General features: G+C 33.0%; 10 protein-coding genes across 14 annotated transcripts; 4 read left to right on the forward strand and 6 right to left on the reverse strand.

The window, feature by feature from the left end:
- Window positions 1-5,408: 5,408 nt before the first annotated feature.
- Window positions 5,409-9,678, reverse strand: LOC133176951 (small ribosomal subunit protein eS12-like). The gene is made up of 6 exons (XM_061312013.1): window positions 9,614-9,678; window positions 9,453-9,489; window positions 9,107-9,235; window positions 8,134-8,236; window positions 5,651-5,752; window positions 5,409-5,534 (listed from the first exon to the last, which is right to left on the reverse strand). The coding sequence occupies exons 2-6, from the start codon at window positions 9,467-9,469 to the stop codon at window positions 5,472-5,474; spliced, it is 414 nt and encodes a 137-aa protein (XP_061167997.1). The 5' UTR covers window positions 9,470-9,489; window positions 9,614-9,678; the 3' UTR covers window positions 5,409-5,471.
- Window positions 9,679-10,050: 372 nt separating this feature from the next.
- Window positions 10,051-40,527, forward strand: LOC133177158 (heparan sulfate glucosamine 3-O-sulfotransferase 5-like). The gene is made up of 3 exons (XM_061312255.1): window positions 10,051-10,124; window positions 14,525-14,603; window positions 38,629-40,527. The coding sequence occupies exons 2-3, from the start codon at window positions 14,559-14,561 to the stop codon at window positions 39,721-39,723; spliced, it is 1,140 nt and encodes a 379-aa protein (XP_061168239.1). The 5' UTR covers window positions 10,051-10,124; window positions 14,525-14,558; the 3' UTR covers window positions 39,724-40,527.
- LOC133177140 (heparan sulfate glucosamine 3-O-sulfotransferase 5-like) lies at window positions 17,926-33,932 on the forward strand. Of its 4 annotated transcripts, none has more exons than XM_061312249.1 (2): window positions 17,926-17,940; window positions 32,636-33,932. In XM_061312249.1, exon 2 carries the CDS (start codon window positions 32,726-32,728, stop codon window positions 33,707-33,709), a length of 984 nt encoding a protein of 327 aa, XP_061168233.1. In that variant the 5' UTR covers window positions 17,926-17,940; window positions 32,636-32,725; the 3' UTR covers window positions 33,710-33,932. The 4 variants fall into 4 exon arrangements, with proteins under 4 accessions (XP_061168233.1, XP_061168229.1, XP_061168231.1 ...); XM_061312245.1 differs by lacking the exon at window positions 17,926-17,940 and adding an exon at window positions 20,645-20,804; XM_061312247.1 differs by lacking the exon at window positions 17,926-17,940 and adding an exon at window positions 27,408-27,584.
- A 5,520-nt stretch (window positions 40,528-46,047) lies between the features above and the next one.
- Window positions 46,048-51,153, reverse strand: LOC133177057 (uncharacterized). The gene has a single exon (XM_061312148.1). It carries the CDS (start codon window positions 51,151-51,153, stop codon window positions 46,048-46,050), a length of 5,106 nt encoding a protein of 1,701 aa, XP_061168132.1.
- Window positions 51,154-54,628: 3,475 nt separating this feature from the next.
- Window positions 54,629-69,857, reverse strand: LOC133177141 (UDP-sugar transporter UST74c-like). The gene is made up of 11 exons (XM_061312250.1): window positions 69,740-69,857; window positions 65,277-65,310; window positions 65,021-65,107; window positions 63,946-64,013; window positions 63,292-63,363; window positions 62,796-62,864; window positions 62,029-62,131; window positions 61,189-61,281; window positions 60,318-60,464; window positions 57,441-57,523; window positions 54,629-56,903 (listed from the first exon to the last, which is right to left on the reverse strand). Exons 1-11 carry the CDS (start codon window positions 69,847-69,849, stop codon window positions 56,804-56,806), a joined length of 966 nt encoding a protein of 321 aa, XP_061168234.1. The 5' UTR covers window positions 69,850-69,857; the 3' UTR covers window positions 54,629-56,803.
- A 263-nt stretch (window positions 69,858-70,120) lies between these two features.
- LOC133176980 (uridine-cytidine kinase-like 1) lies at window positions 70,121-82,118 on the forward strand. 2 transcript variants are annotated; one of them, XM_061312050.1, is made up of 15 exons: window positions 70,121-70,193; window positions 71,363-71,583; window positions 71,879-71,985; window positions 72,575-72,745; window positions 72,909-72,980; window positions 74,170-74,359; window positions 75,113-75,174; window positions 76,530-76,648; window positions 77,607-77,700; window positions 78,174-78,236; window positions 78,355-78,369; window positions 79,646-79,768; window positions 80,087-80,252; window positions 81,079-81,177; window positions 81,523-82,118. In XM_061312050.1, the coding sequence occupies exons 1-15, from the start codon at window positions 70,129-70,131 to the stop codon at window positions 81,561-81,563; spliced, it is 1,608 nt and encodes a 535-aa protein (XP_061168034.1). In that variant the 5' UTR covers window positions 70,121-70,128; the 3' UTR covers window positions 81,564-82,118. The 2 variants fall into 2 exon arrangements, with proteins under 2 accessions (XP_061168034.1, XP_061168035.1); XM_061312051.1 differs by lacking the exon at window positions 78,355-78,369.
- Window positions 82,119-85,821: 3,703 nt separating this feature from the next.
- LOC133177125 (intraflagellar transport protein 172 homolog) lies at window positions 85,822-105,033 on the forward strand. Its single transcript, XM_061312223.1, has 48 exons — window positions 85,822-85,911; window positions 87,470-87,613; window positions 87,909-88,021; window positions 88,474-88,579; window positions 88,712-88,791; window positions 89,057-89,144; window positions 89,338-89,552; window positions 89,810-89,933; window positions 90,745-90,840; window positions 91,022-91,183; window positions 91,491-91,544; window positions 91,737-91,926; window positions 92,347-92,411; window positions 92,532-92,579; window positions 92,680-92,745; window positions 92,839-92,940; window positions 93,072-93,208; window positions 94,184-94,291; window positions 94,383-94,467; window positions 94,557-94,649; window positions 94,765-94,842; window positions 94,975-95,055; window positions 95,229-95,324; window positions 95,427-95,498; window positions 95,593-95,671; window positions 95,776-95,896; window positions 96,126-96,270; window positions 96,457-96,546; window positions 96,715-96,812; window positions 97,042-97,177; window positions 97,474-97,590; window positions 97,980-98,122; window positions 98,505-98,663; window positions 98,867-99,047; window positions 99,343-99,455; window positions 99,557-99,692; window positions 99,806-99,904; window positions 100,098-100,207; window positions 100,429-100,492; window positions 100,605-100,691; window positions 100,820-100,936; window positions 101,221-101,331; window positions 101,595-101,810; window positions 102,031-102,090; window positions 102,228-102,326; window positions 102,617-102,770; window positions 103,364-103,455; window positions 104,748-105,033. The coding sequence occupies exons 1-48, from the start codon at window positions 85,873-85,875 to the stop codon at window positions 104,835-104,837; spliced, it is 5,259 nt and encodes a 1,752-aa protein (XP_061168207.1). The 5' UTR covers window positions 85,822-85,872; the 3' UTR covers window positions 104,838-105,033.
- A 1,434-nt stretch (window positions 105,034-106,467) lies between these two features.
- LOC133177101 (helicase with zinc finger domain 2-like) lies at window positions 106,468-112,933 on the reverse strand. Its single transcript, XM_061312194.1, has 7 exons — window positions 112,846-112,933; window positions 112,519-112,656; window positions 111,781-112,388; window positions 111,454-111,675; window positions 111,158-111,314; window positions 108,474-108,641; window positions 106,468-106,790 (listed from the first exon to the last, which is right to left on the reverse strand). Exons 3-7 carry the CDS (start codon window positions 111,781-111,783, stop codon window positions 106,675-106,677), a joined length of 666 nt encoding a protein of 221 aa, XP_061168178.1. The 5' UTR covers window positions 111,784-112,388; window positions 112,519-112,656; window positions 112,846-112,933; the 3' UTR covers window positions 106,468-106,674.
- On the reverse strand, window positions 111,799-114,468 carry LOC133177059 (helicase with zinc finger domain 2-like). Its single transcript, XM_061312149.1, has 4 exons — window positions 113,466-114,468; window positions 113,292-113,377; window positions 112,846-112,983; window positions 111,799-112,388 (listed from the first exon to the last, which is right to left on the reverse strand). The coding sequence occupies exons 1-4, from the start codon at window positions 114,275-114,277 to the stop codon at window positions 111,799-111,801; spliced, it is 1,626 nt and encodes a 541-aa protein (XP_061168133.1). The 5' UTR covers window positions 114,278-114,468.
- Window positions 114,469-114,555: 87 nt separating this feature from the next.
- LOC133177060 (helicase with zinc finger domain 2-like) lies at window positions 114,556-116,751 on the reverse strand. Its single transcript, XM_061312150.1, has one exon. The coding sequence runs from the start codon at window positions 116,749-116,751 to the stop codon at window positions 114,556-114,558; it is 2,196 nt and encodes a 731-aa protein (XP_061168134.1).
- Window positions 116,752-135,879: the final 19,128 nt, after the last annotated feature.

The raw sequence follows: 135,879 nt of genomic DNA on the forward strand, positions 1-135,879 counted from the left end.
TAGTAACAGCAGTGGTATAATTTATACATGCTGTGTCTAATTGCTCAAGTATTGTTAATTATTGTCGTTGTTAACAAGCTTTGTTAATTAATGTCCTCCAAAAATGAAAAGGTGGATCAGGCAAAATAACAAAGATCAAAGAAAAACATTATTTTAACTTGATCTTGTGTACATAAGGTATTATGAATCATAATTTAAACATTTAAGCATATTTTATCTCAACACATTATACTGTACATGTCATAGTAAGAGCTGGTGCTAAAAAAAGTGTGCTTTAATTATCTTGTAGGCACTGAAAGTTAATCCTTAAATAATTTATGAGTAAATTAAACATAATTTACCTAAAGAGGGTCAAAACTGTTATTTGTGTATATTAATTAAAGTAAGTACTCTAAATATAAAGACATCCCATCTGAGTGTGGCATATGACCAGTAGAAGACATAGCTCTGCCTTTTTCAAGTTGTAATACATCTAAAAGTAGTTTGTGAAAAAAAAAAAAATCAGCTTTGTTGCCATACAAGTTATCCCCCTTGACATCTACTTCTGAAATCTACCAAGTCTGCACGTGGGTTTCAACATGTATTACCTTTGTATATTAAAAGATTTACATCTGACAATGTTTTATAAGTAACCATGCTAGTAAAATTTGTGATTACATCTCTGTAACTGTAATTAAGGCATGTCGAGGGATCTCTGAAGTATTTTTGTTGTATTTGGTTGTAATTATAAAAGAGAGCATGGCTGAATATTATTTAGGAAAGAGATAAAGGCCACATGAGGGAAAGCAATGAGAATGAATTATTTCATTATATTTCTTGTTTTTGTATAAATCATAATATAACCAACATTAGTGATATTTCCTGGATGAGCAGGTTTGCCACTAAGATGAATAATATTGTGCTTCAGTATCGATTATCTCCTCACAATCAAAAATAAAAAATACAATTATTCCTGAAGTTTTGAGTATTTAAACATAATTTAAATTTTACACCTATCTTTGTCAAGTTGACATATTATTGATTTAGAAAACAAAAATGGAGCATTTTTAGATTTTTAGACTTGATAAATATAAATGTATAAAACCTTGTCAAGATGAACTAAAACTTACAATTCTTACATTGACCCATGTAGGAGGCTGTATAAATTTACATGCACAAAGACGCTCCCTGATTAACATTCTATCTATTTCTGCAATGCCATACAAGTTATCCCCCTTGACAGAATATAATCTTAAAATCTAGGTACTAGTAATTCACAAAAATCTTTATGCCCCTGTAATTGGAGATTTGGGGGCATATAGTGTTTGGTCTGTCTATCTGTTTGTCAGCAAAAACTTTAACTTGGCCACAACCTTTTGAACAGTTGGTGCTAGGGCTTTCATATTTCACATTCATGAGTATTCTTTGTGATAAGACCTATCTTTAGGTACCAACATTTGATTTTGACCAATCTTTCTAAAACTTTAGCCTTGGGCATCACTGTTGAATTGTTGGTGCTTATATGCCTTTCAAATTTCACGTTTATTCCTTGTGACCTTTCCTTGGTTACAAACATTTTTTACCTTGGAGTTTGACCTACTTCTGAAAAAAACTTTAACCTGGCCCTAACCTCTGAACTGTTGGTGCAAGGGTTCTCATATTTCACATGAGTATTCCTTTCCTTGAAACAAAATCTTTCTCTGGTTACCAAAATTCTTGACCCTATGACCTTGAAATTTGACCTTTTGAAAAAATTTAACCTTGTTGATTAAAGTGTTTTAGGTTTTACAATAATTACTCAACATATGATTTAATGCATCAAAATATATTATATTGATGTGAGTATAATACACTTCTTTACCAGAATACAACTAAGTCAATGAATGTTTATTATATAATTAAATTTGGTCTAACAAAGTAGGCTTGAAGTACAGTTTGAGCAATTTCATGCATGCATATTAAGACTTCATTAATTTAAGTGCCACTTTGTCAAAATGAGCTAACATTTACATTGATCAATATTCATAAAAACAGGACTGTTGTATCAGCACAATAAAATACACCCCCCTTTCAAATTAATTTCAAAGTCAAGGTCAGATGGCACACAGTCTTTTCTGATAACTTTCATATTCTAATCATTATAAGCCTTGGTCTAAAGAAGATTTTTTTTCACTCTTCCAGTTCATACAAAATTATCTCATCAATAAAACTATAACAAGAGGCAAATGGGCCACAATGCTCATGAGTAACCTTAGCCCTTTTGTTCTTCTGAGAATTTTAAAACAATTTTTCCTCCTTTTTTCCCCATGAAAATTAGTAACCTCGTATTGTGACCCCACCTTAACTTTAAGGGGTCTCTGAATCCACAGAATATGGGGATAATTCAATATCAATATGACTCACATGGCTATGTCATTATGGAGAAGGTTTTTAGTATACAAGGACTTATCTCGTAAAATTTGATCACTGATTTCAGTCCAACCCTTACCTGGTCTGTAATATGAAACAAGAGGCCCAAGGTCCTTAACAGTCACCTGAGTAAAATACAACATTGTAAAGGATCCATAGAATGGCAATACAACAAGAGGCCCAATGGCCTTAACTGTCACCTGAGTTTAATACAACACTGTACATGATCAATAGAAGTATAAAACAAAATTAACTGATAGAATACCAAAAAATGATTAACTAATAGAATACCAAAATCTGGTAAAAATAGCCTTGCTTATTGCAACATGCGAGACACAGGAGATCTCCTTGAGGTCATACTTGATTTGTCCAAGTCTTACAAGGATGATAATGAATGCAAAATATACAATGGACACCTGTCTAGTATACACGTAAGGTATTCAGTATATATATAAGAGATGTTTTTGTCACCTGCCTAGTGCTACAATTAAAGAGAAATCTCTAATGGAAGGGAAGGTCCTGTCACAGGGAATACATGTGTAATATAAAAGCACTAGCTCAAACCATTCAAAATTTATTGCCAAAGGTTAGAGTTCTGGAAACTTGGGGGGGGGGGGGGGGAGAAAAAAACATCATTTTTCCTTCCCCATTTGACCCCTAGGGTGAAAATGAAAATTCTGAAACCTTATTGCATATCCAGATGACACCAGAAATATCTTTCAAAAGTCAATTTGGCTATTGCGTAAAATGTAAGAGTAGGTCTGGGAATCAGGGGGTTTTTTTTCTAGAAAAAATGTCCTTTTATGACCCTCATTTGACCCCTAGGGTAAAAATAAAAATTCCGAAACCTTATTGTACATCTACAGTACACCTCAATTCATCTTCCAAGAGATGATTTGGCTACAGCTTAAAATGTAAGAAGAATTCAGGGAACCAGGTTTTTTTTTTGGTGGAAAAAACATTTTTCGACCCTCAGGGTGAAAATAAAAATTCGAAAACCTTATTGCACATCTACAGGACACCACCAACCATCTTCCAAAAGATGATTTGGCTAACTGCATTAAGTGCATCAAGAGGAGTTCTGGCAACCAGGTTTATTTTAAAAAATGTCATTTTAGCAAGTTTCATAGATTACCAATGTCCAATAAAGTGATTAAAGGAAACCATTACAATCAATATAGTTATTGATACCATGTATAATCCACCATTATGAACATTTCAGATGTAAAAACAATGATGTGTTCAAGAAACATAGATGACGAAACTTTCAATTTCATAGGAAGTACATTGCATTAGATTCAAATGAAAAGTTTGCCATTTACCATACACTTGTCAAATCAATCTGTTAACATGTACTTTTTGCCCCTCTCAAAAAAGGGGGCATATTGCTTTGCATCATCACATATTTTTATTATTTTCATGGTATGAATGATAAATTCCATGTCCCCAATCAATTGTTAACATTTAATTCTTCAGTATTATGCATCTTCCTCAACTATGAAATCAAATCCCTTAGAATCAATATTTTTTTCCTCAAACTTCAAAAATTTGACCCCCACAGAAATAAATGATTTAACAGTATCCTGAGAACTTTTGCTTGACAGACATCAAGCCAAGTACATTGGTCCCTCTTAATTTGATGACCCTTACTGATTTTGAAATCAAGATCAAACTGGATATATACTGATTGCTCAATATCTTGAGAACCCTTTGCTTGACAGACATCAGACTTTGTACACTGGTTCCCCCTAATGAGCAGATGTTTGGGTGTGGTCACAAGGTCAAACACGACTATGAAGACATTGTCAGCTCAGCATCTTCAGATCGGTTTGATTTGATCAATTTCAACAGATTTAGTACACAGGTATCCCTTAAAAAATAAAAATGCCTAAGGATATTGAAGTCTGATCTCTATCAGACTTGGAATTGTATTGCCCCTGATAACCAATTTTTTTTCACTATCATTACAGACACTCAAAATTTATGGTTGTTCCCTTTTCAGCTCACCTGAGCCGAAGGCTCAAGTAAGCTTTTCTGATCGAAATTTGTCCGTTGTCTGTCGTCCGTGTAAACTTTTCACATTTTCATCTTCTTCTCAAGAACCACTGGGCCAATTTCAACCAAACTTGCCACAAAGTATCCTTGGGTAGAGGAGATTCAAATTTGTTCAAATGAAGGGCCCAGCCTTCTTCCAAGGGGAGATAATTATGAATTCGTGAAGAATTAATGGCATCCTTTAAAAATCTTCTTCTCAAGAACCACTGTGCTTGAAAATATGAAACTTATGTGGAATCATTGTGAGGTAGTGTAGATTTCAGTTTATTCAAATCATGACCCCCGGGGGTAGGGTGGGGCCACAATGGGCGATCAAAGTTTTACAAAGGAATACATAAGAAAAAATCTTCAAAAATTTTCTTCTTCAGAACAACAAAGCCATGATTGGTCATATTTATATGCAAGCACTCTCAGGTGGTGTAGATTCAAGTTTGTTAAAAACATGACCCCCGGGGTGATCAAAGTTTTATATACAGTAGGAATACATAGGAAAAAATCTTCTTCCCAAAACAGCAAAGCCATGATTAGTCATATTTAATAAATGGAAGCAGCCACAGGTAGTGTAGATTCAAGTTTGTTCAAATCATGACCCCTGGGGGTAGGGTGGGGTCACAATGGGGGGATCAAAGTTTTACAAAGGAGTACATAGGAAAAATCAGCAACAGCCATTTTGTGTCATATTAATTCAAGAGCATTCCCCCTGAACCACATTTATATTTAAACTTTTCAAGACTGAACTGATTTCTGCTTTTTCCTAGCCGAAGTGCTCAGGTGAGCGATCTGGCCCCTGGGCCTCTTGTTAAGATTGCCACAAGGGGGCATATATTTCTCAAACATTTCTTCTTAATTGTAAATTCTTCTAAAGAAAATATGGAAAAACTATAAGAATAAACAGGCAAGTTTTCATTCCAATTACTCCTCTTTATCAAATAAACCTTGGAGCATAGACAATGACACAACCTGTATACAGTAAGTTATTTTTTTTTTATTTTTTTCTTTATTTCTGATTTTTTTGTTATTGACATCATTTACTTCTTGGACCTGAAGTAGTCATTGAGAACATCCAGGGCTTGGGACTCCTTTCCATAATCCTGTAAAACATATTTCAATTTAGATTATAAACATTGACATCAATCAACCTCTGTTTATTTTCAGAAGTAGCAACAACCACTTTTCATCAAACCAGAGTTCTCAAGAGTGATCTCACCTTGACTACAACACAGCTGCACCCAACCACTTTTCTGGCTTTTCCCTCTTTGTCAATTTTACAGAGACCAGCCCATTCTCCAAGCTTTTTGTTATCATCAACCTGTTTTAAAATCAGTGCATTTAATCTTCATTACATTTCTACTCCTGATAATTCTGCAACTTAGGATACAACAGCGATACTATAGTGAATTGAACTGAAGATCTCCTTCATATCAGTTACAACCATATACATCCCCATGAAAAGTAAGAAGAGGGAGCATGGTGATATCATCATATGAACAAAGTTGTCAACTCCAATTAGTTATTGTCCACCTACTACCGGTTACCTAACAAAGCCTTATCTAATCAGGATATGTGAATTTTTTGTATAGAAATTGTGGGAAGATGCAAAACAATGAATGAATGTTAAATTGTAGTGCTATCTGCCCATGCCAAATAATCAAAGATAATTCTATATATGCACAAGGTCTTCATGTGGAATTATTAAAGTCCTCCCAAGAAAGTAGTCAAAATATAAGTGCATCCAATATTGTACATGTTAATTTTTCATGTTCACGAAGTAATGGGTAAATTTGCTCCTAACACTCACAAAAAAAAAATAAATAAAAAATTCACAATTTATAAGATACAGTCATATTTCTCCTCTCACCTCTTTGTATTGCAATTCAAATGTAAGATAACAAAACCCCTGATCAATGCTTTCAACTTACTAGACAAAAATTAGTTGGTAGTATATCTGAAGATTTATTGTGCATAAAACTTTAGTTCTGATAAGAAATAACATTCCTTCTTGATATTTCTTCTTTAAATCAAATATAAAGGTAAGTTAACAAGAGCTGTATTCCATTCAGCTCTACATAGTATATATTCAAGCTACAAACTATACCGCAACAAATATATGGACATTCAGCAAATTGAAAATTCAAAATCATATCAGTTACAACCATATACATCCCCACAAGAAGTAAGAAGAGGGAGCATGGTGATATCATATGAATGAAGTTGTCAACTCTAATTATTTGCACTTCTCTCTACCAATTATTACCCAAATTAAATGTTAGCAAAATTGCCAGAGCCTTGATAACAATTTTGCAAATAAAGGTTTAAAGCTGAGCAGAGAAACTGCAGGTGACAGTGTCAAACCAATTAAAAATTTATATATATATAAAAATGTCAGAGCTCCAGATAATTTTCACCCCAAAGGGTATTTATTCCCCGATTTTCAAATCAATGCAGATTTTGATTTTCAGCAAAATGATTTAAGAGTATTTTGTTGATACACGTATATTATTGTTTTGACATCGATTTTGATTTTGAGCTTGTTATCGAAATATAAGTGTTTTAGAAGAGGAAAGGAAAAAAAACTACAAAGGACAGTTCCTGCATTTATCTAAATAAAATTTGAAAATATCAACAAGACTTTTTTGGTAAAACTGAGAAACATTCTTTTTGTCTTGAACATATTCTACTGAATAAATCAAAACGATTGGAAAGAAGTCCTTACGACTTACTAGTTCCTCTCCTTAAATATAACTATATGTCATGCTATTAAATAGTACACAGAAATATAAATTTAAAAAAAAAAACATTTTGACAAGGAAGATCACACAGTTGGTAAAGTTACCATAGGCACATAAAACTTTTCCTCCATTTAAGATGATATCGAAACGAGAGTAAACCGAGAAAAAAAAAAATCTTCATTAATATGGCAAGTTGAGAGAAATTAGAAATTGGCAATGAACCCATCCTAAAAAAAAACGTTATGTACAAACTGTGTGTCATCATCTTACTAAACTGTGAACTCTAGAGAATCTAAGAGAACTCTTGATCGGTAAATTCAAATACATGTAATGCGTAATGTCTCTCTACAGCAATTTATTTATTTAATTGGTCTTGAAATTAAACAGAGCTTGTTTTTTGATATGGTTTTAATATGGTCCTCACTGCTTTTTTTTTTTTTTTTTTTTTTTTTATACACATCATGTCCTCTTTGATCATTGCAGTATAAACTTTTTTCTCCACCTAAGACTTTTTTCTTCAACTATCATTTGTTTTCTTGGTAACATTGTTTTCTATTACTTACATATTACAATTGTAACAATATCATCTTACATAGACGACACAAGCTTTTGTGTGCTTAAAAGTACATGTAACTGTGCCTAGTCCTTCTATTTAAAGAAATCTTTTTTAATCTATATCTTTGATTCTTTCTCCCGAAATGGAAATTGTCATTCCATTACTAGAATATTCCTGGTTATTAAAATGCTTTTAAATCATCATTTCGTTTTGAGAAAAATTAAACACCGAGTTTACCTCAATTCATATCATTAGCTAAGATGTACTTGTATTATTAAACCCGTCTTACGCAGTACTTTCGTGGTGTAATGCTAACCTACGATTGCTAATAAGTAAGTGTATGCCCAGTTTTAATTTTCAATTCGCATGTTTGTGTGTCAAAAATCAGAACGTTTCACAAGATACCTTCAACAGGTTAATTCCATGCTCAGCACAGAGAGCTTCTACCAACTTTACATACATAGGTTCATCACAGTTGTTGGCAAGAATGCACAAATGGGCTTGGCGTCTGCAATAAAAAAGTCAATTTGATAATTTTTTCCCCCAAGACTTGATCATTTTCACTTTCAGGGTATGCTCCGTTTGATTTTCTGATAACTGATATTTGTACAGACTACAGTCTTCAATTCTCGCCTTCATTGATTCTGTTCATTCAAAATTAAAATCATGTATTAACGACGATGGACCTAATTCATTTCTGCAATAGATTTTTTATTTAAATTTTAATACGAGATAAAGTGACTTTGGTGAGTTAAAATCAATTAAAAAATCATATGGACATCTATGTATATTTTTTATAAGGAGCGTTTCAAAAGTTGGTGATGGAAATTGATAATTACTATAGGAAGTGATGAGAAATTGCCAGTGTACATGTAGGGTATAAGAGTGATCATTCAAAAAAAATTCTGCAATAGAATTTTTATTCATATTAAAGGACAATGTTAACAAGATAATTTACCAGCAAATTATGCCAAAAAATAAATGGGTCTTCAGCTTAGATTTTTCAGGGGGACATGTCAAACTAAGGTGTAGGGCACATTTTGGGGGAAATTTTCAATGGAAACACCTTGGCCAAATAAATCATTTATTTATAAAATTAACAAATGAATATAAATCGAAATATTTACAATATTTTTGAATTGAGATGAAACGTCTGAATATCTTTAAAAGAATTAAAAATGTATATTTTTTATCTTTTGCCATACATAATTAATTTGATTCAAGGCATATGCACGGTTTTCTGCGCAGTGGCGTGAAATTTCGAATTAGGTCTGTCGTCCTTAATATTTAAGACTTCAGAGAGAGAGAGAGAGAGAGTTTCTTGCTCTCATTCCAATTTTAACAAATATTTTCGGTTGTTTCAAACAACTTATTATACTTGTCAAGAGCCTTTGCACATTCATGAAGTCCTTTGGCAAGACCATCGTGGATCATAGCTGTCTTGAGCACTTCCTGGACAGCTGTAAATACATCCATTGACCCTCCTGACACAGTGGGAACATCATCTCTGAAAAAGATTTCAAAACTACTTATCCCTCTCCAAACACTATGAATAGTAAACTTATTGGTAAAGGCAACGTGCATTTTTTGTTGAAAGCAACAATATTTTAAGTATTAAAAATGAAGCTCCTTGGTTCTGCTTATTTTACTTTCAGAAAGATCAACAATAAAGAACTTGTTTTAATACAGATTATATATTATTTAGTAAAAAGCAGGCTACGTACCCTTCCGCATCCGACATCTTGGAAAACGGACGTCCTTCTGTAAATCAAATGATAAAAACACATTTAACAATGATAAATCTTTTTTATTAAATATTTTCAAGTAATCAAAGTCCATTATTTTTGTCGATGAAGTGCGATTTTTGGCCATCGTTTACACTTACAATGATGTTCCAAAAATATACAACGTGAAAAGGAAGTCGCAAGCTATTTCCGGTCAGACTAAAAGGCCGTGTGAAAAGTACCGAATGATTTCCTTGAAATAAAACGTTTATTTTATTTGTCTTGTAAAATATTTTATTAAAATAATTTTTGACTAATGGAAATTTGAAAAAATTTTTTTTTTGAAAAGGCGACGAAGAGACAAGACGTTATCGTGCAGTCCTTTTATATTCGTATCACACTTCGTATCAAGGTGTATAAAAAAAAAACAAAAACAAAACAACAACTATGGCTATGGTTTTTATGCTTTAAATTTAATAAAAAATAGAAACTTCTCAATAACTAAGACAAATTCAATGCCTCAAAAGTCTCCTCATCATATATGAAAATCTTTTCTATTGACTGGAGACCTGCATATTGGCGTAGACTTAACTTTTCGGCAATTAGCTCAATTCTCAAAACGGAAGTTCTAGAATTTGAGATGTAAACATGAGAAAGAAAGGCATTAAATAGGTATGTACCACTGATAATTTTATATATAGATTTATATATTTCGTGTATTGTAAGTATAAAGTATCGATATACATCGTATTAAGTTTTCCTAAGTTTTTTATTGTCAATAATTCAAACACAAGGTTCAGGTAATCAATGTAATGATTCTATGTTCATTTTGGCCTTTCACAGGGATTGGGCATCGTTATGGAAAACTTTATTATTTATAAATTTTTGCATTGAATAATTTTGTTATGAATACTTTTAACATTTGTCTGGTCTGTGATGATTTATTTACAAGAACTTGTAGTGATAATTATTTTTTTGTATTTATACATATTACACATGATTCAGAAACAATCATCCGAACAGGTTGATATCCTAAGTATGTCAGGGTAATAAAAATGTAGGTATTATAGCTGTCATTCATACTGAAGGTATGAAAATATTTGAAACAGATTACATTAACATCTTTTAGTGGATTAGTTACAGAGTAAGTGAATTTTACATTCATTTGGGTCACATCGAATGGATTGACATTTCATATGAACATATTGTTGAAGTTCATGTTGAAGGACTTCAGTATAACCATTAAAAAAAACACAACTCATTATCAGCTCAGTACTTAAAAGTAAGTGATAATTGAATGTAAGTGATTTCAATTTATTAACTGATGTCTTGCTTCAAAGAAAATGAGAAACTGAGACTGGGAATTTACTTTTACTTCAAAATGAGCATGAAAATATCACTTTTGATATAAGTGGAGTAGGCTGTATTATGACCCTGAAGAGTTCACAGAGTTTAAATTGTCATAATCAGATTCTGAAGGCCTTGGAAATGTTGAATTCTCAATGACAGAAGTTCTTTGTATTGGAGGAACATCAGGTCATGCTTGGCACAAAGGTTGCTTGTGACCAGAGATCTGACATAACAAATTTGCAACTCTGCCATTAATGTGTTTACTGTAAATCACTTTTTATTCACGAGAACTTTATTTCGCGTAATTACGCGAGACTGCCTGCTCGCGAAACTTTCATTCTCACGTATATTTCTATTACTAAAGACAATATAGAACAATATCCAAAGTTCGTGAAAATTATATCTCGCTTATAAATACCAAATGGCCATCTCGCGAAAATAAGGTTTCGTGAAAATTTAATGATCTACAGTATTTACTAAAATATGTGATGATCCCAGCAATTACAACTTATTAATGGTTTATTTCAATTAAATTAATATTAATTGTATCATATATATAAGTATATGATTTTTAAAGTTTTAAAATTCCATATTGATTATTTATATATTAAAAGCAAACTAAATAAATTAAAGTGCTCAATGATTGGAAGTAGGCGAAATCGCTGAGATATGGCCTACCTAACAAATGGTCACACCTTGGTATTTTTGATTTCTCTTTAAAGCTTTTAAGTGATTTAAATGGTGCAAGATTTGAAAAAAGTAAGTTTTTTTGCATGATTGCAGAATTCTCTTTTAAGCTACCGTAAAAGCAGAAATATTGGTCGGGGATTAAATTTCGTTTATTTTGTTGTTAATAAATTATAATTATCAACAAAATTAAATCCCACCCGAAAATTTTATATGACTATAAATTGAATAGAGGTACTTTCAAAACAACAAAATTTAATGCCCATGAAACCTTTTTAAAGGACAAATCTGCGAACTTTTATCCCCACGAAAATATGTGCTTCTACAGGTTATTAAAATATGTTCTTTCTTAAGTTGTCCCACAATGCCCCATTAGGACAGTTCTAGTTTGCAAAATGAATGTTATGCATTTGCTGCTCTGATCTGAATGATCTGAAACAGATACACAGACTGGTATATACTACATGTGACATATATACGTTTAGGTTTGAGGTTTATATGTATATATGTATATGTATATATGTTTAGGTTTGTGTTTTATATATCAGTTGACATTCATCAATATGCTCTTGATTCCGTAAATTATGTGCTACAAGCCCCACCTACTTCTGTCTCTCTCTCTGTCCCACCCAGCACATGATTTCTTTAAACATGCTAATTGATGAATCTGTAGCAGAAATCAAGTATATTTTTACTATTTGTAGTTTTATCTTGGACAAAGTAAGAATGTTGATATTTTTGAATCAATTCTGTTACATTGCATTATGCAGTGTAATGGTTCCTATTTCAAAACCTCCCAGAGTACATATGCTTATAATCGATCACCTTTTGACTTGTCTAGTGAGAGTCTAGTTTTAAGGTTAGTCTTTTAAGAACTCTCTTTAAGGTTTTATCTACTGTGGAAGATTGTCTTAATTCAGTAAAAGTGTCACACATCATTTGTTTTGTGCTTGACTCAGATAATATAAATGGAAAACAAAAATATTGTTTATGACCTATACTGAGTTACAGAACTGCCTGATTTTCCCACGTTTATAACTTTATATACATTTAAATGCTGATTATGCAATATTAAGAAGAGATAAATAAATATTCAAACTTTACCTTAGAAGTAAATTTGTCTTCTTGTGTAGAACAAGTTGATAGTGTCAGGAATTGATTCAATTCAAAATAATGGAACTTTTTTCTCAGGTAGGTGCCAGGTTACTGGGTTTTTTTTCTGTTGGTATAATGAAGAGTCACACGCTGCATTTCATATCTGGAATTTTGCATTGCATTTCCAACATTTTTTTTTCATTTCCGACATTTTTTTTTCGTTTCTAACATTTATATTTTTTTTACATTTCTCGATTTTTTGGAGGATACCTTTCTGACAATTTAATGTCAAATAATATAGGTGGAATTAGAATTTTAACAGGATATACATGTGAATATTACTTTTATTTTAAACCACATTTTCCGAAGAAGAACATTACAATACACTGTATCTATATGCAGCATCAAGTCGAGTTAAAAGTAAACGTGATGAGTGAAAGTTCACAACACTTACATGTGCTCCTTGGTATTAAATCTTCAATTGTTTCTTTAAAAGCTAAGCAAAACTTATTATTTGGATATCAATGATTTATTCTAAATGTACATGTACTATATGATAAATGTTGGAGATGAAAACTTTAAAATGTTGGAAATGAAAACTACAAAATGTCGGAAATAAAAAGTTCAATATTATAAAAGAATCCGGAAATGAAATACGAATTGAAATACAAGATACAGATTTTCAAATCACAGAAGATTTGAAAATTAATCTGGATGGGCATAATGGGGGTGGGGTGGATGTTTAAATATTGAGAAATTTTAACTTCGGCCTGTAGAATCACATGTATGGACTATAATAACATTCAGAAAAAGGGAGGGGGTACATCATAAGACAGTTACAATGGTTAGTATACTATTTGAAGTGACTTCAGTTTCATTTCTCTTTAGTTTCAACAATTTAGACCTAAACATGCCTTTTGTGGAGAGAAAAAACAGGACCATAAAATAAATGACCTCCACTTTGTACAAATTATGGTCTGATAATTCACTATGAGTTATGGCTCTTAGATTTATAAAAATGTATGTGCTGATCATTGACAGCTCCAGTTTCTATAAACAATGATGTGTGGTTTACGTTAACATAGTCTAATCATGATTTTGTGATATGATGAAATAGATTTAAAAATGATAGTCAATCAAATTTAGGAAGGTTTACAAGAGCTATAGAGCTATGACCAAGAGCACTCTTTGTACAGAAATTGTGTTTATTAAAATTAAAAATTTGTAGTTATAATGACTATCTCAAAAACTACTCTGTTTTCAATTTGAAAAAAAAATTAGTTAAGCATATTTTTAAATAAGATTGTTCTATAGATTTTGTGTAAGATTATAGATGACACATTTCATAAGTTCTATGGTCGATACAATGACCTTGTCAGCAAATACAAATTATCATTAGGTCAAAGTCAAATGCTGACTTTTTCATACTAATTGTTAGGCCATTATTTACACACTGAATTGTTGACAGATTTTTTCCATTATAATTACCTGATCATGACAAGGAGCACACAGTGTGTGTGACAGGTCAGCAGGGGTTGCTCACTCCTCCATGGCACCTGATCCCACCTCTGATGTTTTGGAGGTCCGTGTTTGCTCTGATCCAAAATTAGTTAATGGACTTTTGAGCTTGAATACTGTTCGTTATCTCCATACATTTCATTTACATCTTGGTAGAGATGAATATACATGTAGTTTGCTGATGACTGTATTTCATAATTTGCATGGTCATTCTTAAAACATATCAGCCTTTGTATTAAAATTGTTACATGTAAAATATATGATTAAATCTAATATAAAAGTAAAACTGTACTGAGTGTATGCAAAAAAATGTCTTGTTCTTGTTTTGATAAACAATGAGGGCTGCTTCCTCCATATTCTAATTTTGCTTACATTACTTGGGCAGTGTTTTTGTTTCCTATATATTTATTTAACTCTCACAGATTGGATACCTGACTCCCCCAGCCTTCTTCTGACATGCAGAGTCACCTGGTCCTGGACTGGAAAGAAGATAATATCAAGGTAAGTGCTACATATAATCAAATATCATATCATCTGTTGCAATCTGTCTTCAGCCTTATTTTCTGGATCATTCTTAAATCTGAACATTTAAATGAAATGTTGCAATGTTTTGAAAATTTGATTCTCGCAAGATGTTTCATACACTGGGGGTACAATACAAAGTCTCTTAATTAAGTTATCTGCAAAATTCAAAGGCATACAGCACCATACCATCAGATTTAAAGGCATTTGCCCTTTGACATTAAAATACACCTTGAATACACAGATGCATGTATGTTCACATTTAAAATAATAGAATACACAATAAGAATTGTCTTTGAAGTCTAGATGAACATGTTTCATTACATATCAGTAGACAAGAACTGTGTGTCACTGCTCAGAAGACATAAAGTAGGAATTGTTCAGTAATACTGCACTTTTACCTCAATGACAAGCTGACATTGGAAGAGGTGATACCAAGTGTGATCTCTCTGAAAAAAAAGGAAAAAATTTAAAACACTACAAATAATCTGGGGTATCGCTTCCCTTTGCATGATCAGAATAGGGAATAAACATGTTACATGACCTTCTTAGTGGGTTTGAGTTACTGTAATAAAGACACAAAGATTAAGTTTTTCCACACACTGAAAGTGGAAATTACTGGCATAGCAAAGACAGGTTTTTATAAAGCTTACATCATTCCAAGTGAAAACTTTATTAGTCACTATTGTATATAAAATGAAACCAAATTGATGATGGTGGATTAAACATGTGGCTAAAGCCATAAAAGAAACAGATAAATCAGAGAAACTAACAAGGAAATGGCAATTGAACACAGAAGAAGGAAGAGAAGAATCAATGTCTCGTCAATATCACAGTAAGAAGAAATGAAGGAGTGATGAAATTCATCTCCTGTGGGGGAACAGTCTTTGTCAGGTAAGTGATGTAAGGGATGTGGAATTTATCTAAATGATAAAATGTATTTTTATTTGACTGTTTTCAAATTTCTTGGAAAATAATTCAATTTTCATGATTTAAAAAAAAAAAAATGACAGGATACATTACCCATTATATATGAGAATTTGGATGCTTTATTGGAGGTATATTGTACATTAACCTGCCAAATTATAGTGAGAATTCCATGTGTGTCCCAAACTTTCATTCATCATAATTTTTTTTATTTCTAGTTGAAAATAATGAGTTTTAGAATAAAAAAAAAATGAAATGAGATTTTGAAAAAACCTGCACCTTACAAGCCAATCTTAGAACTTTTTCTCTCAATAATTTGAGAAAATTGTATATATTATATATATGAGCTTGTTGCTATTTTTTCTTTGCAAGTCAAACATAATTGATAGATATAAATATAAAAAAAGAATAAGTATGAGAGAATAAGCTAAGTACATAAAACATTAATGGAGATGAAACATACTTAGCAATTCAAAATTGGGTGGTTGAGTCTTACGATGTCTGGTAAAGTAGATTACAATTGTCAGAAAAACATTCTTTTTATGGTCTTTCTCTCTGCTGGCTAGTTGACATTAAATCATAGTTGCAGAATCGTTTATTTGGTGTGATATCATTCCACAGAACAATATAACTGGGATGGATAACAGTCTGGTCACATCAATATTTCATGGAAAATATGATTCATCCAAAGGGCAACAAGTTGTTATCTTCATGTATTGTGACATTTGGCATTTTTAACACTTAAAGAAAAGATACAATATTTGTATATCCATCAGCAGAATTTTTCTTATACTGCTTTTTGTTTGAAATTGTGTGTTGTATTTTGAAATTATGACAAAGTTAGGATATAGACCAGTTAGAGAGGTGCACAGTAGTAAAGGGTAGTGAACAGATGAAACTTTTTAAAAGTTGTTACATGATGCTTACCAGAATTAAACCTCACAAAAGGCATCTTTAATTTTTCCTCTGTGATTTTAATAAAAATTTCTTGAGGAAACAAAATTTTCAAAGGACATTCATCGTCAACAGTATATCTGTTTGATGGGAAGTGTGGCATATTGTCATAATGAAAAACCACATGATGTGAAAAAAGAAAAAAAATTATTATATGATTGAATAACTCCTAGCTCTCTGATTGGCTGAGATTCATCATTGTTGAAATCATACAAAATTGTGTTCACCTGCAAGAGACCTTCCAGGTGAAAATAACATTTATTTTTTCTACATTAGTTTAACTTCCAGATTGATACAATTAGTTATGAAAAGTTATTTCACCTGACCTGTCCTCCCACAGGCATGGATCCAGAATTTTTTTCCACCCCAGTCAAAAAAATTTCCAACCCAGAAATTCAAAAGGGGGGGGGGGTCCGGACCCCCTTCTCGTCTAGATCCGGGCAGGCCCCAGGTGAACAAAATATTTATTTTTTCTACATTGGACCAAAAATAGATTGAGAACTTCTAAATTGATACAATGGTTATGAAAAGTTCAACTGCAGCCAACTTTCAGGTGAAGATATTTATTTTGTTGTTTTTACGTCATGAAAAGTAGATGAAGAAATTCCAAATTAATACAGCTGGTTATGTTTATTCTGTCTTGCCTCTCTCACTGTGTTGGGTTAGGACTTCAACAAAATGTATATAATCAAGAAAGATGGCAAGGCTTGCTTACCGAATTTGTATCTTTTAATCATTGAATCATATAATCAAACTATTATTGCTGTTTTTTTTTCAGTCAATATGATGATTTTATCACCCTCAATATACAATAATACACCTCGTCCTTTTGGGTCAGTAAATATTATATTCCTCATGAGGCTAAATCATTGTATTGACCTCAAAAACAGCAATAATTGTACAATGTATATTGTTGAGGTATTGTTGAGGTAGCATTGAAAATTTTCACCCTCAAAAACCACTGTCAACCTTGGCTTATAACTCCTTTGTTTACAATGGTTTTTTTCCTCAACTAAATGCAATTCTTATAAATATAATATCCATTACTTGGCATACCATGGATGGGGGGATAATTGATTTGTTTCAAGATTTATCAAATATAAAGATAAAGTGTAGTGTAAGTCCTTTTTCTCAATCAGGAAAAATAAAAATTGTCAAATGTGAGTACATCCCATAATTACATAACTGTTAAGTACATATTAAGGTTTAACATATCTTGGCAGTTGAAGACTATGTTCTTACATGACAAATAACAACTCATTCTTTCATAGACATATAATTGGTACTTATAAAGTTTCCTTTAAGCTAAGGGTTGTTAGAGACTTTTCCTTTATGTGAGTGTTACAGCTATAATTTATACTTATACTAAATGAACAAAGGATTTAACCCCACACCTTGGAGTCTATGATTTGGCTTCCTCTGCTGTTTCTAATTGGTAATATTTTTTTTTTAAAATATTGTTTACTTCATAGATGCATTGATTAACAATTTTTGAGCTTTATTACAAAATGTGTGACGTAGATGATTATGATCTCTCGTTGACAACACTTCAGTCATTACTCAGAAATTGAGCATCTTTTTTTTTTTTTTTTTTTTTCATTTTTCTAGGAAGAAAGTATCTGAAATTTTAATGTTGAATTGTGAGGTTGTGAATGAATCATTCATACATGTATGATGTCACCATAAAATCATAATGGGAAGCTCTGTAGTGAATGAAGTCACTGGCTCAATGTACGTGACACAATATAAATCATCCATAACTCTCAAATTTGGTCAAATAAGTACATATTGTGGTTGCTTGTTTATATTTATGAAATTTATGTGTTTTTTGAGGTGCATCACTGTTCATGATGAATCCAGTCAATCTTACCATTCTGCATCCTATTCTTATAAACAGAAATATGGCATGCAAATCTATTTTGATGTACCACTCGTGTCTCAGGCCTTTATCATTATTACATGTATTATAATGATGGAAGTTCTCAATGTACAAACTTTTAGGCCATCAAAGTAAAATGTTTCTATAACAGTTACATGTGATCTTCATGAATAAGATGATTTCCTTCCTTATCTACTGGGTATTACTATTCAACCTGAGAAAACAGCTGTGTCTTCTATAAAAGAATCTTTTCATATCAATGATAGTGTTTCCTGACTAATAATATCTTCCAAAAATATTACACCCAACAAATTCAGATCATGAACGATCATAATTATGAAATCCAAAAAAGATATGTTTTTTTTTAAATTATGTTTGTTTTTGTTTTTAATATATGATACAAGGAAGTACTTGAGTTGGGGAAATTTTACGAACTAATTTTAGGGTTTTAAAAGTGTTACATGCTCATGAGTATATCTATTTAGATGCGTATTTCTATTTACTTACTTCCCCTTTTTCTTTTTTATCTGTCATGTATGTTGTCATATGGTATATCTGTTAGACGTTGGGTGTTAGGATCAAATGTCACAGTAAAAGTAAGTAGTTCTTTATAGATAATGGTGAAGCTAATAAACACAGTTCTTTAATAATTATTTAGAAATGTATTTCCACCCAGATCAGGTGCATCTGAATGATGTATATATGATGTATATATTGTTTACATCATCTTGGAGGGAACACATATTATAAATATCATGGTACAATCAATCAAATGTGAAATTGTCATGACATGTGAGAGCCAATTAGTGCAGGTACAAAGACTTACAAATAGGATTTATTGGGAAGGAAAATTAAAGAAATGCTTAGTATATCATTTTCCCCCCTACATAAATCTTTTGATGTATGATAATTGCCTGTGCATTTATTCTAAAGAGAATTGACTTATCATATTTTTTTCAAAACTGCATTTTATCATCTCATATCTAATTAGTCTATTCATTCGGCATGAAGCCATTATCTCAACATTTTTATAACTGATCTAGAGATATCTTTGAAGTTTTTCCTTAATTGCTTTCATTCACGAGACCAAATATCATTGATGAAAAATCATATTCTTTAGCATCTCTGCGCATCAGCACATCGATCCGAGAAATCTTATATTTGAAAAAGGCTGGAGATCAAGAATGGAAGACCAACTGTTTTGCTTGGGACTCAGTAGAGATCACTGGTGTTTCTTTGTGGGGTATTTCTGCAATCTTTAATATCACTTGCTGTCAACAACACCTGAGTGCCCTGATTGGATTTTTTTCATCCTACTTCACATTGCCAGAAACATCTTACCCTCTAGATAGAGTCCTTATCTCTTTCTCCAATCTCTAATGAATGCATTTCCATATTAATTCTGTGAGTAACCCCCCATATGCAGTTAATTTTGTCTGGTAATGGTAGTTTTAACTTTGTGGGATGCTGAATTTAATTAGTTTTTGAAAAAAAACAATTAATTGTGACTACTGGTATTTTATTGCTAATGAAGGAAGATCAGATAACACAGTGACATGGGGTAATGCCAGGGGTGAGCTTTGAGTGTTATGTATAGCATAAATAGAATTTCAGCTTTATCTGTGTTACAGACTGCTCTTGCAGAAAACATTTTATGTAATTCTTATGCGCAACATTGCACATGTATATAATATATATGTCATTGCATGATGATGTTTCCGAAATGTCAAAGGATATATAAAATTCCATGATTGGATCATAAAATGTTACTGGGTTATATATCAACTTAAAAAAAAAAAGATTAATTCCCAGCACACTGCAATGGCTTGCAATTTTATATATAATGATTTAAAATGATGTGGTAGATTATATGGGAGAGTCAAAATGAAATTCTTGGGAAGCTCTGAACTTCATGATTTTCTGTCAAACACTGAAATGTGTTTGTTTTGTTTTCATAGGAATCATGCAATTTATTGCCTTGATTACAGTAAATCCATAAATGAAAGAGTCTTCAAAGTAGACACAAACATGATAAGACAACTGAGGAGAAGGGGGGTTTAATGGGTAATTTTGATCTGTTATCTGTTTAATTGCACAATCTTCCTCCTCAAATGAAGTACTGTTTTGATAAGTTGGCCAGTGCTCTGGGTATCACTGAGTCATTGTTGGGTGTATTTCACATGTGATATTTTTATTTATAGAACGGGGGAATCTGGAGCTTATTTTATCTACAATTTTCACTCCACTCTGTATCTTAGCTGGGTTTCTTCTTGAATGCATTTCTTTCGAGATAAGAATTTCTTTCTTGGAAGTGTGGGGAATGTGTTTTGTCAAACTGTGACATTGGAATACAAATATTTATATTTTTGTGGCATCTGAAAATTATTTAGATGTTGAAAGATGAAGACCTTGGAATAAAGGTTTGTATTGTTTTTTGAGTTAATATGAAGATATTGTATTAAACAAAATATTAGGGTTTTTTTTGTAATCTTTTGAAATCAAAAATTCAGCACTGTAATTGCTCCTATTCCCATGCATCCTTTTTATTTATATATTTTTTCCTTTGAGGTTAAAATATTTTTGATATAAGGTATTTAATGCGTACATTGCATATTTGAAAAGAGGGAGTTTTTACCAAAATTGGGTGTTGGATGGCACACTATTTCTGATAGACTGAGGTGCATATATAGTTGCATATATTAAAACTCTTAAAATATACACATACAGTCAAACCTTAGATATCTGGAACTTGACAGGAGCAAGATAAACTTCCAGATATCTGAGGATTCAAGATATTGAGGGATAAAAAAAATAAAGAAAAAGTGTTTGGGACTGCCAACACATTTCAACACATCCCTGGTATTCAAGATATCAGTGTTTAAGATAGCAAAGTTCAACCATATTTTAGATCATATTTTTGTATTTTAGATCATATTTTAGTTTTCAATGGATGAAATCTTATAAACTATTTGAAGACAGATTGAAAGTGTTTGTTACAAATTTTATAAATACAGGGCATATAAATAATGGTGAATAGTTTTCTAGGTGTCAGTTTTGGAAAAGAAAAATAATAAGTTGTAAAACTTATGCAATCAAACCTTTTTTAAGAAACTTAAAAATCCACTTTTGAGTATATTATGTACTTTGAAAAAGAAGGATGAAATTGCATTTAAAAAATATCATGATAAATATCCCCCACCTCTTTTTGCATATCAAAACAAACCACACTTTGAAGCTGAGATGTAATGAAAGATAGCAAGGGCACATATATATCTTGGAAATTTTAGGAGATGCATACCAGATGCTCTATAATGATGTGCTATTGAAGCTTTCCAGGGTTCAGAATGTTTCTAAGACCTTACCACAGGTTCATCAATAAATATTTATGTATGGTGTCCAAAGGGAACTATTTGCCTGCTTATAAAAGGATATTATTCATCCCTATTATTTCATTAAAATGGTTATGACTGTTAGGTGCCATATTTGACGTCTCTCAAGTGAACCTGGATTAGGCCTGCCTAGGTGTGACCACATGCAGATTTTTGACCATGAAGTCCACTCTGACCAAGTATCTTTAATCTGAGGAATACCTTTGTCTGCTGAATTCACATTGTGTTGGCAATCCTTTACCAAACAGTCAGCTGTAATTCTGATTAAAGGCTGATTTGTGTGAGCTATCTGGACTATTTCTTTCATCCTTTGATCGCTATGTTTATTGGTCCTGGTAGGTGTGGGGTATATCTGTCTTTGACTAAGGCAGCACCTGTGACATGATTGCTCGACATTTCTTGATTACTTTAGACATGATGAATACACAATTATAGCCTACACTGCTATTATCTGTATTAATAGCTAGCCCAGCTTTTAGTTTACTTTTCATATTTTTCATAAAGAAATCCTTGTTTGTTTTTGTTTTTTGCTTAAAGCATTGATGGTTTGAATCTTGTTGAAGTAAATGTATTTGCATTGAATCACAGCACCAGAATATTGCAGTTAGTATTTTCTCTTTCACAGACAGTTCTACATACCTTAATACAATAGTATAATAAGTAGTCTACACTAATAAAATCAGGCAATTGTCTGCATATATAACTTCAAGGATTCAATGTGGAATTCTATTTCCTTTATTGTTAGAAATGTGAAACATTACAAAATAAATATACAGTTATTAAATGTTAGATGTACAGCTGTATATACTCCTACTTTTACTTATTTGGAAGATTCTGTAGATTTTGGCAAATTGATAAATGGCATTTTGGGTGAAAGAATTCAAAATATATGAAATGTAAATACTAAACTGCTCTGTTCAGTAATGATTTTATGGTGTTCTCCTCAATATGTCAATAACTGAGTGACGGAGGATATCAATTTGTTAAATCAAGTTGATATGGGTTTCTATCTTTATAAACAGATATTGAACTTGGTAAACTCTATATTTCTTAATATGTCGTGTCAAAATGCACCAATATCAAACAGTGATGCCAATTTAGGGGCCAGGGTACCTTTTAGCAAATTTACAATGATTAGCTAGAGGTTGATCTGCAGTAAATGCTGCCATTGGAGATTGAATGGTGTAATCTGTGTGGTATTAGCTGCCTTATTTTTGCTTTATCTTCTACTTTGATGGTTGATGGTTTCTCAAATTTCAGGAACCGTATCAGGATGTATGCTACAGTTCTGTTGATTCTACAATCAATACATGCACAATATTCATCAAGTGCAGTTCAAAAACTGAATCATGTTCCTCCAATGGCAAAGCTCTTATCATTAGTAATAATCTTGAATTCCAATTAAAAATTGCATCCAGCTAAAAATATATACTATGTAGAATACAATGTATAGAATGGAGGAGGAGGGGTTCCAGTTAATTTGTCACTAGTTCTATTTACCATCAATATTTTCTTGCATGTACTAGCAATACTGTAGCTTTATGCAATGTCTTTGTTTAACTCATGCTTAGCAAACACAGATGTTTTAGAGTAACTAAGTATTTCACAAGGAATACAATGCATTACATCAAAATGGAGCCCCAATATTTGAATTACAGTCTGTTTAATTATTTGAATAACATTAGTTGTCATCTTTCTTTTATGGAGGTAATAATTGTTGGTGTTAGTAGGTGGACAATCATAATTTCTTTGCTCTATTTACAAATAATTTTCTGTTCTAAGGACTCTCAAATCTGCAGGAATATTAGCTATCAATATGGAAATCATGTTTTTGTAATACACAGCTTTAATATTGTCTGTTACTTCTTGGCTAATTGCTAAGTGGATGTTTGTTTAGATTGGCGTGATCACTTAGCATTGATCAAATGGCTAGTGGTCTTGCTTGCATGTTCCATTCTTTGACTTGTATCATGGTATGGAAATGATTTGCATGTGTTTTTCATTTCTTTAGTTTATTGATTTAAGCAGCCATGAGTTTTGTCCTAAGCTATATTTCCATGTTGGAAATGATCATGGTCATTTATTACCCACTGCATGGGTGTTCACTTAAATAGATACTCTGATGTAAATTTTGAAAGATATGACTATCTAACTGCCACTTCAAAAGTATTGCCCTTATGAGTTTAAGCTTGATGAATCAATTTCTTGAGGATAATGGTGGATAATTCCATTTTCCTAAATTGCATGTGTTTAAGTGAAATAAACCTTCTCAGTACAGTATAAAATGATATCTCTTGGATCTTGACATGAAACAGAACCCCAGATTGTCATTAGATGATGGAGAAAAGGTCTGGACCTATGGGAGGAGAGAATTTGGTCACCTGATCACTTATCTTCTGCTAGCCTTACCAAGACTGGTGTATTCTGGGTAATTGATACTTTGGTGCAAACAATGCCATTTCACAGGTCGGTAATTAATGACAATGTATGGTTACCTGTGAGATGAAGAATACTGATAAATTTTCCTTTCTTGCCATGAAAATGGAAGACCTGTAATAACATGGACAGGAGGTATTTTGGCAGGTTATTGGATAGAGAGGAATTGTTCAAGGGGGGTTTGAGTCTGGTCTTATCAGGTGTCCATCTTCTCATCAGTTCATCATAAATTTCTATAATGAATGCCTTCCTTGTCAATCCCTCTTGTTTATGTGATTTTTTGGGGGCTTTATTTAGGTAAATTCTCACAGAAAATATTTTACATTAAAAAAAAGGTAAAGTTGATTTCTGATATAAGATAGTATATGAATAAGGCCACCCACGACAATGTGCACTTTGAAGTGTTTTTAATATTTTGATTGTTATCTAGATTATTATGTATAAAGAAATCACTGGGATATATTAATTGTAATTTAAAGACATATAACATTATTTATACCATGATGAGAGAAAATATTTAATAGAATCTATGGTTATTTTGATTTATGAATGGAATTTCAAATAAGTTTTAGATGTTAGCAATGTATAGTTAATAGATTATTTTAATTATCATATGAACAATTTTAAATGATTTTTTAATGAACTTATCTTTTGAATTTAAACTTCTTCAGCTGCCCATAATATATTGATCTGTGAAAGTGGTAGTATATAGCATATAAATGTTGGGTGAAGAAGGAAAAAAAACCAAAAACAAAAACATGGTTGACATCCTTACAAGGAAAGATAAGTTATACATGCACTATCATCATCTACATGGATAATCTTTTGTATAGACATGTGTAACAGAATTAATCAGCTCTAGAGGTGACAATTCTTGTGCTAACAACAAACACATTGCCTTATCACCTGTTTTATCTGGAGTGTAATCTACCCAGTTTCTCACCAGACTCTTTTGTCACATTACCCAGGGGGGTCATCTTGACCCTTGACCAGTGTCCATCAAAATTTTATCACTGACCTGGAGGGCAGATTTCTCATCTATAACTTGCTTTGATCCAAATTGTTTTTATAACCATACAAAGATTTTTATGATCACCTCATAGAAAGCTATGAGATTCTATGATGCATGAAAAAATCATTAAATAAATCTCTCTTAATTTGATTTCTATGTGATACAACACAAGGCTTTATTAACCTGGTCCTATTCATTACTGTCAACTGTCTCTTTTCATATGCATTGGGGTTCAAGCTCTTTGATCAAAAAGGTGTGCTAACGCAGGACATAGTGGCAGCCGATAGTTGTGCAGAAAATGTCGTAAAAAAACACGAGGTGGATGAATTGTTGTTAGGTGAGTGGATGACCAAATTGTAAAAGCAGCTGACACCAGATTGAAAAATAAAAAAATTAAAGGCAAACAGGGTTACCTGGTATACTAGGGATAAAGACCCACTGGAGCACAAAGACAGAGACCTAATGTATGTGTGAGGGAGGATATATTTTATGTCCATATATTCTGTTTACGTTTTTGTCCATAGCAAATGTTGTGAATGGATGTCATGTCGGAGTATTTTTCTCAGGTAAAATTTTTTTTTAATTATTATTTCATAAAGGCCATAGTTTTATTTGAAATATTGCACCTTCTTTGAATAAGTAGAATTGCTCATTTGTTTTATTTCGGCCAATGTGCTTAGAAGAAAGTACTTATGACATTCAGAAGAAAAAAACACCGGTTTTCGTAGTCAGTGTACATAATTGTGTGTTATTTCTTTAGCTAGTATTTAACATACATCTTCAGTTTGTTATAAGTAGTAAAATTGACTTTGAATTCATTAACCTTTCCTCATGGTCTGTACTTTTGTAAATTAAGTGAACAGCCCAGGTTCTATATTTAATGTAGATTGATTTCCCGGTGTTTCTCATGAAAGGAGTTAAGAGGGCTTTATTTTGGAAGATTGGGAGATATTTGAATATTATGATAAAAAGGTTATATAATTCCTCAGGAACATATCAGTTTTGTAAGATACACTCCAAATGTGATACATGTGTATATATTAATGCTTATCAAAAGCATGTGTGCGATGGAAACAATAATTGCACCATTGACTTTTTTTGTCATATCAAAAGAACAATTTGGCTGTGGTTGAGTTGATCAGGAGATTGACTCTGCATTTATTTCTGATTGATGTCCTTAGCGAATATTTTAAATTCCCAGGCTGTACTGATTTCAACCTGTACATTGAAGTAGTAATGTGACATATGATACCATTTTTACAAGACAGATGATCAGAGGTAAGACTCAAAGTCAAAATATTTATCCAGTATGTTATTTCAGATGTGCAGTATCTGTAATACCTCTGAAGTTTAGGGACTTCAATTTATGACAAAGTGATTTTATTCTGGGATATTTGTAATATACTTAGAGCAGTCTAAAGTACCAGATTTTTTTTTTAAGTGTTTTGTGTCTTTGATTTATGAAATGCAGGATTTGATCTGTCCTGCTTTTCCTAGATTGTCTCTGAATTATCTGCTGTCCCAACACGAGAACACCAAGTTAAATGTAAAATTGATCAGTTCTGGTAACATTTCTTTTCTTGCCGTTTTAACTGTGATAAATGTTGGAATCACAGGCCAATTGATATCCTTAAAACAATTAAAGACATCTGAGTAGTCATTCATTGTCATTGCCTTTGCAAAAGAGGAATTTTGGTGTTTCTTAATAATTATCATGCACTTTTATTTGTGACAAAAATAGGTTTACTATTGGTCCATAAGGCTTTGAATGTTTCTGTTATCAAGATAAATATTCAGTTTAATGATCTTGTTTTTCTTAACAAGTCAGATTTCCTTGCATGTCAGAAATTTTCTTGTCTTCAACACAAGGTACACATGAAATAAGCTACATTTATGATTTATGAAAGTAAAAAGCAAAGCTCATCAATGCGATAAGTCGGTAATATAAGACGTACAGATTCGCTAATGAAGTCTTCGTATTTTATAAAGTCGGCTCTAGGATGTTTTCTTGACATGCAAGCTAGCAATGTGTCATAGCAACAAACGGCAAGAAAATAATGAATTTTAATAAAAACAGCTGGAAAATAAGGGTCACTTCTGACATTCAACTGATGTTACAATGATTTTGAGAAACTTTGGGCTGGTTAATTTACGACACTAGAGGAGGGAGAGCTCAGTGCTGGGTGTATGAGGCGCATGTGTATCCAATTTGTAGATAGTTTGTCCGCTATCAAAACAGCACTCGGTCTCCTGACTGTTGGAAAGAAAGGAAATGTTCACTTCAGCATCTTTGTAATGGTGTGAAATGGCTAGAGGATTTTTTTTTTTCTCATGAAGATGGAAGATGTTTTAGTGAATGTCTGGTGAGTTTTAAATCATATCTGTCCAGAGTCTGGGAAAAGCTTTTTTTTTAATGCTGTAATGATGTGCTTAAGGCAGGCAGTGAAATTTGAAATATTCACAAAGCTTTTCCATCTGCCATCATTCTTTTTGTAAACATTTATGAATCCATGCAAGAAAACTTTCATTAATTTTGTGGCCTTTGTGTCGGTCATATTGTTGTATTATACATGTTTTGTAAAGGTATGCTCCCTGAAAGCTTTGTTACACATTCACATTTCATGGATGGTTTGACTCCCTAATGGCTGTATTTTTGCCTACTTGATTCAGAGATGAGGAAAGAGGCAACTGCTTTGTTATAAGGTTTTATCTTTCATTTGTTTCTAAATCCTGAAAAAGGCCCCAAGAATTTTTTATTTTCAACATGATTTATTGCAAATGCCACTAAAAATCTGATTTGAATTTTTCGGTCAGGGATCGGCAACCTTTTTTCTCTTTAGATTTTTTTGACTGATAGAGTAAGTTTATAACCTCTGATTATGCTTTACTGAGTTATATACTTCTTAACATTTTTCTTTTAATGTATCTCTGGTTCATGACTCGGCACAATAAACATTTTGTATATTTTTTTATTGTGGGGTGTATTTTTTGCCTTTTGGCAGTTATAAGTTAATTAGTTGATATTTTTGTAGAATTGGTTGGTATGGTTTGATGTATGTTTTGTTTGAATTTTTTGTCATACTTTTGATGAGATGGCACCTGGTAAAATTGGCCTGTGTTTAATTTTCATTTACACCATTTAGGTATTGCCAACCCTTTGTAAACAGAGGGTTCCTCCAGTAAATTTAATTGGCTCAATGAAAAGCAGAAAAAGTTGACTTTCTCACGATATGACATCAGAGAAATATATTGGTTATAAGAAATTAAACATGCTTTATTATTAAAAATAAACTCCATTTATACTGGAATAGACAGTGCCTTAGATCTTTTCTTTACATGCAAGAGGAAGTAACAATGTCTTGTAGTAGAGCTAGTGCATAAAATGGAGAGAAGGATTGGAGTTAAAGTTTATCAGAGATTTTATCACAAGAGGAGAATATACGGAAGCCGTGGTAGGAAAAAACTTCAGAAATATGATCTCCTAAATGTTTATTTTACCAGTTGTTATCAACCTGATTCAGCCAGTTGTTGAAAAACAGGGAACAGAGGTGGTGAAGATGTATGTAGCAAATTACGGAGAATTCTTGTTTCTATTCTGTGAGGAATGAGATACATTTGAATGTTAGCTTCTGTGCTGTAAGTAAATTCTTATTAACTTTTCATTATCATCAGTCATCTATGAATTCTGATCAATGAGAGAGCAATATTTATTAATAAAGAGAATTTAGATTAATTTAGCACTAATGAATATTGCTTCTGGGAGACATTGGGATTTGGTGAAGAGGGAATTTAAATCCTTTATATGGACAATTTCCTGTTGAAAAATCTATTACATGTATCTTGTGCTACTAAGCATTGGTGTTGATAATTTTTCCTGAAAAGTTGTGTATTTGAAGGAAATTATCATCAGAAATATTCTGGTATATGCCAATTAAGAAAACAAGGCTTCTTTTTCAATCCATGATATAACTGATACTGAGCGATTAAAATTTAAAATGTACGTGTACCAGTACATGTATATGCAAAACCCTACCAAGGGCTCAAGTATATTTATGGACATGAAATGGATTAAATTATATATTTTGTAATCACTTTTGCATTATATCTGTAATCATTTCAGGACCCAGCCCTATTCTCTTTAGAGAAGTGGACAGGCTTTCGCCTACATTCACTTCTCTTCGCAAGCCTTCATGTTTTGATTCTGTAAATCTCGAACCGGTGACGGTCTACACTTCAACTGACATTTCATTTGGATGTAGGCGAAAGCCTGTCCACTTCTCTAAAGAGAATAGGCCCAGCCCAAGAACTGTTAAAATATTCTTGTTTCTGGAGTTTGAAAATCAGACACTGAATGACACGTCATAAGCAAAGGGTGATGTTGTTTATTAAATATAAATGATGTTTCACTTCTTATAGGTGATTTATTTATATGAGATTTTTTTTTAGCAAAATGTGGTTGCCTTGCGTCTGCAGCTGTCTATTTTCAATCTCAGGCCATAAGTTGGCTGCATTCTATCCATCATTCTGTCTTAAATCCATGATTTCAATTTTCTTCTTGTGCTTTTGGCCTCTCACTCATCTTTCAGTTTATGTTGTGTGGTCAACATTTTTTTTAAGGCAGACGACATAGTTAAAAAAGTTAGTGGTAATTGAATTTCAGCATGTCAGTGAGGAGTATAGGACAGAAATTGTGTGTGACAGGGAATTATTTTTCAACTCTCTTGTGACATAATTCTGTCCAGAGTTTCATTGAATTTTCCTTTCTTTATTTTTGCAATAGTTAAGTTGTATTAATAGAATGAGAGGCAATTGAGTAGATATTGCTTCTCAGGTTTGTTTAAACTTATCTTGAAGCAATCGCCCAGCTATTATACAAAATACCTCTCGGAAATTGAACTTTCTCCATAGAATTCATTTGAATTGATTTTGACTGCATGATTATGCCCTTAAATTAGATAGTGTATTAATTTGAAGCTTGTGCTTTTCTCACAGTATTCATGTATCCCCATGTTTTTTTTTTTTGTAAATGGCCGGTACATGATCCCTTCATTGTCCTCACAAAAGGAATGAGTCATTTTGTGTCCAAGTTTGTATTAACATGGAAATAGAAATGTTACAGACTTTTTCCAGTGCCTTTCATACAGGAAGAGAAGGCTTCATTTAATTGGAAACTGCATGTAATTATGCATAGAATCCTATTGAAGCAAAATTCATTCCACTTTGAAAAGACATTGATCAAATGGTTATTAGAAAAGGTTCAAACTGGTCAATATTGGACAAATTACACTTTTATCAATTGATGTATGTAAGTAAATATGAGGAACTGTTTGATGACAAATTGATCTCTTTTAATACCGAGTAGTTGGAAGTGAAAACAGTATAGAAAACTGTATTGATTTGGCAAGGTTTGGAAAGGAGCTGTTATTTCAGTAATCCAAGCAAACCTGACATGGAAAAATGAATCTGTGTGCAGCAGAATGACTGACTTGTTAACCTCTATCACCAGTCACCCATATCTGGTCATTCATTCATGAAGTATACCCTCCATTGGCAAGTGGGGGTTGAAGAAAGGTCTTGTAGCAAGGTCTAAGAAAGTCTTACCATAAGTATTACCAGATATTCACATCAGGAAAATTGTTTTTTCATGTTCTGGGGATGCATTTTGCTTGTTTTGGAGGGACAGAAAAAAGAAAGTGACAAATGGTTGATGAGAGATAATATTTAACAGAGTAAAATGGGGATATAATTTGCTTTGAAAAATACATTATGTAGAGGACAATACGTTAATGTACATTTATTGGATATTTGATTACTGAGTGAGTTTGGTATAGAGCATAGTGTTTAGACCTTTGGCATGGACTTTTTGATTGGATGTTTGCTAATTGAGAGACAGACAGAAGTTTTTGTGATAGGGTTGACATAGTGTATTGTGATTTTGTGCTGAACCAAGTTCCATCAGTTCCCAATAAAGACATTTACGAGAAATCAATCCACTAGACAGATGATCTTTATTGCTGCAAATGGCAGGTAAATTTAGCTTTTAGTTTTTCATTTGAATAGAATGGTGTAAGATTTATGAGACAATTTTATGCATTTCCCATGAAATGCACAGCAAAGTCATCCATTTAAAATCTTTTTAAAAAGTTTTTGCAGTTTCATTATCCACTTGAATGGAATAATATGAAAATCAAACCAGGTCTTGGATGAACTAGATGGCCTAAAGTTATAAGGGCAAACCCAACATGCTTGGGTAGTTTATATCTATTCAGATACAAGTATATCTTGATTAGATTTTTGGAAAGATATGCTATTGTTTTTCTGTTCATAGATTTAATATCAGGTTCGAGTTGCACACTGGTCATTATTAGCAATAGAATCGCCTGTGACCATTGACTGAGATCTAAATGCCAATTGCAAACAATCGATAAATTGAGACATTTTTAGCCCATATTTAAATACAGTTTACATTTATCAGAGAGAGATATAAGCTGCCTGTACTTTATTAGGGGACTGCTTCAAATTTATAAGCAAATATTAAATGACTAAAACATTTCATATAACAATAGGATTTACTTTGGACTGGCACTGATCGGGGGAAATTTTAATCAGGCCCAGGTAAGACCGGAGCTCTCGCTATTCTTATTCTGGGATTTACCTGTACTTAATAATAAAATTGTTTTATCGCTGGACAACGTTCACACCTGGACGCTAGGATGAAGTACTTTCTTTTCTGTTTTGTCACGTCCATCATGTCATTTAGAAACTTTGCCATCTATTGATGGTAGGATTTATTTTTTTCTTCTTAGTAATGTCAGTCTGAAGAACAGTGTAATCTTGGAATTACAGGGTATAGTATGGTCCTTTGGAGGTGCATTATGTTAACTGTTTTGCCAATTCACATTAATTTATTTTTCAAAGGAGAGGGTTTAAGTTTCCTCTAAGATCTGCCATAGAGAACATAGAGATTTCAGAGTTGCATTTGTGGCTTTGATTAAAAATGTATCATTTGTGTGGAATAAAAGATGGAGATTATAAAATTTGTCTGGTACTAATTTCCACATTGATTCAAGTAAGCATTATATATTATGGGGCTTAGGGAAAAAATTTGTATTTACTGAAGGTTGGATATGTCCAGAATTTCATCAAGATGAGAGTTGTATGTGAATTTTCAGTATTGCTAGCAATAAAACTACACCCTTTTCCAACAGCAGATAATATTTTTCAAGGGAAATTTCATCAAAGCTATATTTAAATGAAATTATTGTGGCCATTTTGGACCGTTTATTGTAGATCAATGGCTGGGTTTGAAGGAGAAAGTGGCAGTTTTATGGCCAGGGGACAGACAGCCACACTTATATTACTGGTTGAGTTTTGATAAGGAAATAATGATTAATATTGTAATTGTATTTTTCAGATGGAGCAGACCAAAAAATAAGAGCAGACATGGAAGAGACCTTCGGATATAAGTATGAGTAAATCTTAAGTGTTGACAAAGGAAATTACTATGAAGAGCAAGGGTCAGCGAGTCCTGTCCATTGCCATCATATTTTGTGTAACAGTATGTTTAACATACTACTCTAATGTTAAAGTTTGGAATGGTGGTCGTCTTAGTGAATTAGGGGAGGAATCCTTAACAGTGGGAAGTGTTCGAAAACTTCTGGAAGATGAGGATCTGGTAACAGAAAGAATTCACTTTCCAGGCCAACAGAAAAGACTACCTCAAAGTCTGATCATCGGTGCTCGAAAGTGTGGTACCAGGGCATTATTGGAGTTTCTGGGCCTTCATCCTTTGATTCAGCCAGCAGATCAGGAGGTACATTTCTTTGATAATGATACAAACTACAATCGAGGATATGAATGGTACAGGGACCACATGCCTTATTCCTATCCAGAGCAAATAACATTAGAAAAAAGTCCAAGGTACTTCATCACGGAGAAAGCACCAGAGAGAATACATCGGATGAACAGTTCAATTAAGTTAATTGTGTTACTCCGAAACCCAACAACTCGAGTCATTTCAGACTACACTCAGGTATATTACAACAAATTAGCCAAAGGAAAGGATATGGAGAAATTCGAAGATCTGGTGATTGACAGAAAGACAAATGAAGTCAATACGGGTTTCAGGGCCATTCAAATTAGTATTTACTACCATCATCTTTTAAGATGGCTGAAATACTTTAAACGAGAGCAAATTCATGTTGTGGATGGGGATAAATTAATTACAAACCCTCTTAGTGAGATTAAAAGAGTGGAGAGATTTCTAGGACTTCCTTCAAAAGTGACAGAAAACAATATTTATTTCAATACAACTAGGGGATTCTATTGCATGAGGACTCCAAAGACAGAGCAGAAGTGCTTAGGGTTAACAAAAGGCCGTAAACACCCTTACATTGAACACAGTGTTCTACAGAAACTCAATGACTTCTTTAGACCCCATAATAAAAAGCTTTTTTCCTTAATAAGCCATACATTTGACTGGGATTAATAGCAGATGAGTCAGAAATTGTTTTTCCTGCTCATTTTTAAAAAAAATATTTTTGTTTCTTCTCAAGGGAGTACTCATATTGCATTTTCTCACATTTAAAAGTCAAGATTATGAAACTTTAATGTGATTGAAGCTTATAAAATTAGCACAAAGAGGGATTAATCACTAATATTTAAAATAGAGAAAACACATGTGAAGAATATTTTTCACTTCCTAAATTACCAGATATATTTATAAAAAAAAATGTCTGGAATTAAAGATTCATTAATTAAAGTTTATTACTGCCATTCAGATTGATTTCCAGATATGGGTACTAAACTGGATAATTCTTCAAAATTGTCTAAATTCAATGTGCATTAAAGCACTTTTCTGTCCATTAATTATTACCAGTTCATAATGACTTGTTCCAAAAAACAATGGTTATAATGCTTGGGTTTTAAGTCAAAACAATTTAAGGTTGCTAAATGCATTTTTACTGCATGATTGAACATTTGTGGCAAAATCAATCTGTCCCCTAGCTGCAATACCTTCTACAATAAAAATTCTATATGTATCAGAAAAATACATATATAATTCCATGCATTCTGTGAATGCTTATAAACTTGCAGCTTGACTGGTCACTTCATTTATAAATGTGACCTGATTGGTCATTTCAGACATAAACTTGATTGGTCATTATTTCATTGTACATGTATGTCAGATGTTTTACATTTTGAAAAAAGTGCATGAAACATTTTGACAATGTTACCACTATGTCTCTTTCCAATCTAGTCAGTACAAATTATTTATATACATTGATATTTTATCATCATATAAACTTGTACCAGCATACAACAATTTGTATGGATTTCATTTTATCATGTTATGTTTTTGCTGCTTTGCAGCCTCTTGAATGAAGTAAAATATATCAAAGGATTATATGCTTGATTGTGTTACTTATTTAGTTTTGAATTGGCATTAATGGTACTACATGGATAGAGCCTTCAGAATTTGATTCAGAGGGTTATAGACTTGGGAAACTGGTTTTGATTCAAGATAGTTAATATGGGGTAATTTTCATAATAAATATCTATCATAATGTTAGAATTGTTGGGAGTGAGCTTAATGGCTAAAAAAGATGTAGACAGGCTGTGAAGAGGATCATTGTATTTCAAATAAGTATGTAACTGCCACTAACTTTTGATTTGAACCAAATAATTTTTTTTGGGTAACATCAGACATGTACAATCTTGCACCATAAATTTTTCAACCAAACAGTGGTAAACTCAAGACCCACAATGCTCACAGTCACCTAAGTCATCTTGGCCCTGCTGTCCTTCAAATGATGGTATTTAAAAGATTTTTTTCTTCTATATCCCCATGGTAATCTGCACTTTACTTGAATTTTAAGGTCATATGCAACGTACCTTACCTACTGATAATTTTTCAAGATATTCTTAATTTAAGATAATAGTGCCATCAGATGTTCACAGACAAAAAATCAGCATGCTTTACCAGGGGTTTTGAAAAGATATCATTTGATGAAAATTCTTGTATAATTCAAAGAAAAATATACAAAAATTACTAAACATATATTCTAGATGTTTTGTTTATCCAAACTTGTTTAGAAGAAGCGTACAGCAGCATATATAGACCATAAAATGTAACACACAGTTCCTTTAAGTATTGGAACTCTTCAACTCCAGGAGAAAAGACAATAAAGTTGCGTATGTCCTTTAAATATGATGCACTCCTTGGAGTCATTATCTGGTCCCTTATTGTGGCCTAAATCCAAGTGCCATGGTTTGAAGATGAATTTGAATGTACACTATTTGGGATAATTGCATAATATGATTTATTTGATGACCCTGTTTTTAGCTCACCTTAGCCGAGTGCTCAAGTGACCTTTTCTGATCAAATTTGTCAATTGTCTATCGACTCATTGTCATCATCGTCGTAATCTTTACAATTTCATCTTTTTTTCGAGAACCAAGGGGCCAATGTCAACCAAACTTGGCACAGAGTAATCCTTGGTTAAAAGAAATTTAAATTTGTTCAAATGAAGGGCCACACCCTGTTCCAAGGGGGGTATAGTTAAGAAAAAGTAAAAATTGGATGAGGTCATTTAAAAATCTTCTTAAGAACCACTGGGCAAGAAAAGGTAAAACATGTAAAATTTCCTGACAAAATGTAAATTCAAGTTTGTTCAAATTATGACCCCTGTGGGTAGGTAGGGCCACTATGGGTGATCAAAGTTTTACATAGGTATATATAGGACTCTTTAAAAATCTTCTCAAGAACAGCAAATCCATTATCAGTCATATTTATACTGATCAAAGCATACATAAGTAGTGTAGATTCAAGTTCGTTCAAATCATTGACCCTTGGGGGAAAGGTGGGCCCAATATGTGTGATGAAATTTTTACATGAGTATAAATAGGAAAAATCTGTAAAACTCTTCTTCTCAAGAACAGTAAAGCCATGATTAATCATATTTTTATGGAAGCATCTTCAAGCAATGTAGATTCAAGTTTGTTTAAATCATGACCCCTGGGGGTAGGATGGGACTACAACAGGCAATCAGTTTAACATGGGTATATATAGGGAAAATCTTACAAAATTATCTTCTCAAGAGCAGCGAAGCCATGATTAATCATATTTATACAGAAGCATCCTCAGATAGTGTATATTCAAATTTGTTAAAATCATTACCCCTGGGGTTGGGTGGGGCCACTATGGGCAATCAAAGTTTTACATGGGTATAAGTATGAAAAATATTTAAAAATCTTCTTCTCATGAATAGAAAAGCCATGATTAATCATATTTATATGGAAGCATCTTCAGATTGTGTAGATTCAAGTTTGCACCTAGGGGTAGGGTGGGCTACAATGGGGTTCAAAGTTTTCTAGAGGATTGCATAGGAGAAATCTTTTTCCCAGGAACAGAAAAGTCATGAGTAGTCATATTTATAAAGAAGCATCCTCAGATAGTGTAGATTTACATTTTGTCAAATAATGACCCAATTCTAGGCCCATGGGCCTCTTTGTCTTGAAAAGACTGAATATGTAAAACCCTTATCCCCTATTCTGTCCTTGCCCTACTCCTAAGGGCCATGATTTAAACAAACTTGAAACTGCACTATCTAAAGATGCTTGCAAATTATGGCACTGTTCTTGAAAAGAATTTTTTTCCCTTTACCCATGTAAAACATGGATCCCCTACTGTTGCACCCAACCTACCCCCCCCCCCCCCCAGTGCCATTATTTGAACAAGCCTGCATTTACTTTACCTGAGGATGCTTCCATATTGATATGGTTAATCATGACCTATCTGTTCTTGAGAAGAAAATTAAATACATTGTATATTCCCATATAAAACTTCGATCCCTTTTTACAACCCCAACCTACCCACAGAGGCCAGTGATGATTTGAACAAAGTTTACTCTGTCAGGAAGATTTCACTTGACTAAGTTTCTTCCTTTCTGGCCTAGTGATTATTGAGAAGATTTAATGATCCCATCTATTTTTTGCTTTTTCTTGATTATCTTCCCAGGGAAGGGAGGAAGGCCCTTCATATCAACAAACGTGATTCGATCCCCTTTTGGCCAAGAAAACTCAGGGCTAAGCCCAGTTGAAATTGGCCCAGTGGTTCTGGAGAAATAACAAATTGTAAAAAGTTAACAGACTGACAGACAAATGATGGACAGACTTAGATCGGTGATGCAGTAATATATGTCTGACTATTAACTATTTCGAAAATTCTGTGAATTTAAAAAAAATAAAAAGTATCATGTCAAATGGAATTTACTAATGCTCTTGACAAATCTTTTTCTAACAAACAACACTAATGCCATTCACAAGTCATACAAATTCCATTTAAATTTGTTGGGAATGGCAGCTGGTTAAGAATAAGTCTTTGGACACAGAATTCCCTGTAGCAAGATTTTAAGAGAATTTTAACTTATGTTGACTCTGAAATCAACAGCCACTCAAAACTGATTCTTCAATATTTATTGTCTGTTTTGTCTGAGAAACTTAGTTCTGGTATTATCATGCAATACATAAAACATTTTATACTTGATTGAAAGATGAAAATCCTAAGTTTAAACACAATTTCATGTTATTACATTGTCATTTAAAATATTATACTTCCAATATTTTTGAAACCCAAATTACATAATGCTATCATTAAGGAAATGTTTTTACATAATTTACAAGGTAATTTGAGACAGTATTGATAAATTTATGAAACATTTCTGATATGAATATTGAATGAGCATATAAAAATCTGATAATGTCAGAGAATTTTCCCCCCTTTTGAAGTTATCTAAGCATATTGCTCATTAATGTTTGATTATTGGACCATTCTTCCAAATGCAGGATGTATGAGCTTACTTATTTGAGGATGGTGACATAAAATTGGCTCATTTCTGTCAAGTCAGATAATTTGTATATTCATGTCTATTTTATTTTTGTTGCTTTACCCATAGACCACTAAAAACTCAGTAGATATCAGAAACTTATGTGAAAGCTTTATTACATAGTGTAGATTCAAGTTTGTTCAAATCATGGCCCCTGGGGGTAGGGCATCAGACTGTTTAGTGGCTCTTGAAATATCCTTGTTTGTCTCAGAGTTTGATATCAATTCACATTTAAATGTTCAGCTTGAAGCTTGAATATTAATTAGTTATAAACAGGTAGCAGTTGATTTGGTGCATATATCCAAATAAGGAAAGTTAGATTGCAACAGTTGAAGAATCATAGACTATTCTATAAATATAAGATTTTTTTTTTCTCTTGTTTCATGATAAACTGATCAATGCTGATTAAATTTATTTTGTTGAAACAAAAAAGATGTTCTTTCTTTGTTTTTCTGAATTAATGTTGCTTTAATTTTTTTTAGATTAACCCAGTTCAATAAAAAAGTTATTTTTTTTCCAGAGCATGATTTTTAATAAAAATAAATATACAGCTATACCTCTTGATGAAACAGAGAAGACGTCAACAAAGAACTCCTTTTGTGCCTATTTGTCTTCATACCTCACCAAAAAAAACATCAGTGCTGCTGTCTTTATTTTGATCTTGTCAATGGCTTTTGTCTTGGTTGCCTGCATTGGTGGAAACTTTCAGTCCAAGGTCTGCACAGATCACAGCACTGTACAGTTTACTGGGTCACTTCAGAATAGACTAGATCATCTTCAGAAGAACTTGAAGATTGCACATTCCAAAAGGAGGCTCCCACATTGCATCATCATTGGGGTACGAAAAGGTGGAACAAGGGCCTTGCTGCAGTTTTTGAAGATTCATCCAGATATACAAGTTGCTCCCGATGAAATCCATTTCTTTGATAATAATGAAAATTATAGCAAAGGAATAGACTGGTATCGTAGGAGAATGCCTCAGTCATTTGAAGAGCAGCTGACTATAGAAAAGTCCCCAAACTATTTTTTGGATTGGAACACACCTTATCGAGTCAAAATGATGAACTCATCCATCAAGTTGTTGTTGATTGTGCGAGATCCACTATATCGAGCTGTGTCTGATTATGCTCAGATCAAAGAAGTAAGAGATAGGAAAGGTATGGAAATGAAAGAGTTTGAGGACTTGGCTATAAACTCAGATACAGGAAAAGTGAAAATTCATTACAAAGCAATAAATCGCTCCCTGTATTACATACACACCAAAAGATGGTTAAAACAGTTTCCATTGAACCAGATTCACATTGTTGATGGTGACAATTTGGTGCTGCATCCATTTGAGGAAATGGAAAAAGTGGAGAGTTTTCTAGGTCTTAGGCATTATCTCCAAGAAGATCATTTTGTGTATGACAGAAAGAAAGGCTTTTACTGCATCAACAAAGAAAATGGTGATCATAAATGTCTTAACAGGACTAAGGGTCGGCCCCATCCTAAGATTGACCCTGAAGTTGAGGATCAGCTAAACAAGTTTTTTGAACCATACAACCAGCAATTCTTCCAGCTGGTTGGCAAAACATTTAAGTGGCCCAAACAAACAAGGAGAAGATCTTTAGGATGAATTTCCAAAACTAAAAGTTCTAATGGCATTCCTTTATTTTTATTGGTAAACAATCATAATACCAAGTAACAGGCATTTTTTCTGCAGTTTCAAATTTTTGCAGGAATATCCTTCTAAGGTAGCTTTCAAATTTCTGCATTGGGATTTTTTGAGATTCCATTTGATCTGTAGGCAATAATACCTAAAATATGCAATTTGATTTTTTGTTTTAATGCCATATGATATGTACCAGAATTCCTTGTTGAACTAGAGTAGCTCACTCCTAATCATATGCTCACATTTTTTCGATTTGGGTAATATAAAATACACATATATACGATAGATTTATATTCATTTGTTACCTCTGCATGTACATTCGATTTCAATTGGTAAAATTTTCCTCCAAGGTGAAAAGTTTTATGCTTGTCTGTGAATAACAGTGCCAATATTTGATAATGCCCAGTGCTAGAGAAGAAAATGATTGACATTGCTCATCTACCTGAACATACAAAAAACATGAAAACAATAATCCGTGTACTCTTGAAAATCTTGTCACCTGAAGATTATCTGTTTAGAATTTTTAACTTCATGAAGTTAATGTAGTTGAAACTTTCCCCAAAAAAATGGAAAGAGAGGAAAATATTGGGAAGGGGGGACACAATATACTAAAACTACAGTAGCAGATTTGAACTTCTGACTTTCAATTCTGCAGGCTGATGACAATGAGCTAAGAAAGTGAATAGATTTAAGATAAGCTTAAGCTGCAATTTTTCGAAGTAGATGTATAACAGAAAAAAGAAAATTGCTGGGTGTAGAGAAGTCAATCTTAAGGGGACCGACTGGGGTTTTCATTGCGCAAAATTTTGCGCAGCATAGTAAAATAAAGCGTATTTACTCTTTTAAAGCAACTATTTTTTCATAATTTATAAAAATTAACAAATTTAGGAAATTTCGGTAAAAAAATTTAATTACGTTTTTAAATAACTGATTTTTTAAACGATTTTTCAAATGATGGGTAGATAGACGTCGTAATAGTGTGTTTTTGACGTTATGAATAACCAGAGTTCTTTAAGTGGGGTCATTAATTCTGTCATAAAATAAAAAGTATAAAATAGATGCTCTTGAAATTTTAAACATAGGAAATTGAGAATCTCACAATCATCTTAATTATTTTTTATGTAAATCTGTGGTATCTGTCATGTTTTGTTGTACTCCATAAAAACAGGAAAATATCATGAATTTTGACATTTTGAGATGCCCCCTCTGGAAACCAGATGGTAGAATTTTGTGTTTCTTCAATTAAAATGTACAATATAGTATTACCCCTCAAATAATATAATTTGAACAAAAAGTCTATAGTAGTATTTGTATAATTTGCTCCGAAGTGTGAAAAAGTAGTGTTTTCCTATATAATCCTATAGTAAATGTACCTGTATTTTGAGATGGTCCCTACAAAATAACCAGACGGTAGATTTTCACTAAACTTGGCATGTATACTGAAGTCAATATAAGGTTCATATGGTATAAAATTAAAGAGTTTCTTTATAGTAGTTTTCACACAATAAAACCCCAGTCGGCTCCCTTAAGTTCATACAAATTACATGTATATGTTTTTTTTTTTTTATAAACCAGAAGCATTGGAGAAAATTAGAAGGGGGAAGGGTAATTCTGTTGAACATACTTTTTGTGAGAGGGAGGTGGCCTAGTCATTCATTAATGCTATACATCTTTGTCAAAAAAAGGGGGGGCTAAGCTAATCCCCCCCCCCCCCCCCCCCCCCCCCACCATTGATCATAATTTGTACAATATCAGATACCCATCAGTGATCTTGTCTTTTACTCATCACTTAATGAAATAAGTACCATTCTGGTACAAATTTGGTCACTATGATTGAGTAGTAAAAGTGACATACCTATATGGAACTAAGTTTAATCAGTCACTGAGATATTAAATTGGAGGATTTTAAGAATGGGTAAGTGATGTCAATCATCAAGCATGAAACTTTTCACCCAGAAGAAAAATATTACCACTTGTTTGAAATAGATTGTTACAAGACTTACATGGTTCAAACAAAATAATCTCAGCTTACTAACCATAATAACATTATTGAAAATAATTTCATTAAGGACAAGGATTTTTTATGCTCAAGTTCAAACAAAATCTAATGATACAAAGTGTTGTTTAACTTTTACAGTACCGGTATAACCCATATTGTAGGTTTGTGTTAAGAACTTTATTACCATTATTAAATGAGTACACATTGAGAGTTGGATCACCTTAGCCAAAGGTTTAGCTTCACTGTTGGAGTCCCTATAACTCTAAACCTCTACTGATGTGTGGGTGAATTAGTATCTGCTTTATATATGTTCTGTTCAGAGTTGAAAGACGTCAGACAGTTAGGGAGAAGGTGCATTAGTTTTTCTTAGAATGTTAACATAGGCAGCAGATTCTAAATCCGTTTTAAGGATTGATCAATATTCAATGTTGTGATGTTTACTCTGTCATATTATAAACTTTACGTGAAATATGTCAAGACTTCATATTGCCAAAATGTTAGGAGTTTTCAATTTTGTTTTTATTGTTCAGCTTTGATTGCACTTCAGGAAATGATATATCTACATTAATTTTCAGGTTATCTTTGTAATTTTGAACCTCTTGCAATCTTTGACATTTTACAAGTAATGTTGTCTTTTATATTTTTTTTGTCTGTATGCAGACAAAATTGAATTTGTTGAATTCAATATACATGTACTTAGTCTAATATTTGCATGTACAATTGGAAATTTTCTTATGGTATACACCTTGATGTTAAAAGTACACTCCATGTAATTAACCTTTAGTTTTTACATGTACCGGTATGTACAGAAGCTTGTTGAATACCTACCATTGGTTAATTGACATAACAAGTTAATGTGCTATTGGAACAGAAATTCTTACAGAATTTACTCTGGATATGTCAGTCTTTGTCATGTTTTGCCTGCAAACTGGAGCAGAAACTTTTATCAGTCTGTCTGTCAGGGGTGTGACTGTAGAAGGCAACCAAAACACTTTTTCAGGCCCTACCTTGTATCATGCAACCATCATAATTTTTTCATATACATTTCATATGTGAGGTATGTGGAATGTACATAAATAGATATTAATGGAATATACCAAGTCAATATTTATTTTAGACAGCTGATGAGAAGATATGATAAGGAAGATAACTCATGCATTTTTTGGCTATCTTTTATAATATACACTGTATATATAATTACAAGCGGATCATTTTTATATTTAACCCAAACATTCTGGTCCCACCTGCAAAATTTCCCCAAAAGTCTTGTCAATTGTCTTTCTCAAAGCCCACCCTAGATTAGAATTGTGAAAGAAATTGTACAGGGCTCTTGCTAAATCTTGGTTTTAATTACACAAAGTACTGCTTTTAATACATTTACTTAAAAGCATAATGTCTGTGGAGCAATTTTTAATTGAGTAAAGAATTTAAAAAAAAAATAAATTGATCAAAAAATGATAAAATAGAATTGGTGAATCATAAAGACTTAACCAATTCCTATAGTCTCTCATAAGAGGGGCGCAATATGAGACTTTGTCTATAAGTTTACTGTCAGTCATATGCTAAAACAAAATCTACACTATGAAATGAATGCAGATTTTGCTCACTACACTATGCTTTAAGGTTCCTCAAGTATAAATAAATCTAATACAGAATGAATCTAATATTTTGTTGCAATATTTCATTTCAATTTATAATTTTAAAAAAAAGTGAGTATCAAAACTGTATAAAAATCTACAACAGTTATGAAGTTTATAAAATCACGAACTTTATGAATTTAACCTTGTCTTTCAGTACTTTGATTTTTCAGATATTATCTATTATAGAAGATGAGATGAGAGAAAGTTTGCAACACTTACATATATGCCCCAGGGTAAATGGAAAAGTACTATATATATGATAAATGTCAGAGATGAAAACTTTAAAAATATGTCGTTTACAAATGAAATCTACAAAATGTTGGAAATGAAAAGTTCAATATTTTAGAAAGGTCCGGAAATGAAATTCAGCCCCTTTCAGAGCTCATTAACAATGCATGGATTTATTGGGGGGGGGGGGGGGGGGGTTATTTTATAGAACTTTTTATTGTCAATTTACTCTTGATTTCTTCTGTGTGACACTACATGTATTTTATTTTTATACTGTTACATGGAATGATTAGATTGTTGTATCATGGTTTATAAGTTCTGTTGATCTAGATTGTTATAATGGTTGTGAAATTTATATGTTTTACGATCACAGTTGTGTATTTCATGTAGCAACAAAACTACATTTTTTTCTTATGAATAAATCTATATTAGTATTTAAATTTCATAAATATGTATATATATATAGATGGTTGAAAGCATAGTTACTCAATACATTTAGATTTTGATATAGATTTTCAACAAGTAACTGTATAAACTTTATTATTTTTCTTGCCCACATTCAGGTAAAACAATCAAGGTATATGTGAAATATTGTTGATTTATATTGATAGGGTTTAAATGTGAATGCTGTGTTTTATAGGGTGAAAATGTATTTATTTACTTTGTTCCATTTGAAAATGTCAGGTTTTATTTTTTTCTATTTTAATTTGAAAAAATTGTGTATCTATTATATTTTTTTTCATAAGTGGCTCTTAAACCTCTCTTTAAAGATAACCATTGTAAAAACAGGATGCAATACCTTTGATCATTGAATATTGTAAACACAATTGTTTGATTTCAAAAAATTGCATATATTATAAGGGATATTTTTGTAGAGAAGTGTAGTAATATGCATTATGAAAGTAGTACCATATCAAGGTGTTGACTCAAGTACCTTATAATTTTCTTAACAAACATTCTTGAATTGGTAGTATATCAGTAGTTTCCATGTATTTTTTTTTTTAAATCGATTAAAATTCTTTTAATATTCTAATACCATGTATGAAAAATCATGGAATCCTTGGCAATCATAGTAATGACTGGCTGGCTTGTATTAAAGTTGAACAGTATGTATGATCGAAATTGATTTTTTTTTTTTTAATAGTCTTCTGCATGCTCTTCTTGGTATCCAAGAATTTTTTTTTTAAATTAAGGTACAATATTCAGTATGGATATTTATAGCATTGTATGTATGTATGCATATGTATTTATCATAGGCAAATGGTGTTTTTATACAATGCACATTATTATTTTATTCTATGATTCTGTTTTAAGAGTCTGTTTTTACTGCAAAAAATTCAAAAACGGGTTTGTGTGTAAATTATTCACACATGAGATTGTGCATTGTACACCATGTATACCAATAAAACAATATTTATTTATGTCATTATCAGTTTCATTTATAAGCACTATGGTATTGGTAATGAGGTGAGGGACTGCTGTTGGGGTGGCCAAAATGTTCTTCCTCCGTTGACCAGACAGGTTTTGGAGGACATCTGTCAAGAGTCCAGAAGGCCCCGGTGCAAATCGTGGTCTGATCTGAGCAATTTCCTCTCTACTTGTTACTTTTAGGTCACCTGTTCGGTGTCTGTCTGCCCATCCATCTATCTGTAAACTTTTCACATTTTGGACTTCTTCTCAAGAGCCACTTGGCCAACCTCTGACCATAGGGATGAGAAATTCACATTTTTGGAAGAGGCACTCTTGCTCATCCTAACCATGCACTAAGTATATTTGCTAAATACCTAGGGAATAGCAGCAGATTTTCAAAAATAAATAAATAAATAAATTTTCACTATACATACATTCAACAGACCCTAGCCCTAACACTAAAACCCCTGACCCAGGGGCTATGAATAAACACCACTGTTCATTATATCCATTCACTCAGTTTATCTGCTAAATACCCAGGACAGAAGATTTTCAAAGTATTAATGCATTTTCAATATATAATCCATAGAACCTTGTCTAACACCAGAACCCCTGACCCAGGGACCATGAAATTCACAATCTTGGAAAGTTGCACCCTTGCTCATCATAACTATGCATGTTAGGAATGTAGCTTAAGTAAAACACCTCTGTATCGTATAGTGGTTTATTTTGAACTCCTCTTGTTGTATACATAATGTCATAGCCACCTCTATGACGTCATAGCATTATGACGTCATAGTTCAGTAAAAGTCATTTAATTAAACATGCTAAATCAAGGTAAATTAAGAAAGTACTAATGTCCATATTTCACAACATTCTCCGGCCCACAAAAGTGTCCATATTTCACAACATTCTCCGGCCCACAAAAGTGTCCATATTTCACAACATTCTCCGGCCCACAAAAGTGTCCATATTTCACAACATTCTCCGGCCCACAAAAGTGTCCATATTTCACAACATTCTCTCATCATAAATTTGAACTATGTCCCCCACCTGAATGTTTTGTTTATTTTTTCCATGGATGCGATGATATTCTCTCAAGGACGTTAAATACTCCTTTCTCCAACGTTCCCAAAAGTGTTGAATAGTTTGCTGTTGAATATTGTACGCTTTGTTTGCAGATGAGTGGTTCAAATCAGTTGTTAGATGTACATCAATAGAACTCCCAGGATAAGGTAATGACCTGATTTTCCTACCATATAGTAGATGAGATGGTGTTAACGGGTCTTCATCCAATGGGTCGGCTGATGCATACGTTAGAGGACGGTCATTCAGAATGCATTCAATTTCTACAATGATTGTGTTTAGGGCATCTAAATTCACAAAGGATCGTCCCAGTACTTTCTTTAGGCAGTTCTTTGTGAGTCCTATTAGTCTTTCCCAGAATCCGCCATACCAGGGTGCTCTCTTAGGTATGAACTTCCATCTTGTACCATGGGTGTTTAAGGTTTCTTGTAGACTGTGTGAAGATGTTAACTTTTCAATTTCCTTAGAAGAAGCAACATAGGTGGTTGCATTGTCAGATATCATAAGTTTTGGAAGTGATTTCCTGCTGGAGAATCTTCTAAAGGCTAAAATGAATTGTTCTTCAGTGAGGTCCGTTACCAGTTCCAGGTGGACAGCTCTTGTACTAGCACATGTGAAAAGACATATGTATACTTTGCCTTCATGTCCATTCTTTTTTCGTACCTTCAGGGCACCAGTGAAGTCCACACCAGTTACAGTAAAAGGAGGTTCTTCTCTCAATCTGTCTTTAGGTAAAGGCGGCGCTTCTGGAATAGGATAAGGTTTTCCCATGATTTTTCTGCATGTAATGCATTTTCGCAATACAGATTTTACACTCTGGCGAATTCTTTGTATCCAGTAATTCTGTCTCAACAATGTGACTGTACTATTGACACCTGAGTGCAAATTTCTTCTATGTGCATCTAAAATAATCAATGTGGTCAGTTGATCATTTGGCGGTAGGAGTATTGGATGCTTTGCTGTTTTGCTGATTGGTGCATTTTGTATTCTCCCTCCACATTGGATCAGTTCCTCATTGTCTAGATATAATTTCAGTTGTTTTGATAGACAATTTTTAGATTTTCCATCTCTTTGTAATTCTCCAAAAATATCTGGATAGTTTTTCTGTTGAGCATTTATAATCCATATCAGTGAGCTTTGTTCAATTTCTGAGACTGTCAGTGGACCTGTAACTTTTTGTTTTTTGGAACAGTTTTGTATGAATCTTAGGACATAAGAGGTAACATTCAACAATTTTCTGTAATTGTTAAACTTTGAGATATCAATAATTTCTGAAATTTTTTGTTCTCTGGCGCCAAGCTTGACGTTTCTCTTTTCTTGTGAGTCTTCTTCCTGGTATCCACATTTCTCAGATTCTGTTATGTTTGCAAGAATATGACTTTCTGTTTTGTCATATATGGGCCACTTGTTTGTGTCAGTAATCCAAGTTGGTCCTTTTGACCACAATTCATTCTTCCTAAATCTGTCGAAGTCAGTACCGCGAGATAAAATATCAGCAGGATTTGAGGTTGTTGGACAGTATCTCCATTTGTACTGTTCAGTTAACTTCTTGATTTCTTGTATTCTGTTCCTCACAAATGTACCCAAAGTTTTTGTTGTTTCCAACCAGCTCAAGACAATTTGACTGTCTGTCCATAAGACTGCTTCTGAAAACTGGATGTTTTTCTTGATGAATTTTAATAATCTAGCTCCAAGTAATGCTCCCATTAATTCCAGTTTAGGTATTGTAAGTGTTTTTAATGGGGCAACTCTGTTTTTGGCCATAATTAGTGAACTTTGGTCTCCTGAAACAATGTATGCACATGCTCCGTAGGCCTTGATGCTTGCATCACTGAAAATGTGTACAGTCGTTTCTGGTGGGTTTTCATGAATACACATACGAGGTATTTCCAAGGAGGTAGCTTTTTCCGTGTTCTGTGCAATTTCAATCCACTTGTCAGCTAGTTCCTGTGGCAGTTTTTGATCCCAGTCTATTTTCTTTTTCCACAACTCTTGAATAAACATCTTTGCCTTGACTGTTATCGGGCTAATATATCCTAAAGGATCATATATTTTTGAAGATTGTTTCACCACTTCTCTTTTTGTTACAGTGTTTTTCTTTGTGTTGGCTATTTCTTGTTTAGCAAAGGTTAGAGTATCCTCTTTGACATTCCATTTCATTCCTAAAACTTTGACAACACTGTCCTTGTCTAACACTCCATCCTTCTTAGCATGCTCTTGTAGGATTTCACTGTTTGATCCCCATGATCGAAGGTTAAATCCAGCTTTGGCAAACAAAGTACGAGAGCAGTTGTAGAATGAAATTAATTCATTTTCTGTTGGAAAACTTGAAATTATGTTGTCAACATAAAGGTTTTCTGTTAACTTCTGTGTCCATGTAGATGCATTCTCCTTTAAATGCTTCATCAGAACAGCATTTAAAATGAATGGGGAACAAGTAGCTCCAAATAAGACAGATTTAAATCTGTAGTTCACTAACTGTCCATTAGGATTTGTGGGTTCATCAAACCAGAAGAATCTTGTAACATCTCTGTCTTCCTCTTCTAATCCTACATTTAAGAATGCTTTTTCGATGTCTGTTGTCACCGCGTATTTGTTGAGACGAAATCTTAGTAATATCGAAGCAATATCATTCAATTGTGGTGGGATGTTCATTAAACAATCATTCAGAGATGCAGTGTTAGGCGTTTCATGACAGCTACAATCATATACTATCCTTACAGGAGTTGTAACTGAATCCTTTTTTACTGGGAAATGCGGTATGAAGTGAACTTTACGATTTGTTGGAAGTTTGCTGTCTACCTTTTCTATGAAGCCGCGTCTCTCCTGTTCAGCAATTATTTCCCCATATTTGATTAGCATTTTGGGTTCCATTTTGAGGCGATTTATAACACTGACCGTTCTATGGTATGCTTTATCTTTATTTAAGGGCAATGTAGGATGGTCCTCTTTCCATGGGAGCCTTACATGGTAGCGATTGTCTTGAAATCGTATGGAATCCTTCTCATATGATAGGTGAAAATCCTGGTTACTTGATTCCTCATACTCTTTCTCAGATCCAATTGCCTCAATCTGCCAAAACTTCTCAATATTGTGTTCCTCCATTTTGTGTGACACCATAACATTCATCATTGATGTGTTGTATTCAACTACATGGAATTGTGATCCATATAATGGTCCGGAAAGTAAATATCCAAGTTTGGATTTGATGGCTGTTGGACCCTTTCCTCTAACTATCTCATCCTCCACCAAATTCCAGTACTGATCTGCTCCAATAAGTAATTCAATTTGGAATGCATCATCTTGGGCAACAGGATGTGCCAATCTCAAATTCCTTAAATGCGATAATTTTGCTGCAGTCTCTACATGCGTTTTAATTGGAGCTGCTATCTCCGGGACCACCAAGACTTTGACAGGTATTTCTTCTCTCTGTATAGTTTGGACCTTGATTAGAGCTGTCTGTAACTTTTGAACTCTTTTGTCTTTTCCTGAATCCCCAAATCCAAGAATGTTGATATCCTCGTATCCTGTTGGTGTTAATTCTATCTTGTCAGCCAAACTCCTAGAGATAAATGATCTTTGAGCTCCTTCATCAAACAGAATATTAGCATCAGTTGTTAGTTTTCCAAATGTGACAGGAGCAACTGCAGTTTGTAACAAAACATTTGGTTGATCTCTATGTGAAGATGAGTGCATCACTGATGTTTCAGTTCTTTCTGTAATCTTTGATTGAAATGAAGGGATACTCTCCTTAATGGGTTTGACTTCCTCGTGATTTGAGCACAAACTTGTGTGGTGACGTTTTTTGCAAGTTTTGCAATTGAATTTAGATTGACAATCTGCAACACGATGCCTGCCTAAACAGTTAAAACATAACTTGTCTCGTTTGACGATTCTCATGCGGTCATTGAAATTTTTGTATTTTGTACAATCATTTGAACGATGTGACTCCTTGCAAAATGCACAGGATACCTGAGGTTTCCTAGGACTAGAGTTACGTTGAAGTTGCTTGTTACTGGACTTTGAGTGGGTATAAAAGGTAGCTGTTGCGCTTGGTTCTGTTGCATCAATACTTGCTCCAGCTTCTAATATTTCAAGTTCCCTGTAAAGACTATTTCTCAAGTCACCTAATAACCAATTGGTGGATCCATGCTCACGAGCCAAATTTTTGCGTAATTCACTAGGTAATTTATTAAGAATCACAGGTACAAGAAGTGAACCATATGTCTCTTGAGCTTGACCATAGGATTCCAATCCTCTGACATATGTCTCCACTTGGTCATGAAAATGACGAAGGCTTGTGAGATTATTCTTGGGAGCAGGTAGTTCTAAAAGTGCTTGCATGTAGGACTGAATTATCTTGTGTTTTTGTCCAAACCTTTCGTGTAGAAGTTCAATCGCTCTGTTGTAATTGGAATGTGTGAGTGCAAATCCTGCAATGGTGTTTGATGCCTCTCCCTCTACTAACGACTTTAAATAGTTAAACTTCTGTACTTCAGTCAACGTGTTGTTGCTATGAATAGCTGAATCAAATGAATCCCAGAATGACTGCCACTCCAACACATTTCCCTCAAAAATAGGCAAGTTCAGTTTTGGTAATTTGTGAAAGTTAGAACTGTTACTGGAATTGGAATTAGAATGAAAGCTTATAGCTCTGGAATTTTCACTGAAATTATGTGATGACTGACCATTCTCTCCGAATTGCGAATTCTCATTGTGGTGTGAGTAACTGGTGGCAGTTGCATTTAAACTTGATTTCTGTACTAACAGTTGTTTTTTAAATTTCCGCATTTTAGAATTTAGATTCAAATTGTACTCATCTGTCTCCAGTATTTCTTTCTCAGTTTCCTCCTCTGCTGTTTCTGTTAAGATTTTTTCATCAAGATCTCTGAGAACTTCTTGCTTTTCTGTCAGTGTATCCAGAATTGTTTCAATATCCTCTGAATCTGTGTTTTCCTCATCCAGTCTTTTCAAAAGTCTAGTTACTGCACTTCTCTGTCCTGCTCGGACTGCTCTTAGTTTTGAAATCATAACTCCCCTTTGGTCACGGCACCAATGTTAGGAATGTAGCTTAAGTAAAACACCTCTGTATCGTATAGTGGTTTATTTTGAACTCCTCTTGTTGTATACATAATGTCATAGCCACCTCTATGACGTCATAGCATTATGACGTCATAGTTCAGTAAAAGTCATTTAATTAAACATGCTAAATCAAGGTAAATTAAGAAAGTACTAATGTCCATATTTCACAACATTCTCCGGCCCACAAAAGTGTCCATATTTCACAACATTCTCCGGCCCACAAAAGTGTCCATATTTCACAACATTCTCCGGCCCACAAAAGTGTCCATATTTCACAACATTCTCCGGCCCACAAAAGTGTCCATATTTCACAACAATGCATTTAGATTGTTTGCTTAATACCAAGAAGAAGAGAAGATCTTTCAAAGAAATTATGCATTTTCACCATAAAATCAATAGATCCCCCAATAACTGAATCCCTGCCCCTGGTGCCAGAAATTTCACAATCATTGGAAAAGGCACCCTTGATCATCATGACATGCACTTAGTTTATCTGTTAAATACAATGTACCCAGGAACAGAGAATATTTTGAAAGCAAAAATGCACTTTTACTGTTTGATCTTTAGAGCCCCACCCTTACTCCAGAACCCCTGACCCAGGGGCCACGAATTTCACAATTTTGGTAGAGGGCTCAATGCTTATTACAATCATGCCAACAGTTTGACTGTTCAATGTCCAGAAGCAAAGAAGATTTTCAAGATTGCAATAAATATGATGGTTTTAGCCCCACCCCTTAGGCCTCAAGGGGGCATGAACCATGATATTCAAAAGTTCTGTTCCCCTTTGCCCATAAATGGTGTATGTCAAAATTGATTGAAATTGGTTCAGTGGTTTTAGCTGAGAAGCTGAAAATGTATGAGTGTATTACCAACACATAGTTGATAGACAAAAACAGATAGCAGTAGGTAACGTGAGTGAGTTAGGTGGCCTAAAAATCATAGATGTGAAATTTTTGACTTACTCACATTTCATTGTTAACAGTGGTGGCTGGTGAGGGGTGTACAAATGGTGTACAAAAGTTTTATTCTTAAGCTTCAAGATACTAGTATTATGGTGGGGGTGTGGGGGGGGGGGGGGGGTGTCAAAATATAATGAAAGCAGAATATTCTCTTGATCCCTTTAAACTTGAAAGGTAAGATGATCCGATCCCAAGTCTCCAAATTATAGCTGTGAAATGTTGAAGATCCCATCCCCCTTTTCCCACAATATTTTCAATACTTACTGTATTGAAAATACAGTAAAACCTCGTTATTTTGAACTCAAAGGGACCGAGAAAATACTTCAAGATGACCAAGGATTCAAGATATCCAGGGTAAAATACTTAAGGAATAAGTAGTGGGACCTCAAAATGATTTTGACATATCCATGGTATTCCAGATACTGAAGTTCAACTGTATATTACAACTTAATAATGTATAGGTCCTTGTTGATCAGATCATTTGTGTTCTTGAGCAAATTGTCGATGTATACTACAATTAAATTTTCTTATCTCCCACATTAAAAGAGCTACATTGCTTTTTTTCAATACTTCTTTCAATGGAAACCTAATTAAAAAATGTTAATTGAGTAAAATATATTGTGTAAAAATAGACTCTTGAAAACTTCATACATTTCTAAAACTTTTCAAAAATTAGATTGAACTGTAAAGTTACATTTTCCCACTTTTCACCAAATTACCAGTATGTGGCTTGGTCAAGTATAAAGTTACACAGATATCACTTTTTTAGTGAATGAGGCACCTATTTAATTAAACAAAGATAACATATTTGAATTTTGGAAGAAAAAAAAATTGTGTTATCTTTAATGATGTGTCCAGATTATTGAAACATAATTAAATTAGTAGTTATGATTATAAATTGTTCCCTACAAATTTCACCTGGATGCTGAAGTGTCTGGATTATCAGAGTCCGTATTAACGAGCCTCCACTCTAGATACCTGTACTGTAACCACAAATAAAAGTTCATAAGGAACTCTTGTTATATGTTTCATATTTAATTGAATAAATCCCACAATACAGTAAAAAAATATATAAAAAGAAACATACTCAAATAAAATATTATAAATACATAGTGTTATAATTCAAGTGAAATAACTTTTTAAAATAAATACATAATATATTTTCAACATGACTAATTGCCTGGCAACTTTTGGTATTTCTCCTTATGACACACTAATACAGATTTGCTAAAGGTTCAGAAAATGTGTAGAAATTTAATAAACAAATCATTTCTTCACAAAAATCTAACATAGAAATGAAAATATGTGTACTAACCATGATATTATTTTTTTAAAAAAATATTTATACCTATGTATACAACAACTCTACATGAGATTGCTTACATGACCTGAGAAGTAGTACCAGACTTTTTGTTCCTTTGCAGGAATTTTTAAAATTTATAGAATGTATGACTTGAACAAAAGTCTACATGAAAATATTGGCATGTTGGGCTGCCTTATTACAGGCAAGCTGTTCTTGAGTTAAAGACTTTTTAAAGTTTAAATTAGGTTACTTCTTCAATGGCTCATTTACACTAAAAAAAAACATGATTGTTCTTATTAAGAAACAATTAAATCTTATTTAAGACTATGAACTGTAGTCCCACAGCAGGGATAATTAATGCTACAGGTATATATTTCACCTCATTTCAAAACTACTAGTATATGAGGATTATTGCAGATCAGTGCAAAAAAAAAAATACTCCATGCTAATTAGGAAGGCATAAAATTCGGGGGGTGGGGGGGGGGGTTAGAAAGAGGAAACTGATTGATTACCCACCCCACCCACCCCCCAAAAAAGTAATGATGGTTACATTTCTCCACAAATAAACACCATCACCTATTAAAACTGGAGGGATTGTGAGCACTAAGCTCACAAATTGACCCCTCCCACTTCCATACGAGTATAATGGCACCTTTTGTCATGGGAAACCCCAAATATCTGTCCGATCAAAATTTAAAATAGAAGGTGCGCAATGGCACTATGTAATAAAGATTCCCAGAAAGTCTTATAAAATTTTATTCAGTGGTATAGGAGAAGTTATGGATAAGAAAGGGGTACCCCAATATTATAGAAAGAATGACAGTGTCCATGTTTTACAATGGGAAACCCCAAATACAAGTCTGATAGAAAAGCAAAATAGAGGGTACACAATGACACTATGTAATAAAGATTCTGTGAAAGTCTCATTAAATTTTATTCTGTTGTATAGGAGGAGTTGCAGATAAGGGATGACTACCCCAAGCATAACAGATACATGTACAGATGCATGGACAGACACCCCAATCATTATATACACCCTCTTTTCAAGCTGGCGGAATGATAACATAAACACAATATTATAAAGATTGAATTGAGGAATCTTTGTCTTGTCAACAAACACAGAAAACCCTTACACCATTCCCAATAAAAATTAAGAAAAATGTTTATAATACCCACTTAGGTTTAATGTTTGCCTGGCTGCACAAGAAAATAGACAACAAATGACACCGATATAAAAATCCACATGTATATGCTTAACATATACAACATAACTATAGAAACATTTAAAAAATAACATAAACAAAGTATTTGAACATTGAAAATAAGAACCTTGTTAAACAGAAATTATAATAATATCACAAATGATAATCAATTTATAGGTTAATTAATAAGTATTTAAACTGTGTGTTTACATGTACTAATACATTGTACATGTTACTAAATTGGATACTGCAAATCACTCTTTATTCGTAAGATCTTTATTTTCATGAGAACATTACGTGAGACTATCTCCTTACAAAAATTTCATTCTCGCATATATTTGTACAATTAAAGATCATATATAACAATTAACAAAACCTGTGAAAATTTTTGTCTCACTTATGAATACCAAATAACTACTGTAGATTCCTAAATACAAATTATTTATTATTGAATTTATCACTTAATTTGAAGCACCACCCACAAAAAAAAAACTCTTCTCTTTTATTTTCATATTGTTAAAATACATGTAATGTCTTAATAAAAAGTCTACTCTCAAATTCATGTTCTTGCTTTTTGGTGACTATGAAACATTTCATGTTAAGTACTTGCGTAAAATAAGTAATGTACAGCATCTCATGAAAATAAGGTGTCGCCAAATTTTGGTGATCTGCAGTAGCCAGAATGACAGGCAAATTGTGTTAAAGTACTTGGCAAGTCGAATTAGCTACAATAACTTGTAGAAAAAATTGGATTTCAAAATAGAGACTCTTGTATAAATCATTTAAATATCTTACATATTAAGGAAGCAGTTGAATATTGGTATCTTGCATACTATGCATGTAAATCTTTCTCTACACATGTAGTTTTTATTATGATGCACTACTAATGTATATATAGTTTCAATGCAAAGCAATTTTACAAATCTTATAATTCCTTGAAAGCTAGAAATTATGATTTTACAGGCTTTGATAGTAATTGAATTTCTTAAGACTTTAAGTTAACAGGTGTATGCACGTGTATGCACATGTATATTACAGCTTGGATATTTTTTGTTATGGTTATCTACTTGTTAATATGAATTTCCTATTGTACACAAGATACGTAAACTATCAACCCTGCCTCCTCAGTGAACAGTTGTACAATGGCTGATCCAAAAGCAATGTCGTAACCTGCTATAAAATCTTAAATAGTTGAAAAATTTCAACAAAATTTTGTGTACGTGTACCTCTACTTATTTTGCCTGTTGCCTAAAAATTTCATTCAGATATATGGTCATACTTTTTAAAATATTCAGATAAACATAATGTCAGGTATTGATTATTGCTGCCTGACACATTACCAACATCTTTTAGATGTTACTTTTTGTCACTAAGTTTTGGTACATTTACAAATCTTTCAAATCTCTGTTACAAATGTTTCATTTAATCTACAACACCAACTTTCAAAACTAAGTGACGTTAGAAGTTATCAAATCCTTCTCCCTCCCATCCCTCTATATTTCTACGACTTCAATTTACAAAAGTATTTCATGCAACTTTTATATCTTTATAAAGTTATTCTCCTAATTTGTAGTAAAAGAGTCTGGCATCATGTCTCGATATTTACTCAGGTCATCAACTTTTTCAAAAATTGCAACAGAAGAAGAAAGTGAACGGATAATCAACCATCCTCTAATGTCATAGTCTCTTCAATCCTACTATATACGAAAACTACATGTACACACGATATGGATATGGAAATGAACTACGGACAGCTCAAATAATTAAAAACAATCAAGTGAGACACTCTATAGCAGGACAACAGAAAATTAATTAAAAAGGATGAAAATTAAGAAGCATGTAAAAGATTTACCAGTAATAGATTTGTGGATGAGCTGAAAATGAGTGCCGAAAAGTACCGGGGTAAAACGTTAAAAGACGTCAGTAATGTTATGATGACAGATGAAACTATTTTAAAAAGTATTAAATTATATCTAACTGAACGAAAAATTGAGGCAACATTTAAAATGGATAGAGGTATAAGTATGTAAAATTTTATTGATGACTTCCATTATCAAAGAATATATAGGGCTAGTGACATTGGATCAACCCTCACATAAATGCATTAGGTATACGTAAGAAATAGCCTCAAGCTACTATACTGTTTGTACAGGTTTTTCTGGTTTTTTGATTTCTATTGTTCCAGTGGGTGGTTTTCTGAAGGTCACATAACTGTATATCACACTCCCAGCCACACTAAAATTATAGCATACAAGAAATCATCATTTTTATATTACATGTAGCAGATTAATATTAACAAGAAAAGACTGAATCACTCCATAAAGATAGAAATACTTCTGACAAACTGCTGAAGAACTTTAATCTACAATCTTAGTTTTTTGTAAATGAAAAAAAAAAAGAAGTTAAAAATTACTACTTTTGTATGTTAATTTAAACTAGAGATGGCAAAGGATAACTGGTTACTCGGTTGGAATAATGGTAATTGGTTGCAAAATCTGTAATCTGTTAGTCAAAGAGAATTATAAATGTGTATATTTGAACAAATTTTCATAAAAAAAATATTTCAGATTCAATTGAAGAAAAAAAACCCTCCATGAACATTGATAAGTTAATCAGTTGGAACGTGTTGCAGCTAACCGATTGGCAATTTTATACTCAATTGCCATCCCTAATCTAAACATATACAAAGTGTTCATATGGAACTACTGATACATGTTTTGTAAAATATATCTATTATTTCAAAATCAGTATTAAAGGCACTGTTATAATTACCTTATATTTACACCAATGAAATTAATCCATCTAAAATGATAGTCTCCACCTAAAAACATTCCTATGTATGTGACCAAAAGGTTCTGAAAAAGTAAAGAAAATAAATGAATCCAGATATAGCATACTTTTATTTTTCACTGCCAGACATTTCTGATGAGACTGTAGCTCTACAAAATTAAACTATGAACTTTTTGTCTTGAGCTTCATATTTACAGAATCAGTCTTATATTCAACTTATTGAACTTGTATGTGGACAAAGAGTTACTGAAACAAGTTCAATGCTGAAGGGGGCTAACATTTAAACATAAACAACATAAAAAACCTCAAAAGACCAAGAAAGCATAAGGGTGAATTAAAAAAAAAATGACCACCAAACTGAATTTTTTTGGCAAAATTCAACTACTTATAACATATTTTTCACTTATATCATCATATTACAAATGCATTCTAGTTTAAAATCCTGAAGTGGCAATAGAATAGACAATTGGATTAAAAAGTTTCAGAATTTTTAATGGTAAAATTTCTTTTGAAAAAAGAAAATATCATTACACCTTAAAAGACTTTCTAAAATACATAATCACAAGAAATTATAGTTTTTTATGCTTCAAAATGGTAAAAGGGGTATAAATGATTAAATCTAGACCTTGAATGAGTATCTTCACTTGTACATGTGACAAAAAAGTGGCTTTTTGATTGTTATTTTACATTTTTTTTTTCAATTCTGGTTTGAAAAGTTTTAATATGAAAAAAATATGAAGCAATAAAATTCCCCAAAATTCACTTTTTTGTCCGTTCAAGTCAATTCTTTAAATCTAAGCCAAAAAAGAATTGTTATATACGAGTTCTCTTACAAAAAATACTAGATTTTGAAGTGACCCTATGTTACATTATTGTGTTGCACTGCTGACATCTGATATGTATTTTATTTAACATTGTTTTAAAAATTATAACACACAATAACCCATTCTTACTTTGTAAATCAATTTGTCATGTTGATATTTTTCATCTTTTACAGCAGTTTTTTCATATTTTGAAGACCTTAAAACATGATTATTTGCAAAGTGTAATATATATAAATTGTATTTAAAATATATGTGAAATGATGAAAACTATTCCCTGAATTGACTGTAAAATTTCTGTAATTTGTTGATAGACATAGTGTTTTGAACATCAAATAGTATCAAGCATTTTTTTCAACTTATTTTTTAGTAAAGATAGTTAAAAATCATTGGTAATTATGAAGCAGTTTTGTTGCACTCCTGACTGCAGTAAAGTTTAAAATAAAAACCATAGAACACAAAAATTCATAAAGTGTTGGCAACATCAAGTGGTAATGAAATTGTGCAATACTTATAGTCCAATACTTCATAATGAAAACAGATGAAAGTATTTAAAATTCACATTTTATCTGGAATTATACTCTATTCTATGCCAAAAAACTAGCTTAAATGTATATTTAGAAGATAAAATATATTTTAAAGCATATTTTCCTTTAGAAGACAAACACAGTAACCCACCAGAAAAATTCTACTCATCACTTTTTCTTTTTATTCTTATTGGATGATTTATAATTCTAACATATTTGTTGCACTCCTGACCAAAAGCATTGGGACCTTTAAAGTAGAATTGTGAAGTGAAAATTACATAAGAACTTGTTCTGTTGTTTCAGTGAAGTTGAGGAGGAATTACTTGAATTTTATGACAATGTTTTAGTGTGTTTATTTTTAACGTTCATTAAAAAAATCACAAAAAAGATAAAAACACATCTGAATTGACAAAATTGAAAAAGGAAGGATTTTAATAATAAAACTGTCAATAATTTAGCATTAAATTATACAAAAAGATCATTATTAATTAATGAGAATACTTCTAAGCATGAATAGAAGTCTTTTCGTCACACAACTTGAATCTTTAAAAAAATGTGTTGCACTCCTGACCATAGAAATATGGATCTGAAGCACAGACAGATCCTGTAATTGATAAATCTATTTGGTAAAAATGTTCTTTGTGTCTTTATTTTCCAAAATAAAAATCAGAAAATCATATAATCATGATAACAGTTTTTTCACGCTTGGGAGCAAAACATCAAATGTTGCACTCCTGAAATTTTTGGGTATGCACATATACTTGACTCTCATTAATGCTGCTTGTGATTTATATAACATTTTTAAGTTTTAAAATGTATATCAGTTATTATTTTACACTTCCAAAATTCTTTTTTGTCTTAATTTTCTATCAGAATTTTACAACTGATGTTTTTTTGGCAACACTACATTTTTTCTGTTGCACTCCTGACATGGTATAACATTTTTTTAAACATCAGCCATGACCACAACCTGATTAAACAAAAGTTATGACAGTCCACATTTAAAGCTCAATACTTTGAATATTATCAGGAAAGTCTTTATTTTCAACATGAAGCATTATTTTTTATTTCACAGATCTCCAAAAAATATTGAAATTTCAAAATGTCACAAAAAGATGTTGCACTCCTGACAATTTTAGCATCATTTTTGAGCATAACTTTTTTGTTAATTGAGATATCAATGAGATATTTGGCAGGTATTTAGACACTATCTAAAGACATATGCTGAGACATAGAAATCTATTTTCATTGCCTGTATTTTTAGTGTGGGTTGATAAATATGCATTTGGTCATTTTTTTTTTAATTCGACCATAAGCTTTTCTGGTGTTCAACAAGTAGAACTAATAATAAACAAACATGATTTTGATAGTTCTCTGTGAATTTTGTATGACTTGAGCATTAATTCTTTTGAAAAAAAAGAACAACTGAATTTTTAATTGTATACAAGGGTATATCAAAATTAATAATATGAGACAGAAGACAGTTTCTACTACATGTATTTTGGTCATACCTTTAAAACACCAACAATATTTGTGGTGAGTGCAGAATTGTGATGTGTGCAAAGAACAATGGCGTAGTTCAGGATAAACCCAAGAGTACAGGATAATAAGAACTGTAGCAGAAACCATGGATTCCCCCAGTCTTTATAAGCCAGACCCTGTCACAGAAAACAGAATATCACACAATTATTCATTACAGTCAGTACATAGGTAATCAAAAATTACAAAGCTTATACATGCCTCTATATATGAGGCAAAGACTCACACCAAATAAATGTTCTGGTAATTTGCATTTCTAGATGCATCCATGCAAGATTGATTTGGGTAGAATTTAATGGACCTGCTTCAAAACTTTAAATGTTTCATCAACCCTACTATTATAGGTCAGATGCACAATCCAAAGCATGTCTAGTAATGTGCATCCCTAGAAGCATCATCCCAGGGATTCCATGCAAGTTTGGTTCAAGTACGCTGGTACTAACCTGCAATTAAAACTTTAACTTGATCACTCACCCAGAAAATTTGGTCAGATCCAGCATCCAAAGCAAACCTGGCTGTGTGCATCCCTAGATGCATCATCCATGCAAGTTTGGTCCAGGTAAGACTGTTACTTGAGAATGGATTTGCTCTTAAAACTTAAACTGGCATAACGATGTTTATGCCAACACCAGGGTATAGCATAAGCTCATCTAGAATTTGTCGAGGTGAGCTAAAAAGTCATACCCGGTAGTTAATAGTTGCACACTTTACCTAGGCTGTTATTTTGTCACTATACATTCTTTGATTTAGACCATTTTTCTAATATCAACTTTAAATTCAGAAATTAGATGAGATATTCTAGAACTAGAGACATCTTGAGTGAATAAAGTTGAATGCACTTACTTTTTCAATTTCTCCATTATACAAAGCAAAAGCAAACACTGGTAAAATCATGAAGAGGGAATTATAGAATAATAATCCATACTTCCCAAGATCCTGAAATATGAAAGAAAAAATTTGTTAACATCAACCTATACAAAATATTTCAAATTTTATTTTTCTTATAATTTTGATGGGGCCTGGACACAGTTGCATTGCAGTTTTGTTTACAATTTTAAATTTCTATTTTTAATCACAAAATAACTTCAGTTAAATGAATTGAACTTACAGGTATATGAAAAGTTTTAAATTTCAATGACCACACTATTCTTAATAACATTACATCAAACATTTGTATTTGTAAACATGGGAACAAGCTCTGTTATTGTTAATGTTTTCAATTTAACTCTGCACTCATCACTGAACACAAACTGACAACACCAGTGTGTTGGTTTTGCTTTCTCACATTTCTAATTTTAGAGATTTTCTGGATTATAGTTTTATTTAATATCTTTTAATTAATACACAATCTTCCACTTTTCTTAAATATCAAGGATATACTGGTATTTTTCTTTGTGAAAGTGCAAGGATGTGTGTCAATAAAATGCATCCAGAAATTTTAAAAGAAGTTTCTACACAAGCTTTTATAATATATCAGTCTGAAATGCTCTAGTAGCACGTATGTCATGATATTATACCAAAATTTGAGAAAATATCAACTTCAAATTTGTGTTCAAGCATAGAAAAAATTTATTTGCATGCTCAGAAAACCTCAATTGAAGGAATGTTTGCCAGTGAGTAGATTGCAATTTATGTTATTTTTCTAAAGTACTAATTTGTTTATTAGTGGCTATTTTTGTTTACCTTTGCTTCCAGTTTTTTCTTGGTGTACACTCCATTGGCCGCTGTACAGACATCATTGAGTAAAATCATGATGTAACCAGTGAGGTCAAAGGTCAGGTCATCACTATAGCAAACATATATATATATATATATATATATATATATATATATATATATATATATATATATATCATATGATTATTCAAAAGGCATAGAAATGTATACACTCATATTAATGATAAATAACACAAACATTTTTTTTACCTTCTTGTGAAGAGTTCTAATCTATACATCTATACATTTTTACATATTTTGGACAAATTTAGGATATTTTAGAAAACATCCATAGAGAATAGTATCCAGTAATACCTATTCAACAACAGGATGTTCTCAAAGCAATGTTTAATTGATGTCTCAGAAGAGTTCAAGGCACTGAAAACAATTCTCCAGCAAACACAACTTGATGTAATTGTTTCTTCTCATTTTAACATATCTTGCATATTTCCATATATTAAAATTCTCATCAATATTCAAAAACAAAGAAGTGAAATAATGTTTGTGTTAGTTATCCTTAAATGTCTTTTATACTAAGTAAACACTTTTTATAGATTTTAATGATCATACTGTTACAAGATTTAATAAATAATCATCATGTGATTTCTTTGTTATATATCATTATCATGCGATTTCTTTGTTATATATCATTATCATGTGATTTCTTTGTTATATATCATTATTATATCATGTGATTTCTTTACCTTATATCATTAATATTACATTAATTTTACCTGGCAGCAACTATTGCACCAAATATCATCAGAAAAACTGTAAACTGTACCACTCTTGGTGCCTTTACACTGATAAAAAAAATACAAAACATCATGCTCAAGCATGCAGACAGGAAATAAGACAAATGTAAGACAAAATAACTCTCAGTGACTCGTAAATCAACAGACTAAGATATATAATTATAAAAATTGTAGAACTCCAGTATTTTCTTTTCTTCTTCCAACTTAAGAAAATAGAAATAAATTGTCCAAATATATTTTAGTCTTTGTATAATAAAACAGTTAATTCTTTCAGTTAAAAAATTAGTAATATCTTGAAAAAACTAAAGAAAATTTTTTTTTCAACATTTTACCAGTAAATGAAATCTATACATATCTTGAATTAACAAACAAGAATTGTCCAATCATAAATCCTATTAAAATAGCACAAACTTGCTTTGCATTATCTGAATTCTCTCTCTCTCTCTCTCATGTTTGACCAAGATGAGCTACTTACTTTAACACATAATATTCTGCAATCATTGTAAAGAGAATGGCAAATCTTCTTAGAATTGTAAACATTGGTAAACTGTAAAAGATAATAATACATTAATATAATGTAATTTTTGAAGAATTTCTCACCCACATGAATAGTTCATAAATTGCTCATAATTCATAAATAGGGACTTATTTTACAGACCTCTGCTTATGAAGTTTTTTCATCAAGCCAGCTAGCCGTTTTCACACATGGCTATATATGTCTTTTTGATGAGACAGGTAACTACTACTCATTAATACTGAATTTTATTATATGATTGATTAATTCCCATCTCTCTGATAGGCTGAGATCCAACAATGTTAGAAAAATACTACGTTATATTGTCCTGCACATGACCTTCCAGGTCAATATAAGGAATTATTTCCAGGTCAATGTAAGGAATTATTTCCAGGTCAATATAAGGAATTATTTATTCTACATTGGACCAAAAATAGATAATCGGTGAATATTGTACTCTTCAGGTGTCTAAATCATCGTATTGACCTCAAAAAACAGCAATAATTGTATATTGTATTCCTCAGGTAGTTAAATCATCGTATCAATTAATACCTCAGATTTTTAACAGCAATGCTAGTAATTTATATATTATTCAAAAAATGATTTCTTACTAACTTTAGTTTCTTGGTTCCACCTAAACCAAACAATAAGTTGCCAATAAAAATTATAGGTAATGGCCATATCTGTAAAAGAAAATAGAGGTGTTTTAATAAGTTTTGGTAAATACATGTGAATGTCAACAAATCAACATAACTGTTCAGCATTATACACAATTGTTTAGGACTGGTATAAAAATATTCATTAAGGAAATGCATATTAGAATCATATAGCTTTAGATCAAATTTATCAGGACAAAATGCTAATATCCTAGAAGGTCAAACATATGAATACTGACAATAGGAAAATATTTTAGGGGGCTTTTATAGGGGCAAGAATGCTTAAAGGAATAATACAGTTCATAACTATACTGATGATTTATATCAATTTTGTAAATCAAAGCCCTCTTGTTATACAAGTTCCTATTGTGTAAATCTGTTGTTCTTCATCATTTGAAGAAAAAAAAAGAAGCTATAAAATGACCCTATATTAATACATCGAAATGTACTAGTAGATGCATATCATGGAATATTTTAAATATTTTCTGTCTATATATCCATGTATATAACTTGAACAGGATCAACATGAATAGCAATGGTTGAATATAAATTTGACTAACTGTAGCAAGTCTTCCATTTGAAGAGCCTTTGTCAATTAAAAAATGAGCAAACATATTGTTATATTGCAAGCACAAAAATGTACCTGCATATTAGTATATGCTGAATCAATGTTACCATTTACAATATAGGCCTATTTTGTGATTCCCTGTATTAATTATAATGGGAATCAGAATCTAACAACAAACAATTTGTAAGAAACACCTCAAAAGCATTACACACACTCATACGACCATTACCAAGAACAAGTACCAGTTGAACTTCGGTATCTTGAACATGGATATATCGAATACAACGCATATTCGAAGTGATTGGAAAGTCCCAAGCCCTTTATCTTCAAGTATTATACCCTCAATATCTCGAACCCACAGATATCTTGAAGTTTTTTCTTGGTCTCACCGAGTTCGAGATTACAAGGTTTGACTGTACATATCAATAATATTATTATTTTGTATTTATAGTTAAAATTAACATACTTTAACAAATATTCCAAAAGAAAATCCAGGAAATTCCACTAAACCAAGTAGTTTTGCTAAGAGTAGAATCACAATGCCAGTGGTCATCTGAAATAGATGATAGATTCAGCTCAAGTTAAATCTATAAACCCTGCATACCATTAATTGTAATATATGTATAAGAATTCAATCATTATGTCACTTCAAACATCAATACATTTTCTTTTCACAGAAATAAGAAAATCATCTTGGAATGTCAACCTTCTGAAACACTTACCTGACCAAGAGCCAAGAACTGGAAAGATGGAAAGCTGCAAAGATCAATACATTCACATATTAATTTATATCAACCCAGGCATATTAAAAGCATGCATGCAATTTTCTGTACCATCAAACACTTCACAATATACTGTACATGTACATAAATTGGCATATTCAGAATTTAGCACAATCACTGGGTATGGAGTTGTTGGCGAAATTATGAATTAGCGCTATACATGCCCATGCCATATATTGCATTTGTAAATGATTTCTTAGCGGTATTCATGAATTAGCGCATCCTTGTCTGCTCCAAAGCCTCTAAAAGATGAAGCCCGCTTTTTTAAGTACACATACAGTATGCAGCTGGAAATAAAAGGTCTGATATTGATAAAATTTACTACATTGTGCAAATATAACTAAGCAGATATGTATTTTAGGTCTATAAGCAAAAATAAGGCATGATGTTTGTTGCCATAGAAACTAATTCTCTTTCTCCTGCCACGCCCCCTTTCAAAAGTTTCCATACATCACATGACATAATATCAATTATCAAACTAAATTAGATTTCCCCAATTTTAATTATTGCCCCCATTCTAAATTGGTAACTATTATAATGGATAAATTTCTTTACTTAATTGTATCATTTTATTTACAAGAGGCCCATGGGCCACAATGCTCACTTGAGTAATTTTAGCCCTATCTGCTCTTTAGATTTTCCAAAAGATTTTTATATTTCCATGAAAAATTGTGACCCCATGTTTAAAGCCCACTCAAACTCTAAGGGTCTCTGAATCCACACAACATGATTATCTTGGCCTTGTAGAAATAGAGATGAAAATTCTTTTCTTGTATATGTGCATTATTTTACTGATCCCTATTTTAGCTACCTCTAACCCATGGTACATAATTTGGTAGGGAAAAAAGAATCCATTCAACTTGGCAATGTTTGCATATGAATGGTGCAATTGTGGTTCTTGACAAGAAGATTTTCAAAAAGTATTTCCTATAAAGTCCCATGTAAAACTTTAATCCCCTATTGTGACCCCACCCTATCCCTGGGGGGCCATGATTTGATCAATCTAGAATCTACACTACCTCAGGAAGCTTTCACATTTCATCTCTTCTGGTCCAGTGGTGCTTGAGAAGATTTATAAAGATTTTTTCCTATTTTGATGTAAAACATTAATCCCCTCTTGTAATACCACCCTACCCCTGGAAGCCATGATTTGTACAATTTAGAATTAATGGTACCTCAGACAGTTTTCATATAACTTTCATCTCTTTTGATCCAACAGTTTCTGAGAAGAAGATTTTTAAATCATTTTCCCTATTACATATTTCAATGTAAAAATTTTATTCCTTATTGTGGCCCCATCCTACCTCTGGGGACCATGTTTTTAATAATTTAGAACCTACTTTACCTCAGAAAGCTTTCACATAAGTTTCATCTCTTCTGACCCAATGGTTCTTGAGAACAAGATTTTTTAATGACTTCATCCTATTTTTGCCTCTTCTTGATTATCTCCCTTTGGAATAGTACTTGTCCCTTCGATTGAAAATTTTAAAATTTCCTTCACCCAAGGATGCTTTGTACCATTTGTGGTTAAAATTGGCCTTGTGGTTCTTGAGAAGAAGTCGAAAATGTGAAAAATTTACAGATTGATGGACAAACAGACCGGCAGATGGACAACAGTTGATCAGAAAAGCTCATTTGAGCTTTCAGCTCAGATGAGGTAATAAGCATTGTAGATTCCTAAATATATGTGAGGAATCAACTATCTTGTAATTTTGCAAGAAGCACCGATCGCAAATTAAAAATACTAATGCTTTTAACTTAATATTGCTAAATTGCACATAAAAACATCAGATCAACAGTCCAATCCCTAATTCATATTCTGGTGATTTGACTACTTTAGTCATTTTACATTATGAAAAACTTGTGTAGAAAAAAGAATGTACACTTTAGTTTTGAATACAAGTTGACTCCTTGTTTACGATTCGGGGAGTTATGTCCAAGACACGATGTAGTTACGATATCGACAGATTACTTTTTTATAGTTTGCTATAATATTTCTCTATTCTTGTGTGTATAACAGAATACTTTCTGTTTTAAGAAGTTTTCCTTACTGTCAATATCCACGATGTATCAATATCGAATCATGATTGTTCAAAGGATTATGGTTTCCACCCTTAATATTGTGTTTTTTAACATGTGAGTTACTTGAACATGTTGAAAACTATCACTTATAAAACTTTCCATGTAGTGTCAATATCATCGATATCGCTGCGATATCGAATAATATTTGCTCAACCCTTGGAAAGTGCCGTCCCTGTTAATGTGTATGTGTGTCTATATTTAAATACTTTACCTTTAGAAGATTGTACTTGCCATCGATATCGTCGATATCGACGATATCGTATTGATATCAAATCATGTTTATTAAAAACATAATCTTTACCAACTTTCACCCTAACACAAAACCTTACTTTTAACCCAACCCAAGACAATAACTTCTGTATTTCTTAATGCAATACTTGTGCATATGTACTTTCTGGTTAATAAGTTGACCCTACTGTCGATATCGTATCGATATCGAATCATGATTGTTAAAAACATATTTACTAACTTTCATTCTAACCCAACACCTTACTTTAAACCTAACCCAAGGCAATAACAACCCCTAACCCTTTGTCATCCTTATTTATTTTCATATTCATGCCAATAATGAATCAATATCGACATCGCTTGTGGCCTTGTAAAATTATGTTATACCTCATTTTGAAAATGAATTGTACAAATAGGATCCATATCGATACGATATCGTCATGGTATTGTCAATATTGAGGACATCGACATAGCACCAAATCTCATATATGAATATTTCCAATTAGTAATACTGATCAGGATCGATATCGATACGATATCGAGATAATATTGTCGATATTGTCGATATCGACATCGAATTCGTTCTTGGACATGTATGGATTCGGGTTGTCTACAAGTTGACTGTAAATCTCTATTAATATTACTAATCATGGCCTTGCTGTTCTTGAGAAAGCTTTTAAAGATTTCCCTATAATTTCCAATTAAAGAATTTGATTGTCCATTGTGGCTCCATCCTTCCCCCAGGGAGTCATGATTTGAACAAACTTGATACTGCTGTAATGGTTTGGGCTGTGGATATCTGCCTGGGTGGTTCAGTCGAAAGAGCACCTGACTAGTGATGCAGGGGTCCCCAGTTTGATTCCCTGTCCAGTCATACATTTTCTCCTTTCCTGTTACAGATTTGGTGCCTTTGACCACCCCTGGACTTGCAGGTTAAAGTCCTGCCAGGGGCTAATAAGAACTTGGGTTGTGTTTTCGAGGGCAAAGACAATTTAAGGAGGGAGGAATGTAATGGTTTGGGCTGTGGATATTGGCCTGGGTAGCTCAGTTGGTAGAGCACCTGACTAGTGATGCAGAGGTCCCAGGTTCAATTCCCAGGCTAGCCATACATTTTCTCCTTTCCTGTTACACTACACTACCTGGTGATGCTTCCATATAAATATGACAAATCATGGCTTTGTTGTTCTTGAGAAGATTTAAAAGATTTTATCTATGTATTCCTAATGTAAAACTTTGATTGCCCATTGTGGCCCCACACTACCCCCCAGGGTCATGATTTAAAAAAAACTTGAAATCTAAATTACCTGAGAATGCTTTTATATAAATATGACAAATCATGGCCTTGCTGCTCTCGAGAAGATTTTTAGAGATTAGTACAATACTATTTGAGCAAAGCATATCTATCACAGTATACACAAATTCATTGTAAAGTCACAAACTGTTGATATGATAATTTCTCAGTGATGTTATAAAATGTTGATGTTTTCAACAGATTAACTTATACTGTACCATATCATGATTTGATCGAGTTCTAAATAAAACATTTTCATGGTTTAAGATTATATGTGCAAATATTTGCAATAAGACAGTTATAAGTAATAAAGTTTCATTTTTATACATCTTTCGGGATAAAGATATGTGCAGGATGGTATGTGATCAAATCTACCATATAGCCCGAAGGGTTTAACGGTAGATTTGAGCATATAGTTGTATACCGATCTGTATCACATGTTTGAAAATTATACTCCGTGTTTTAGATAACTCCATATAGTAGCAAATGTATATCTTTTTTAACTCATATAGCAGCTATATGGATATCCAATGTAAATACATTTGCAATATTATAGGACACAGAATAGGATGCAGATAATCAATGCAAGCAATCCTCTATGCCAAGTCAACAAATTTTTGAAGCTTGAATCATCATTTCTCAGCATTTTGATATTCCGACATGCATGTAACAGGATAAATAATTACACTGAACGACCCTTTTTCCATACACTGGTTATTATATTTCTCTTATTTTAGCAAGAAAGCAATTTATTACACAAGGCATGATACATAGACAATAATAAAGAAGAAATATTACATACCCGTAAGATGTCAGCGTTAATTTGTTGGCAACAATTATCATAAAGGATGCCACGCCATAGAATATAGCAGAGGCAATTCTGGAGAAAAATGAGCCAACGTCTTCCTCCATCTTTCGTGTTTACACTGGAAGTTTGTGTAAAATTTGAATGTGATACGAATAACTTATTCCGGAAATGAATTTATTCGTATACAAATTGTCATTTATGCATAGTAAAAACACAGTGTTTTCAGAACTTAGTGTACACTACAGGCTATAAAATTGATTTTATGTCAATTTAATAAATGTTTCATAAGTAACATTGTTTCAACTCAATCAAGCGAACCGCGCGAATCCGCACACAGGATCAGGAAGTGCGCGAACAAAAGCCAATCAACGCGTTGCAAAAACATGGAATCTCAGACACAGCCGTCAGCGTTTACATTTGATAGGCCTCATTCAGCTGGATCTGACAGGTAAAGTGTTCATTCATTACACTAAATAATTGAAGACTAATTAGTTACCTGTAAATTATTTCATTTCTTTTTTGATTAATGAGGTAGAAGGCATACATTTGTTACCACGTGTTTATTCATTTTCTCCGAACTATTGGTAACATGCCAAGATGCAATATGCAATCCATGTGCAATATTTTATAGTGAACACTATGTAATGGTGTTTCAAACCACACATTTGTCATGCAGTATTAAGTCAACTAGTGTGTCATTTTTTTAATTTATATTTATAACCTTAGACCATGGACAGGTTTGTTGTTTTACCATTTTGATTCTGTTTACATTTATTCCAGAAATTAAAAAAAATAAATTTGCCTGAAAGCTTGACAATCAGCAGTGCTTTGAGGTCTTTAAGTAAATGCTATTTAACTTATAAAGTCACTATGTTGTTTAAAAAATTAAACACTTCATGTCAATTAATATTATGATTTTTCATAAAAATTTAAGTATATCGTATTTTAGACAGTAGAATATATTCTTGTCAAAGGAACTGATATTTGGTATTAAAGGTCAATTATCAAAGATATGACTAAACCATGTCAATAATTTTATCAATAAGTAACATTATATTCCCTGAAAATGTCTGAAATTTCGAAACTATTTTACATAAATTTTCATGTCTTTATCAATTAAATATAATCATTATTTGGACCTATAAATCAAACTGAAAATGTAATAGCTATCATTTGCCTGTTGTGTGAGTATTTCTGGTATTTTTTATCCATTATGTACTAAAAATATATAAATATTAAACCCAAACTGGCTATTCTTTAGCTAGATGATCTAAAGAGCTGTATATCTTGCTTGTTATTAACTCACAGTTTAAATAATTTTTTTTCTATAAAGAAATTGAAATTTTATTGTGAGGCTTTCATCCAGTATATAGAATTTGTGCTCCATATTCAATGCCTATTCAAGAAAATCTGGCAAAATAAAAAAAATTAGTGTTACCTTGAATTGTTGCATTCATTTTGATTGTAAAAAAAAAAAAAACGTAATTGAGAGTAGGCAAATTTAGTCCTTACAGACACCTTAATAACTTCTCACAGTATTGATTTATTATAATTATGATTTTTTTTTTTTCAAATATTATATTAATTATGTACTCTTATCTTGTCAACTTTCTTTAGTGGGAGTGGGAGTGGTGAGGAACATGAAACATGCATTGTCAATTCTCCACTAAAGGCTCCAAAGAGTCCTGTAAAACCCACATTGGCACGCCTCAAGTCTCGCACAGGAGCATCAGCTAGCAGTGCAAAGTATTTCCATGCAGGGGGGAGAACTGTGTACACCTCAGGAAGACCCCCATGGTATGATTCCCATGGTCTTCTGAAGGAGGCATTTGTCATAGGTACAAACTAGTAATACATGCCCTGAAAATGTGCTCTTTGATATCATTTATGTAATGTGCAGGGATGTTTAATTTTTCAACACTCTGCTTTTGTATTTTAAGATTTTGAATTAGTTACAGTCTCTCTTTGAAACATGATATTGATAGGTTCAAATTAGTTAATTCACATTCTTAATAAAAAGATTGTTCTACATAAATTACAGACCAACAGTTCATTATTATGATTGTAAACTTAACTTGAATGAAATATCAGTTTTATGAGTGCACTAAAGTCTGAATTTCTAAACATCTCTAGGGCTATGTGGGGGAAGTGCTTCAGGAAAGACAACTGTGGCAAGAAAAATCATTGAGGCTCTGGATGTTCCTTGGGTCAGCTTGCTAAGCATGGATTCCTTTTACAAGGTAAGATCACCAAGTGCTTATTACGAATCTTCAAAGATTGTCCCAGAAACTTTTATCACTTTTAGGTTTATATATCGACAAAAATAATTTTTGTGATCAGCCAATTAAAAATCAGTGTATTAAAGAAATCAGGTACATTTAAAATGTTTGTCCATGGAAATATTGTTGAATAATATGTAGTAATGTACACATCACAGATATAAGAGCACATCTAACCTAGGAAGTGTTTAAATCTTTCTGTCAGTCCACAACAATGAAAGGGTACCTATACTATAAATGACTTTATCTGTTATCTATAACCACTAGAGTAACTGTCTGCTACTTTGCAAATTTATTTATTTTTTTTTGCAGAATTTTTTTAAGATGTGCACCTCTGTTTTGAGACAGATTTGCATGACAATTAAAATTAGTCAATGTTTGTGGCAACACACGTTTAGAACCACAAATTTTGTTGCTCTCTGAAGAATATGTACAAAAGTTTAAAAAAAAAAGAATCAAAATGCAGTCCTTAATTTTGGCATTGAAAGTTGCTAAGGTACTCAAGTTTGACTTTTAATACACCTTCTGTGGATTGTTTATGTCTCTACAGGTTCTTGGGCCAAAAGAACATGAGCGAGCAGAACAAAATGAATACAACTTTGACCATCCTGATGCTTTTGACTTTGATCTGTTGATTAAAACATTGCGTCGCCTCAAGGAGGGAAAGAAAGTAGAAGTCCCCATCTACAACTTTGTGACTCACAGCAGAGAAAAACACAGCGTAAATACCTTGAATTCAAAAGACTTCTATAAATATATCAAAACTGAAAAAATCCATCAATTAATTTTTCCATTGAGTTTGAACCTCAGAAACTTTCTAAGTGGAACCTATTTTAAAACAGTTGAACAGAATAAGCAATGAATGTCATTTTTGTCTATTTCAGAAAACAATATATGGGGCCAATGTTGTGATATTTGAGGGCATTATGTCATTTGTCAACAAAGATTTATTAAATGTGGGTATCATGCTTCTTTTCATGTAGAAACTGTTAAAACAATATTGGAACAGAATTTAGTTGACCATTTTGTTTTCATTACTGTACTCCTTTTCATTGGATTCTCCATGTATATGACCAAAAAAAAAAAATGATTAAAAATCGTTTTACATCATTTTTATAGGGTAAAAATTGTATAAAGAACAAGTCTCAATAAGGCTTATCTGTGGTCCCCGGTTACTCGTCAAATTTCGAACATTTATTAGAATTTTTAAAAATTAAATTTTATTATTAACTAATGTCTTTATTATTTGAATCATCATCTAAGAATGTCAAACAATAGATATAGGCAGCATACAAAGCTGCGCGTTGAAGGTAGGGTCCTTTGATTTTCATGAATATCAAAAGAAATCAGTGACAAGTACACACTTCAAAGCTTTCGTAAACACCGAGCACAGGTTTGTTCAGAGTCGAGTTTGAAATATAATGTGTATATTATATCTGTAAAGGTTGAGTGAAAATATCTTTGTTGAACAACCTTGTGCTCTATGTTTTCTAATTAAAAGTATTATGATTTTGAATCTCTTCTTTGACTTCATTTAAATGCGATTAACCTCTTTATGACCTGTTTAGAATCATAGCAAGCCACGTGGATTTGTATCGTTACGGGTAAATGCCCCCAGTAAACGTGCTAGTTCTCACTTGAAACGTACTCAGTTTTATATCGATCAGCATGGACTTGTTTGGTTCATCTTGTTACAGCTTTTATTGCCAAAGTTTTGTAAATAGAAAATTGTATTTGTAGTTGATTGTGAATCTTGAATATATAATTCGTCTTTGAACGAAAAATATAATTCCAAGATCTTCTTTTTATAGTATCTAATCTAAATGTCTCCGCCCATTTCCGTGTAATAGAGAAACCGTAGTCTGATCGGGGGAAAATGTTCCGGGATTTTTTAGTGCGATAGGTGTTAAAAATAGGCTTGTATTTTTTGATATGTTTAATTATTCATTATAAATACACAATGTTTTAATTAGAAATACTTCGTTATACACAATGAAAACAATCAAAAAACCGTACGCTAATATTTAACCGGTAAACCAAGGGTGTAAAAAGGGACCACACTACTATACTTAAGTAGAATACTCCTTTACTTACAAATGAATTATTTTTGTATGATAATTATGAGATACGTTACCATATTTATAGCTATTAGATATGAAGATTTTTGTGGAAACTGACTCAGACATTCGACTGGCCAGACGACTAAAAAGAGACATAGCAGAGAGGGGACGGGAACTAGAGGGTGTGCTGAAACAGTACAGCAAATTTGTAAAGCCTGCCTTTGACCACTATATAGAGCCCACCATGTCACATGCAGACATCATTGTACCCAGAGGTCAGAAAGTTTAAACTTTGATTTTTATAACTTTAATTAATAAAGTATGCCTAAAAATAATGTGAAGAAGAACTACCAGGTAATCTTGAAATATTACACTGTACAAGTGAAAGTGTCTCAAAATTGATTTTATGTGAATCAGACTTTCAAAATTATACCCCCTTGCCTTACCCCACTTCATGGTTTACTTAAACATTCAGAATTTTGTTGAAGGTTTGCACTACAGTGAAAAATTTTAAAGCATTGTTCACCTTTTGGGCATTGATTCCCCATTTTAAAGAACAAACATGGCAAAGAATACAATTACATGTCATTTTCTCTGTTGTTAAATCCCTCATCAGCATCACAATCTTATCTTTCAACAGATTCAGGAATTGAGCAATTGAAATATGCTATCTTTCTTTATCAAAATTTTAACCAAAAATAAATAATTTACTTTATCAAGTACTTTTCTGAATCTGTTCTTATCTTCTTGAAAAAATGAGCTAGTAGATACATTTTTAAGGCATTAATTCATCACACCTTAATTTCTTCTCAAAGTTGTTTTTTATCTTCAGTATGCAGACTCCCCCCCCCCCCCCCCCCCACACACACACACACACCCCACCACCACACACAAAAAATGGCTGTTCAAGTTTTGTTTATCACATGAAAAAAGAATACAGGGACTGAATTCAATTCTTAGTTGCAATGCACCAATAAATGCCTGATAATAAAAGTTGAAATAAAATTTAAATTTAATTTCAATTTTAGGGGGAGAAAACCAAGTGGCCATTGATCTCATTGTCCTTCATGTCCACACACAGCTTAAAAAGGTAATTGTTGATTTAGATTAATCTTAATTAAAAATTGTAATTGTTGTCTTGGATTAATATTAACTTAAAACAGGGGCTGACAAATCCCATTGCCCGATGCCCAGGGCTAGTGAATTTTAAGGGTGGGCAAGTGAAATTTTATCAACCACTACTTGCCCATGGGCAAGTGACTTGAAAAAAATAAAATCCATATGTAAAGTCATAGATCTAAAGCTTTGTACAGGGGTTTGCATGATCTTCTCGGTATTTGTCTTCCATTTTTTTAGATTTATATTTTGAAATATGATAATAGTTTATGGTGGGACAAGCAAATATTCAGGTAGGGCAAGTGAATTTTGACCATGCACTTGCCCTTGGACAAGTGCCTAAAAATTTATTTGTCAGCCCCTGTTAAAAGGTAACTGTTGACTTGGTTAGATCAGTCTTCACATGAAAAGGTAAATGTTGGCTTAGAAAAATCTTAACTTAAAAAGGTAACTATTTTAACTTTAAAAAACTCCAGTTGACTTAGATCAATCTTAACTGAAAAGGTAACTGTTGACTTACTGTAAACCAACTTTTATTCGCGTGCGAGAAATATTCACGTGTTTTGCGACCTACTTTAACTCACGAATATTTTCCGCTGCGAACCATTTATTTTGCTTTTTATTGGTAGAGAATGTTTCCTCAGTCGCAAAAATTAATCGTCGCGGATTGATTTCAAACCAACGAATCACAAATAAAAGTTGACGCGAATAATAGTTGGTTTACAGTAGATTAATATTAACAAATTATTTTCAGAGGTGAGAGTCTGAAATTCTTTAATGAAATTTTTTTTGCCCAGTACTATTTTGCTTATTGACAAATAGATATACATGTAGATGTATCTTTCAGAATTTGTTATATCCTACAATACATTATGAATAAGTACATATACTTTACATGTATTCTTTAGGCAGCTGATTTTGCCAGCAACTCTGAGTTGGCGGCATTCTTTGTAAGGATCGAGTGAAGTGTGCTCACATTTTTTTTATATTTTTGTTTGATCAACATAACATTATTGCCGTGTATTAGAATAGCAGTTCACAACTTCTATTGCAGATGGCTTTTTAGATTTACAAGTCCCTGTTACACCTTAAAAAGTTTTTCTTTTTTATTGTGAATGAAAAATTCAACAATGTAACATTGTTTTAAAAAAAAGCAGTACATATTAGTTCTCTTCCTCATACTGTAGTTTTCCATTAGATGAATGCTAGTAGTACACAAGAGCATTGTGAAATGACATTTTTATAACTGAATGAAAAGCTATGAATTGTTATGAAAGTGTTTTCTTTTGACATAAATCATTGGATCATTTTTTATTTTGTTTTCAACAGAGAGGATTTAAATTACGAAAAGAACTTGCACACTCTGCCATGAATGGTACAAAAATGCCAAACAGTCTATATGTTTTAGAACAGACTCCACAAGTACAGGGACTTCACACATTTATAAGGTGAGCTTAATGGTCACAGAAATTTTTGAATTGCATAGTGTAGTCTATCTGCTTTTATACATTTTTAGGCTCACTTGATCTGAAAACTGAATCACATTGTGTCTAGTCCTTCTGTCCGTCCATCCGTCTGTTAACTTTTCACATTTTCAACTTCTTATCTAGAACCACTGGGCTAATTTCAACCAAACTTTCCACAAAGCATCCTTGGGTGAAGAAGATTCAAATTTGTTCAAATGAAGGGCCACACACTCATTCAAGGAGAGATAATTCAGAAATAGTGAAAATTTTGTGGCATGTTTTAAAAATCTTCATTGATCCAAGTTTCTAAATAAAAGGTCAATGTCAAAATCGGTTTCTAAGAAAAATTCTTTTCTGGAGCATATTTTCTCTTCCTTTGGTCTTATCAGGCCAATGCCACTAAGTGCCAATGGTTAAAGTGTGTACAATTACCTTAAACCAAATTCCTAGGTCAGAAGTTAAGGTTGTAGTAGTTTTTTGTGTTAATTCCTTGTGAAATTTGTGTATTTTATGCTTTGGTCCAATTCTGCTCATACTCCACAGTGACTTGATCAAAGGTCAAGGACAGATCAAGTTTCTATGTAAAGTCTTTGTCTAGAACATATTTTCTCTCCCCTTAACTCAGTCTGGCTTTAACTTCACCTAAAAAGTGGCCTTTGGTATAGTTTTTTTTTTTTTTTAAGATCAGAGGTCAGGTCAAAGCAGATGTTGTCATAAATCTTTCTCTGGAGATCTGCTTTGACCTTGACCTCAACTTCTAGGTTTGATATCAAACATGAAATACATTGTCATATTATTTACTTCAATAATAAAAATTGTACCTAATACAGTGCATGTGAAATTTCTTTATGATTGACAAAAAAAGGAATTTCCAATGTGTCTAGAACCTTCTCTAACAGTCCTCATATGTTTCATGGTTCTTTATCTTTTCTTCTTGCAGAAATCGTGAAACCCCAAGGGATGAATTTATTTTCTACTCCAAGAGGCTCATGAGGTTGCTGTTTGAGTATGCACTATCAATGTTACCACACAAGGTAAGAAAATGCTTGGCTCCATCAAGATAGTTTTAATTTTTGTGGGGGGGGGGGGGATTAAATGTGTCTTGTCACAGAATTGAAATTGAGTTTTAATAATTGTCATATTTACTTCTCATTGGGCGCCTGTCTCTGCTCAACTTCATCCTTGGTCAAAGATTCACAACTATGTAACATTTGGTTACTATGAATTAAGGTTTGATTGAACTTTGAGAGCTTTGTGATGATAGTGAAACCATGAAAGTGTGTCGCCTTGAACAAGTTAATCACGTACATGTAATGGAAGAAAGAGAAGATAACTTTGGACCTAAATTGCGAAAAAAAAATTGTCACTTGTATCTTCAAATAGCAAGCTCTCATTAGAATGTAGCCACAAAGTAAAGTTGATTTCCAGTAAGAATTTAAGCCAAGTTACAATTACTACCCCGGGGAACATTTTGTTTCACAATCTCATAATTTTGTTTAATTTACAGGCTGTTGTTATAGACACACCTCAAGGGGTTCAATACCATGGAAAAAGACTGGATGCCAGCAAGGTATAATTTTTTACATATAAATTCTATTCCCAAAAATTCTGATAGCTGACTAATTTTATGCTGTCTTTATAAACACCTGACAGATTGCTTTAATGACTTTGATTTCTTCCACCATCAGGGCGATGGAGGAATGGTAAGCATGTGACTGCCTGATTGTGCAGCTTTTATTGTATGACTATGTGTAAATTTATATCTCAGATTTTTAGAATTGTGCCTGCTACTGATTTCATCTTGATTTAACTATACATCAACTTCATTTGACTTTTCCTATTATTTCATGTAAACTTTACTTTTACATGCATTAATTATCATGCAAAAAGGTCCAACGACTTTGTTGGCTAACAGATATTAACTGTGGTCATACCTTTAAGCTGATTTGATTATCATGATATTAATAGAATCCTTAATGTTAGTGCATTTTTTCTCTCTTTAAGATTGAATCTTCATCTTTTTCCTGTCACTGTGAGATTTTGAATTTCCCAAATTTGTTTACATAATGTACTAGTATGTATTTTAATTGAGAGCGATATCAATTTCATGTTTAAGAATGCTGTCACAAAGTAATATAGTACATTTCAAAATATTTTCTTAAATAATCAAACCTATTCCTTTTTCACATTAGAAAATTTTGTTTTTTGGTCAAATGTTTTCCTCTTTATTTTCTTTGAAATATTTTTTTTTTAATAAGTGTGTGTTCAATATATTATATGTAGAATAAACACTGGAAAATACAATACATACATATTTGATGTGGTTTTTTACTGGTACATGTAATTAATTTTTTTTTATTAGTAAATAATATAAGCACTACAGTTGGTTTTCACCCTTTCAGTCAGTGTGTCTCTCTATCCTGAACACCTTTCCCTCTTAAAAAACATGCTAAGCATCAGCACAAGCCTTATAGGACTTGACAGGTTTTGATTTAAAAAAAGGATTTTGTTATTCCATGTAGTACATGTATAATCACTGATGCTGTTGAAGGCTTAAATGCTTTATTTTCACATTCTTTGCAAGTTGTGTTATGAATTGATTTAAAATATTATAATTAAGAAAAAATAGCAAGTCAGCTAAACAAAGTAAAAAAGAAGCTCGAATTTATTATTGATAAACTTTTAAAACTGTTATTACTTTCTTTTGACTTGATTGAACTATAGTACAATTATTTTTAATTTCCTGTATTAAAGAAATGAGGATCTATACAATTCCTTTGTCCCTAGAGATTTGTTTTGAAAAAAATAAACAATTGCAAAATAAAATTGATACAAAATTGCAATGCAAATTAATTTTCAGAAAATTTGAAGTCACTACACATTTTGTTTTTACAACAGCATCTAGAAAAGATGTACATTTATAATTGTGCATTAAGATTGGATTGAATAATACCCAATATTTCACCGTTTTGTTTCTAGATTTGTGGAGTTTCTATTTTGAGAGCTGGAGAGACAATGGAACAGGCTCTTTGTGAAGTGTGCAAGGACATCAGACTGGGCAAAATTTTAATTCAGACCAATTTAGATACTGGTGAACCAGAGGTAAGGATCAAATTTACTTGATATAGCCATACTGTATGAGATTCCATCAGTATACTAAGATGTCTTCCTTTTTCTTTAGTAGAGGAGGACTCAATCAAAACTGATAAACATTCTGCAACTAATTAAAAATGTGTAAAGAAGTAAGAAAGTATTCTTGTCCTTAGGTAATAAGTGGTTGATTCATTATATATAAAGACTGCCATGTGTTACTGAAGCATATTTACCTGTACTATATATATACTTGACACCCCTTGGTTCTTTTGTAATGCATTGTTTCACAGCTGAATTCCTAACCTTTATATTCGTTTCTCATTACAGTTACACTACCTCCGTCTGCCAAAAGACATTAAAGAATCTCATGTTATGTTGATGGATGCTACTGTGGCAACAGGAGCAGCGGCCATGATGGCGATCCGAGTCTTGTTAGATCATGACGTTCCTGAAGAAAACATCACTCTTCTGTCCTTACTGATGGCAGAAACAGGTCAGTATTGATTACGTTGATACAGAGTCTGATTTTTTAAGACTGATTCTAAATTTCGGTTTTTTTTCTCCTTGTGATTATACAGACCTGGAATAAAGCCCCCAACTTGAAAGATTTACCATATATACTCACCTATAAGTCAGATTTTGGGGAAGTAAATTTTGGTCCAAAACTGTAAGTCCAACTTACAAGGAAGTCCTAAATACGTCGGCATTTTTTCTTGAAGACAAAATAGTACAGTATACAGTATTTATACAGTATTTATGTAATCTCCAATAATTACCTTTGACAAAGATGGGGACATGTGGGAAAGGTAGATCTAAGGTTATAATATGCATCACGTGCAAGTCTTCACAGGTTTTAATGATCTTATTTTTGTTTAAATTGTTAATAAAAGATTAAATATCGATATCATACCCAAAACATACTGAAACACAGGTAAATACAATAAAATATTGATCTGAAATTGGAAAAAATTCTAGCAGAAAACCATTCTGACTTATAAGTGGGTCATTGGCAAATTCCTCTAAAATTACTTCCAAAAAAATACAACTGACTTACAGGCGAGTATATACAATAATAGTTCTTCCCCTGAAAAAATATCTCTTTGTTAATAATCTTATGATTTTATTTTCAAAATACTTTTGAATATGTACCGGGTACATGTACCAATAGACAAATTGTAAGTTTCCGACAAGAAACAAAATTTTAGGGTGTCACCGGACCACAAACTTCCATGCTTTTGATTTGCTTGGTACACTTAAAAGTTAACAGAAGTATACTAGCATATAAAAGATATCACAACTGTAGATATTTATTTTTACAGGTGTCCACTCAGTTGCTTATGCATTCCCCAAAGTAAAAATTTTCACAACTGCAGTAGATAAGGAAGTGAATGAACAATTCCACATTATGCCAGGCATAGGTTAGTACTGTTGATCAATAAATATTCATGAGACCTTATTTTCGCGAAATTGTCATTTGGTTTTTGTAATCGGAACATAATTTTTGCGAATTTAATTTTTATGTTATATGATCTTTACTTATACAAATAAATGCCAGAATTAAATTTTCACGAGAAAATGGTCTCGTAATTACGCGAAAATAAAGTTCTCGCAAATAAAACAGGATTTACAGTATCTTGTCAATTATACCCTCTCAACCTCTTTTTCAAGAAGAACTTAAAATATGTGAAGTTTGAGTTGGAAATTATTTTAAGAGGTTCTAGACATGGTTTATTAATAACAACCCATGCTTTGGATCTTTTCAGGTAACTTTGGAGATCGCTACTTTGGCACAGATTTTTCATAAGGGAGCTGAAGAATTTGGCTCTTTTCTGTTCTTTTGTCTACAATGCTCAAACTTGCTTCCAAATGTTAACAGTTTCACATGCTAGAAATGGGTGAAATTCTAATTTTATTATGTGTGTATCATAAAGTTGCTGTGTGAGGTTTTGATTAAAAGCCATTTTTTGTCCAGTTCATTCTACTTTTTCATTGTCAAGACTGAAAACATATTTTTTTTTTGATTTTTTTCTCATTGCAGTTTTAATCCTAGTATTCTATGAATAAGCTTGTATGTTTCAATATTGATCAAAGGAAGCTGTGCCTTTCGTTTACTCTTATTATTATATGGGAGAAACAAATACGTTAGATTGTTTGAATGTGAAGATATGATTTGCTTTATATACATGTACATGTCAAGATAATTGAAATATTTGATATTCAAAGAGTTTACTGGTCGTACACTTTTAATATTATTTAGAAATATCAAAAGAACCTTTTTCTTGTATTTTACTGACTGTGAATTATATTTTATTTGATTATTGATCAAACAACTTTGTGTTCGACATTTTTTGAGCAAGTTCCTTCATGTCTACCTCAGACTGTTTTTTAAAATTTGGTTGTTTTAATGTTCAATCACATGTAAATTTACCATTATAATCTTATAACTTCAAACTTCCTTTTGAGAAGTTTTTCATCTAAAAAGTCTACTTTTATTATTGCTAATGGGGATGTTCTCGTCGACAATATTAACTTTCATCATACAAATAATTCCCGAGAGCAATACTTAAAACAGAGTATTAGTCACTACAGCTTATATACATATGTAGTGGACAAAGAATAAAACAATAGAAATTGTGCACAACTTTATACTTACAACTATTCCAGAGCATGAAACTGTTGTCCTCATTTATTTATAAGTTTACTATTGTAATGCCGTCCTTTTATGATTATTTTTTCCCCTGTACACCAACAAAAAATATGTGTCAAAACAACTATTATAACAAAAAAGCTAATCATTGCCAGTGTTTGTTTTGCTGTTTTAGGATATATACATGATAATTAGTGACATTTGATCTTATATCAAGTCTGTGTTCTTTTCTGCCTTTATAGATATAAAAGTGTGCAAACTGCCAGATATTATTGTACCGTGTTGATTATTATTATTTTGTGGGTATTAGATACTGAAGTTGAATACATGTAGATAGGCCTGCTTTATTATGTTGTACGGCTGTTGTTTATTTTCACAGAAGTTTACCAAGTTTTGTTGGATAAAATACAAATGTGAACTTATATTTAAAAACATGGACTTTTAGAGAGATTTAAGACAAGGAATACAATTAAATAGTCAGGGTTCTGATAGAAATGTAATATAATGTTGTCTCAGTACATACCTTGATGGATGTGCCTTAATAATTGAATTCTGTATATGGATTATTTATGAATCTTATGTGGACTAATTTGTGAAAATGTTTATGTACGCTCTGTTTTAAGAGAAGATGTTTACGTTGTTAATGATGATATGTTGCAGGTGACAGATAAATCTGCTTTCCTTCTCAGAATAGTTGATTAAATGTTGAACTTGTTCTGGGACCATAATATTGTACAAATATTTTGCCATTTGTGCAAAATTAATACATGTATATGCCAAAAAAAAAATTAAAAGAAGTTTGAAATTGAGTTTTTATTACTTCCTCCAAAGGAGTTTATGGTGTGTTTTTATGCCCCTGTAATCAAAGATTCGGGGGCATATAATTTTTGCCCTGTCTGTCTGTTTGTCCGCAAAAACTTTACCATTGCCCATAACTTTTGATTGGTTGGAGCTATGACTTTCATGTTTCAATGCGTATGAAATCCTTGTGACAAGACCTTTCTTTGGGTACCATCAAATTTGACCTTTTGACCTTGACCTAGGAGTTTGACCTAGTTTTGCAAAATTTTATCCAACTTTAACCTTGGCCATAACTTTTGAATGGTTGGTGCGAGGGCTTTCATCCTTCACATAGGTACTTGTAATCCTTGTGAGAAGACCTTCTTTGGATACCAACAATTTTAGCCCATTGTCCTTGATCTTGGTGTTTGACCTACTTTTGGAAAACTTTAACCTTGGCCACTACTTTTGAATAGTTGGTGCTAGGGCTTTCATACTTCACATATGTAATACTTGTGACAAGACCTTCCTTTTTGATACCAACAACTTTGACCTTGACCTTTGAGTTTGACGTACTTTTGAAAAACTTTTAACCTTGGCAATAATTTTTTAACGGTTAGTGCTAGGGCTTTCATACTTCAAATGTGTATTTCTTTTGAGAAGGCCTTGGGCACCATTAATTTTGACCTTGACGTTGATGTTTTACTTACTTTTGAAGAACTTTAACCTCTTCCATATCTATTCAATGGTTGCTGCTTGGGCTTTCACATTTCACAGGTATATTCCTCGAGACAAGACCTTACTTTGGGTACCAACATTTTTGATTTGCAAATGTACATACGGGGGCATCAGTGTTTCACAAGCACATCTTGTTATCCCAAAGTTACAAGGAGATACATAGATGTATAATAACATGTCCATATGTTTGTAAGGCTATCTTTAAAAAAAATGTTTGGTTGCCTTCTCCCAACCAACTGGCTGAAAATGATTCGACTCAAAACTTTTTTATCTCCAGAATTTTTTTTTAATGCATTTCTTAAAATAAATTTTGAAAATTCAGCATTGATGTTGACATTTTCTTGCAAAAAAATATTTCCCACATACCTACCGACCCATTTTATTCATCCAGAGTCGGGGAGAGGGCAAACAAACATTTTAAAGTTGGCCTAACAATGGAGTTTTCTATGACCTTTCTGTATCAAACATGATATAGAGCTGCTATTTTGAAATAGGGGATCAGGGAAACACCAATCCATTCATTTGAGAATCAAATCGTCAAGTGAAAATTACAGGGAGTCTTATTCAATGTTGTGGACACATGTAGATTACAATTTATCTTTCTTATAAGTCCCAAAGTGAAATTAACTTGTTAAATAGATGGGTAATTGTGTCATATTATTTTGAGAGTCAGAAGGTTAAAGTAAAAATTGTTGTGCACTGTGATGAAATGTTGAGTCCATCTCACCTTCCAAAGCTGGTACAAAGTTGGGATATGACCAGAAAAAATTCAAATGTTTGAGGGTCCAAGGTAAAGACTACAACTATTCAAACTAAGTTTTAAAGAGAATCATTTGACTCTGATGCATGCAGATGGTCATTAAGGAAGAAGTAACTAATGTTGATCATACATCAATATTTAAAGCAGTTATATGTACGTGTAATCTAATTAAGTTGTGGAGATGATAAGTCTTAAGTAGATTAATTCATAAATCTGAGTGTTCATTTATAAGGAGAGGTTAAGATTCTGGAGCATATGATATAATTATTATTCAGGCCCGTAGGAAGCAAATTCACTTTGAGGGGGCACAACCATACATTTTCAGTTGGGGGGGGGGCACTATCAACTACCAAAATTATTTGTACGCAAAAAAAAGTCATCAGACGTTATTATATTATTGAAGGGACACCAGCATATAGTAGCTATGTTTTCTATAGTATTCTATATATCGGCAAAATTATTACCCCCCCTTCCCTCCCCCCCCCCGGTTCCTACGGTCATGTTATTAAGGTGAGATTGATCCAGTTCATATATATTGATTCAGATTTGCAACAAAGGTCAAGATAACTGTACCGGATTGAGAATGAAGAGAGTATTAACTACATTAAAGAAGAATATGAGCAATATATGACATGCAGTATTCAGTGTAAGAGCAGGGAACCTATATATACATATATATAGGTTCCTGGTAAGAGTAGTGTTTAAGGTGAATGTATTGTAATCTACCCACCCGGGATCTAATTAATTGCTTATTTCGGATACAGTTTGTTTATTTCTATTTCTTAAAATATCATGTAAGTTTCAATCATGGAATTACTCATAGATTACTTTAATGTTTAAGGATGTATTATCACAATCGGGTTCGACATTCGAATAAATATATACTCCGCCCCTCAAATTCTTAGATCCATTTGAAAATAATAAAAAATAATAAATGAAAGAATTCTGAAGAACTGTAAAGTGTTTGTTTAGTGTTTTGGCTCCCAACGATATCAAAGCATTTCTAAAGAATTTATTTATTTTCTTGAGTAAATTTTGTATATTTAAATAATAGTTTTACGGATCTGCGGATAAGTATCGAAAACGAGGCCTTCCTTAGCATTCCACAAACAAATCGGCTTCGACAAGGCTGACACCAAACTATTTTAACTATAATTTCAGAAGGTTGAGGAATTTAAAACTGCAAGCATGCAGTTGAAACATTTGAAAAATTTGCTACCACCACAGGTACGTTGTGTCAAAAATAAAAGACTTAGAATCTACAAGAAATCTTTATTTCAAGCGTATTCAAATCAACAGGTCCAGTACAATCAGTACATTTAGCTACGTAGCTAAAATTACCTACCGTAGCTTTATTTACCTACCTCAGGTAGATTTATTTAGCTATTTCAAGGCAACTTTTCACAATTTTGCCTTTTATTTTAAAAAGACAAAAAATCGCAAAAAAATGACTACTAATATTTATACTAGGGAAAAAGCAATCCAAAGCAGAGATAGTTTCAACATTGCTGCGTTTGAACACTTTTAAGGAAAGGATGTATTTCCATTGTTTGAGTAACTGTACACTACCTTGTGTGCGATGAGGCATGGATAAGTATGATTGCTTCTCATTGTGCTCATGTTAACCAGAACTGGTTTTCTTTGTCATTTCATTCAAGAAGTAGGCCCCTAACTGTTTTTTTCACAAATTAACTGCTGTATATAGCCCCAAAACTTTTAGAACTTTGATTGAAATTGCGCAGAAAAAGACACATCTCCAAGAGTGATTTTTCATGAATTGTTTTCAGATGAGTTCAAAGTTGAAAATGATTACTGCATCAAAGTGCAATTTTCTGCACTTTTTGGAAAAAAATCTAATTCAAGAAATAAGTTTGATTTAGTAGCTAAATAAAGCTACTTCAGGTAGGTAAATAAAGCTATGTAGGTAATTCAAGCTACGTAGCTAAATCTAGTGATTGTACCAGACCTGATCAACATGTCCCTAGATCATCCGTATTTCTGAGAATTTGCCAAATTTTGAGGTTGTTTACTTTATATTTAATTTTGTTAAACAATGTAAGCTCTAAAATTCATTAAAAGTCTGTTCCAATTAACAAAAAAGATTTCATTTATCATGTTCAGATCTCTTGATTTAGCTATATAGCTTTATTAAGCTATTCAAAATGGCTTGATAAAGCTATTTTTATGCAGTTGTTCACAAATATGTTTTTCGTAAGGAATAGACGAAAAGTTGCAAGTACTATTCATATATACATGCTGAAAAAATAACACATTTAAGAAAAAAGTGTGATAAAATAGCTAAATCAAGCTTATCTTAATAAAGTTATATAGCTAAATCAGGCTATATAGCTAAATCAAAAGATTATGCCAGACCTGATGTTTATAAAAAAAAAAAACAAACTTTTTTCTTAAAAAAAACTTGTAGTGCTGTGTGTGACGTTTTGGGTAAATAAACATGGCGTTGAAGGGGTTGCCTATCCCAGTGTATACACCCGTGTTATAATGAAAACATATAGTTAGCAAGATAAATGACTGGTGGTAAATAGATCATCAGTATGAAGTTATCATAATGATCGACCTGTGCTTCAACAATATCATAATGACCTGTGCTTCAACAATTAAGATGATATGCAGCTAGTCCTCTTTTTTTTTGGGGGGGGGGGGGGGGGTTAAAGCATATGTTATTAAAAGCAGCAAATCAGTGATAAATTACAGATTGCATTTGTGAAATCGTCATGCTTGATTAGTATGTTGGACTTATGGCATAATTTCTTTTGATTGTAAGGATGGGGCAGCAAAGATATGTTGCATTGCTTGGGCTCCAAACAACCAAAAGATGGCAGTTTGCACATCAGACCGTGTTATCTTATTATTTGATGAACAAGGAGAAAAAAGAGATAAATTTTCCACAAAACCAGCAGATGCCAAGGTAAAATTGCCAATATATCATGAAAATCTCATTTTGTAATATAAATTCATATTGGTTTTAATCATTGCCTTAAGCATGTTAAGTACTAATGAGGATTGCATTGAGACTTCAAGTTTAACCAAGGGAAAATAAGAAATGAAAAACATAATGTTGCCATAAAAATCTTGCATTATGACACTCAGCCACTCGAGCCAACAGGTCTCTTGTTATATATTTTTTTTTTCACTTTTAAGCTTCTTAAAATACTGGTACGTAAAAGCTTGATACATTTATTTTTTTGTAATTGTCATTAAAGTATGGAAAAAGAAGCTACACTGTGAAAGGACTAGCCTTCTCTGGAGACTCTTCCAAAATTGCTGTGGGACAGACTGACAATATTATTTATGTCTACAAAATTGGAGAAGATTGGTAAGAACAGTGTAATCTATGTTTTTTTTCGGAAATATTCTAGTAAAAGTCAAAATTCCACATATTATTTAATATATTCTGACACGATACCTAAATTCTCACCACACTAATCAAAGTAATAGATTTATTGTTTTTATAACCAACATTTTTACCACACATCTTTCTGAAGTATTGATATCCACCACTGAAATTGCTTTAAGTTGAACATCTTTAAAACTGATAAGAAAGATCAAAATTATGGAACATAATGGATAAAAATTAAGCTAAATTAAAGAAATAAATTGTGTTTATGCTTAAATTTTACATGATCTTGCACATATATGTTTACTCATATAGATATCAAAATTAGATACAGGAGTATTGATATATATTACAGTATTTTTCACTCATAAACATTTGATTTCTTTTAAATTTGTGTTTTAACATACCGGTATTCCAATTCTCATTATCAGGGGAGAGAAGAAGGTAATCTGTAACAAGTTTGTACAACAGAGTGCTGTAACTTGCCTTATCTGGCCCCCTGATCAACCCATTGTGTTTGGACTGGCAGACGGCAAGGTAAAATGTACTCTATTTGTAATATAGCACGTATTGTAAATCAACATATATACGTAAATATTCCTACCTTTGTTTTAACAATTATTTATTTGATAATATTTATTGACTTGTATGAACTTAAACTGTTTTTAGGTTAGAGCTGCCAACACAAAGACGAACAAATCTTCTACCATTTATGGTACAGAATCTTATGTGGTTTCACTAGCTTCAAAGTAAGTCAGACATATGTTAAGAAATCCTCCCTGTATTGATGATATACAGTGTTTCCATTTTTTGTTATAACTGTAATATTTCCCCATTATTGATTAAAGTTCAGAAGATCTCATGAACTTTTTAGTTTTCTGTCCATCTTCCAGGGAATTATTTTGACAACTTAGCATTTCTGAAATTTCAAATGGAAGAATTTCTTCCAGAAATGATTATTTTAAAAATTCATAGAGCTGTAATTTACTAATAAATGGAATGAATTGTTTTCAGTCCCTCTGGTAAGGGTTTTTTGTCTGGCCATGCTGATGGTGCCATTGTGAGGTATTTCTTTGATGATGAAGGTTCTGGAGATTCTCAGGTACAGTGCAATTAAATAATATTATTTTTTTTAAAAATAGTTTTGCTTTTTTTCCCCATACATGCCTATCTGATTAAAAATTATCATTGAGTGTGTACATGTATGCAAATCTGAGTGTGTACATGTATGCAAATTGCATCTTTATACAGCTTTAGTGTTGATAATGAATAGTCGTGTCATCTTTGTTTTTCAGGGTAAGATAAGCACACACCCATGTCCTCCATATGCATTGGCCTTTTCCCAGAATTCAATAGTGGCTGCTGGATGCGACAAGAGAATCATTGCTTATGGACGTGAAGGTCGTAGTTTCCAGCACTTTGATTACAGTCGAGAGGAAGATGAACATGAATTTACATGTGCTGTGTCCAGTCCAAGTGGACAGTCAATAGTTATTGGAAGTTTTGACAAGTAAGAGAAAAATAGAGAACTGCCAACATTACACGAAAAATTTGCATATTTAATGAGAATGGTTTGAGTAAATGCATATTAGTCAGCTAATCTAAAAATGTTAAATGCAAGAAGACCGTCAAAAATTTCATTCAACAAAAACCTTAATAAAGAATTTAACACTATTTTATCTTTACTAGTGTACTAGTTGTTACTGCTGGTGGCATTGATGAAAATAAATTGTTAATTTAACATCCACTGATCATTTCTCTGTAAAGGTTAAGGGTCCTGAATTGGAGCCCAAGGAGACAGATGTGGGATGAACCAAAGCTAAAGGAGATCCGTAATCTGTATACCATCACTGCCTTAGCATGGAAGAAAGATGGCTCCAGGGTTACTTGTGTAAGTAGTGTATATATACTTGATGGTTCATGTAGTTCAGTTTCATATCAGTCATTTATATGTCCAAAGTTTTATACAGTTCATACTAGGTGAATCTTTAAAAGCATACTTGCTGTAAATTCCTAAGTATAATTATATCCCCTGCTTGAAAAGCAGGGGGAGTATAATGATGGGGTGTCCATCTATCTTTACGTCTGTCTGTTATGCTTTGGGGTACCCTTCTCTTATCTTCCTTTACCACTGAATAAAGTTTAATGAGACTTTCACAGAATCTTTATTACATAATGCCATTGTGTACCTGGTTTTTTTACTTTTTTATTGGACACATATTTCAGGTTTCCCATAGAAAATCATGGACATTGCCATTATTTCTATGATATTGGGAAGTACCCATCTCTTATCTGCAGCTCCTCCCATCCCAATGAATGAAATATAATGATATGTTGACAGAATCTTTATTACATAGTGCCTGGCATTGTCCGCCTTGTACTTTACTTCATGATTGGACACATATTTTAAGTTTCTCACGACAAATCATGGACTCTGCCATTCTTTCTACATTATCGGGGGTACCCATTTCTTATCTGGGTACACATTTTCTCCTCCTATACTGCCAAATAAAATTTAATGATAATTTCACAGAATCTTTATTACACAGTGCTATTGTGCACCTCCTACTTTATATTTTGATAGGACAAATATTTGGGCTTACCCATAGCAAAAAATGGACTTTGCCATCATACTCGTATGGGAGCAGGGGTATCTTGCTCATGGTACCTCTAGTAGATAAATAATTTTGTTTTGTAAACAGGGCACCTTGTGTGGAGGAGTTGAAATTTTTGATTGTTGTCTGAAGAGAACCATCTACAAGAACAAGTTTGAAATGACCCATGTTGGACTCAGTCAGGTAAGATTAAGAGTTAATCCCCTTGAGAATATTTTAGCTTATTAAAAAAGTGTTCAAGGTTCAACTTGCTTAACTAGCATAAATTATATCAATGGAATGCAGTAATCATCAGAGCAAAAAGTTTCTATGCTTCCTTGAAGGTATGGTTAATACTGAATTGTAATGAATGGTTTCTTTCAAGGTGATTGTGAAAAATTTGTCCAGCGGTCAGAGAGTGGTGCTGAAATCTCACTATGGATACGAGATTGATGAAGTCCGTATCATGGGGAAGGATCGATACTTGGTGGCTCACACCTCAGACACTATCTTACTGGGAGACCTTGAGCAAAACAAGCTGAGTGAGGTATACTGAAACTGTGGCCTTATCTGCATCTCTTTTACTCTATTCTCTCACAATGAAGTTGGAGGGGAGATAGTGTTGTAGATGGTTGAGTGTGTGTGTAACAGCTATGTTAATTTATATTGGGATTGATGTGCTCTTTTGGGAGGGAATGTTCTTATTTGTGGTGCCCCTGTTTATTTTTAAGAACCATTTGAAATAGAATGAGTTGATTCTAGCTTTTAAGTGAAATATAAGTAAAGGGATTTGTTAATGTATTTACAAGGAAGAAGCAAATATTTTATTTCTCATTTCATGTTATTATTTTCAGATTCCATGGCAAGGCTCAGGAGGAAATGAGAAGTATTACTTTGACAATGAAAGTGTAAGTATATTTTTGATTATATGACTTTTTTCCCTTAAATTTTGTTATAATTAAATTACAGTACAATTAATTCTCAGTTAACCACTGCCTTTTGTAATTTAGAAATCTTGGCAGTATAACAATATTTTTATGGTAAAAGAATTGAGAGTACCTTTGTTTATATGCAAAATTGGAATGCATTTATATTTGAAGGTTTGCATGATCTTTAATGCGGGAGAGCTGGCCCTAATTGAGTACGGAGCCAATGAGGTGTTGGGGTGTGTGAGGACAGAGTTCATGAACCCCCACCTGATCAGTGTGAGGCTGAATGAGAGGAAACAGAGGGGTGTGGAGGATAACAAGAAGATTGCCTACTTACTGGATCTGAAGACCATCGCTATCAGTAATAATGTGTTCCTTTGTTGAAATTGAAACTGTCCAGTGAAATACTGTGGAATCATCATTGTTTGTGGATTTTGTGGGTCACTCTTACCACGAATTTACATTTTCATGAATGATAAATTTGTCAGCATGTTGGTTAATCAAATCTTCTGTACAATTTAGTTACCCACGAAATTATTTCCAGAAAATCAGTAAAATTTTGATTGTCAACAAACATTAACTTCCAAAACTAAAGTGATTCCACAGTATTTTATGTCTTTGATACACCTCAGATTTTAATTCCTCTATTACAAAAGATATGTCAGGGATGTACCTGCAAAGAAGAAAAATTAGTAGCAGATCTATTGGTTTCATTCTGTATTTTGAAAGACCATTGTACATGTACATGTTAAGATTTCTGTCATCTTTATTCTATCTACAGTGGACTTGGTAACAGGGATGACCCTTGGCCAGGTGAACCATGAGTCCAAGATTGACTGGTTAGAGGTAAGAATATGTGAAATTTACATAAATCTCTACTTTTAAAAGTAAATTGCTTAATGTTACTGATTATTAAGTACTGAAATTTTCAATCTGTTGAATTTTTTTTTTTCAATTTTATTTCAGTTGAATGAAACTGGTAGAAAGATCTTATTTAGAGACAAGAGAATGAGGGTTTGTATCAGATTCAGAAATTATTTAAGAAAATTGAAAAACAGTAAAATACTTAATTAATTACTTGTTAAATTAATTATATTCATCTGTAAATTTACAGTTGAACCTGTATGACATTGAGACACAACAAAGGACAACTATATTGAATTACTGTTCATATGTACAGGTGAGTGGGCCTTTTTTTTCCTTTCAAAAATTTGAAGATACCTACAAAAATATTTGAAAATTAATTTTATCCCCAATTTTGCTTCATTAACAGTGGGTACCAGGAAGTGATGTGGTTGTGGCCCAAAACAGAGGAAACCTGTGCATCTGGTACAATATTGATGCTCCAGAGAGAGTCACCATGTTTGCCATTAAGGTAAAAATAATTTTAAAAAGATGATAGTTTTACAATCCTGGGTAATGTTTAGACCTTACACTGCATCAGATAACAAAAAAAGAAAATGAGAGTTGAAATATTTGCTGATATCATTTTCATTTTATAAACAGGGAGACATTGTAGACCTGGAAAAGGCTGACGGTAAGACAGAGGTGGTGGTACAAGAGGGGGTACAGACCATCTCCTACACACTTGATGAGGGACTTATTGAGTTTGGGACAGCTATCGATGATGGGGATTATGAAAGGTGAGGGACAGGGTTTACTACAGATAAAACCCTGTCTGAATCTTTAAAAAGATGTATTATTTTATGAATAAATGCAATTGCTTACTGAATATGCATGTATGAGTCTAAGGGGTGCAACGATACACCAACCTCACGATACAATATGTATCACGGTATTCAGTTCACGATACGATACGTATCACGATACATGACAAGGTTAAGGAGTTTGTCATCATATTTTTTGAAACTTGACAGGGTTTTATCAAATGTTAATATTTTTTGATAATAATTAAAATATAAATTTTGTTAACTTGATTTGGATTGATAGGTAAATCTTTGAGTTGTGACAATATTCTAAACCAATGAAAACATTTACATGGAACTATGGTAGCCTGGATTCAAACTTGAGATATGACTTACAAAATGTATTTTTCCTCATAATATACCTTTTAAATTGGAATAAGTAAGGAAGACATTCATTCTCTTGTTCCTTTTATTTTCGTAAAAAACCATTTGTCATATTTCTCATGTTAACACATTCTAGTCAACAAAACAGCGAATTTTCATCGAAATAGATGTGTGATGAAATATTGTGTGCTACCATAGAATACTGTTAGATCTAAAGAGTTTATCACTTCTCTTAACATCTATAACTTTTAATTACATTAGGAATGAGATAAAACCCTTCACCCTGTTAAATATGAGGTCTCTGAAATGCAGGAGATGAGTTTGAGTGCGTTATCGTCGACCTCATGTTTTGCGTGGACACCATTTGAAATTGTAAATAAGGAAACAAAAGGGACAATTTGGAAAATTCTGGACCGATTGAACCGAACCGTGATATCAGTTTAGAGTATTGTGAATTGAACCATGGAAAAATATACCGCGATATACCGTCAAACGGTTTATCGTTGCACTCTTAATGAGTCTACATATAAACAATGCTATAAAATTTAAGAAATATGATGATTGATGCCTGTTTTGTTTTTTGGACAGAGCTGTGTCATTTTTGGAGACACTGGAGATGTCACCAGAGACTGAGGCCATGTGGAAAACTCTGAGCAAACTGGCCATGGAGGACAGAAGACTTCATATAGCAGAAAGGTGTCAATATATAGCATTACCTATGTAACTTCATATTTTTTCATCTAGAAATGATATTCAGTTACATTAATTCTTTTCAATATTTTTTCAGATGCTTTTCTGCTCTGGGTGACATTGCTAAAGCCCGCTACATGAAAGAGACCTTTAGACTTGCTGAGGAAATATCCAGGACAAAGGTAAGTGTACATTGAAGTTATAGTAATTTAAGATATTTGTTGCTGTCAGCCTCTGGATATAGAGAAACATTTGTGTGTTTGTGTTGTAGGGTGGGGATGGCTTCAACCATTACAGAGTTAGGGCAAGACTGGCCATAATGGACAAGAGGTTTAAAGAAGCAGAGAGTATATTTCTTGAACAGGTATGAAAATTAACAACCAGAAATCCTGCATGACTGTTCAAGTAACATATGTACATGTATGTACAAGTAGTGTAGATACCACTGACGACTTTATTTTTTTCCCTTGTATTTTCAGAATCATGTAGATGAAGCTATGGAAATGTACCAAGAGATGCACATGTGGGATGAAGCCATTGAAGTTGCTGAAGCCAAAGTCAGTTTCCAAATTAAGTTTTATGAATTGAATTGATAAGCAAAGACATTCTGGATTTTGCATGTTTTGGAAATAACTTGTTTATCTTATACAGGTTGTGAACAATTTTGAAATGTGATATTATTTTAATAGATGCATCCGGAGCTAGAGAATCTACAGAGGAGTTATTATCAGTGGTTGATAAACACAGGACAGGAGGAGGCCGCTGGAGAGGTCAGGGGTCATATATTTTATTGTGAACTGGTGTAAAGAAATGACGGATGACTCTTTGTAGTAGTGTTTTCATTTTTGAAGATTATATGAAATGGTTGTAGAATGTAGCAAGCTAATTTAAAAGGAAGGTGTCACCTTTATGAAATAGTTAACCTGTGTTTCTTGCTTTACAGCTTAAAGAAAGAGAAGAAGATTACCTGGCAGCCATTAACCTGTATATGAAGGCTGGTCTGCCTGCCAGGGCTGCACGGCTAGCCACAAGTAGAGAAGTCAGTGAAAACGTTACAGTGTATTCAAGATAAACAAGCGTGTATTCTGTTGAATTTACTGTTTGTCATAAATTTCTTCATGTCTTGTTTTTTTTTTGGCAGGAGCTTATGTCAAATTCAGAGTTGATTTCAAGAATTGCCTCAGCTTTAATCAAAGGAGAGCTGTATGAAAGGGTAGGTACAGGTACTAAGTGAAAATGAAAAAGAAATTAATGATAATTGTGTGACCATCAAGCTCATGGGCTTTTTTTTTGTTTTGTTCAAATAGGCTGGTGACATGTATGAAAAAATCAAGGACACAGCCAGGGCTATGGAGTGCTTCAAAAAAGGGCATGCCTTCCGCAGAGGTAAAATTTGATATTTTTTTTGGTGCATTTGATACTTACATATCAGAAAAATTGCATCCAAAACTCTGTATCTTGTATACTTATGATGTTGTTTTGACTTAAAGCTGTGGATTTGGCTCGCTATGCTTTCCCAGCAGAAGTTGTTAAGCTTGAAGAACAATGGGGAGACTATTTGTCCTCCCAGAAACAGCTGGATGCTGCCATCAATCACTATATAGAAGCCGGGTAAGCTAAATAGTCCTGTGATCCAGAAAATCCAAATCTTTTATGTCAAATTAAATATTATGCTATATGCCATGTGTGCAAGCCAATGACTTTGGTCAGCTATGAAAGAGAAGCAAGATTCTTTATAGCTGAAAGTGTTCTTTTGTACCTGATTCTTTAAATACATGTAATCAAAATCAGCACTTCTAATAAATCAGATATAAAGTATATATTGAAATGTTTCTCTCAGGGCAACAACTAAAGCTGTAGAAGCTGCCATTCATTCTCGACAATGGCTTAAGGCTGTACAGATTCTGGAAATACAGGACTCCTCCATGTCTGCCAAATACTACAAACAGATCGCAGATCACTATGCCTCCATTGGTGAATATGAGGTATGTGTTTAAATACTTTTCACTTTGTCATGTTTGATTTTATAGCATAAAGGTTTTAATAATCTACCAATGCTTTAAAAAATGTCTAGTTTTGGTTATTAAGCTTGGAACATAGTTAATAACAGTTGACTTAAATTCCAAATTAAGAATTTATAGAAATCTCAAGGCTTGTGTTTTAATCATTAGAAAGCAGAGCAGTACTATGTAGAGGCTGGCTGTACTAGGGAAGCTGTGGATATGTATAACAATGCTGGAAAATGGGAAATGGCACACAAGGTAAAGGACTTAAAATTAATGAGTCTTAGTAAAAAAAAAAACAAAACAAAAAAAAAACTAGCATTGCTTTTAAAACCAGCTGATGTGATTCTTTTGAATTTTATTTTATTTTTGCAGCAGTTTTAGTAGTGGGTACTTAAAATCTATGTTTATGATATTTTAATGTAGTTGGCGTCTACCTACATGAAATCAGATGATGTCTCCACACTGTACATTTCACAAGCACGTCAACTGGAAAGCCAGGCCAAGTTCAAAGAGGCTGAAAGGTTTGATTAATATGCAGAGATCTGAGGCACTGAGCTGCAAAACATTTCAGTAACACTGTGCAGTACACACAACCATACTGTTATTTAAAGTAGTATTTTGAGTTATAAATATTGCATGAAGGAGATATTAGCATGATAAAATCAAATTTATTGTGTATTCATCAAATGACACATATTGAATCTAGAAGCATCAATTGACTATCTGTAATGCTGATTGTCCTAATTTCAGGTTGTATGTAGCAGTTCAAGAGCCTGACCTTGCTATCACTATGTATAAGAAACATAAGATGTATGGGGACATGATCAGACTGGTGAAGGTCCATCACCCAGACCTTGTCCAGGACACACACTTGCATCTGGCCAGGGTAAGGATATAGGGATCAAAAGTCAAGAATATAGGAAAATCGGAGATTATAATAAAATGAAAGCAATGACCAAAGAGTGGTTTATTATCAAAATAAGTTGTTATAATGTGTAGATACATGTAAACTTCTAAAAATTTGTATTGTCTTATTAAAAAAATAAGAATTTACAATGTTCCTGATTGACAAACATTTACATGTATATGCAACATAAAATGTTTTTTTTTCTCTTAATATGTGCATTCGTAATATATTTCCATAAATACATGTTATAAAACTGGTATTACTATAACCAACAGGAGCTGGAATCGGAGGGAAATCTACGACAGGCAGAGCATCACTTCCTAGAGGCTGGGGATTGGAAGGCCGCTGTTAACATGTACCGGTCACAGGATATGTGGGAGGAGGCACATAGGGTGAGGGGATATCCTGCTACCTTGTACATTTATACTGTATACAGGGTCATTTTTGCCCTGTGTTATTTTTGCCTTTTCACACTTAAATTAGCCTACATGCAACGAAGGTGAAAGACACGGAAATGAAATTTCCCTGTATACAGTATTTTAACTGGAAGTTGCCTCAGTATTAAAGAGTATGAAATAGGAATAAGAGTACCTCATATCTGAACTGGAGTATGTTGCAATTTGCAAATATGTTGCAATTACAAAGAGTATGGAAAATGTTGTAATTGCAAGTAGTATGAAATAGGGACACCAATGAGACCTCTTATCTGTACTGGAAGATGTCTCAATTTCAAAGAGTATGAAACTGAAAAATTGGGTAAATGATACTTTTTTATAATTAGGTTGCTAAGAATAGTGGAGGAGCCACTGCAGCCAAACAAGTTGCCTATTTGTGGGCTAAGAGTCTGGGTGGAGATTCTGCTGTCAAACTTCTGGCTAAATTTGGTCTGGTAGATGCTGCCATTGAGTATGCCTCCGAGAACTGGTGAGTGTACAATACTTTGAGAATTCAAATGAAATGTCATTGGCTTGTCAATTAATCCTTAAATTATATGTTGCCTAAACAAATTTCTTACATAGTTTCACTTAAAATTTTTCATTAGTTTACTATGGTTTCTATGGTTTTGCTTCAATTTTTTTCTTTTATAAGTTTTATTGTAAAATTTTTATGATTTTACTGTAAATTTCACCCGAACATTTATTTTAAATTTTGAATGGTTTACCTTAAACTTTTAAATGATTTTGCTCAAAAATTTCACCCTATTAATCTTTAGAAAGTTATTGTGTATTTCAATGTTTAAATGTTAATCTCTGAAATATTGTATAGTCATGTGAAGTTGTTTAAATGCTGCCTGTTTTTATTTCAGTGCCTTTGACTTTGCTTTTGAGCTGGCACGTTTGGCTAACAAGAACAAACTCCCAGAGATCCATCTGAAGCATGCCATGTACCTGGAGGATGAAGGAAGGTTCCATGAGGCAGAGGCAGAATTCATCAAGGCAGGAAAACCAAAGGAGGCAGTTCTTATGTAAGATCATTCAAAGAAGGTTCATAGATAAATGTATACATGTTTATGCATATTCTTCAAGTCAGATATGCCTGCTGAAGATCAATCCTTGTAAATTCAATTCCTGTAAGGCTCACATATGCACTTAAAAAGAAATTAAATTTTTATGTTGGAAGGTGAGATATATCTAAATGTTTGCTGTACTGTAATTTTTACCTATCCAGGTATGTCCATAACCAGGACTGGGACTCAGCCCAGCGAGTTGCTGAGCAGAGTGACCCAGACTCGGTGGCTGATGTCCTCGTAGGACAGGCTCGATTTGCCTTTGAGGAGAAGGAGTATGCTAAGGCTGAATCTTATCTGCTGCGTGCCCAGAGACCAGAGCTGGCAGTCAAATACTATAAGGTACTGTTTATTTCCTTCAAGCAGAAATTCTGCAGGAATATTTATGTACATGTAAATGCATTCTATAGATTTTTATGTTTGAAAAAATATTGCATAAAAACAGCCATTTTCTATATTTACAATTTTAACTTTTCATATGATTTAAACCATGCAGGAAAGGAACTTTTTATTTGTCAGGTATACTCTGCTAATGAAGCAGATGTTATGATTTTGAAATCTAGGTCAATCATGGAATTAGCTGCAACCTAAAGGAAAGAGTTTCACAACTTTAATACTTTAATATCTAATGTTGCAGGAATCTGGCATGTGGCAAGATGCTCTAAGAGTATGCAAAGAATATATTCCCCACAAATTACAACACTTACAAGATGAATATGAACGAGAAATGGCTGACAAAGGAGGTCAGAGGTAAGACTATCCTCTCTCAGCACTTCATTAAGGAGTTGTCTAAACTTGAGGTTTTAGTGTATAGATGTTCAGATAACTGGGACATTTTGTAATCATTTCAGTGGAATTGAGGCTATGGTACGACAGGCCCGGGAATGGGAATCATCAGGGGAATATGCCAGGGCAGTAGAATGCTACCTTAAAGTAACCACAAATCTGACAGATGATAGGAATGTTTTAGAGAAGTGCTGGATGAAGGTAAATCAAATTGACTGGAATTAACTAAGAAACATTAAAATTAAAAAAGAGGTTGGCAATTGGTTGATACATTGTTCCCTGGTTGGATACATAAATACTTGTTTTGACAACAGGCTGGAGATTTAGCTGTCAAGTTCCTGGGTCAGGAGAAAGCTCAGACTGTGGCAGAAATAGCGGGACCAAGACTAGCTGAGATCAGGAAGTTTGAACCAGTTAGTGTTTAATCATTGTTAAAAAAGATTGAAACAAAATGTACATGTACCTCCAAGATATAATAAATGCCCAGTTATTTTCCAGTAGATTTTTGAATTTTTCATCCTACAAATAAGTTCTCTGTAGAATTGAGCAGCAAGAGCAAATTCCAATATTTTGACTTAATTAAGTTTTACTGTGTTGTGAATTTAGGCTGCAGAGCTATACCTGAATGTGGACTTGATTAAAGATGCCATTGACATGTTTATTGCTGCAGAAGAATGGAATAAAGCTAAGAGGGTGGCCAAGGAGTTGGAACCAAGGTTTGTCTCTGTGGTCAGTTATGTAATCTATAAAAGAACAATGCAAAATTGATTATTTTAAATATTGGTATGTCGGCATGCAGGAAAGTTTTTTTTTGAGAAAGAAACATACATGTACATCAGTATACTGAAATTTTGAAATATTCAGTAGTTTTTTTTTTTGTTTTTTGTTTGCTCAAGATAAATGTATTTGTTTAACTCTTTGAACTGCCATTTTTCAGATTGGAAGCTTATGTTGATGAACGCTATAAAGACAGTCTCAAAAACCAAGGAAAGGCTGAACAGGTACATGTATATTATATATTATTGGTATTAAATTTTCCAACATGAAATAAAATTAACTGCAGCTTTGGATCTATACAAGTTGCCCTCAATGCTGATTTTAACTTCATTCTAGCTTGCTAGTGTGGATGTGGTGGGTGCTTTGGATATGTATATTGAGAAAGGAGAATGGGAGAAATGTCTGGAAACTGCAGCACAACAGGTAGATTTGTGAAATAGTAAAAAATTCCACTGTAATCTTTTTTTTTTAAGTCTATGAGAAAAAGCTTTGTATATGGATGTCATAAAGTTTCTATTCTCATGCAGTGTCTAATTTTTTTTTTTATTCAGAATACAAAAGTTCTGCATAAGTATGCTGCACTGTATGCCACACATCTGATTAAAAATAATGACAGTCGTAAAGCTCTGGAAGTTTATGCCAAGTATGGGGCACCTGCTAATGCTCAGGTATGTCTTTGACAATTATCAGCATCATAAGAAACATTCAGGGTAATATAAATTGAATAAAAATGTATAGATGTATTATGCTTAGAGCATACATTTTTAAGTAAAAGAAATCCATAAATATATGAAAGGAAACTTGTCAAAAAGATGAAACAAAAAACAAAACAGATAAACTAATCTGATGATTGAACTTGAGATTTTGACCAAAATCCTTTATGCATGTTAGTGGAAGATAATCACATGGACTTGTAATAATATTCAGTTGGTTTTCTTCATTTCTGTTATAGAATTTTAACATTTACAAGAGGATATTTAGTGACCTTGTAAGCATGAGAGGATTAAACAAACCCGATGCCTACCACACTTGGGGAGAACTGAGAGATGTTTTGTATGACTTGGTAAGAACCCAGAGTTCTATCAAATTTACTAAAATCTTATGGATTACATAAAATGAATTTGTCTAATTTCAATAGCTGATACAGATCTTTTCCTCAAATGTTTTATTTCTTTCTTTCCTTCAATAATATCTATTTAAATGCGTAGTAGTTTTATTTCGAAGAATTAAATGTTTTTTTTTTGGTTTAAAAAAGAAAATAGTAAAAGAGAAAATGTTTTGATCTTTGTCTCTTCATTTTTCTGTAATTTGACTTTTTTTCTGCAGTGTGATAACATAAGTAAGGGGTCAGATGCTAATTCCCCACAACATGCCGAGTTTGAATCCCTGTTGCTGATTGCTCATTACTATGCCAACCGTTCAGCATTCCAGCCACACAAATCTCTGGAAGAGTTGGCAACAAAGCTGGCAATCAGTTTACTGAGGCACACTGATATAATCCCAGCTGACAAAGCTTTCTATGAGGCCGGAATGATGTGCAGGGTATTAATTACAAGTTATCATTTTTTAGGATTGCCCAAAATACTGCACATAAAACAAAATAAAAGTTATGTCAGCCTTCCAAATAATTCCTGCAAGTACTTTTGCATTTAAATATCTTTGAAGTTTTGACAATGCTTATTATAAATTACCGGGTATTTGCAAAAATTCACTTCCAGATAAGCATACAGTATTCATCTTTTTTGAATGTTTGCTTTTGTAGAGTGTGGGTTGGGAGAATGCAGCCTTTGTTTTCTTGAATAGATACTTGGACATTTCAGAGGTAAGCAGTTTTCAAGCCTAGTTATTGAAAGGAATTTGGCAATCATCTATGTATATATTCATGTACATGTACAAAATAACGGAATGGGAAATATGAATAGTAATGTTTCAGTTGAATTCATATTCTTATTTCTCTAGGCTATAGAGGAAGGTTCTCTAGACATGTTAGATCACAGTGACTTCCAGGACACTGACATTCCATTTGAAATCCCACTTCCAGAAAAGCCGTATTTAACTGTAAGTCATGGTTAATTTTTAGAAAATCTGCAGTTTATCTCTTTTTCTAGATATCTAACTCAGCATACCATCTGTCAGAAATGATTTCTGTCTGCATAGAAAAAAAATTATATATATATATATATATAGAGAGAGAGAGAGAGAGAGAGAGAGAGTAGAAATAATAATTACACACTCACTCCATAGATTATAGAAATAAAAAAGAAAATGACATGAATACATATAAACCACTCAAACAGTGTGGAGTTGCTCTGTCAAGTGTATTAAAGCACCATGTAAAATGTTTTCAGAGCCAGCAACATGAGGAGGTAAAAGAGTGGGTGTTAGCTGTCTCCATGGACCAGAAGGTGGAACAAGTCTTACCCAGAGATGAACGTAACTGCTACGAGGCATCCTTGATTGCTCCAGACACAGGAATTCGCTCCCCACCATGTGTTGTCACAGGTGAGAACCACACATCCACCCGACCCCTCAAAATTTTCTCTCCACCATGTGTTATCATAAATTACATGTAGGAGAATACATACAGTTTTTATAAATGTTGTGTATAGGAATACATGTACCATTAAAAAAAAATTCAATTGCATTGTAGAAGAAATCACTACATCCACACTGATATTCCATTGTTAAGAAAAAAGTTATCTGCATGCTCTGGCTGCATGAGCAATTGTAGAATTAAGACATCGGGTATATTTAGAATTACATAATTAAAATGTGTCTCCCTTATCAATTTGTGCTTTGCATTGTAGAATCATTTACAATGTTCATTTATTAGAGCTAATTTTTCTCAGATTGTTAAAATTTTACAATTTCAATATTTCAGTACCTAATCACATATACATGTATAAATGTTTTAAAAAGAGAATTTTTGTCAGGAAATTTTCTTTTTTTCTTTATTTGCTCAGGTTTTAGGATCATTGGACAGGATCACTCCAAGATTTGCTTCTTATTCATCCATTAAATGCTAAGGACAAAAGAGACAATTGTGTCATTGATAAAGACTGAATTTCATCAACATTTTTCATACATTTTTGCAGGGTATCCAGTATTGAAAACTCCAATGGAATTCAAACGACCAGGCAAGGTAGCCAACAAGGATGATTGGAACAAAATTATAATGGCTGCAAAGGTATTTTAATCTTCTGGTGTTCTTCTGAGTTCCTTCATTTTTATACCCCTACCAAATCAAAGTTGTGGGGGGAATATAGGAGTCATCTGTCCAGCAGTATATCTGTAGATGATTTGCATATTGTATTATCCTGTGTCCAGTTCTGAATTAAATAATAAACCTAAGCAATGTTATTACCAAGATGGCTTCTAGAGCAATGTAATAATTCAGGTATGTGCAGATCACATGAGATGTATTGATCATCAAAGGTTCACAAATTGTATTGTGTGTAATTTACAGACTTACTGTATTAGCATAGTGTGATTAATGCTTTGGATGCTGCATCTGACCTACGGTACATTTTTAGCTTTAATAACTTTCATTAGATTAAGCTTTATAGTCTGTTCTCAGCTTATCATAAGTGACATCTAAATAAAACTTGAAAATACACATCTATTGTGCATAGGTGGATGTTTAGTCTTAAGCTTGCATGAGATGCTATATCTGACCTACACTTGACTGTATCCTCCTAGAGTCAGAATTTAAGTATGTTTCTGGCTCATTACAAGTGGTATCCAAAGTAAACTCGCAAGTATTGTGCATTTGTGGATGTTTACTCTTTTTCCCTACATGAGATGCTGTATCTAAGCTACATTTTACATTGACAGAATCCTTTAATATCATATGGTATTCAAGCCAAACTTTAAGCATTGTGAATCAATGGATGCTTTATTTAGGCATGCATGTTAACTTCATTCCGTACTTGAGTGACTTGCTAAGTATAGCGTTTTGGCCTCTCTTTGCTTGTTATAGGAGATAACACAAACTTGACATGCACACATAATATGTATAGATATAATTTGTCTTAAATTTAGATGTTATATCTGATATAAAATTTCTGCTCGAGTTACTTTTGTTAAGGATTAAGGAAAAGTGTTTAGGTGGGTTATAATAATGACAAACGAATTGCAAACCAAACTCGCACCCAGTGTAATTTTAAAATCTTTGATTGGATGCCACATCTGATTAATAATTTACTCTTCTTCACCACAGGGTATGTTTCAAATGTACCGACTTTAATTAATTGCATTACAAACTTAATGAGTTTGATCATGAATGAGTTTTCATCTTTACATTATTTGAGATGCATCATGTTTTACTTCTGCTCCAGCTGGGATGTCGGTCTCATAAGAACTCCTCCAGTTTAATACATTTCTTCTTTTATTTTGAAATGGGGATAGAGATGGTTACATTTTTATGACAATGTAAATTAAATTGTATGTTGCTTTAAATAAGTTTTCTGTATTTTTCAGGTTTCTCACAGTCCGGAGTTGAATGACATTTTGAAGTTTATTGGAGTCTGGTGTGGCTCCACTCCCAATCCAAGCTATTCATTCCAGTAAACTACTGGATCCACTCCCAAACCAAACCACTTGTAGTGCTGTTTTAGATCTGATATTTGTTATTGTTGAGACAATTGTTCATTTGACTGTGATGTTTACTGTATCCGTCCTTAAGAAATAACTTTCTCTATTCAGAATTCAGTGTTATTTATTGTAATAAGTGTAGAGGCTGAATAAAAATTTGAAATATAGAAGAATAGCTGTTGTCAATCTTTGTCTTGATCAGCTATTTTTAGAGAAATGTCCCTCTCATAAAAAAAAGTCCAAAATGTTTGAAATAATTTCATGAATTCTTAATTATTTAAAGATATTCCTATAAATCATATTACAACTCAGGTTTATTTTGATTATCACAACATGAACATCTGCTAGGGGCAGAAGACATTTTAGTGGAATTGCAAAAGGTGTGAATGGACATTTTAGAAGATCTATAGGACCTTTTTAAGTGGAAGAAAAAAAATGGATACCTGTAAAAATTCAATGGGCATTTAGTGATTTTTTTTTCACAAGTAAATTTAATTCATTTTAAAGATTCAATGTAAAATCAGCAAATATTGACCAATTAATTACTAAGTTATCAATTCTAACGAAGACTTCAATGGCACAGGTAAAATCAAAACTCAACTCATAAATATGAACAGGAAAGTGCACGAGAACACACAATTTACATTAATTACAATTGAGCAACTGATATAATAAATGTTGTACATGTAATAGACAAGAAACTTATTAAAATTATGATAAAATCTCTCTGTACAATAGTAATGTAAAACTTTTATTTGATATTTCACGGATTCGTATTTAATAGATGTTAAAATATACTCAGACCTGTCATTTAGTAAACACATACTGCTTCACGGAAAAAAAAGCCTTTAAATTTTCATAGAGCAAGATTGCCAGGAACAAAATAAACTAAAAATATTCAAAAAATCAAACGGAGAGTAAAACAAGGTAAGATTTTAGAATTCGATACAACATGACGAAATCTTTACAAACTCCAGTATACCAGGCTGTAATCATGAAACAATTCAAGTCAAAATCTCTATCCTGTCCTGAAATGTTACAGATGTCAGTTTGAAATAAAAAGCATTTCAAGATGGAATTATCAAAGTGTAATCTCTTAAATGTTCATTCGCAGATCTAAGGAGGGAAGGGGGGGTTCAGACCCCTCCCCCCGGAATTTGCAGAGTTACCAAAAGTATATACTGAAGCAAATAAAAAAAATGACTTTGCCCCCCCCCCCCCCCCCCCTTTAGAAAATGTGGACTCCCCACCACCACATATAGTTTTTTTTTTTCATGTTTGGGAAAGGACTTTATTATTTTTTTTATTGTTTTTGTTGTTGTATTTTTTTTTTTGGTTTGTCTAGAAATTTCTGGATTGGAAATTTTTTTTGACTGGGTTGGACTTCTCCCTGTAAAAATTCCATTATCTGCGCCTGAATGTAAGACATCTTTCAGATGATTGAACTCATGCGCGGATCCACTTTGCCTCTAAACTTGATTGACTTTGAAGGGTATGATAAAAAAAGCCAGTCTTTTCATTACTTAATTAAAGAAAATTCTCAATATCTTTGTTACAAATGTAGAAGTAATGTTCAATAAGAAATGTATAGAAGTACAGGTATATACTAATAAAACACTTTTATTTACAAATTAAAATGGTAGTGTCTGGCTTGTGCATATAAAAGAAACACTCAACACATTAAAGTCTGTTACAAAAGTGTAAACTATTTTAGAAGTAATATGTAGTATAGATTTATGGAGGATCACAATTAAAAAGTAAAGGATAAGAGTTCTCACACAGGGGTTGATTTGACTTTCATTTCACGTAAATGTCAGCTGTCACCAAGCCTCTCGTCTAGTCCCTCAGAATCCACTATACAGCCTTGTCTATGGTAATGTTTTAGCAGTTCTTTCCATACAACGTCACATTTTAGCAATTGTTGATTTCCTAAAATAGAAAATCAAAATTCTACACATAAAATGGCAAAAAAATACCTTCGAGAAAGTAATATAGTCTAAGGCCTTTCAGAAAAAATGACAATACGGAAAAAAATGACACTGGGATGTCCATTTAATGTATTACTGAATAATTTAATGTCCAAAGCATCAAAGTCTGGAAATCTCTCGGTCTAATATTTCGATGTAATCAAGGATCTATCACACACAGAATAACTCTTCATATGCCACATCATATAAGGTTACAGGTTGTAGTGTCACTGCAGGAACTTCGACCAGAGAGGCTTTTTTCTGGTTCAAATCCCGTTGGAACAATGTTTCTCTTCCTTATTATTCTCACATCTTTATAACTAATATTTGATATTTAAAACCCGAGAACTTAAGAAATTTGTTTCTTATACATGTAACTTGAGTTGCACATTTATTGATGGAAAAAGTATGTCACATTCATTCAACCGAAACGCATATCTCAGGGACAATAGCCGTATCATATGTGTCGATTGATAAAGATAAAAATGCCGTGCAAAAACAATTCACTCTTGCCTTTTAACTGTTTTATCAATTGTACAGTTTGATAATTTTTTGGGGGGACGTTGAGAAAATTTTATCATATAAAGAAGTACACACTAAAATGATCTATGATGCCATGTTTTCTCCAGGAAGTCTTCAAAGACAGTAAATTTTTAAGTGCACAAAATCACTGTTAACTTGCATTGGGAGAATACATGCGAAAAATGTTTTCAATTATTTGTAATGTTCAGAATACTTAATCTATTTTAAATTATATCATTTACTGTAGATTTCCATTTATTCAATATTACATCAAAGGGTACATCACTCTTACTGCATAAAACTACTTGTACCGTAGATCAATACAAAGTTTAGAGCTAGAATAAACTGAAATTTACATACTAGAGTAATTCACAGTCCGTAATCAATTTTCCAAAGTATTCTGAACATATTAAACATAATTGAAGTAATTGAATACTTTATTTGCATGTTTTCCCTATTTAAGTCAGAAGCAATGATTTTTGTTCATCAATTCTTTTTTCCCTGAGGGAGAATGGCCCTATGTAATAGATCAGCTCAATAGTTTCTCCTTCTTCCGATATAATTTTCTCGTATTAAAGTCCACAACACTTTCTTCCCCAGTAATATGTTTAAAGGGTACTTAAAGAAGCTATTCTATAGCCTGAAATTACAGCCCAAAAGGGTTATCGGTAACATTTTCTAAAAGAAAAATTCATGCGCGGACCTACATTGTCTTTGACTATTGCCCCCCCCCCCCTCCCCCTACAGTTTGTAACATTCTTACTCGAATCCTAACAGATAAAAAAAACTGAAATGAACAGCTACATTCTATTCTGGTTTGCTGGCTGAACGGGATGACAACAATTTATCCCCGATGAAGTTGAACTTTACTATCTTTTACGTAAACATACTGAATATTTGCTATTTCTGAGAATGAATCAATGCATTTTAATATTAAAATGCAGTTTATCTACCGTGCTTCCTGCAGAACAGTTATCCCCCTTTGTAGGAGGTTTCCGCGATCCACATTTTGAAATACATGTATATTATATTTTTATCATTGTCTTGATTACTTAGGCAATAACCTGTACATGAACTTTCTTTCCAGCTGTTAAATTTATCAAATCAATATCTTCTACCGTACCTATTATAATGAGTCCTTTCCTTGCCCTAGTAAGAGCCACGTTGATTTGATGTTGGTCAGTAATAAAGCCCAGGTTCTGCATGCACCATCCCAATGTTGGGTGTTCCTCTATTCTGTAGTCGGGGAGAGATCGCACAGTACTAAATATCACGTAATCCCATTCTCCACCTACAGATCAAAACCATTTAGGCAAATGTAGATCTGGGAACCTTTTCATTATGGAAGCCACGTGAAAATTGCTTCAATTCAGTTTCATCCGAAAAGTAGAGGATTATAAAGTCAGATATCCATGAAGATGTAGAGGATTTAAAAACTAGAAAACTTAAGTTTTCATTTTCCTTAAAAAGAAACTCCAACTTTTGACTAATTAAGTATTTTCCACATTAATAAACAAATAAACATAGGTACTGCACGCCGAAGTCCTCACAAAAATAAGTAGAACACGTTCTTATTGATACACTATAGCTTTATTTTAGCTTTAATTAACGATTTGTTGAGTTAATTTTCAGTCAAGAAACTATAAATCAAAGTTTATAAAAGCTGAAACTTAAACATGCCGTGAAATCACCACAAATCACTTATCAAAATAAATAATTTTATATATTCTCGTTTCTAAATTGTAATCAACACTAATTAATTAATTATTGTTACTGTTTACATGTAACATACACATTACTATCGTGTAACTACTCCTATAACAAAACATGAAGACGTATGACAACAACCACCCCTCATGATAAATTAAAGACCATGATTTCTGGAATTATAGACAATTACTTCTTCAATTAAAAATGGAACTTGGAAATTTTCGTATCTTGTGATATGTCATCATTCTCATTCTAGACGAGTACTAAAAGACTACATAGATATTGTCAATGAGGAACTCCAGAATCTTTTGAATATCGACTTCAGGCTCCGGGGCCATAAAACTTAGATGAACTCACTTTTGATCTCAGTCTCACTTTTCCACTATAAATTCCTTTTGTAAAAGTGAGACTGAGATCAAAAGTGACCTCATCTAAGTTTTATGGCCCCCGAACCAGGTCTTCCAACAATCTGTTAGAATTTCAATGGGGTTTAATTGTGTTCCTTTATAAGTCGACATCTTTTATATATGTATATCTTTTATAAAACAGAATTTATTTTTAAAAATATATATACATAAGAGGAATTCTCTTGCTGTAAACTTCAATTCGAGATTTAGATATATCGACGACCTTTTCTCAATGAACAATAGTTACTTTCACTAATGAGTCGACTAGATATATCGAAGTTAACTTGAAATTAAAGAACCACAGAGTCTACAACGTCTGTTTCATATCTGGCTGTTATACTGACTATATAAGTTACTTACAAACTAACAAATAAACAATGCAACGGACAGGATTTCACATTTTCATTGTCAACTTCCCCTACTTATGTAGAATAATTCCACTATGACCTGCATATGGTGCTTATATCTTCCATCTGATTCGGTACACAAGTGCATGTGCTGAGTAAAATCAGTTTTAGCCGAGGCAAGCTACTAACAAATACATTGATGTTACAGGGTTTTCTACAATCTCGTTTAAAGTCTGCACTTCGCAAATGCTTTGGTCGCTATAATGACATTTGTAAATACACGTCTTTGGGTCATATTTTGACTCCAATTGTCAGTTTCCCTGAACAATACGAAGAGATCACGGCGGTCGACAGGGGATGCTTGCTCCACTTAGACACCTGATCCAACATCTGTGCTTGCAGGCTGCAGAGGTCTATATTTTTGCCATTTTCAGGTTTGCACTGTTTACAGGATTTATGAGATTAACCATAGTCTTTTATCTTCACCTTTATCTTATAACCGATAGAGTATATATACATGTATTTTTCACATTTCTGATTTTTAGTTTTGGGTCGCTATACTGGTAATTAACAACTGGAGCTGCTCTAACTCGATTATTAATACCCCCATTTGGACACAATTCTAAAGCAAAAAAGAAAAATCTAGGTCAGATGTCAATTTACATGCAATCAAAATTGCACATATTGCAGGTTTGCTTTGTATCACAAGTAGAAACCGCCAAAAACACTGCCCTTAGAGTCTGTTAAGATTTTCTTCCTTGTCAACATCATTTACAAATTGGTACTTCATATGTACTAGTATATGTGTTAGCATTGTTCATAAGTAAATATGACTAGTATTTAACTTTACTTAAAAAGACAGGCGGTATTTTTTCCCCTCTAGAAATAATTATGGTGAGAAATTATCCGGTTTTATCACACCTAGTAAAATAAGATAAAAAAAACTACCAGAAGTAAAATTAGTAGGATTGCCTTAAATCGTCAAATTTTTAATTTTTTCTTCTCAAAAGCCTAAAAATAAGTTTTTCAAGGCGAAATTGAGAAATATGCTCTATAATTTTAATAAGGCTATAGTGTCCATCGTATTATGTATTCATACGTCTAGTTTGATTTAAAATCGAGATTTATTTGTCCTATTGCAAGTAAATTTACACGCAGTTTCCTGATGCTTTTTTTTTGGGGGGGGGGGTGGTTGGGGGGTTGGGGTTGGCAGATACCTTGTCTTATGTGCAAATTTACAGTAATTTTCATACATTGCTCTAGACATCCATAAACGAAAATCGTCCACTCCCTTTTACATTTTTTCATGTAAAAAAGAACCAGAATCATACGAATGTACATACCTTGACTGGATACCACTGTATTTACTTCAGCATTGTCGAAACCTTTCTTCTGAAGTGCTTCGTTTATTGCATGGCGCTGTGCATTGTATTGCGTCAGAACTCTAACTGTTGGTGTTGCCAACTTTTCTTGCTTTACCAGAAAAGTATACACTTTAACCTACAATAGAAAAGAAAAGAGAGATTTAATTAAGTGTCTTTGTTTATTCTAAAATAACTTCATTTGTAAATCAAGGGTTATTGTCTGGCAATAAGAAAAGCAAACAACTAGATTGTTTGCTTGGATAAAAGAACTTTACCACATGTTCCACTTCCGCCATATTGCTACGTGACTGCTGATTTCCTTCCTCCGTGGCCACTGCCAGACATTTTTCTTCTCCCTGTACATGACAAAACAGCAGAGGTATATCCGACCTCTTCCACAATGAAAGTTGTTTCTCAGTGTGCCATTTTTTTGAGCTTTCAGTGTTTAGCCTGTCTTTGTAAAATTGTTTTGATGGGAATTCGCAAATTTTCGGATTCTGAAATAAAATGATATTCTCTGAAAGGTAATCAATAGAACAAGAGTAATAAAACTGGGTTTGTTTAGATATAAGAATCAACTTTCTAGGACCTTGCGAACATACCATACGGTACTGGGACTTTCAGAACACTGCATTGTCAGAATACCGTTCAAATAAAGTTTTGGAAAGCCCCAGTCTACCAGCCTCGGGACAAATGATGATTGGTTGAAGTTGTTTGTGATCTCCAATATGAACTACTTGTTCTGCTTCCGTTGCAATAATTGGAGCGATTGTTTCTGGTTCAGTGCACATTCCTGCTTCGTCAATAATCAATTGAAAGACCTTTCCTTTTGTAGCTTTAAGAAGTTTCGGATTTGTTGCAACGGAAGTTGTGCAGAAAATGACGTCATAATGCTTGAGCTCTTCCTGAGTAGCTTTGCTGAGTATCTTCATATACTCAATAATCTTTTCAGGATCAACTTCTTCTGGATTTTTTTGAAAGAGTTTATCTAGCTGCTTTAATTCTGATGCAAATGGTTTACCGTCTTTTCTTACCAAGTTATGGAGTGAAACATCTGCTAAGTCCGGGTCGGGTCGGTTGTCTCTACAAGACGTCCGATTGATGTAGTCCCTGCCTGGTATCGGATAGACCGTATTTTCTATGGAACTCCCGTACATTCTCACCATATTTGGACAAAGGTTTTTTGATCTCAGCTCCAGATGAAGTTGTCCTAAATTTTGACAGAAATGGTAAATGACTTTACAAGAATATATTAAAAATGCCTGAAATTAAATATAATAAAAGAAGTTCGAAAGCAAAAACATGAAGTTTAACAAGTCAGAAACAAATCAAACACATACGCGCTACTAAATCAACAGACTTGTTGGATGGCCCGCAGTATACGACTTGTTTGTGGTCACCACCGCTTTTCCGATATTCCAAATTAATTTTTACAAATAACAATATGAGCTTTATTCCTGTTGAAGTTTTCCCCGTACCTGTAAATAAATAGGATTAGTTTTATTTGCAAACTTCGTTGTTTTCCTGGATTTATAGGTAATTTCTTTGTGAATTTGTGATATTTATAAACAAATTTCTATCTTAAAACTCAACCTTTTCACTCCTCTTTTAAAAAAAATAAATCTGGTTACTAGTATCGTAAACTTGTGTCTTTCAGTGTCATTAACCTGGAGGGCCTTGTATCAATGTAAATCGTGAAGATAGTGCTTCTTTAATCGCTGTTGACTGTTCATCATTGTTTCGCAGAAAATCTTCTTTGAACCTATTCAGTTCTTTAAGTTTTCCTAAGTTCAAGTGTCGATCATCTGGAAAAAAAATCTGCTAAATTAAGGATATAAATTATGAAATTTATGTTTTTCTGCGGTTGTCCAACTTCTGTGACTGTGTCGAACTCACAGGGAAAAAAAAAACTCAAAATATTTAAATAAATATCCCTGGTATTGCCGTTATACCGTACACATATTATCAATTATTTGCAATTTTACATTCTAGTATCAGTTAAACCACGTTATTATCCGTATTACCACTTGTCCTCAAAAGTTACTGATTAAATACTGATATATCTCTTAAGGGTTCAATTTTAGAGAACTTCGTGGGTATTTCTAATAATTACCCAGTTTAGGCATCACTTCTCTCAAGGCTATTGACCTCGCCAGCTTCGTTGCATTATCAAGTTTGTTCAAATTTATTTCAATACGTCTGTCAAATAAAAGAAAACAAATTCTGAATATTCAAATTTACCTAATTTAACATCCATCCACATTTTCACCTATCCTTCTAAACTTACCTCTCTGAAATTGACATCTGAAGTATTTCAATTGTACAAATACAAGTCGTGGCATCAATCATTGAAAATACTGGTTTTTTACTTTTTTTATGCAACTGGAAATGCACTTTAACCTCGCTATTGTCTTTGTTTTTTTGGATAAATTTTGTTTCTCCATGACCAACCCAAATCCATCTCTTGTTTGGCGACAAATTAAAACCATCTTCAGACGGACAGCCATTCAATATCTCGCACCGAATGCATAGAAAGTTCCTTTCAAAAGGAACAAATTTACCATCCTTGTCTGTTTCTTCCCATTGAAAATCCAAATCTCGCTGTAGACAAAACTTTTTCTGTAATACGAAAAAGCCATCTCCAATGTTAGAACTGCAAAATCTGATAGGTAAATGATTAATGACTACCGATAAAGACTTTGTTGCATTGGTTATGGATTCCATTCGAAATATTTCCGACCATACTTGAATGTATTCACCTGGTTTCATTCGTCTGTTGCCTGCATGTCTATTAGCATAAGCTCCAAAGAACTCAATTGGATCAGACATGTGTTGAATACAGCATTTCACATTCCTTGAAATTTCCAACAGATGAATAGTTGGCACCATTTTCCCACCTTTCAGCTCAGCTCCAAGTTGAAGAGGAATAACTTGACCACGGTTGAAAGATAAACTAAATTCTGTGCACTGCTGAAAGATAATACCATTCTGTTTTTCAGAACTAGCAACAGAATTTGTGCCACGACACGCGGCTACAGTGGGCAGAAACTCTTTATGATCAAAATCATTCTCCAACATTTGAAGGCTTTCATTCATCATAGCGTTTATAAAACTCTTCCATCTCCCAAGGGAAATGAAATTTACTTTGAGATGTGGATTTAACTTTACAGAACTATTTGAAACAGACGTCGAAGAAATATAAATTATATATATTCCAAGAATATAATCGTTGTAACCAGGATAACGTGAGAAGATGGTCTGTTTTATTATTTGCTGCAAATGATGGTTTTGAATTTACCTTCAGTAAACGAAACTCAATTTCATTGCATGATATTGATAACAATCTGAATTCTGGGAAGCATACAACGAGAGATTTTTCAGTGGCTGAAATGACCAACGCATGAAATAAGCGAGGCTTTTTTTTGAAGCTGTCTTCCTAAATTTAATAATTGGCATTGTCTTTTGAATTCTAAATTTCGACAACCGTTGATTTTCTTACACAACATATCAATTTCCTCTTGTGAGTATGGCGAGGGTTTTTTGTCCAGCTGTGCATGTACTAGTCGATGGATAACTAAATCTGCATAACGGCGTATGGGAGATGTAAAATGAACGTACGGATTAATCCTTAAAGAAAAATGGTTACCATCATGACGACACAATCCGGAACAGTTGTAAATGGCTGTCTTTTGGAAAGCTTTCCATGATTCATATGCCATGGCTTGTTGTGGATGAACCTCATCAGTACCAATTAGCCTTTCTACATTTTTAAACTTTCCAAAGGAAAATTCCAACTTCATTTTTTTCCAAATGTACTTTTGCACTGGTATCTGATTTGACATGTTATCTTCGTGAACGCTTTCTATTGATAGCACTTGATTTTTCGGTAGGTTTTGTTGTTGTAACGAAAGAACAAAATTGGCAAATACAGGATTATTTTTTATCCATGTTTCCATTTTACAAGAAGATGGCTCGCTTTGAGTGCGAAGAGGAACACAATCTGGAAATGCTCCGTGTAGTAATTTTGCCACGAAACTATTTGCATGTATCACGTATTCTTCTACCATAATACGCGCATCTAACGATTCATTGTATTCATCATAGGATTCAGAGAAATACTGTTTAAAAGGAAAAGATAACATTCGTATTCCCAAGCGTTTGCAACGCATTTTCTTCGAAATATTATGCAACAGAATTAGTTTGCTCTGAAAAGTCTCATCTCTACTCTCATTATTTGATAATAACTTCTGAACTTCTTGATATGTAAAGGAGCGCCTTGACTTTATATACGTTCGTTTTATTTCTGTTTTCTCTTCTATAATGTTTCCAGACTTGTCTATGACGAAGAAAACTGACAAAGTTTTCCTTTTTTGAAATGGAAGAAGACTGCATAAACCTGTTGCAATCGGTTCTGGGAACATATGATATGCACGATACTCTTCCCCGGGATTAAATGTGGTTGATCTTTCCTGTGCCTCTAAATCTATGTCGTCATTCTTTTTAACTATGCTTCCAACGTCTGCAATATGGACGCCAACTTCGAAATTTGAATCTGCAATCTCCTTTATGCTCAATGCATCATCCAAGTCTTTTGATCTTTTATTATCAATGGTAAATACCTGGAGATTTGTCAAATCTTCCCTGTTTTCCTCTAACTCGATATCAGGTTCTCGTTCTATTTCACTCATTTTCTCTATCGTTTTCTGTTTGTAGAGGACAGATACTTTGTTTTCCAGACAAATCAGATTCAGACAAGTCTCCAAACTATAATCTGGGTCATGAACTTTGATTATAGCACCCAAGGGAAAAACACCTTTCCACTTTATGAAACAAACAAGAAAGACATACTCTTTCCGTCTTGACTGATCTATGATTTTTGTTTCTTCCATTATGAGCTCTTTTGTTACTTTGTTGAATTTGTACACGCAAACCTCTGGTTTTCGTGTTCTCTCGAAGTTTTCCTTTAACGGATAAATTTTCGGCACTGTTTTACATACGGGAATCATAAAAGGATCATTCATAGTGCAAACAAATACAGGATGTTTTGGAATTGATTCGTTCCTTTTTGTTATACATATAACCTTCCCATAGATTTTATTTCTAAACTGTTTGTTTGGATTGTCAAAGCTATTTAGAATTTTCACTACAACTTCATCTTCATTGAAGGCTTTGGCACACTTTGATCTCCCTGATATTTCTATTTCCATTTCGCCGTCCATTGTTGTACAGACTGCTCTGTGAGCATTAAAAATTTCAATTTTACAATGCTTGTAGGTCTCTGGAGACTTTGCACAAAGCTCGAGACTCTCCCTAATATTCAGCATTTTGTCGTACATTTTTATTTCTTTGCAGTAACGTTCTTCTACATAACCTTCTGACAAGTCAAGCCCAGCACTGAACAGGGTTTCGCTGATATCGTTATCATCCAAGAATTCATTACTGTAGTGATTGCGTGATTTGTTGTAGAAGTCGTCGGTCGTTCTCTGCTCATAATCGAGTTCTTCATTATTGACTTCCCCCGATGAATCGTCATCACTGAATGATTCAAATTCTGGATCTGATTCATTTGACATTCCTGCTGAGATCTTGGAAACCGTATTAACTGTTCTTACTTCGCTGAGAAATTGTCTCTGTAAAAGATACATTAACTTTTTAAAATATTAAGATTTTTTACTTATTAGGATTAATATACTAGTAATGAATGAAAGACTTTCTTTGGTTGTTAGTAAGAAAATAAATGTTGCCAATGTCAGAAAAAATATATAACCTGTGGAAGGGGGTTATGTAATTTTTTTCTGCAATAGATGCAACGTTATACTAACGAAGAAAGAAAGACATTTTATTGTTTATATCTCTATATATTTACATTTGCAAATGTTTTCCCTTATATAACACTATTGAAAGCAACGCGTATCTATTTAAGAAATAAGGTATCATTTTTAAACATCTATCGAGATATAAATACGGGTTGGTCACGAGATCAAATTCCATAAAGCCCGAAGGGCTTTATGGTAAATTTGATCTCGTACCAACCCGTATATATATCCGATAGGTGTTTTAAAATGATACCTTATTACTTATATTTACATTTGTGACTTATTCATATTATTTATAAGCCTGATTATAACCTTTAACGCGTGAAATGTTTTATTTTTTCAAACTCAACGGCACAAGTTTGATCTACTGATTGCGCGTCGACCCTTTATGACGTCACTGAGAAATTACGTCGAACGTTTATGACGCGAGGAACCCGTGTTTATACGGATATAGATACACATTGCTTTTAATAGTGTTATATAAAGGAAAACATTTGCAAATGTAAATATATCCGTATAAACACAGGTTCCTCGCGTCATAAACGTTCGACGTAATTTCTCAGTGACGTCATAAAGGGTCGACGCGCAAACAATGGATCAAATACGTGCCGTTGAGTTTGAAAAATAAAACATAATACGCGTTAAAGATTATAATCAGGAAAATATAAAATATGAATAAGTCATAAATGTAAATATAAGTAATAATGTATTATTTTTAAACATCTATCGGATATAAATACGGGTTGGTACGACATCAAATTTATCATAAAGCCCTTCGGGCTTTATGGAATTTGATCTCGTGACCAACCCGTATTTATATCCCGATAGATGTTTAAAAATGATACATTATTTCTTAAATAAATAATCAAAGTTTAAGTAATAAGTACGTTAAATATTATATTATTGATATATACGTCATTGTATGTTTCATTGATGGAAGAGTCACTGCTCAAGAAATCTATACAGGTGGTTTGCTTAGTGGGGTTGAAGTATTGATAAACCACCGTTGTTTTCATTAGAAATAAAGGAGATAATATTCAGTGGATATGAATATATATTGCTTTTAAAAATATATATTAGATATATATGTACACAGGAAAAAGAGGCTCGCAAGATTTTCATAGGTTTTCCTTTTCACAGAAAAATAATCAGTCGAAAGGTCACATTTGTGAATATCATGTGAATCACATCCCCTTTTTCCCTTGTTTTCCTTTGGAAGGTCATGAGAAACTTGATATCAGGCAATGCATAAAAGATGTGTTTTCTTAGTTACTCATGAAAATGAAAAACAAATATACATGTATTTATCAGTCTGTTGAACGACATTCTGTTCTGTTCAATCTAGAAAGTACCCCTTCAATTACTGGAATACTGATAGTGATATTGTTCTAGTCTTTTCCTACAACCAAAGTTTGAAGGATTATAGAAACGAGTTACATTCCCAAAACAAAAAGATATTTACACAAATTTTGAAATTAATCTGAATTTAACAGATAATCAGCAAGTCTACTTTTAATTATTTCACTAAATTATCTAGATAAGGCTTGGCACAACCAAAAAGTTTCCCACTGCCCATAACGCTGTTAATTAAAGTTAAATCAAAGACCAATTTTTATTTGTTTTTATGTTTTTATTAAATGCATTAAAATATAAAGAATTATTCTGAACATGATTTAAATTCCACGATGTTCCTTATCCTTCAATTTTAATTTCAGACGGTAAGAAAATTTATTATGCCTGACTGATATGAATTATTGCTATACCTTTAAAAATGCTTTCTATATAACTCTACACTAGAAGAAGTCAAACATTTCCAATGTTTTACTAAGCAGTCTAAAAAATTCGATGTTGAACCGGTCGATGAGATGTCGGACCGTTTTTAACGTCACGCGTAAGCTGGATATCATCACTAACATACTGTTTTTACTCTGTTTCTTATTATTAAGGTCTTTCGACTTCCTTCGGAAGACCTTAACTGTTTTCCTTCTGTCCTATTATTATTATGTTTCCCTTTTCATAGTACACGCGTTTTCTCGGAAACTAGCCGACCAATTTCAATGATTTTTTCCAGGAATGATGCATTATTGTTATATCTCTAGACTACTTTTAATTTTTGAAAAATCAATTCCTCTCCCATTTTTTGGTCCAATTTTCATTTTTTTAAAATTGTCATTTTGTCCAAGCATTTTCTTATGAACGACTCAAAATAGAATCATGAAATTTTCAGGGAAGACAGAACAACTCTAAATAATTTATACATATGTGATAAAAATTTATACTGCTTTTTTCCTTTTGCCAAAATGGCTTCCGCAATAAAAAAAACTATCATTGCTTCAATGTTCTGTTGAGTAAAACAAAAAAAAATTAACACTTTGCGAAAACAACAGGAATGTGTCAATACAACTGAAATTACATTGTTCGCAATAGCCAATTCATCTCTGAAATTTCCCATTTTGCTATGGAAAAATCATAATTTAAAAATCATGTTAAAAATAATTTGCTCCTACATATTTTTTGAATGTTCAAATTTTTATTTAGATAATGCAGTCTAAAAATAGTATTTTAAGTGCTGCATATGAATACTTGTATCGAACTTGTGAAAATTCTAAACAAAATCATCGTAACTGGGCTTCATTTGTAAAGGAACAAATACTGTTTCAGACTTGGTTATATATGGAATGAACAAAATAATATAAGCAGTCGCATATGTTTGCCAATTATAAGACAGAAACTTAGTGATGTTTTGTTGTTTTTTTTTTTGTTTTGTTTTGTTTTTTTTTTTTTTGTTTGTTTGTTTTTTTTATACAAAATTTGCATAGCAATATGCGATGTGAATCGAAATGCTATCTATACAAGATGTGTTTGTGATGCCCCCTTATGGGAACTTATAGCGAAGGTTAAACTTTCTCAAATGCAAATCAAATACAGTGTATGTAAGGTCTTGCATCGAGGATTATACCTGTGAAATATGAAAGCCCTAGCAGCAACCATTGAAAAGATATGGAAAAGGTTAAAGTTTTTCAAAAGTAGGTCAAACTCCAAAGTGAAGGTCAATGGATTACAATTGTTGGTATCCAAAGGAATGTCTTGTCACAAGGATTACATATGTGAAGTATGAAAGCCCTAGCACCAACCGTTCAAAAGTTATGGCCAAGGTTAAAGCTTTTTCAAAAGTAGGTAAAACTTCTAGGTCAAGGTCAAAAAGGATCAAAATGAGGTTGTCCTCCCATAGTTTGGCTGTTGAAACAGGCAGACATAAAACTATTCCAAGAGATGAAAGATTTTGTAAAACATGCACTAATGAAATTGAAGATGAATATCATTTCATACTAGTGTGTCCTGTATGTGTAGAATTACGATCAAAGCTATTGAAAAAGTATTACTGGAGCAAACCCTCTATGTATAGATTGGTATAATTGTTGAGTGTCAATAATATAAAAGAACTGTGTAATTTAGGAAAATTTATATATAAAGCCCTTGCGTTAAGAAATATCTGTAACATGTAACATTTATTTCTTTTTATGCCCCCGTAATCGAAGATTCGGGGGTATACAGTTTTGCCCTGTCCGTTCGTCTGTCTATCTGTCTGTTTGGCTGCAAAAACTTTAACATTGCCTATAACTTTTGATTGGTTGGAGTTGGCTTTCATATTTCACATGTTTTTTTTTTTTTTTTTTTTTTTTTTTGTGACAAGACCTTCCTTTGGGTACCAACAAATTTGACCTCTTGACCTATACCATGGAGCTTGACCCACTTTTGCAAAAATTTACCCAACTTTAACCTTGGCCATAACTTTCGAACAGTTGGTGCTAGGGCTTTCATATTTCATATGTGTATTTATCGTGACAAGACCTCTCCATGGGTTTAAATATTTTTTACCCTTTGACCTTGACTTAGAGTTTGACCCACTTTAAAAAAAACTTTAACCTTGTCCATAACTTTTGAACAGTTAGCACTAGGGCTTTCAAATTTCACAGGTATATTCCTTGTGACAAGACCTTCCTATGAATACCAAAACTTTTGACCTTATGACCTTGGAGTTTGACCTACTTTTGAAAAACTTTAACCTTTGCTATAACTTTTGAACAGTTGGTGCTAGAACTTTTATATTTTGTATGTGCATTTCTTATGAAAAGGTCTTCTGCGTACTATTAATTTTGACCCTTTGACGTTAACCTTGGAGTTTGACCCACTTTTAGAAAACATTAACCTTGAAGATAACGTTTGAATGGTTGTTGCTCGGGCTTTCATATTTACCAGGTATGTCCATTGACATAAGTCCTTTCTTTAGGAAACAATATTTGTGATCTCTTGACCTTGGAGTTTGACTTGCATTTGAGAAACTTTAACCTTCGCCTTAAGCTGCCATACGGGGGCATCACTTTTCACAAACACAACTTGTTTCCTTCTGTATTGTCATTCTCCAACTACTATCTTTTTGTACTTTGTGCGATGTACTATTATTATTATTATTAACCGACCACCCATTATCTACAATGTAACAAATAAAGATTTCTGTGAATGTGCTATAAGATGTATGTCTTTTGCAATAGAGAAATTAGATATTTCCTTGTATAATGTAAGTACAAAGATATCGATTTGCAGACGTTTACACCAACAGTAGCTTGCGGTTTTCAGCTCTCAGATGAAATTCCGGTATTTTCTGTTAAATAAAAGTGTTACCATTCATAGAGAAATACATGTATAGTTTAGGTAACCAAATGGAAAAAATAAAATGGCCTACATACCACATTACCCAGTGAGATTGAGGTCTAGCAGACATAAACAACGTAACTTATCAGTGCAGACATTTTAAAAAGCATCGATCGTTCAATTAACCTAGACAGTGGAACATTACGGGGCACTATGGGGTATTTAAAAAAACATATGCATAATTTAAAAATCTCTAAGAGTGTGTATTGCAAGAAACGTTAATTGCTAACTGATATCTATGGCAAGCCAAATTCACAAAAAAAAAAAAAAGTTTAACATTTGATACACTAGAGTTATAGATTGTAAACTATAGTTTACGAACAGTGAAATATAGTTGACGCAATCGTTAACTATAGTTTTCATCTGTAAAACTATATTTAACGGTTGTAAAGTGTAGTTTACGAATGTTAATCTAAGTTTATCTGTCTGTAAATATACGTTAATAGATTTTGATGATAAATATAGATTCTCATTTGTAGACTATAATTTACATTCGTTAACCATAGTTAAGAGTTGTTAATCAGTTTCACAAAACGTGAAACTATCAGATAAACTAGATTTTACATTCGTTAATTATAAATTTCGGTCGTTCACTATAGTTAACTGTCATATATACTCATAAAATATATTTCACAGGCGTAAAGTACAATTAACGATTCCTAACTATATATAGTTAATGCGAGATAAACTATGATTCACATTTGTAATGAAAGTTTATCGTCATAAACTATAATTCGCACACGTTAACTATAGTGAAGAGTTGTTAAATATAGTTTATGAATCTAAAACATCTGTTAACCATTAACGCTAGTTTTCAATTCAAAATCTCGCGGAACCATTCGCGAGAGGCAATGCAAAATGTATATCATTGTCGTAAGTTCTGTACGAAAAAGGAAACAAATCCTGGATCATACATGTATGCTATTAAACAGAATAACTGGATTAATTTCTCTTTTTTATAATATTAAATTAATAAGCCAAGCTTTCAGCAACTCTTTTAATAATAGCTTTAAACTGTCCTTTTTAATGAAAAATTAAGAAAATCAGGTATTAACATGGGCGCTAATTGTTTTCTATTTCAGACAAAATATTGATTATGTTTATAATCAGAGTTTATTCCCAAAAACATAACTTTATCTAGAAAAAATTCCCAGGATAGTTACCCATTTGGGAGCCCACTATATAAGAATCACGTGATGTAATTTACCAATCAGATCAGTTTACATTGTTTGAGTTTTCAGCGGTTGTGTTTACCTAGAGTTCCTATTTGTTCATATATACTTTCCCATACATCTTTTACTTTCGTTTTATTGGACTTATATCTGTAAATATCGGATCTAACTGTCAAAATGTGAAGTTGGAGACTTAATATTTCATGTGCGTTATCCTGGTCAGGGAACTTGGTAAAGTTGGCAACTTGAAATCTGATACGATGGCCATGTTACATAAACTTTGATTTGACTACATACATTTGAATAACAGTTGGTATACCTAGGTTTTTTTCTGTGCTTGGAAAATTAACGTTTACTACAATGCCGCGGAGTGCAAGAAGATACTCGAAAAAAAGTGATGATGCTCGTTCTCGTAGTACAGACAGTTCCGAACAAATTAGGGCTAGTACATGTATATTAGGATTAGATATGACGAATCCGCTGAATTGGACAGTGGCAAAACTCAGAGAAAAATTACAAGCGATGGGAATGTCTGTGCCTAAAGGTTTCAGTGTAACGGCATTAAGACAATTATATCAGGAAAATGTCAACAAAAATCAACATCACGTGACAAACCAGCTGCAAATTTCGCGGGAAGACGCGCGAGACTTGGGCGGATATGACGTTACACAATCTAATAATTACCGTCTTCCTTGGAAGATGGTATACAGAGTTGAAGGAATCATCACTGCTGGGCGGAAGTAACGTGGTGACTGTCAACAACAAAGGCGCCAGCGACAATCGGGAGCTGTTATCCACTTTACAGCTAATGGCAAAATCCTGTACGGCACTCCAACAAACAGTAAACACACTGCTAGAAAAAGAAAAGAACTCGGACAAAGAAAACCCGTTACAGAGACTTGTTACAAATTTGGGAATAAATTCAAGCGCAGACTCAGGAAGAGGAACCACAGGCGCAACACCTTTGTTCCTGGAACTCCAAACTCAGAACACAGGTACGCATAACACAATTAATGTAGGGGTCTCATCAAAAGACATAAGGCACATAGACCTAGTAAATCCCGAAATCAGGAAAAAAATCCTAAGAGGTGACGACATCAATTTGTGTGCGTTACTAATACCTTCATACGAAACGCAGCTACCAACATCTGACAAAGCAGACAAACAAGACAAACGCCTCTCTCGGAATCTCAGTATTAGCGAATTTGTGACTGCATTTGGGCGTTATAAGCGCATTATGTGCGCACAAAATGCATATCCTTGGAGACAGGAAGAACTAGATGGCTACTTGGCCCATATCATTGAAGTTCACAATATGTGACCATCTAAGTTTTTGAATACCATAAACTTTTTTCTACGAAGTGTGCCATATCACTGAAGCAGAACCAGGTACTCATCAACTGGAGCAAAGGGGATGACGAACTATTGAAGCGAGTTGTAGCATGTGAAGAAGTAAGCAAATGTGACACATGCAGATCAACAACTCATTCAACAGCTATGTGTGTTGAAAAAAACTAGAAGAGTACAAAGACAATTGGCAACACAGTCAAGATCGTCAAGTCACAAACATCGTTACGACAGACAAATTATCTAAGTAGATGGCCAACCTGTATGTAAATTTCAACTACAACATATGTGCACTGCCATACTGCAGGAGAGCCCATGTATGTGAAACCTGTTTTTCGTCTGGACATGGAAAAAATAAATGTACCAAGCAAGAGGCAGGCAAATCTGCAACATCGGAGATGAGCAAGACAAAATAAAAAAAAATAAATAAAAACTTGTGACTACCTCTAGATAACCAATCCAATGCCACTACTCCTATCAATATTGAACAATTAAAACATGAATTACAAAATCACCCTGACAAAGAATTTGTAAATTACTTAAATCATGGTCTTCAATTTGGTTTCGACATTTTTTTTCGGTGATGATTTTCATATGGATAACTCATTTGAGTGTAAAAATTTAAAATCTGCAACAGAGGATCCAACTACAGTGGATGAACTCTTAGAGAAAGAAGTACAAAAAGGTTTTGTCAAAGGTCCTTTTGACAGTGTAGAATTCCCTACTAACAGAGTAAGTCCATTAGGTCTGGCAACAGGAAAATACTCAGGGTAAACGTTTAATTTTGGACTTATCGTCTCCTCACCAAAAGGAAGATGTGGAAAGTATCAATGACTTGATAGACAGAGAAAAGTGTTCGCTGAAATATGTTAAAATTGATGATGCCATCAACAATATCAAAAAATTTAGAAAAAGCGCAATTTTATGTAAAACTGATATTAGTGATGCCTTCAAACTTATTAACTTATTCCAGTGACACCAGAACAGTGGCATTTGTTGTGTGTTAAATGGAGAAATAAATATTATTTTGTTCGCTTACTGTTTGGCAGCAGAAAAGGCAACTCCAGTTCCACCAATTTCCCCTATCATGTGGAACTTCAGCAAGTAGTTGACAATTTGTGGCAAAACGCAATAACTTCCAATACAAGACATGTATACCAGCAAGGTTTTAATGCTTACAAACAATTTTTAGCTCTGTATAATGTTCAATTTGATGACATTTTTCCACCAATTTCTCAGGACATTCTGATTTATTTTGTAGCGCATTGTCAAAACAATTTATCTCTAAAATACTCCACCATTAGATTATATTTGTGTGGCATTAGTTTTGCATACATAGAAAAGGGAATACCAAACCAATTTGAATCAAAATGTCAGTCTATGGAAAGATTAAACATGATTTTGATTGGCATAAGAAAAGTTCAATCAAATACTTGTACATCCAAAATAAGATTACCAATTACATATCAAATCTTAGACAGCATGTGTTTAGCTTTAAGAAAAGGTGCATTTGACAAACACACAAATGTTTTTTAGAAGCAATGTATGTCACAGCTTTTTATGGGTTTTTTAGATGTGGAGAACTAACAATTCAGAATTATTTTGACCCTGAATACCATTTAACTTGTGAAGATATATTTGTAGAGAAAAGCTGCATTATAAGATATTTTTAAAGCAATCAAAAACAATGGTTTCACAAAGGTACTACAATAGCCTTACATATGAATCAAACAAATATTTGTCCTGTTAAGTCTCTGTGCCTGTACATGCAAATTCGAAATTTTAGGAATGTCTTGCCAAAAGAGTCATTTTTTGTTACAAATTGCCAATTGCCTGTAACTAGGACATATTTTATTGAATATTTGAAAAACATTCTTGAAAGAATTGGATATAATTCTAGTAAATATAATGGACATTCATTCAGAATAGGAGCTGCAACATCAGCAGCTTCAGCAAGAATGGAAGATCACTTGATAAAGACTTTAGGAAGGTTGTCGTCAGACTGTTATAGACGATATATACGAACTTCGCAGGATGTTGTTAAAGACGCTCGATGTAGTTTGGCAACTAGTACTACCCTTAACAAAATATGAGATTATATGTGTAGAAAAACAGAAGTAACCATTTTGTAGCAATTAGTACATATTATGAATAATTCACATAGACTCTAATATGTAACACTGATGGACTGTTCTCACTTTCTGAAACAATGTTATTATTTTCCTGTTTGTCAGTACTTTGAATATGCTAAGTAACTGTATATTCTAAAGCATGTCGTACCACAAGCAAATGAACACCTCTTTGTTATATTATCTATCAATCCCATACTTGGGGCTTATGCAGCTGCTACTCACCTGCATAATTTGGCATGTTACTTCATGGTATGTTTACCATTCGATTTCTCCCAAGCATGGGATATTGTACGTTTATCATTCAGCATCATTGTTGAGTACACCTGTTATGACAATTATAAAATATTGCATCCCGGGCAAGCATTGCTCTACTCATGAAGGATTACTCTGCTCCTTACACAGGTGCTAGTGGACATAGCTCATATAGGCAAACTTGCTTTGCCGTCAACCTTCATGTATCAGGTGCTAGTGAGCATGTTTCATGAGAGTGGACATAGCTCATATAGGCAAGCATTCCTTGCTCTCAGCCTTCATGTATCAGGTGCTAGTGAGCATGTTTCATATAGGCAAGTTTCACTTGCTCTCAGCCTGTTTATCCAGTTCCACAGAGTAAGTTCTATCTTGTTTAAGTCATAACTTGAGTCTTCTTTTTCGATGCTGCTGATAAATACTTAGATCAATGTGTGTTAGATTACCTAGCTGCATGAGCCCTATAGGCAAGTTCTAGTATTAGATTAATAAAAGATGAAAACTCAGTAACTTTCTTATTGTTTTTGGGTAATAAACGAAATGTATCAGTATTGCCTACAGTCTCTCAGAAAATGGTATTAAATTTAATTTAAATTGAATACAGCGATTGGATTTAATTTTGACATGATATCAAATTGAATACCTTGAAAATATTTCATTTTCTACATAATTCTGTTATAGCCAGTCGCGCGCGTGACGCAGTGGTAAGAGCATCTGCTTCGCTGTTTATAAAGCGTAAACTGCCCCAACCCAGGTTATACCAGTATAACTTGTGTAGCTATTAAATTCATTCCTTAAATAACGCAGAAAAAAGCGTTATAACGCAAAGTGAAAAGGCGTTATTACGCCTTAGAAAATAATGTTATTCCGCCTCTTGAAAAGGCGTTATAACCCGAAATGGAAGGCGTTAATATGCCTTTTGAAAAGGCGTTATAACGCCTTTCAAAAAGGCGTTTTTACGCAATATGAAACATCTGTGGCATCAACGAGGAGCTAAGTTGGTTGCACACTGAAAACATATTACACATTTGAAAATCTTTCTTCCTGGATAGCTAGCTGGAAACTGATTGGATTATAGTTATGAACAATTAGTCCTATATCAAAATTCTGATATTAATTCATGTTCCATAGATAAAGGTAAGTACCCGAGGGTGTGGCTAAGATGGTCAAATATTGAAAATACATGTACATCTTTGAAAAATCTTCTTTACTTAGGTCAATCAGCAGGAAAACTGTTTGCCTGATCTAAATGGGTGCTCATCTCCCTTACAAAATGAAGACATTCATGTTAATACAAACACCCGATTAGGTAATGTTAGTCACAGATGGAAATTCATACACTCTTGAAATTGAGATTAAAACTTGGACATGCAAGATGTTTGTATGCATGATGTCAAAATCGACGAGTCCTGAAGCAATGAAGCAAAAGCCTTTTGATGCACAGGATTACACCTTTTTAAAATCCCTAATACTCCTTGTGATAAAGCGTTATTACGCCTTTCAATTTTTTTAAAGGCGTGATAACCCTTCTTTTGCGTTGGCATACATTTTCACTTCATGTTATCGTTTTTCTTGATAATACGCCTTTCCGTTTTGCGTTATCCGCTAGATTGATCCTAATAGGCTTCCGTAATGACTAAACTGGCGAACATAGTGTGGTAAGATTTTTACCAAGTTAAAGATATCAATAAGAAAAGAACATATCACATAGGTAACCTTCATTGACAGACGTTTTATACGATCAGTGAACATTTAAAAATGTGTACAATACACAAAGGACGGTCGTTAATGCGGCATTAGGCTTTACAAATCTGTGATCCTTTTTTTAGCGTGAAGCTTAATTATTTGTAATTTTTTCACAAAAATTCTTACAAAAATTTTTTTGTGCAAATTTGTTGTTACTAAAGCTTCGAATAATGTTTAAAAACATGAGCTGAAAAACAAATACATGTTGAATTGCTGAATCTATTTGACTCACCCTACAATATGTAGTAGATAAGTATCTCGGTGAAGAACTTTAGATCTAATCGAGTGTCGAATTTCTTCTTCAAACAAAAATTGTGCATTCAAGCAGGTTTTTATCATGTGACCTACTACCTTCAGTAGATAAGTAATCTCCACTGCACTTTACACTACCCTGTGTTGTTGGTTACTAATCGTGTAATAGTCTGCATGTCATCTTGAAATTGCACATCTAGTAAGCACTTGTTACATGGAACAAACTGCAGGTATAAGTCAGCTGATTGCCTCCTTTAGTTTTTTCCATTCAAAGCATTAGTAAAGGGTCTCATGTGAAATATAGAAAAAAATTACTTTTAAAGTACAGGCCCATAGCAACGGTTCCAAAACCGGGGGGGGGGGGGCAAATCCCCCCCCCCCCCAAAAAAAATCTGACAAGCAGAAAAAGTCTAAACTGTCCAAATCCAGAAATTTGTCAGTGCTTGACCTTACAGCAAAAAAGTGTGGGGGGAGCATCTAAATGAAAATTTACTATAGCAGAATGCTATACTCAGAAAAAAAGCCCCCCCCCCCCCGTTCTACTGGCCTGAAGTTACATATTTGTATTTGTTTATTAACACAACTTGTGTCGTAAGTATTATTTAGAGAACGATCGAGACGGGTTCTCTATCGTAGTTACAATTTTGGGGTGGACGAGTGCGTAGAACGAGTCTCTACCCCAAATTTGTATCTACGATAGAGAATTTATCGAGTTCTCTAAATAATTTGTGACACGGTTCTATCACAATATTGAGCCCTAAGCACCTAATACTTTTGGCTGAGCAGCAACGGCAGTATCTGCGGACAACGTAAGATCCAGACACGTTGACTTGAGCTCCCTCAATTTCTCAACGAATAAGGTGAACGCCTTGTTTATGACACTTTGGAATTGTTCATGATGTATTTGAACACTCTATTACAGACAACTGGGACTGCGATGCAACTGAGACGGCAGACGGCAAATTGTTTTTTGCTATGACAGGTAGGTGTTTTATTTATCATATTTTTGAGTATTTATAACATTCATTTACTAACATACGGTCGTTTCCCATGTTGATCATAAACTACTATATTAAATATAATGCATTGTATATAATAATAAAATAACTGAATTTAAAGCTATGTTTTCTTACCAAAACAAAATAGAAAGAGGATAAAGTAAACTTTTAACCGTCGTTCAAGAATTTGATCAAACTGTGCTTATAACTGCTACTCCACGGTAACATTTCTTATTGTGTATACAGATGTAATAAATATAGGCTCTTTTCGATCTAACTGCAAAATGTCAAAAATGTCAATAGTCTTTATTGTTTAATAAGTGTGCTGCGATTGCTTGGTTTTGGTAGGTAAACATTTTTTTTTGGCTGTCTTGAACAGCAGGATGGATGGCAAACACTGACGACAGATGATGGAATCGGTAACAAATTTATTTTAATTCAGTTTTCGATGTTCTCATCACCAAAATGTCGAGTTCTAATTAGCAACAATATATTTTTGGAAGGATAATTATAGTTTTTAAAAGGCCCATGGGCCACATCGCTCACTTCAGTTAATATGACCCTGCTGTTCTCCAGCAGATTTCCCTCCTATATATTCCTATGTAAAACTTAGTTCAAATATTGTGGCCCAAACCTACATGTACCCCCCGGGGTCATGAATTGAACAAATTTAATTTACACTCCCTTTATAGGATGCCTCCACATAAACTTGGCTAATCATGGCTTTGTTGTTCATGAATAGCTTTTAAAAGAAATTTTCCTATATATCCCTACGTAAAACTTTGATCGCTCGTTGAGGCCCTACACTACCCTACCTTACCCTGAGGATCATGATTTGAACAAACTTGAACCTACACTTCCTGAAAAGGCTTCCTGTATCGATGAATATGAATTATGTTCTTGGGGAGATAATTTTTATTTCTATACTTTCATGTTAAATACTAAAATCTGATTGGTTTAGACGCATTTAACAATTTGTAATGTTACCCTCAGCATTAGCAACACACTTGAAAACGGGTAACACAACGATAGTGTCACATGCTAGTTAATTATGCGCGTACGGTCTCAAACGCGTTTGAAAGAAGCCGAATAAACTTGACATCAATCTAAGCTTGCGTCTGATGTAGATTGATTGAAAACAACAAACTACAGACGAAAAATGCTTGCAAGAACAGAAATAACGAAACTTTAGATGACAAGTAAAATTGATGCAAAGCATCAAATCGGCCGCAAACAAAATTTAGCATTTCAAAAAGTACTTTCACAATTAAGTATCTAAAGAAAGCACAAGATATTCAAAGCTTAAAGAGTGATCATTTTTATTTCCGACTGTCTTTAAAGCTAAATAAATAAATAAATAAATTATTAAAAATAAAATAAAAATCAATAGAAATTTTAGTGCATTTGTTCATCAAATTGATTTATATTGATGTAATTAAGTCAGTGATAAATGACAAGCATATTTATTGTCATCAAAATAAAGATGTAGGCCTGTTTATATTCAGATCTCAAGATGGCCCACTTGCTGATACTCTGGATCTTTGTCACGTGATGATACGGTACCGATGATTTCTGAAGAATACTATGCTGCACGGCGCGGTGCAAAATTTGGAAAAAATAATCTTTATGTCAATCGCAGCTGTGGAATATTAAAAACAATTTTTACTAGTTGAACAACTTTTCAATTTTTTTTTCATCATGCTCTTTAACCACGCAATTATTATCCGAAAAATTATGACGATTTGCGTTCATATCTTACACAATCCCAGGCTAGGGAGTACCTAATTATTGTAAACTCTTTTTATATAATCATAAATTAATAATTATCTGACGACAAATGAAAATAAAATTGATACATAATAACAACAATTAAGACTTAATTTAAAGCAAGTTTTTGAAATATTTTACTCGTGATTTTATACATGTTATCATTAAAGAATTAATTGACTGAACTAATAAAGAAATAACGTCTCATTTCCCCATGTGCACTTTCTAACACAACCACAAATAGATCGGCCGCTGCTGCGGCCGATAATAAATGACACTCTTGGCCGGTTGCGTATCTCGGATTTAAACCTCCGATCAATGATTCCAGGTTTAAATCCAAGTTTACACGTTGCACACAGGTAAAGCTTGGCTGAGTACAGCTCAGAATTACGGTAAATTCTGAACCTGTTATAGGGGTGGTTTAAACCCAGCTTGATATCGTTTCCATGGATTTTTGGTAGAATATATTGATATTTTGAACTGTTTTGATGTTCCAGAAATGTTTTATGGTGACGATGATTGTATTGAAAGATTTCGCCATATTAAAAAGGCTATTCTACAAGAAATATTTTATGGTCATATTGAAGATTTTTTTTTGGCACATTTCTTCAATGTGTCGTTTTAAATAACACTGATGCAGCTGAAGTCTAAAGTTACTGGAAATTTTTAAATGGGAATTTATTCGGGTACACAAATGTAAAATAACAAAAAAAGTTATATAAACTTTCTCATATACCAAATTTAAATCAAACTACGAATTTCACACTTTCAAACAATGCAAACAGCTGATGATACACATTCCAATAGTTTCTAATAATGCCGAACCGAATTTCTTAGAAATTAAAAGTTTATTTTTTATCATTGTGTAGGCTATCCACATGGCCGTAGGACCGGGGGGGGGGGGGGGGGGGCTGCCCAGCCTTAATAATTTTGCCGATATATAGAATACTCTAGAAAATATAGCTAATGTATGATTGTGCCTTCTCAATAATAACGTATGATGACGTTTTGTTTGTTTTTTAATTTGCCTGTCAAGGATATTTGAATTGTGCCCCACTACTAAAAATGTTTGGCTGTGCCCCCCCCCCCCCCAACTGAAAATGCTTACGGCCTGATCCTTGAGAACATGACAACAAACTCACATTTATCAATACTTGTACCGAATTGAGTGTTTCACTGGATTGCTGGCTATATGAATAATGCCCAAATAATCTCTTTGTTATATTAGTTGTATATCAAACTAAACATTCTAAACAACTAAGTACTAATGGCTTGATATCTACAGAAAAGGTATCATTTGATATTAAATTGAAAATTTGAATATATACATTGTTCCTACCTCTGTCTTAAGTTTTGGCATTGTTTCTATTGTTACTTATTCCAAAGACCCCCTCCCAGTTTTTCCTCTCTTCAGTCTTTTGGAAAAGCTGTATTATGCTTGCCATTTCATATTTTCTTATGGTTTTAGTTTCGATGACAGATCCTGTGGTTTGAATTAAATTGTATTGCAGTTTTTTATGCATTTTAATTAACAATTTACCATCAATATATATCTTTGTTTTTAAATATATCCTTTCGAGATTCAACCAGATTTATCAAAAAATGTTTGAAGAGCTGTAAAATTAGGAAACTTACTAGCCTTCAACAGTTTAATTTGAGTAAGTCAAGATTAGGTAAGCCTTACTCAGTTTTATAGCGTGCAACAGAAGTACGTCTCAAGTAAACCCGACTCAGCTGGGGTTTAAACCCGGCTTACGTGATCCGCGGATCAGCGGCTGAGCTGTACTTATCTGAGCCATAGGTACGCAACCGGCCATCTGAGTATCAAATAATCAATAATTTTTATAAAGAGGTTGGTAAATCTTTTTCGAAGATTTCTTATTGAGAGAAACAGAAGCAAGCATGGAGTTTGAAAGCTTTCTAAACGTGAACTTAACGACGATCTCTGAATTTATCCTAGATCAATGCGACATTAAGTATAATAAAATAAATAGTGCATGTTTTGAGGTTAACAGTTGAAATTAACACCCCAAAGAAAAACCATTGTCAACCGACGCATCACCATTTTGTCAATGGTTTTTCGAGAGATGTCATTTTATATACTGTTCTTATATATTCCTATGTAAAAAAATTGATCGCCAATTGTGGCCAAATCCTTCTCCTGGGGTCATGATTTGAACAAACTTGAATCATCACTATCTGAGGATGCTTCCACATCAATATGACTTATCATAGCTTTGCTGTTCTTGAAAAGAAGATTTCTATTGATTTTTCCTTTATATTCGTAAAAAATTGATTGCCCATTGGAGCCCCACCCTATCCCCGGGGGCCATGATTTGAACACATTTGAATCTGCTCTACATGAGGATGCTTCCATATAAATATGAATGATCATGACTTCGCTGTTCTTGAGAAGAGGATCTCGCATTCATTTTTTCTGGCCCAGTGATTTTTGAGATTTTTAAAAATGCTATTAAATTTTCAATTTTTAATTATCTCCCCTTGAAAGAGGATTTACCCTTTATTTGAATAAACTAGAGTTCCCTTCACACAAGGATGCTTTGTGGCAAGTGTGGTTAAAATTGGCTCAGTGGTTCTTGAGAACAGGTCAAATATGTGAAAAGTTTACAGAGGACATATTTTACACGACAGACTGACGCCTGACATCCTTTGATAGATAAGCTCACTTGATGCCATGCTCAAGTGAACTAAGAATACCTGTTATTCTGACTTTAGTAAAAGTTTTTAAATAACTTTCAGACTTTTATTTTTGTGAATAATACTTAACACAATTTTAATTTTTCATATAGCAATTATGTTTTTAAAATTACCTAGCTCATTAGTATCGTTTTGATATATTTTTCATAAAATCACCATGGGGTTATGCTTTGCATGATGCAAGGATAGCTCTCGTTTCCGACAGTCCTTGCCTATGATAGTTTATTTTGTACATGTAGACATTATCTTTATACTTTTGTGGATAATCGATGAGCTCATTTAAAAATATTTTGTCAAAAGATATTATAATATTGCGCATGAGAGGGCCACCCGGAATCAAACATATATAGCATTCATTTCACCAGATAAGTAAGCATGTTTAATCATAACCATTCAGCTTAAATTATATATTTGTGAATGGTCATCAACAAAATTACTTTGATATATATATATATATATATATATATATATATATATATATATATATATATATATATATATATATATATATATATATATATATATATATATATATATATACATGTACATGTACATGTGTATATATATCATTCTGATTCTACACACAAGTACTCTGAAGTTGATATTAAAAGGATGCTGGAGCTCCTCATTGACATTTATGTACATGTAGTCTTCGGAGACCAGGTCATCCAACAAACTGTTCGAATTTTGATGGGTACTAATTGTGCTCCTTTATAAACCTACCTGTTTTTATATTTCTATGAACTAGTATGGAGCAGAATAATTTATTCAACAACTTTACATGAGAAGCAGAAAACACTTGCTGTGGCCTTCAACTCGACATTTAGATATATCGACGACGTATTTTCAATTTACAATAGTTACTTCCATTCATATGTAGATTCGATATTTCCCAGGGAACTTGAAATAAAAGACACCACAGAGTCTGCCACATCTGTTTCAAATGGATGTTTTACTGACTACAGACGATAAGGGCCAACTAAAAACTAAATTGTATGGCAACTGAGCTTTTTCATCGTCAGCTTTCCTTATTTATGTAGTAATATCGCGCTATCATCCGCATATGGTGTTTTCATCTCCCAACTTATTCGATACTCAAGAGCATGCCCCGAGTACGATCAATTTTTGTACCGAGGGAGGCTACTGACAGATAAGTTGGTGTTACAAGGATTTCAATAACCTCGTTTAAAGTCAGCATTTCGTAAATTCAGTGGTTGTTATAATGACCTTGTTAGCACATATAACCTATGGCTGGATCGTATTTCGGCTGACATGTGTCATACTAATTGTTAGGCCTTTGTTTTTTTTATATACTGAATTTGACTACAGAATATTTTGTCTACCTGATCAATACATAGGGCTCACAGTGAGTTTGACCGGTCAACAGGGGATGCTAACTGCTCCTAGGCGTCTGATCCCACCTCTGACATTCCAGGGATCTGTGTTCTATGCCCTTTTCACAGACTTGTATCCTTTATAGATTTTTGGGAGATGGATCTCTGTTCGTTATTTCACCTTTCTCACATGGTGACAATATGTGCCTAACATCGCTGCACATACAATGTATTGTCGTCCCATAATAAGGGTTGCTTACGGATTTTGTTGTCTCGTAGGCCATTTCATGCAGCGATTGTGAAGGTAAATATTGTCGTCCTGTATATATTGTCGCCGGCGACAACGTGTACGGGTACCTACCCTCATTGCAAATATTGACGTCCATCAGTACATATTGTCGCAGACTGCAAAATTATACACGTACATATTGCGCTGACGACAGTATGTCTACTCTCA

Source organism: Saccostrea echinata, unplaced genomic scaffold, assembly GCF_033153115.1.
Source record: "Saccostrea echinata isolate AGI-Se365-2 ecotype Australia unplaced genomic scaffold, CSIRO_AGI_Sech_v1 ptg000086l, whole genome shotgun sequence".
Lineage (NCBI taxonomy): Eukaryota > Metazoa > Mollusca > Bivalvia > Ostreida > Ostreidae > Saccostrea > Saccostrea echinata.

Excerpts from the sequence above, each read along its gene's own strand:
- LOC133176951 (XM_061312013.1), bottom strand. Across the intron at positions 8,237-9,106 it reads TGTGCAAAGGCTCTTGACAA|ACGCCAAGCCCATTTGTGCA; the intron begins GTATAATAAGTT and ends TTTTTATTGCAG. Across the intron at positions 5,753-8,133 it reads ATGGAATTAACCTGTTGAAG|GTTGATGATAACAAAAAGCT; the intron begins GTATCTTGTGAA and ends ATTTTAAAACAG.
- LOC133177158 (XM_061312255.1), top strand. The coding sequence starts at position 14,559 with ATGCAGAGTCACCTGGTCCTGGACTGGAAAGAAGATAATATCAAG. Across the intron at positions 14,604-38,628 it reads GGAAAGAAGATAATATCAAG|AGCATGATTTTTAATAAAAA; the intron begins GTAAGTGCTACA and ends TTTTTTTTCCAG.
- LOC133177140 (XM_061312249.1), top strand. The coding sequence starts at position 32,726 with ATGAAGAGCAAGGGTCAGCGAGTCCTGTCCATTGCCATCATATTTTGT.
- LOC133177057 (XM_061312148.1), bottom strand. The coding sequence starts at position 51,153 with ATGATTTCAAAACTAAGAGCAGTCCGAGCAGGACAGAGAAGTGCAGTA.
- LOC133177141 (XM_061312250.1), bottom strand. The coding sequence starts at position 69,849 with ATGGAGGAAGACGTTGGCTCATTTTTCTCCAGAATTGCCTCTGCTATA. Across the intron at positions 60,465-61,188 it reads ATAATGGAGAAATTGAAAAA|GGTCTGGCTTATAAAGACTG; the intron begins GTAAGTGCATTC and ends TTTCTGTGACAG. Across the intron at positions 57,524-60,317 it reads ATATTGTTGGTGTTTTAAAG|AACCTTTTGGTCACATACAT; the intron begins GTATGACCAAAA and ends TTACTTTTTCAG.
- LOC133176980 (XM_061312050.1), top strand. The coding sequence starts at position 70,129 with ATGGAATCTCAGACACAGCCGTCAGCGTTTACATTTGATAGGCCTCAT. Across the intron at positions 72,746-72,908 it reads ACAGCAGAGAAAAACACAGC|AAAACAATATATGGGGCCAA; the intron begins GTAAATACCTTG and ends TGTCTATTTCAG. Across the intron at positions 77,701-78,173 it reads TATCAATGTTACCACACAAG|GCTGTTGTTATAGACACACC; the intron begins GTAAGAAAATGC and ends TTTAATTTACAG.
- LOC133177125 (XM_061312223.1), top strand. The coding sequence starts at position 85,873 with ATGCAGTTGAAACATTTGAAAAATTTGCTACCACCACAG. Across the intron at positions 90,841-91,021 it reads CCCATGTTGGACTCAGTCAG|GTGATTGTGAAAAATTTGTC; the intron begins GTAAGATTAAGA and ends GTTTCTTTCAAG. Across the intron at positions 95,897-96,125 it reads AATCACTATATAGAAGCCGG|GGCAACAACTAAAGCTGTAG; the intron begins GTAAGCTAAATA and ends TGTTTCTCTCAG.
- LOC133177101 (XM_061312194.1), bottom strand. Across the intron at positions 111,315-111,453 it reads TGGCGGAAGTGGAACATGTG|GTTAAAGTGTATACTTTTCT; the intron begins GTAAAGTTCTTT and ends TTTCTATTGTAG. Across the intron at positions 108,642-111,157 it reads TACAGTGGTATCCAGTCAAG|GTGGAGAATGGGATTACGTG; the intron begins GTATGTACATTC and ends TTTGATCTGTAG.
- LOC133177059 (XM_061312149.1), bottom strand. The coding sequence starts at position 114,277 with ATGATGAATGAAAGCCTTCAAATGTTGGAGAATGATTTTGATCATAAA. Across the intron at positions 113,378-113,465 it reads CAGATGTCAATTTCAGAGAG|ACGTATTGAAATAAATTTGA; the intron begins GTAAGTTTAGAA and ends TTTATTTGACAG. Across the intron at positions 112,389-112,845 it reads ATTGATACAAGGCCCTCCAG|GACAACTTCATCTGGAGCTG; the intron begins GTTAATGACACT and ends GTCAAAATTTAG.
- LOC133177060 (XM_061312150.1), bottom strand. The coding sequence starts at position 116,751 with ATGTCAAATGAATCAGATCCAGAATTTGAATCATTCAGTGATGACGAT.